This window comes from Dasypus novemcinctus, chromosome 6 (genome assembly GCF_030445035.2).
Source record: "Dasypus novemcinctus isolate mDasNov1 chromosome 6, mDasNov1.1.hap2, whole genome shotgun sequence".
Classification (NCBI taxonomy): Eukaryota; Metazoa; Chordata; class Mammalia; order Cingulata; family Dasypodidae; genus Dasypus; species Dasypus novemcinctus.
In genome coordinates, this window is record NC_080678.1 from 111,090,676 (window position 1) to 111,234,854 (window position 144,179).

General features: G+C 45.4%; 2 protein-coding genes across 14 annotated transcripts in view; one reads left to right on the forward strand and one right to left on the reverse strand.

The window, feature by feature from the left end:
• The window catches only part of LOC131278789 (protein S100-B-like), a 6,467-nt gene extending 105 nt beyond the window's left edge, over positions 1-6,362 (reverse strand). Inside the window, exons 1-3 of the mRNA XM_058299248.2 lie at positions 6,249-6,362; positions 3,500-3,638; positions 1-1,168 (exon numbers count right to left, since the gene is read on the reverse strand). The exon at positions 1-1,168 is cut by the window's left edge and continues 105 nt beyond it. Of these exons, the coding sequence (XP_058155231.1) occupies positions 1,028-1,168; positions 3,500-3,637 (279 nt within the window). The 5' untranslated portion in view covers position 3,638; positions 6,249-6,362 and the 3' untranslated portion in view covers positions 1-1,027. The remainder of the gene's footprint in view (positions 1,169-3,499; positions 3,639-6,248) is intronic.
• Positions 6,363-33,102: 26,740 nt separating this feature from the next.
• On the forward strand, positions 33,103-110,685 carry LOC131278790 (protein arginine N-methyltransferase 2-like). Of its 13 annotated transcripts, XR_011649086.1 has the most exons (11): positions 33,103-33,188; positions 35,526-35,620; positions 53,340-53,418; positions 66,308-66,415; positions 66,987-67,072; positions 86,213-86,374; positions 86,956-87,120; positions 100,365-100,543; positions 108,892-109,063; positions 109,848-110,050; positions 110,520-110,685. XR_011649086.1 is itself a non-coding variant. In XM_071215915.1 (10 exons), exons 7-10 carry the CDS (start codon positions 86,980-86,982, stop codon positions 109,878-109,880), a joined length of 525 nt encoding a protein of 174 aa, XP_071072016.1. In that variant the 5' UTR covers positions 33,103-33,188; positions 35,526-35,620; positions 53,340-53,418; positions 66,305-66,415; positions 66,987-67,072; positions 86,213-86,374; positions 86,956-86,979; the 3' UTR covers positions 109,881-110,685. The 13 variants fall into 13 exon arrangements, 9 of the variants coding, with proteins under 9 accessions (XP_071072016.1, XP_071072015.1, XP_071072017.1 ...); XR_011649087.1 differs by lacking the exons at positions 109,848-110,050; positions 110,520-110,685 and adding an exon at positions 107,449-107,584 and having other exon boundaries at positions 108,892-108,981; XR_011649088.1 differs by lacking the exons at positions 109,848-110,050; positions 110,520-110,685 and adding an exon at positions 107,449-108,109 and having other exon boundaries at positions 108,892-108,968.
• Positions 110,686-144,179: the final 33,494 nt, after the last annotated feature.

The following is a 144,179-nucleotide window of genomic DNA, read 5'->3' on the forward strand; positions in this document are numbered from 1 at the left end:
ATTAATTAGAACCTTCCAGGAAGTGATTTTTATTATTTGTAACTTGATTTTTAAATTATTTGAAGCTTGGTTTAATTGAATTTATGACTACTAGGTGTAAAGTTAAGCTTTCCATGTACCTTGATTCCACAGCAGCGTGAGTAGACCCTGCCTCGGTGAGGTCAAGTCAGGAGGGACATTCGCCGACATCCGGCCGCCTCCAGACACAATCGAGCCAACAGCAACCGGCTGATGGACTTTGCAGTTCATTCACACACAGGAGACCAGGCCAGAGAGATGATGTTTCTTGCCACACAACTGCTTTCTCCAGATTGGCAGAGACTAAACCCCAGCTGTGAGCAGGGGCCGCACTGCTTCCAGTGCCCCTGCAGATCTGCCCAAGGGCTGGACTGCAGAGAATTCTGAATGAACAATTTCAATTCTCAGTTTTCAGTGTCAAGATACCTGTACTTGGTTTATGAAGCATATTTTCCACTTAGAACCATTTGAGTTAGATATTTACCCAGTAATCATAACTCACTAGGGAAAGAAACACACGTGAGCATACTGTTCACAGGTGGACGGGATGGTCAGACCTACTGTAGGTTTCAGTGGCACTAATGATGGACAAACGTAAGGAAGGGCAGCCTTTCAGGTGATGGTGGACAAGGCTTTGGGAAACCACAAATGCTGCAGAATTCTTTTTGGGGGTCATTTTTGTTCTTTCTGGGTTAGGATTCTACACAGCTTTACAGGCTGTACAGAACATGCTGTATAAATGGACCTTGGCTTTCCCAAACGATTATTTCCAAAAGTTGTTGGGACCAGTCAGCTTAAGCATATGCCTAACAATACAGCAGAAATAATGATGTGAACCAGTAAAAACAGCCCTCACAAAGAGGTTTTCATTTTTTCATTCACAAAGCAAATCAAGTTTCCTAATCAGCTACAGTGTGCCCGGAAAGCTCAGCTCCTCCTAGCCTGCAAGCCCTTGCCCTCTGCTGTCTCCTCCATCTGTTATAGGAACCGTTTGACTGCTTTGTCTATTTCACTCATGTTCAAATAACTCATGGCAGGCACTGGTAACCACGGCAACGAAAGCCATAAATTCCTGGAAGTCACATTCGCCGTCTCCATCACTGTCCAGCGTTTCCATGACTTTATCCACAACCTCCTGCTCTTTGATTTCCTAAAAGAGATCAGAAAAATGTCTAGCTTCATTTAAATGGGATTTGGGCTATCAAAACGTGATTAAAAGTACACTGGCTCCAACAATGTTTCTCAGAATAACCTAAGATATAAAATGCAAAATACCAGGAAAGATTTCTTCTGTGACTTGCTAGCCAGGCAGAAGTCTCTGGGTTCTTTGCTCCTCTCTACCACCATACTTTAGGGCCAGTGGGACCTAGGCAACCAAGAAAGGAAAAGCTTCAAGGTATTGTAATTATGCTTAAAACAAACCACCTGAAGAAAGGAATACAGGCTAGATCAGCCTGAGCATGTTACATGCCAATGTCTTGAAAGAAAAACTAGAATTCTATGCCTAAGTTTTTCATGTATTTCTGTGAGAAGGTCCATATAATGAAGACTTCCAGTGGATCTTAACATTGGGAAGTTTTCTTTGTCCAAATTTGTTAACTCCTTGTGTTCTTTCTTGTGTTGCTTTCTAGTCCTCAAGACTTTCCCTGACAGTCCTGCCTGACGCCAAGCGAGTTATTAAATGATGTACAAAATCTCAAGGGCTGGGCTAGAAGTGAGATGTGGGAAGAATGTGGGCACTGGACACTGAAGAGGAGCATAATGCAAGTTGCTCAAAAGAGCAAACCTCCAGGACAAGAGAGTTGGGCCTGAAGAAGTCAAGTCTGAAGTGCAGTGGCTGCCTTGAATAAAAACACAGAAAACTGATTCCCGTGGGAGCTGGGTGGGGCCTGTGAGTATCTGCTAAAAAATGGATGGAGGATTGTGTTAATTTCAATTACATGATTGATTTGACTCCAAACTGAATTTTCTTTGAGAAAGCCGGGTCAAGAAATGTTCATGATACCTGATGCACTTACCATGAATTGTGGTTCCCATAGGCTACTCTTTCATATGTTTTTAAATCCCTAATAATAGAGGCTACCACCTATTGAGCACTTGAGAAACACTGTCTGATTTCATCCCCACAATAGTCCTATTTACCCAAGAAGAAACTGGGACTTTTTAGTTGTGACATCAGCAGACAGAAATGGTGGAACTAGATGACATGGTCGGCACTGGCGCAGCTGCCATGCTCTGAACTTGAGAACCTGAGAAGGCCAGTCCCAGAGCCAGGCTTGGGCCCAGCAGGCCTGCAGGCCCTGCCCCTCCACCCTGGCAGTGCCACTCAGGGATGGAGTATCTCGTGGGGGCGAGGACGGGCTGCCGCAGCCCCCGAGCAACCCATAGACCTTGCCCCTGGCTCGTCCGCGCTGAGAGGTCGGGCTCTGGGAGCTGGGAGGGCGGCATGGCTGTGGAACAGGGCCCTGCCCTGGGATGCTGGGGGCTTCCCAGAATTAGGGCTTGTGCAGACCCCCGTGCACTGACCCCGTCCGCTGTGTCTCCTGTGTGCACGGCTCTCTAGAGGGACCCATTGGCAGGAGTCACAGCTCAGGCCTGTAATACCGTCACTTCAGTCCGGCTCAAGTCACGAGTGAGGCAGCCTTGGCTTGGGCCCTCGGGGGCCGCCAGCTGCTGGTGGATGACTGTCCATGGCAAGGGTTCGAGGCTGGAGGGCAGCAGACACTGGGCGGGGGCTCATGGACCAGCGTGGAGGCAGTCTGGGTTGGGGTAAGTCCGTCAAATTGGGTGTCTGGACGTGCTCTCACTGCATGCCAGAGGGCGAAATGTCCGGGGAAAGGGCAGGGCTCCTTGGGAGCTTCCTAAGTCGGGGACAAAACTCCAAGTTCCCTTCTCCAGTGTCACCTCTTGCAAGGCCCCAGCGCCTGAGGGACACCCATGGACCGCCCTGGTGCCCTGGGACGGTGTCGCCATCATTCACTGACATGCGCAAAGGCAGAGGGCCCGGGCCCTGGTGGTGCCCGACGTAATGCTGGGAAACGTTTGCCAAGTGCGCCCAGTGTCTCATCACCACGGCGCCTGTTGAACTTCAACTAAAACCAAAATATATCCTAGACCCATGGACAAAAGCTTATTTCTTAACTGATTTCTCATGTTCACTATGACTCATAAATTATTTTTCCATCCCATTCTGCCATTGTCACTGTAAAACCTTAGATTTTCAGAAAAAGGTCAGCATTATTTGAACCTGTATTTTTGCTTTTGAGAGCAATTTTCCCTTGACACACTTACTATATACAAGTCAGAGGACAACAAAGTGAAAACTGTGGTGTTCCTCTAGTCCAGCCTCCAAAGGAGTGCTCGTTTCCACAAGTTTTCAGAAGGAACCGGCATCACCTTCAGGGCAGCTCAGATGAGAACGTCTACGAGGCTTTATAAATAGAAGAATGGATAAATTGTCCATTTAAAAAACCGGACTCACCTCTAAAAAGTGGGAAAGCTCGTTGTTGATGAGCTCCTTGAGTTCAGACTTCTTCAGCTTGTGCTTGTCGCCCTCCTTCCCGGAATACTGATGGAAAACATCGATGAGGGCCACCACTGCCTTCTCCAGCTCAGACATCCTAGGGGGACCAAAGGAAAGACGCCGTCCCTCACGCATTCTGCTTGTTCGTGCCCAGACCATCTCGCGTGTGGCCTGCACAGGCGAAGGCACAGGCGGCTGACCTCAGCTCCGCTTAGAGCTGGTGGGAGCGCCCGAGAGCGTCTGGGCCCTGTGGGGCTCCGCTCCCCTGTCCTAGCCCCTTCCTTCTCTGCCACAGGCCACATCAGTAAGTCCCTGCTCGCTGGCTGCAGGCTAGGCTGGGCCTTTGGGAAACGAGTGGAAACTCAGAGGAGAGCAGCAGGGAAGGTCGGGTGGAAGCCCTCCTGGCAGGCCCGGCCCTCTGGCCTCGCAGGGCCCCAGGGTGAAGGGACAGCACAGAGGAGCAGAGCGTCAGCTGCCAGCTGTTAGAATTAATAAGAAAACCGTAAGGTGACCAGTGACAGAATTAGGGCACAAAAATCAACAGCATTCCTATATTCCATAATTAATCGGAAAATATAAGAGAAGCCTATTCATAGAGCAATGCTCACGTGTGTTGTCTAAGAATAAATTTAGCAAGAAAAATTCAAGTCCTTCCATAAGATAAGGAACATAAAATATAGGAACTTGCTTTTCCTGAGTTAAAATATACATTTAAATCATCTTTAATAAAAATCTCAGTGGGGCATTTTTTGATGGGTGAGGAATATGATCAAAAACAACTGTAAAACTCATCTGGAAAGAAATCTGGTACCTGGTAGAATTGCCTCAAATTTTTTGCAAAAGAATAATAAGGGGTGCCTCAACCTACTAGAAATGAAAATGTCATATGTAGTAAGATTAAACTGCTGTGGTCCTCACACAGGAATAGATAGAATGCAGTAGGAGGCCGAGAGCAGCCCGAGGATTTAGTTTTCATCAAAGTGCCGTTTCAAGTGATTGGGGAAATGGTGGGTTATTCACAAATGTGACTTGGATAAGTGCGGGGATAAGTATTCTCCACAAATATCAAAGTTAGAAATGTCCCACTTTACTAACACTGTATGCTTCATTCTGTGCAGACTGTGCAGACGGAGGAAATATCTGTACAATCCTGGGAATGTGGCACATTTTACAAAGGACACTTGTTTCCCAAATCTGAAAAACTCAGGCAGAGAAATTCACCAACTTCTGAGCCTGCATTCTAGTTATGAAATCACACATGAACCTTTTCACTGTCATGATTACAACAAAATTAAATCTCATTTTTAGAAAAATCACTCCTGTGTTGAATATATCACTTCTACCCTAAAAATAAGTTACAATAAAATGCTTTAAGTCTTATTTACTTCTGATGCCTCAGAGGAAACAGCTAATTTGTCTTGGTTTGATCTTGCTATAAAAATTAGGACTCCAATCTAGGAATGCTGTTGATTTTGTGTCCTTGTTTCACCCCTACCTGCCTTTCGGCTTTCTCATTAATCCTAAGAGCTTGGGGCGCCCTGCCCCCTGCGCCCCAGTCTCCACCCTGGAGCCTGCAAGGTGGGGGCTGCTGGGGAGGAAGAAAATTGACCCACGGGCCACAGGCAGAGGTCGTTCTGTCATGGCCTGATCACCAACGCCACTCTATTGATGTCGCTCTGCTCTGTTTTGCTCTAAATTGCTAAAAATCAGATACATCACTTATACAAAAAACAATTCAGATGGATTAAAATATTTAACATTTCATACTTACCCATCCAATAGAAGACTTAGATTTTCAATTACTGATCTTTCAAAGAAACAAATTAAAAAAACAAAAAACAGAAAACATTTGCATTATCCTGATGTTTTTAAATTTCACTATGATTGGGAAGGGGATAAATTGTTCTTTTTAAATGCAGTTTCCTTCTTTAACACTGAAAATTGATTTTCCCTATTTACTTCCTGCTTAATTCTTCCCTTTGACTTAAGAAACAACTGGTTTAAAGAGTACCTTTAAAAGGAATGGAAATCCTGTATCCCAGGTTTCCTTCTCACTCCATTTTGTGAATGCTCTGCATTGACCTTGTCATATGAAAAATGAGAAGTTTTTGGCTTGACTCCTCGTATGTTCCACAGAATATGAGGGTCCACTCTGCAGCAGGGCTCTGCGCCCTGCGGAAAGTCAAAGCCGCCTAGCCTGACTTCTTTGACGCAGTTCACAGTTGTAACGGGTTTCTCACCCGCCGTGTAACTTCTGAGTTCTGTCCAAGGGGGCGTAGGGACCGTGGCATGTCAAACAGGGAAACTGGAAACCAAGAAGCAATTCTGTACCAGGCCCGGGCAGTGGTGACCAGGAGGAGGGAGAGAGCGTTTAAGGCACCGGGCTCCGCCCTTCCAGCCCCCTGGCCGATCCCCTCTCCTGGGGCCTTAGAGACGCAGCAGAGCACTCGCCTGAGTCCTCACACCGGGGTCTCTGGTCTGTGGGCCTCAGACGCACAGGCGACAAGCGCTTCCAGCAGCCGGGCCGATGTGGCCAGTGCCCACCAGCGGGAAGCAAGCTCAGCCGCAACAGTGTTAGAGCGGAATGCCAGCGACACCCTGTGCTCTGCCGGGAGTCCTAAGGGGCCCTCCAGCCACCACCCCTCCCCAGCTCCCCCGTCCCTTCACCGCACCCGAGAAACGGGTGCTCCCCTCCGGCCTCGCTCACCTCCTGCTGCGGCCCCTGCAGGTTCTGAGGCAGGAGCCCCGGAGAAGGCAGCTCTTATTGCTCCTCCCGGGGAGGGGACTGCGGACACTGGCGCAGTCCCACTGCAGAGGCGGCAGCCAATGGGGGCCCGGGGCGGGGAGCTGGCTGGCGCAGCCGGGCTGCAGCCAGGCTCCCTGGAAGTGCTCCCTGGGAGCCAGGGCTGCACGCTGGGGCAGGAAGAGGGGCGTCAGCTTTCTGTGCGACGTTTTATTTATCACCTGGTGTTGATTGCTCCTCTCAAGCCAGGCGGGAGTGGAAAGAGAGAAGGATCAATTGATTCAAACAAAACAAACGCACAGGTCCGGGCAGGAGGCTTCCGAGCACTGGCTGGATGCAGGGGAGGAGGCGGCCAGGGCTGCTCCAGCGGAGAGGCCCACGGAGGCCTCCATCTGCCACCGTGCCCGCCTGCTTGTCTGGCCGCCGCTGGCCAGCGTGAGGCCCCGTGGACCTCAGGCCTCGGCAGGGGCTGGGCAGGGCTGCCTCAGAGGAGTTAACGAGCCCAGTGTCCACAGGAGGCCTGCTAAGAGTGGTGAAAAGGATACTCAATACCTTTTGGAAAGTCCTTGTTTTTATTTGGTGACACACATACCAATCACACCCCAAGTCCTCTCCTTTCACCCTGGGGTGGAAGGTCACAGCCTGCAGGAGTTGGACGGTGCCTTGGGAATGCCCTGACCAGGTGTGCCTCATAATCAGCCACCTCCCCGCATCTCACCACCTGTGTTCACCTGCGCTCTCCAAGCACTTGTGATCTGGCGAATCATCCCAAAGAGGCACAAAAGCGGTAACAAAAATTTGCAGATGAGTAAAGTATTTTGGGGTTGACATTTCAAAAGCTATTGTCAATCTGAGAACTTTGTAACCAGCGGGACTTGTGTTCGAATCCTGTCTCCTCTGTTTACTGGCTGAATCACCACCAGCAAGTCATGCATGTTTTCTAAGCTTCCTTTCCTGACCTGAAAAAGACCAAGGGAAGCAGCTTCCCGGGTCTCTGTGACTTGCTAAAGCTCTTACCTAGCCCTGTCTGGAGGTCACTTTCTCTTTCTGTTGTAATCTGGAATAGAGTAGTTTATTTTATTTTTTCCTCACTTGGTGCTCAGTAAATGTGCGGGGGTAAAAGAACAAGGACAAATGTGCCAGCTGCCAGCTCCTGCCTCTCGGCTCCCAGTCCACCTCCAGCACCTGCTCCGTGCAGCCTGCCAGCCTTTCGGGGCGTTGCAGGGGGGAGGTTTGCTTTGTCTCCCTTGCTCCTGCCCCGTGGTTTGTCAGCAGCGTGTGTGGGGCCATCTCTGCCCCAGCCGCACGCCGGCCACCTCGCCGCCTGGACTAGGCTCAGTGGCCATCTTCCCCGCCCCTCCTGACGCGGCACCGTGAGCTTCAGCACACCTTGACTGTGCAACGCAGATCGTTTCCCAAGCAACTGTGGAACAACTCTGGCCTCTTCCATCCAGTGTGCTGGAGCTACACCTTCCCCAGCAAGGTCTACCCCCAAATGGGGGAAAGGGGTCTCTCTTCCAAGTTTGCCCTTTCCTGAGTACCCTTAGCCCCAGGGTCCCTTTAGAATTCTCTTTGCACATTTATAGTTATTCTCCTATCATAGTTTAATAATTCTTTTTATTAACCCTGCCCTGAGTAAATTACTATGTGGTTTCTATCTCCTGATTATACTGGGACTGACACAGAACTGTAAGTGGTCTCAGGAGATAGACCCAAATGATGGAATTTTGGGAATGGTCTGACCATGTCCTTGGACTCAAATGCAGTGCTGAGTTTCTCATCAGTGGAAAACTGGATGCCAATATTCCATGGTGTTCAGTAACATAATCAACCAAGCTATCCCTTGTGGTTGTGATGAAGTTATTAAAGGAAGCACATGCCACAGTGTCCCAGGAGGCTGCTCTCCATGATCGTTATGGAAGCAATGTTGATTATTTGGACTGAGGTAGGGACTGGTTGCTTTCCAGTGCTTACAGAGGGAAAACGACAAGCTCAAGTCATAGTCTAGGAAACAGAACGGTTCCATGCCAGCCCTAAACAGGACCGATATTGCTGAAAAACCAAACACAAAATCTAATTATATGAGTTGTTAAATTACAACAGTTGAATTCATAGTCTTGCCAAATTTCTCCTGTGAAAATTAGGGCATTGATGGGAAAGAATGGGATTTTGAAACTTGGAATGGGGACATCTGGTTCAACTCGGATGAAATTGAAAATCTTGAACTTCCCCAAGTCATTCTGAGACTCTTACCTTTGGAAGGAACTTTCCCGCTGCTGTCTGAGGACACTTGCCTTCCTCCACTTGAAATCCCCGTGACCATCTCATCTGGCAGATGTCCTGAAAGGGCTGCTCCTTCTCAAGGGCACCCCAACCAACAATGTTGCCACTCGACCCACAGCTAGGGTGAACCAGCATGCTCCAGGGGAGGAGGGAGGCACACACTACAACCTAGGAAGAAACAACTTACACACCAGAAGAATTGCAGGATTCTGCTAGCTCTATTAGCAGAAGCCTGGGGGACATGTGTGGGAATGGGTTGATTCTAAAAGTGTTATACTAAGGAGGAATCTATCACTAGCTGGAAATACTTCATTGATATGGGTGCACTTACTAGAGATTCCAGACTTAATTTGTTAGCCCGTGCAGCTGGAGTAGATTCTAACAGCTTACTTGATTGGCTGACTGAAATATGAATTCAGTGGTAGCCTATACTCAATGATGTGGAGGAAGCTTAGAGAGATACAAATGCTGGACTGGATTTGTCACATGTGACACTTTCAATCCCCTCCCACATGACTGAGTAAAATACCTCTACCCTTGAAAAACTCTTTGGTTTGTAGCCCAGGTATTACCCTAGGGGATACTGCCATTGGGACTGGCTTGCTGATTCTAACAAGAGCCACAATAAGGTGTGAAATCAACTCCATGGGCAGAGGGGGTACCAGGACCCAGAACGCCATGGCCCATGGAGATCTTTGTCCCTCGGAACAGCCATCTAGAGTATTCCTTAATCTCCACAATAGGAAAAACTCAGTCTGGGCAGCCAAAAACCTGTCTTGAATCACCACAGTGGTAAATCAAGATTTCTCTTAGTTTTCAGACCTGACTTGGGTCAGGCCCAGAACCTCTTGATGTCCCTTTGGGAAGTCTGCTGCACTACTGCCAGGAATACATGTCCACATGTCCCCAAAGTGCCCTTAGCCGTTACTATGTCCCTGTGTGTTGGGGAAAAGGAAATGCCTACATCTTTTGGGGATTAATAAGCACTAGTTCTGAATTGACACTAATTCCTGGGGAACCAACACAGAACTATGGCCTCTGGTCAAAGTAGGAACTTAAGGTGGCAAAGTGGTAAGTGGAGTTCCATCTCACAGTGGACACATTTGGTCTGCCTGTGGTTATTTCTCCAGTTTCTGGCTGTATAATTGAAAAAGACAAACTTGGTCACTGGCAGTAAGCCCTCACGTGGGCTCCAACCTATGGGGTGAGGGCCATTATGACAGGAAAAGCTAAGTGGAAGTCCCCTTCTCACTATGATGGTAAACTAGAAGACAGACTGCATCCTTGGGAGAATTTCAGAGGTTAACGCTACTATTGAAGAGTTGAAATAAGTAGGAGTGGTGATACCTATCACAGCTTAATTTACCAATTTGACCTGTGCAGAAGTTATGTCTGGATTATGGAGAGACACTCGACTGTCTTGAACATAATCAGATTGTGATTGACTCTAACTGTAATTGCTATACCAGATGAGGTATATTTACTGGAGAAAATAAACAGAGTCCTGGCACTTGGTATGCATCTATTGACCTGGCTAATGGCTTTTCCTCCATATCAGTTCCTGAGAGCCACCAGAAGCAGTTTACTCTTACAGGGCCAACAGTACAACTTCACAGCATTGTCTCAGGGACGTGTCATTTCTCCTGCTGTCTTCCGTGATGTGGCCTGCAGAAGTCTTGATCATTTTGACCTTCCACAAAACACCACACTGTGCTGATGATAATGTGCTGGTTGTATCTGGTAAGCAGGGAGTAGCAAGTACTTTTAGATTCTCTTAGTAAGACACAAGTAAGCTAGAGGGTAGGAGATAAGTCCTACAAGAATGCAGGGCCCACCCTCTCAGTGACGTTCCTGAGGGAGTTCCGTGGTCTGGGCTAGGTAGAGATCTCCCCTCCAGGGTGAAGGGCAAGTCGCTGCATCTACACTGCCTGCCACAGAAAAGAAGCCCTTGGCAGGGTACTGTAGACACAGCACTACGTCTGCATGTGCTACTTCAGCCCATAAGGCTGACGTTTCAGTGGGGACCTGAGCAAGTTTAGGCTGCAGTAAAAGGCCCTTGACCACTTGGTCCTTAGGACCTGCATAGCCAGTGATGCTGAAAGTCCGTGGCACGTAATGATGAGGTTTGGACCCTCTGACGGCACCAACAGGAGAATCACAGCATAGACCTCTAGGATTCTGAAGCAAGTCTACGACCCCTTTGGCAGCTAACTATTTTCCTTTTGAGAAACAGCTTCTAGCTTGCTCTTGGGCCTTAGCAGAGACTGAGTATCTAACCACGGGACATAAGATGGCCGTGAGCCTGAGTACTACCTGACCCATCTAGCCATAAGCCTGAGTATTTGTAGCAACAATCTATTTTCAAATGGAAGTGTTACATGTGAGACGGAAACTTGGCCAAGTATAAAGGTACGATAAGTTTCATGAGTAGGTAGCTCAGACTTCTTTGACACCAAGACCTGTCAATTGTCTCTCCCCTCTCAGTCCACGTCTGTGGCCTCTTGGGAAGCTCCTTATGCCTCTGCGCCAACAGGCAAAAATGGTTAATCTCCTGGCTCAAGCACCTGATCCCAGAATCAAGGAAAGGTTGGGTCACTGCTATACAGTGGAGGCAAGGAAGACTATGTCTGTAACCAGGGGATTTTCTGAGGCAACTCTTACTACTTCCATTGCCAATATAGTAAAAGTTAATGGAAAACTACAGGAACCGGAAGAAAAAAAAAAAGGAAACTAAAGGCTCAGACCCTTCAGGAATGAAGGGTCTCTCCACCTAAGGAACCCAGAGCAATCGAGACAGAGGGCCAGGGAGCTATGGAATGGGTAGTTGAAGAAGAAATCCATAGTATCAGCTACAACTTCATGACCACTTACATCAAGAGGACTAGAGTAGCGTGGCACATTTTCTCTTTGCTTGTTATATACATGTGCTTATTTGTATGTACTAACCATTTTATTATCTCTCCTCATTTTTATTTTATATACCTGTTGTTGGAGGTTAACTTGTCAATTTAATATTTAGGTGACTGAATATTCTGTGGGCCTACAACTGAATTTGAACAATTAATATGGCCATCAACAGATACCATGACTGCTGGGATTGTACATCTTCTCAGTTGGGGAAAAGTGAGAACATCTTCACTTTTAATAAAAATAGTTGTATCTTTTTAGGTAGAAATAAAGAATTATTTTTTTATCATGAGGGAGTGCAAATGTGTAGAAGGTTGCTTGTGGAAGCTGAGGAGCTGAAGGGATGCATGGTGCCAGTTATCAATCTGTTGCCTCTAGGCTCGAATGCACTCTTCAGGACTTGCCCTAGGTTGATGGACTGGACTATTTAATTACTTTTCCTCTACAGTGAGCATGATGTTAAGCTTTACTAGTGGAGGGTATTAGAGGAGCAAGGCTTCCTCGTTCTGGGGTAGTGTGGTTGGCTTTCCTGCCCCTGCCTCAAAGTTCTCCCTCAGTACTTACCCAGGGGCATGCCCAGGGGTGCCCTGCCCTGGCCATATGCCCAGAGACCTTGCAGCCCGGCCCAGGAGACGCCCTGCTCTGTGCCTCTTGACGTGGACCCTGCACACTCCAGAACCAGCCTGCTGAGTGGCTCCAACCTCTTCTGCGCGTCCACCCAACCTGCCTCGGCAGGCGCTTCCCACCGCCTTTGTGTGGTAGCTGAGCAGTTCAGGGCTCACACTCACAAAGCCACCCCAATTCCACGTGCACCCCATCACCAGCCCTGATCCTCTGTGCTCCAGAGGTTGTGCCGAGAATTGTGAAGGATCTGGAATTCCACCCTGTGTTTAGGGTAAGCAGAGAGCTGGGTAAAGTGACAGCTTCCTGCCCAACGGAGGGGGTACCTCAGACCAAAGAGGCTCAGACACGCCCAGCTTGCAGAGCAGAAGAGCCTTCAGGAGAGGGTTTCCGTGGGAAAGACCTTCACCGGGCGGCGGAGCCGAGCCTGGCTGTGGCCTGAATCCTCATCCACGGCAGCGGGCAGAGCGTGGCGCTCCCAACGCTCACGCGCACTGGCCACAAAGCAAGAGGGGCCTTTGGGGGACGTGTCTACATGCGGACGGGGGCACGTGGCAGCGCACACACCGAGGACCGGGCGTCAGTGTCTCCCAGCAGGCGGAAGCTCCCTCTCAGTGGCCACGTAGAACGAGCCTTGACAATGTTGGTCCCTAAGGCTGAAGTTACCGTGAAGGTGGTCAGACCACGCTCAGATCAGATTATTCTGCGGGTTTCCTGGGAGAGGAGTCTGAGCTCACTTATAGCCACGAGCTCAGAAACAGCCATCAAGGCTGGCCGTGTCGCTGCTAAGAAATGAAATGCCGACTCAGAGGGGAGCGCGCGGGAGGGGTGCTGGGGATCACGCAGAGCCACATGTGCCACCCCTGCCTGCACGCTGACAACTCAGCCATCACTGTGGCAGGAGCAGGCGGCAGCGGGAGGACGGAGTCCCCACGGCAGGGGGGGCCCTGCGTCCTGTCATGCTGCACTCCTCACCCGAGCCGGACACCGCCCTGGGCCCCGAGGCGCTGGGCGGGCTGCCGGGAAGCGGAGCGCTGACTGGTGAGGCCGCTGCGCTTTGTCCTGGTCACCGAGGCTGCTCCCTGCAGAGGCACCTCCGAGAAACGTGGAAGTGGGGCGGCCCAGGACAGCGCGCAGGGCTCTTGCTCTAACCCTAACCCTAACCCCAACCCCGCGGGTGCCCGCAGGGCTTGTCCTGCCCAGTGGCCGGGGGCCAGCCTGGCCTCGGCACCAGCGCGGTCTCCGGAGGTGAGACCCAGGCCTCGGGCACGTCTGGGTGTTCCTTTATATCATGGCAGGTGCTGTCGTAGTTTAACACTCCTTTATATTAAACTTTCCCCGTTTAAATTACTGGGTGGTTTCTGTCACTTGATTAGAGCCAGACTGATGCACTGACTAAAAAGAAATACAAATAGGTTTAGTAAATTTTTGCAACTCCTTGTTAGACTAAAATGACTTAAAAATAAAACTTTATGTAAAAGAGATAATATCTAGAAAGAGTAAACTTAGACAGACAAATGGAGAAAAACAGTAGCACTGATGCCTAGAATCAGTACTTAGGTTTTAAATATGTAAAATGTCCAAACTGACATAACGAGGCATCATCAATACAAATATTCCACGTATAAAAGTGAGCAATTAATTGAAAGCTCAGGAGGGGACGTGCGGAGCTGGTCGTGGTATCGACCTTCAGGCGTCTCCTCCGAGGGGCAGCCGGGGCCTGGAAGGACAGCGTCCTGCACACTAACAGGCTGAGGGAGCCGCGTGGCCTCGCGCCGGCCCTGGCTGGCCGGCACCGCATTGTGGAGAACCCCCAGCATTTCAGTCTGCGGAACTGGGGAAACGGTGGAGGGCCGAAGGGACCCGCGCCGCGCCAACGAGTCCTTGTGGCCTCCGTCCTCCCCGACGGGCCTGGGAGCCAGGCTCGGCCTCAGCCAGGGGGAAGGGGCTGTGCTGCCCGCATAGCGGCAGGCCGGCTGGTGGGCACAGGGGCCTCCTCGGAAATGCAGCACGCGTCCCCGTCCTGCCCCGAGACGCCCCTTCCCCTCCAGCCCACCCCTCGCCCGCCCAGCCCGCCTTGGCGCAGTCGACCAGGGAACGGGCGTCTGCTCTGCTGCTTTTCCAGGAGCAAGGTCCAGGCACAGGCACAGCTCCCCGCGCCCAGGGCAGCGTGTCCACCGCGCGCTGCTCACGAGGCTCGCCGGCCGCGGCTGATATTCCTGAGGAGAGAGGGGCCTCTGTGCGTGGGACGTGGGTGGCATTCACCGCAGGGTGGAGCAGGACAAAGCGCTTCTGTTGGAGAATGCAGTGAGAAGCAATTGTCCTTCCTATTTCAGAAATGCTGCCCCAGCCAGCAGGAAGCCGGCAGCAAGGACCCCTGCTCTGGAGCCTTGGAGCCGGGTTCAAATTCTGCCTCTGTGGAGAGACCTGCAGCGAGTGACATCCTTTCTCAGCATTGGAAAAAGAGGGGTGTTGGAGGAGTAAATGACATTTTAAACACAAACATGTACACATGGACAGAGTAAAGTGCCTGGTATAGGTGACACGCTCAATTAATGGTCATTATTATTATAAAATTACTACTCTTGCCTATCAAAAGAACCTGGACCTGTCAGGCGAACTCCTGGCACGTGAGGCAGATAAGGTGAAGCAAAGCACAGCTCATAACAGAGGTACAGATACTGCTTTCTGAGCCAGACCAGCAGGGCCCCAAAATGCAGAACAAACCCATGGGCTAGTTCGGATGCTCGAAACCCAGGAGCCCTGCCTGTGCTGGTTTTGCACCCCTCGGATCCCATGAATGCCGTTGGTTGTTAAGAGCCATCCCAGCGCCGGGAGCAGGCCAGGCCACCGGCAGCAGCCGCGGGGGTCCCAGCTGCACGCAGCCGCTCGCCGGAATCCATGGCAACCTTGGGGCCAGTTCCTAAAAATGAGGCTTTGTTTTTGTTTTTCTGTTCTCAACTTTTTCCTTTCTTCATGTTGAGAAGCAGCTGGAGGTTGGAGCGTAGAAAGCTGGCAGCGCACACCCAAACAAAGCCGCTCTTCACGGTACCGGCTCTGGGAGGCTGCTGCAGGAAGTGCGTTTCCATGAGCCGTGAGCAGCCGGGGAAGGCATCAACACTAAAACTGTGCAGTTCGCCCCTTGTAGAACTCTACTGCCCACATGTTTATTCCCATTATGCTTCTCATACCTTTAGGTGACTCCTGGAAATTTGCCATAAAATCATGTCAAGTTTAGCTTATTTGCTGTTTCTTCAACGGGAGCATTTTTGTTTAACCCCTACGTAAGCACCACACGGTCTTGTGGCTTTGTCCCATCCTTTAGGACACAGGACTTGACACGATATTCAGCCTCAATAAGCCAAATGGAAAAACAACCCATCAATAGGTGACACTGTCAGACATATTTAACAGCAGGGTTCATGCACCTTGATTTTTAAAATGCTTCTTTGGAATTGAACCATCTCCAGCAAGAATGATCCAGGTGTCGGGAGTGGGCTAATTTATTTGGAGAATCAGATGAAGAATGTACCATACAAAAAAGAATACTTGAAAGATAAGAACGTGTAACCCTGGAAGCCTAATCCTTAATAGTTTTCCTACCACAGGGCAGTAACATCTTTTACTTTAAAAAAAAACAAGCTTTAAGTTAAAGACACTATATTTAAAATTTTAAGTATAACTGAAATATATTCACTGGTATATTCAGTATCTAATAAGCGATGCTATAAATAAAAATTTAAAGGATACTTAGATAAAATCACAGGAAGGATAGTAAAACTATGACACAGTTGAATAAGTTGGTATGATTCTTGTAATATGCATATCAACATTAAACTTAACAGTTAAAGTTGACACCTCTTATACGTCTGAATGTGTCTTAGGTACTAGTTTTCTATCACTAGCTCGGCAAGTGTTTTCTTGAAGTATTGACACCTCTTTGCAGGTTCTTACAGCAAGCCTCCGGCTGTGGCCTCCGCGCTCCCACAGCACAGGGGCCCTCAGGGTCCCTGCAGAGGCTTTGGCAGACCACCGGCCCCTCCAAAGGCCCGGGGTCCTCTCCTTGCCTTCCCCACTCCCCAGCTGGGACCACGGGCACAGAGGCAAAGGAGCAGTTTCTAAAACAAAACGCAGCACCCAGGCATGGCCCGGGCACCTCCCCACTGAACCCCAAAGAACAAAACGAGGCAGCTGCTGACGCTGCTGCCTGTGACAGTGAAGGTCACCCCCGTACTCCTGTGCTCACTCCCCTCAGCCGCAGGGCGGGCTCGGGGTCCTCCTGACAGGAGCAGGGTGGGCTTGGGGCCTCCTGGCAGGTGTAGGGTGGGCTCAGGGCCCTCCTGGCAGGAGCAGGGTGGGCTCGGGGCCTCCTGGCAGGAGCAGGGTGGCTTGGGGCCTCCTGGCAGGAGCAGGGTGCATTCCTCCTGGCAGGAGCAGGGTGGGCTCGGGGTCCTCCTGGCAGGTGCAGGGTGGCTCGGGGCCTCCCCTGGCTGGAGCAGGGCGCGTTCCTCCTGGCAGGAGCAGGGTGGGCTCGGGGTCCTCCTGGCAGGAGCAGGGTGGCTTGGGGCCTCCTGGCAGGTGCAGGGTGGCTCGGGGCCTCCCCTGGCTGGAGCAGGGCGTGTTCCTCCTGGCAGGAGCAGGATGGGCTCGGGGTCCTCCTGGCAGGAGCAGGGTGGGCTTGGGGTCCTCCTGGCAGGAGCAGGGTGGGCTCGGGGGCCTCCTGGCAGGAGCAGGGTGGCTCGGGGCCTCCTGGCAGGAGCAGGGTGCATTCCCATCCCACCCAGGAGCAGGGCCTCCTGGCTTCTCCCCGGGCACACCTTGCTCGGGGGAGAATTCTGCAGCATGGTGGTTTGGGGGCTGTGGGCCCGTGTTCAGGCAGCAGTTCTCAACTTGTGTGCTCTGGTCACCCATGTTGCTGGGGAGAGCCAAGTTTGGGATTCTGGAGAGGGTTCCTCAGAAGGCGACCCAAGATGCACCCCGTTTGGCTGGCAGACCCACCCCTGACTCAGGGAGCGGCCCCAGTGACAGGGCTGAGGCTCCGCCGGGGGTGCACATGCTTGAGGAAAGCCCAGCAAGGCCGGGGAGGGGGGTGCTGGCAGCAGGCATTCCCTGCGTGAGGGAAACTGAGGCTAGAGAAGGGAGGCCCTTCCTCAGGTGCCATCACTGATGAGGGTCAAAGGCACATTTGAACTGGGAACTGTCTCCACATCCAATTCTAACTGCTGTGAAATGCTGCCACCAAGCCCTGCAGCACAAGGAAAGCTCCTGAGAGAGACTATAACTTTCTGGGAGTAAATTTTGCAAATTCAACAATTTATTTTGATTAAGTCTTTTGGGGAAGATATGAATGAAAGTGAAAGGCAGGTAGGCCTATATTTGATTCCCTAATCTTAATTTTTCTAAGAGCATTTCTAAAAACAAAATAAAGTTTTGAATATATATCTGAATCACTTAATTTTTGCCAGAGATTCCTTATAAATAAAAATCAATCATGAATACTCCATTTAAAAACTTTGTGTGTTTTTACTCACAACTGCCAAAGGTGAATGAAAGACTTTATTAAGAAGTGGCCAGAACTCCATCATCAGACTGACCCCCTCCTGCCAGCGTTCTGGACCACATGTGTCACACAGCAGAAGAGTCCAGTTGCTATTGCTACAAACTACTCCAACCCTAGTGGCTTAAAGCAAAAAACGTTCTATTAGATCCCAGTGGTTCTACAGGTCAGGATTTGGGCTGGCCTTGGTGGGGCTATTTTTGTCCCATGTGGTGGGACTGAGGCCACTGGTTTATTCGGGGGCACTGGGCTTGGTCTAGGGGGCCAAGGGGGCCTCACTCACACTCCTGGTGCCTTGGTGGTGAGTGGTGAGCACCTCCCTGTGGCCTCTCCAGCACGGTGGTCTTGACAGGTTAGTATAGTGAAAGGGGAAAACTGGCTGGCCGGGCAGAGCACACGGCCGGCAGGGAACACGGCCAGGAGACCACTCGGCCAGCAGACCAAATGGCCAGGAGACCACTCGGCCAGGAGACTGCCTGGAAACCTCCTGAGAGATCTTGCAAGACTCTGGCCATAAGAATCTCATTTGGAATGAAAATCTCATTTGGAACAAGAATACCATTTGGGGTCAAGGGAAGCCCCGGATACCCTCAAAAGGCCTCACCATTGGCCCCTGATAAACTGACAGGTGGGAAAACCAATCAAAACAGCAAACAGCAGGGGTCCCATCCCAGCGTTATGAAAGAGGAGGAAGAGAGACTTTAAAAACCCTGACCTGGGCCCATATGCGGAACTCATCCATGCCTCAGACCATGCACTTTTCTCATCTTCTTGTTTCTTAATAAACTTTTTACTCCCTTGCCTACCTTATGGCGTGTTCTTAAATTCTTTTATGCAACTTAAGCCAAGAACCTAGAAGCCCAGAATCCAGAGCCATCTGGTAACATTATGTGGTGAGCCAGCCAGGAGACAGAGCTAAGTGGCACTCCCTGACCCCTGCAGAGTCTGATGAGTTCTAATTAAATTCTGTCTGTGCCCTCTTTTGTTTTATTAGCGAGGCCCAGAGATTCTCACCCTGGGCCGAGAAGTTTGCTCCTTAGCCCCCAGGAAGCCCTGAAGTTCTCTGAATCTATTTCCTCCAGGGAGGGCACTGAGGCTGTTGGCCTGTAAGCCACAGAACAGTCTCTGATTTTGAACTTGCCTTTAATGTCAGGTTTAACCGTGCAACTTGGTTCCTGGGCCTGGTCATGAGATGAGTTTGCTCACTGTTATTTCCCAAGACCTCTGCGAAGCAGACAAAAGAAAGTCCTAGCCAGGCCCTTTCCTAGCAGGAAAGCCCAATTTGGAAGTCAAGGACGGGGACCGGACCCAGAGGTCTCCGTCTAAGGCTCTGGGGATGCCCAGTCCCTGGAATTAGGGACAAGAGCGTGTTCTGGTACCCCAGGACCCTGGCTCAGTGAGCAATCTGGTCAACCAGGTCTAGCTGTGGAATGCCACCCAGACTGATGGATTGTTTCATCCTCCCTTAGGATAAAGGGTGCCTTCTAATTAGGATAACCTGCCTAATGGTGGTCTGAAAAGAAAGAGGCTAATCTTTTTCTGCCATACCATGAGGCCATAGTATGGCCAAGAGTGGGCTCTGTATACAACCCTTAAACCTGTGTAAGAGAGAAGGGAAGGACAGAGAGATCTGAGGGCCAGGACCATGTGGCCATGTCTCCTTAAAGCGGTGAGGAGATGCTCTACCAAACTGGAATGTCAGGTCAATTTCAATAAGCTCCAGGCAATTACGCAGAGGCAGAACCTGGCAACCCAGCCACTCTGCATCTGATATCCACAGCTACAGAAACTTTCCCTGGGCCCCCAAACTTCCACTGACTCTCTTTTAGAAGGAGCTTTCTCAGTTTTCAATGATCGAGACCATGTCACCAAGACTGAGAAGGTGAGGAGTGACAGGCACATGGTCTGGGACAGGCTCACCTTTTAACTGCTACCATTAAAGGCACCGGTCACCCTAGGGTTACCTGAATCTAGGCTCCCTGTCAGCAGGAACCTGGACCCAAGCTATCTCACCACCCAGACCACTGGGGCCTTGCCCAGGGGAGGACAGAAGGGGCCTGAAGCCACACGTGAACCATCAACCAGAGTAGCCCCAGGTGACCCTTGATGTCACAGGTGAGATCGTTAATTTCTTAAGTCAACATGGGAGCCAATTACTTGGTCCTGGCCTGTACTCTGGACCTCTCTAAACTTGGTTGTGCCTTATGAGGGGAGTGAAGGGGGAGTTAAGATCTAGGCCGTGTATTAAACCTCCCCGACCTCTGGGCCATGATTTAGATTACCCTGGCTCTCCTAGCTCCCTGCCTATTCCCTTGTAACACTCGAATACCTCCAGTGAAAAGGCCTAGCAGGGCTTTACCACTTGTGGAAAGTAACTAATGGAATGCAGCCCCCAGAACATCCCCAATTCATGTTTGGTCAGGGGAAGGGCTTCTTGGGACCCCTTAACTCCATACTTAGTGACTACCCAGGGATTTTCTTGGAGGAACAAAGCTGGAGGGTCCTGCATGAGATTTTTGCCGTGGACAGACACTGGAAGCTTTGTGTTTAGGTGATTCTAAAGGCAGGTCTTTCTGTAAGCGTAGTAAGTGTAGAATTCTCTATTATGTTCCCATCTGTGCTTAACTTTGCTATTAACTTTTAAATCTGTGTTTAACTTTGTCATTCTGCTAGTGCCTTGGAAGTTGAAAATCAGATTTTGGGTTTGCCTGTTACAGATTGAATAGCAGTGAAAGGCAACCTAAACATGAGTCTTAAAAGACAACCAGTGGGAAGTGGATGTGACTCACCTGATAGAGCATCCACCTACCATATAGGAGGTCCAGGGTTCGAACCCAGGGCCTCCTGACCCGTGAAGTGAGCTGGCCCATGTGCAGTGTTGCTGTGCACAAGAGTGCCATGCCATGCAGAGATGCCCCTGTGTAGGGGAGCTCCACCCGCAGGGAGTGCACCCTGCAAGGAGAGCCGCCCAGTGGGAAAAAAGCCCAGCCCATCCAGGAGTGGCGAGGCACACACGGCGAGCTGACACAGCAAGATGACACACCAAAAAGAGACACAGATTTCCATTGCTGCCAAGAATGCAAGCAGACACAGAACACACAGTGAATGGACTTGGAGACCAGACAACAGGGCAGGGGGCAAGGGCAGAGAAATTTTTAAAAAAGACACCTAGCAGATAGCAGAGTAAGGAGATCCTAGAGTTAGTTTGAGCTACAGGGCAGTTAGTAATCACCCAGAGCTATCTAAAGCACCTGTTTGGGGGCTCCAAGAGACCAGAAGAGCATCCTGCAATGTCCTTGAAAGAATGGAAGGAGGAGACTGCCCACCTGCAGAGAAGACTCATGAGTAGAGGCTCCATGCGCTGGAGGCTGGTGCCCATCCTCCACTGGAGGCACAAGCTGCCTTGGGAGCTGCTCCATGACTGGAATTGGAAACTCCACCTCCCCAGAATGAGGGAGGAAGAGACAACTGGGCACCAACTTCAGCTACTGACTAGTAAATTTGTTGGGCTAAAGTATAATCCTGAGAACAGCTAAAGTTTAAACCTTTCCAAGTCAGAAAGAGGCAGGTAGCTGCCATCTTAACTCTGCTCCCAGCATGAGGGGAAGCGGGGCTGACTGAAAATCACAGTGGGGACTGGCTTCTTCTCATCCAGATCAAATTGCAGCTCTAGCATAAGTCCCAGCCCCACCTCTGACAGGGAGGAAGCTGGGGGGACCTGCGCCAGCCTCTCTGGGAAAATACAGACCACACCATGGAGGCCAGTGATCATCCTACTCTGGTGGTGCAAGCAGCCCCAGGAGCTGTTCTGTGGCTCGAACTGAAAGCTCCATTTCCCAAAAATGGGAGGAAGAGAAGGTTGGCCACCGACTTCAGCTACTGATGAGTCAGTCCAGCTAGCTAAAGTATAACCCTAGGAACAGCTAAAGTTTGAGCCTGTCCAAGTCAGAAAGAGGCCAGTAGCCTCCATTTTGACTCTGCCCCCAGCATGAGGGGAAGCCAGGCTAACCGAAAACCACAGTGATGGTAGGGACCGGTTTCTTTCACCCAGATTGGCCTGCAGCCCCAGCCTAGGCTTCAGCCCCGCCTCTGGCAGGGAGGAGGCTGGCAGGCTCCACACCAGCCTATTCAGGTAACTGCAGGTACACTCAGCTGGTACAGACTGAATAGATCGCTGCTCACATCTGTAGCTCCATCCCTGCCAAGGGTGTGTAACTTCCTCACTTTCTCTGGGCAACTACAACTAGGCCTGTACAACTTGGATTATTACATACAGCTGTGGCTCTGTCCCTACCCCTGGCAAAGATGAAACTTGGGAGAAGCTTCGTCTGTTCCCTGGGGAAATGAGGGCAGCTTGAACCTCCACAACTTACAGCATCAATTACATCCTTGGCTCCTACTACACAACCAGCAAGGGAGAAAGGGAAAGAAAGCCCTAAATTAAAGAGAGGAACTGCACCCAGAATAAAGACATCTAGTAAGCCAGATGCCAAGACATCAACAAAAAATTACAATTGAGAACAAGAAACAAGAAGATATGGCCCAGTTAAAGGGAACAAGATTAACTTCCAGATGACATTAAGGAGTTGAGACAACTAATCAAAGATGTTCAAACAAATCTCCTTAACAAATTCAATGAGATGCTAAAGAGACTAAGGTTATTAAGACATTGGATGAGCACAAAAAATAATTTGAAAGCATACACAGAAAAATATCAGATCATATGGGAATAAAATGTACAATAAATGAAATTAAAAATACACTGGAATCATAACAGCAGCTCTGAGGAGGCAGGAGAAAAGATGGGTGAGGTTGAAGAAATGGACTCCAAAAGCAAACATACAAAAGAACAGGTGAAGAAAAGCATGAAAAAAAATTGAATGAGGTCTCAGAGGACTAAACAACAGCAAGAGACATGCAAACATACATGTCATGGGTATCCCAAAAGGAGAAGAGAAGGGAAAAAGGGGCAGGAGGAATATATATTTTTTAACAAGTGATTATTTTATTTTTCAATTCCCAAAGCACTTTATTTTGTTTTTTAGAAAGAATATTTTTTAAGAAATAATGGTAGAAAATTTCCCAACACTATTGAAGGACATAGATATCCATGTCCAAGAAGCACAACATACTCCCATCTGAAAAAATCCAAATAGACCAACTCCAAGACACATACTCATCAGAATGTCAAATGCCAAAGACAAAGAATTCTGAGAACAGCAAGAGAAAAGCAATGCATAACATATAAGGGATAGCCAATAAGATTAAGTGCTGATTTCTCACCAGAAACCATGGAGGCAAGAAGACAGTGGTATGATATATTTAAGAGAAAACTTCCAGCCAAGAATCTTGTATCTGGCAAGATTGTCTTTCAAAATGAAGGTAAGTTTAGAATATTCACAGCTAAACAGAAACTGAGAGTTTACAACAGAGACCAGCCTTGCAGGAAATACTAAAGGGTGTGTTACAGTCTGAAAAGTAGATACAGTAGAGACAGGCTTGGGAGAGAGTCTAGAAATGAAGGTTATATCAGTAAAAGTAACTAAAATTGTCAAAAGAGTGGTGAAAATAAAATATGACCGATAAAACCCAAAGGCAAAAATGGATGAAATAAGAACTTCCTTTGCATTAATAGCATTGAATGTTAATGGACTAAACTCCCCAATCAAAGACACAGACTGGCAGAATGGGTAAGAAAATTTGAGCCATCTATATGCTGTCTCCAAGAGACTCACCTTAGACCCAAGGGTACCAATAGACTTAAAGTGATAGACTGAAAAAAGATATTCCACACATGCAATAACTAAAAAAAAAAAAAAAAAAAAAAAGCCAGAGTAGCTGTAGTTTTATCAGATGATATAGGCTTTAATAGGCAAGGACAAAGAAGAATTTGAAAATCTGAATAGAAAAGTAACAGAGCACAGGGGAATGAAATACATGATAGACAAGATAAAAAACACAAAGCTATAGCAGTTTGGTATTATTTATGAATTCCAAAAATAGATATTGGATTATATTTGTGGACTGCTCTGTTCTTCTGGGCATATCAGATTGTACTGGATTCAGAGGTTTCACTTTTGCTTGATTAAATTATGATAAAGGCTTTGATTGGGTTATGTCATTGGGCCCCACATGGCAGAGGAAGGAGTTGGAGTTTTTGGATACTGGAACCCCAGAAAGTAAATACAGGAGAAGAACAAAGAGGAATAGAGATGGCTCCATAGATATGGTAGAAGCCCTGGGAAGAGAGAGAGCCTGAGAGTTTACAGCTGACCTTGTGGAGAGAAGAGAGCAGCTGAGCCCAGACAGGAATGAGCCCTGGGAGAGAGATGAGACTTATCCCAGCCTACAGCCAATATTGGAAGAAGTGGGGACCACAGAGCCTTAAGAGGAAGAGGAAGGCTGAAACCTCACAGACATAGGCAGCCATCTTGCTCCAACATGTGGCAACAGACTTTGGTGAAGGAATTAATTTACACTTTACGGACTGGTAACTGTAAGCTTCTACCCCAAATAAATACCCTTTATAAAAGCCAACAGATTTGTGGTATTTTGCATCTGCACCCCTTTTGCTGACTAGTACATAGGCATACAAAAGCAGACTCAAAATGATTGAAGAAAGAATAAGTGATACATAAGGGAGAACAGCTGAAATAGAAGAGAGAACAGAAAGAGAAAAGAATCGAAAAAAAATTCAAACAGGGGCTCGGGGAGATGAATGATAACATGAAATGCAAGAACATATATGTCATGGCAGTTCCAGAAGGAGAACGGAAGGGAAAAGGGACCAAAAGAGTATTGGAGGAAATAAAGGCTTAAATTTTCCCAACTCTCATGAAAGAAATGAACTTACATACCCAAGAAGCGCAGCATACCCCAATCAGAATAAATGCAAAATAGACCTACTCCAAGACGCATACTACTCAGAACGTCAAATGTCAAAGAAAAAGAGAAAATTCTCAGAGCAGCAAGGGAGAAGCAAACAATCACATACAAGGGATGCCCAGCAAGATTTAGTGTAGATATCTCTTCAGAACCATGGAGGTGAGAAAACAGTGGTATGATAAAATTAGGATACTGAAAGAGAAAAACTGCCAGCCAAGAATCCTCTATCCAGCAAAATTGTCCTTCAAATATGAAGGTGAGTTTAAAATATTCACAAACCGAAACTAAGAGCATTTGTAATAAAGAAATCCACATTTCCAGGAGATATGAAAAGATGCCTTATAGCCTGAAAGAAAAAGACAGGAGAGAGAGAGGCTTGGAGAAGACTATAGCAAAAGAATAGCAGAAAGTACAGTAAAACCAAAAGAGTAAAATGACAGATAAAAATAAGATTTGATATATGAAAATCAAAGGATAAAATGGTGGAACTAAATAATGCATTTACAGTAATATCATTGAATGTGAATCATCTAAACTCCCCATTCAAAAGATAATAGGCTGACAGAATGGATAGAAAATATGAGATATCCATATGCTGTTTATAAGAAACTCACCTTAGACCCAGGGATACAAACCAGCTGAAAGTGAAAGGTTGGAAAAAGACATGCCACACAAATAGTAACCAAAAAAGAGCAGAGGTAGCTATACTAATATAGGACAAAATAGACTTTAAATGAAAAAGGTTACAAGAGATACAGAAGACCTTTATATATTAATAAGAGAGAGAATCCACCAGGAAGAAATAACAGTCATAAACATCTATGCACCCAATCAGGGTGTCCCAAAATACATGAGGTAAATTCTGGCAAAAACTGGAGAAACAGACATCTCTGCAATAATAGTTGGAAACTTCAACACACCACTCACACATTACATAGAATGACTAGACAGAAGATCAACAAGGAAACAGAGAACTCGAACAATAATAAATGGTTAGACCTAACAGACACATACAGAATGTTGCATCCAAACTCAGTGGGATATACATTCTTCTCAAGTGCCCATAGAGCTTTCTCCAGGATAGGCCATATGTTAGGTCACAAGGTAGATCTAATAAATATTAAAAGATTTAAATTATGCAAAGCACCTTCTCCGATAATAATGGAATGAAACTGGGAATCAATAATAGACAGGAAAAAGGTAAATTCTTAAATGTGTGGAGGCTAAACAACACACCTCGAAAAAAAATCAGTGGGTCAAAGAAGAAATTGCAAGTTAAGAGAGTAAATATATTGAGACAAATGGAAACAAGAATACAACATATCAAAACTTATGGGATACAGCAAAGGCAGTCCTGAGAGGGAAATTTATAGCTTTAAATGCCTATATTAAAATATTAAAAAAGAAGAAATAGCTAAAACCAAAGACCTAACTAACTAAACAGCTGGAGAAACTAGAAAAACAACAGCATACCATTCCCAAAGCCAGGAGAAAAAAATAATAATAAAGGTTAAGAACAGAAGTAAATGAAATTGAGAAAAAAAGTCAAGAAAGCCAACAAAACCAAAAGCTGGTTCTTTGAGAAGATAAATAAAATTGATAAACCCCTAGCTAGATTAAGAAAAAAAAAAAAGAGAGAGAAGATGAAAATAAATACAATCAGAAATGAAAGGAGGGAAGTTACAACTGACCCCACAGAAATAAAAAGGATCATAATAGGATACTATGAGAAACTGTATACCAACAAAGTAGTCTACCTAGACGAAATGGCCAAATTCCTAGAAATGCACAAACAACTGATACTAACACTACAAGAAATATAAGAACTTAACAAAGCAATCACATTTAAAGAGATTGAAGCATTCATCGAAAATCTCCCAACAAAGAAAAAGTCCAGGATCAGATAGCTTCACAGGTGATTCTACCAAGCATGTCCAGAAGCATTAACACCAATCCTGTTTAAACTCTTCCAAAAAGTTGAAAGGAGGGAAAAATTACCCAACATATTTTATGAAGCCAACATCACTCTAATACAAAGCCAGATAAAGACACTGCAAGAAAGGAAAATTACAGACCAATCTCTCTAGTGAACATACATGAAAAATTCTCAGCAAAATACTTGCAAATCAAATCAAACCACATATCAAAAGACTTAAACACTACAACCAAGTGGGATTTATTCCTAATATGCAAGGTGGTTCAATATAAGAAAATCAATTAACATAATATACCACACTAACAAATTGAAGGAAAAAACCCCATGGTCACCTTGATTGATGCAGAAAAGGCATTCAACAAAATCCAGTACCCTTTCTTGATAAAAACACTTTGAAAGATAGGAATAGAAGGAAAATTCCTCAATATCATAAAAGGTATATATGAAAAACCCACAGCCAACATTATAATCAATGGGGAAAGGATGAAAGTTTTCCCTCTAAGATTGGGAATAAGGCAAAGATGCCCACTGTCACCATCATTATTTAACACTGTTCTAGAAGTTCTAGCTAAAGCAATTAGACAAGAAAAAAAGAAAGAAAACTCATCCAAATAGGAAAAGAGGAAGTAAAACTCTATTTGCAGAATGCATGATCTGATATTTAGAAAATTCTGAAATGCCTGTGACAAAACTACTTGAGTTAAAAAAAAAAAAACTAGTTCAGGAAAGTGGGAGGATACAAGATCAACACATAAAAATCAGTAATGTTTCTCTACTCTAGTATTGAGCAATCTGAGGATGAAATCAGGGGAAAATTCCATTTATAATAGCAACAAAAGACTCAAATACCTACAAATCAATTTAACCGAATAAATACAGGACCTATATGCAGAAAATTACCAAAAAATGCTGAAAGAAATCACCGAAGACCTAAACAAATGGAAAGACATTCCGTGTTCATGGACTGGAAGACTAAATATCATGAAGGTGTCCACCCTGCCCAACTGATTATAGATTCAATGCAATACCAATAAAAATTCCAAAAGCCTACCTTACAGAAATAGAAAAGGCAATTAACAAATTCATTTGGAAGGGAAAGTACACCTGAATAGTCAAAATCATTCTAAAAATGAAGAGCAATGTGGGAGGAATTTCACTGCCTGAACTTGAAACACATTACAAAGCTACAATGATCAAAACAGCATGGCATTGGCATAAAGATTGACACATTGATGAATGGAATATAATTAAAAGTCTGGAAATAAATCCTCACTTCTATAGCCAACTGGTTTTTGATAAAAGAACCAAATTCATGTTATTGGGACAAAACAGTCTCTTCAACAAATGGTGCTGGGAGAACTGGATATACATAACCAAAAGAGTGAAAGAGAACCCCTATTTCACTCCCCCTACAAAAATCAACTCAAAATGGATCAAAGACGTAAATATAAAAGCCAGGACATAAATACTAGAAGAAAATGTAGGGAAACATCTTAAAGACCTCATGATAGGTCATGGTTTCTTGGATCTTATGCCCTAAGCATGTGCAACAGAAGAAAAAATAAATGGGACCGCCTCAAAATTAAACACTTCTGCACCACAAAGGACTTTGCCAAAAGGATGATAAGACAGCAGACTCAATGGGAGAAATATTTGGAAATCACATTACTGATAAGGGTTTAATAGCAATGATATATAAAAAGGTACTACAGCTCAACAATAAAAAGGACCCAATTAAAAAATGGGCAAAAGACAAATGTCCACTATGGATGTGGTAACAATCAGATGATATTATCTATAACAAATGTTCCACCACAGTGTGGTATGTTGATAGAGGGGTGTTGTTTGAGAATTCTGCACATGTGCATGATTGTTTTATAAGTTTACAACTTCTGTCATAAAAAATATACTTGAAAATATTAATAGGGTAGGTTGGGGAAAAAACACACCAAATGTAAGATAAGGACTATAATTAGTAGTAAGATTTTGATAATATTCTTTCATAATTTGTAACAAACATCTCACGACAACCCAAGGTGTTGGTGGAGAGTTGATGTATGGGACCCCTGTATGATGATATGCATATTTGCTTTGTAAGTTCACAACTTTTACTATACTTATTGTTTATGTGTATTCACATATAAATAAATGATATAAAGATAATAATAATAGGGTTGGTTGGGGGAAAATACTTTGGTTAGTAGTAATATTTTGACAAAGCTCTTTAATCATTAGTTAAAAAGTTTTAACAACAATGCAAGGTATTGAAGGTAGGGTGAGTTATGAGAGTCCTGTATGATGCTATATATGTTTGTTTTGTAAGTTCACAACTATTAACTATACACTTATTGTTCATTTATGTTTATGTATGAGTGATATACATCAATAAATTAAATAAATTTTAAAAATGGGCAAAAGACTTGAACAGACATTTGTCCAAAGAAGAAATACAAATGGTGAAAAAACACATGAAAAAATGTTCAACATCACTAATGATTAGGGAAATGCAAATCAAAGCTACAATGAGGCATCATTTCACACCTGTCAGAATGGCCACTATTAAAAAGAAGGAACTATAAGTGTTAGAGAGGCTATGAAGAGATAGGAACACTTATTCACTATTGGTGGGAATATAGAATGGCACACCCACTGTGGAGGACTGTTTGGCTGTTCCTAAGAAGTTGAATATAAATTTGCTATGTGACCCTGCAATACCACTACTGGGTGTATACTGCTAGTTACCCTCATGTGATATATGCACATGGGTTAAATTGTATATGTAAGACCATCTTTCTTTGAAACTGAAGAAATGTATGTTTATACTACAAGATGTTAATATCGGACAAAAAATTATGCTAGGTGAAAGAAACCAGACACAAAGTACTATATATATTGTATGATTCCATCTTATAAAATATAGATATAAATCGATTTATAAAGATGAAATTAGATTAAGGGTTATGTAGGGTTGGGGAAGGCCTGCTAAGGGGTGTGGAATTTTTCTTTTTGGAGTAATGAAATTTTTCTAAATTTTTTTGTGGTGATGTATGCACCGCATTGTGATTATACTAAAAGCCATTGATCATACACTTTGGATAGATTGTATTGTATGTGTATTAGTCAGCCAAAGGGGTGCTGATGCAAAATACCAGAAATCTACTGCCTGTTATAAAGGGTATTTATTTGGGGTAGGAGCTTACAGATACCAGGCCATAAAGCATACGTTACTTCCCTCACCAAAGTCCATTTTCACGTGTTGGAGCAAGATGGCTGCCGATGTCTGCAAGGGTTCAGGCTTCCTGGGTTCCTCCCTTCCTGGGTCTTGCTTCTTCCTGGGCTCAGGGTTCCTCTCTTCCCAGGGCTTGTTTCTTTTTCCTCTATGTGCTTACTTCTCTGGGCTCCAGCTTAAGACTTCAACATCAAACTCCAACATCAAAAATCCTCAACTTCGTCCTTTACCATGTGTTTTATCTGTGAGTCCCCACCCACCAAGGGACTTAAGGCCCTAATGACGTGGCTCAAAGCCCTAATCATAACTTAATCATGCCCAGGCACAGATCAGATTACAAACATAATCCAATATCTATTTTGAAATTCATAACCTTATCAAACTGCTACAGTATGTAAATATATCTCAATCAAACTACTTAATAAACAAATAAATAAATTGTGCAAGAATAGCCAGAAATAGCAGCTCTGTAGAGCAGGGGAAGAATAGAGAGATTGAGAAGTGAAGAATTTTCCTGTGTGTCTGTTTTTAGTTTATTATTACTGAAATAATGAAAATGTTTTAATAATGATTCAAGTGACGAATGAACAACTATGTGATTATACCAAATACCATTGATTGTACACTTTGGATGAATTGTATGCTTTGTTAATATGTATCAATAAAATTGACTTGTTTAAAAAAATTATAGTTGGGTTTAATTACACCATCTTGCTACTTGTTTTCCATTTGTCCTATCCATTCTGTTTCTTGAGTTTTCCTTTACTGCCTTTTGTATTAATCCAAGAGGTTTTATTATTTCAGTCTATTTTGTTTGTAGTTTTTTGCCACTGCATTTTTATTGTTACCTTGGAGATTTCAGTATGCTCCCTTGGCCTATTTGCTTCTCCCTGATGCAAGTACAACACTTTTACTGTGTCCTAATAAGGGTACAGCACCTTACAATAGTTTAACTCATTTACTCCCCTCTTGCCCTTTGCACTGCTGTTGTCAAGGCAAGACCTCTACATGCTGTACAGCCCACAAGTCATTATTATTGCTGCTTTAAGCAAAAACTTTAAAACCATTTATCCATTTGCTTATGCATTCTAGTACTCTTTCCTTCCTGCAATTTTGTCCTTCCATTGGAGATTATTTTACTTCAGGTGAAAGGACTTTTCAGCTATTCTTAAGTGCCATTTGCTGGTGTCAGATTCTCTGACTTATCTGAAAATGAATTTACTTTGCCTTCATTTGTGGTGGATACTTTTATTCAGTTTAGATTTATAGAAGGGTAGTTTTTTTTAATGCTTCAAAGGTATAATTTAATTATCTTCTGGTTTACATAACTGCTGCCAAACCAGACAGTGGTCTTGCTGCTTTTGAAAAGTGATGTATCCCAATGATAAAAAAAAAAAAAAAGTTAAAAAAAGATAAAAAAACAAAAGAAAAAGGTAAAAAAAAAGTAAAAAAATGAGGAAAAACAAAAGTAAACAACAAAAAAGATAAAAAATAAAAACAAAATAAGTTAAAAAATAAAAGTAATGTATCCTTTACTTTTGACTGCTTTTACAATATTCTCATTGACTTTTTAATTTTAAGCAGGCAAAGATGAATTTATTCGTACCTTCCCTTCCAGGGAAGAGAGGGTAGAACTCAACTTCATTGAAACAAAGGGCAGCAAGCGTTTTGTTTGTTTGTTTTAATTAGAGAAGTTGTAGGTTTACAGAAAAATCATGTATAAAACAGAGTTCCCATATTAACATCTTGCGTTAGCAGTGGATTTGTTACAATTACCAAAAGAACATTTTAGTTTTACTATGATGTGACTATGTGTGGTTTTCTTTGTATAAATTCTTAGATTTTACTGAGCTTAGAAAAATTCTCATCTATTTTCTCTTCAGCTATTCCTTGTACTCCAATCACTCTTTCTCTTTTCACATCTCCAATAACTCATACATTAAGCTTTCTGATTATTTCTTACATAATCTCTTACACTATTCATTTTACTGTTCCTTTTATCTCAGTGCTACAGGTCAGATACGAGCCTACCTCGTTTTATTGCATTTTTTTGTGCTTTACAGATATTGCATTTATTACAAATTGAAGGTTTGTAGCAACCCTTAGTCAAGCAAGTCTATCAGTGCCATTTTTCCAATAGTGTCTCCTTATCTCATGTCTCATTTTAATTATGTCTATATATACAGATATATATGTAGACATAAATGCTATTGCACTTAAAATACTACAGTACAGTATAAACGTAATTTTCACATGCACTGGGAAATCAAAAAATTTGTGACTCACTGAGATATTCACTTTATTGTAGTGGTCTGGAACAGAACCCACAGCATCTCCGAGGTGTGCCTGTAAATAAATTCTTCACGTTTGGGGTTCATTGCTCCTCCTGCCAGGTCTAGCCTGCTGTTAAAGTCATCCAATGTGTTTGTCCTTTTAGACATTGTATTACTTTTCAGTCGTAGATTGTTCACTTGATTAAAAAATATATATCCCAACATTCTATGTAAATTTTCCATTTTATCCTTTTTGTCCAACTTTTCCTTAAAGATTCTAACTTGTCAGTTTTCCTAATTTTAAGGTCCTTGTCGCTAACTTCTGTTGTTCCTCTCTATTGTGGCTCACATTTTCTGCCTCTTACAGGTGTAGCAATGTTTCAAATGGTATCTTCTCCAGTGAGGCCGCCCCCTTGGGGCACTGAGGGGCTCCTGGGGACTCAGCCCACGGGGGACTCAGCCCACGTGCGGCCAGAGCCTGGTCAGTCTTCCAAGACTCAAGGGCAGACGACTTCTGCCTCGTGGACGTCTCGGCCTAGCTCCTTGGCTTCCCACCCGACCCCCTGGACACCTGGCAGAGCCTGAGGGTGGACCCGCTGCGAGTCCTCTCTGGAGTGGGCCGGGGTCCCTCTGCCTTGCGCTCTGCCCAGGTTGTGGCCTCGCCCTCGGAGGCGCTTCTCCTTCCCGACCCACGTGCCAGCCCCCGCCTCCTCGTCCCGCAGCAGAGATCCCTGCTCAGCCCCGCGGAAGCGTCTCCGCCGCGGTCGAGGCAGCTCTTTTTGTTGCCCTTTGGGGACCTCAGGACGCCCCCTTCCACACCATAACGGGCGCGGACGTGGCCTTCTTTATTTTAATCTCAAACTTCCCCTTGGCTGAACACACGTAGCCACTTTACTTCCGATGGCCAGGCGGAGAGAAAGGCGCGCGGGCGGCCTAAAGGACAGCAAGAGGCTCCCCGATGCCCCCGCCCCATTTATACTCCCCGCGATCCCCACCACGCCCGTTCGGGACCCCACGAGCGCGCCCGAGACCGCGGAGGTGGGCGGGGCCGAGGGCCGAGGGGGCGGGACTCGAGGAGTGCGCCAGCGCCGCGACGTCTCCGCGACGGACTGCATGTACTGCGCCTGCGCAGGCGGAGGGCGGGGCCGCGGCTCGGGTCTACCCCGTACTCCTTCCTACCCGGCGGTGTGACTCAGAGGAGCAACCCGGCGAGGTAGGTCTCCCTGTCGGGCGAACGGGGCGGCGGGGCCCGCGAGAGGCCGACATGCCAGGGCAGGGTTTTCGCCCTGAGGTCCTCGCGTGCCTCAGGGAGCGGGCCGGGCGCCAGGAGGCGGAAGACCGACGCTCTACCCCGCCGCGGCCCCGGTGTCCAGGCCTCTCTTCCGGCCACGCCCCATTCGAGCTGCGCCCCAATCTTCCAGGCCACGCCCACTCCCTGCAGCCACGCCTTCCCTCCTCGGGCCACGCCCACTCCCCGCAGCCACGCCCTCCCTGTCGCCCGCCTACTTTTTCCTCCCCCCTTGCCCTACTCCTCTGGCCACTCGCCCCCCACCCTCCCTCCCCCTTCATCCCCCCTCCCCGTTTCCGCCGCGCCCTTCTCCCCCTCCCCCTCCTTGGGGCTCGGCACCCCGCACCCCGGGCCGGGTGGAGGCGGGCTCTGCGGAGGCGCTGCTCCTCGTGCGTCCCGCGCGCCGCGCCTGCCTCGGGCTCCGAAACTTCCCCTGGTTTGCTTCGTCTGTGAGTCGATTCAGTGACCGACCTTCCGGGATCAAGTCTCTTCCGATGTTCTCTTCTTGCCGGCCCCCTCCGTATTTACCCGCCTAGAGTTCCCTCTCCCCGCCCCCCCCCCCCCCCGACCCCTAAGACCGAGCTCGCATTTTATCATTTCTCTGGTTTCCTTGGTTGTTTTTCCCTCTAGACTCTTAGAATTCAAAGGAATAAATAACCTTGTGGCCTCTCTGGAATTTTCTTGTCATGTTGTTTAACTTTTTGTAAGTTTATCTTATGACCCCAGGTAGGTTATGAGCAGTCTGTGTTCAGTGAGAATCTTGGTACAGAAACAAGCAGTTCCAGAAATTTCAGTGGCTGAAAACAATAGAGATATGTTTCTGTGCCAGTTGGGATGGGCTGATTATCCTGCAGAGAACAAGCCTAAATCGCTGAGATGTGGCCTCAAAAAACAGAGGTTTCTTTCACTCTAATCGGGTTAAGCTGCAGGAACAAACAGCCTGCACCTTGACACCTTGAGCTCAGTTTCCCTTGGGCTCCATGTCTGGGCTGGCAAGCGCTCTGCGTGGGGTCCATCTCCATGGAAACCACCCACTGACTTTGTAAAGTTTCCCCTGTGTCTCTTGTGCTTCTGTCCACATTTCATTGGACAGGGCAAGTCCCCAGACCTTGCCGACCTTGGAACATGCCCAGAAGGTGAGGAGAGCAGAGTATTTGTACCTTGTGGGTCCCAGCCCAGAAAAACTTCTTAATTACCTTGATCAAATTTGATGATGGGCAGTTCCACTGGTAACTTTTAAGCCTTTTTTGCAGTGTTCAAAGGAAATCTTTGGTAGAATCCCTGTATACGAAGCAGGTAAAGTCTTGGCCTTGTCACTGCTTCACAACCACTGGCTCTTGGAACAGAGACTGAGAAAACCAGCCTCCAAGCCAGAGGGGCCTGGCCTTCAGGAGGGGCTGGGCCTCCTGCTTGACCCTGCTCGGGTTTGAGTTTGCTCATTGCCTGGTGGGGTCCCAGCCCTGCTTCTCATGCCTGCCTCACCATACGGTTACCTCGTCTTTGCTAATCCTCGGCCACGTTGGAAGAAAATCACAATGGCTCAGCCTGAACCACGTTCAGTTTATGGTCACCACGTTTCAACAGAATTGAGGAAAAGAAATAAAACAAGGACCTTAAAGATTCATTTAAAAAATACCACTGAAAGGTGTTTATATGAATGATAGAATGTTGTCCCAATGAAAAATGCAGTGTGTATAAGTTAATACGGACGTTTAATTGCAAATGTCACAAAAATAAGTATTAGGTCTTAATTTGGAAGCAAAGCACCCATTTTAAACACAATTGCTGTGCAATTGAAAAAACCCCACATTCATCTCAAGACCAAGTTCTGATTACATTATCACTGGAAAAATAAGACTTGAGAATAGGAAGGAAAGCCTCTGGAAAATGACCAATGGTTACCCATTAGTAGAAAGATTTATTGCTCTAGATTGGGAAATTAAATTTGAATTAAAACTTTTAGAGTTCCAAGAAAAGAATTGACATCTATTGTTTTAAATCAACACGGAGATCTTATAGAAACTAACAGTTTTCAGCAAGAGGATAAGATTAACAGTCTTGTGAAGAAGATACACATTATTTGCAGTTCATAATTTTTAGTTTTAATTGTTTCTGTAAAGAGTTGTGATTATAAATTTCATTTTTACATCATTCTTCACACACTTGTATTTTGTTTCTTTTGGTAGAGGGCCTTTATCATGGACTTAGAGTTAAATGAATTTAATTATTAAGCAGGGTAACAAGCTCTTTCTCTTTTTATAGTAGAGGGGAGAATGGAGCTCTAAAGGCGGCAGCTATGAGGAGAGCCTTACAAAACTATGGCAAATCCAGGCGATGGCACCACAAAGGACCCACAGGTAAATTCAGTTCTCGTGGCTCGAGTGTGTGAATAAAGTGAACATCGCTACTGAGCAAGGGTGTGCCAGACATTGGAAGGTGGTTCACAGAATGGTGAGGCAGAGGAATTGCAGTGTTGGTTAGGGTTGCACATGAAATTCAGAGTTGGAGTTGTAGACAATGTCCTGGAAGTCTTTAGGATACCCCAAAACATCAAAGTCATCTGGGGTTCCATTTATGGGGCCTGCGCTGGTAAAGCAGTTTCTTATCCATTTAACAAAGTCCTTGTCATACAATACATCATACAATTCATCCAAAGTGTACAATCAGTGGTATTTGGTATAATCACATAGTTGTGCATTCGTCACTTGAATCATTATTAAAGTGTTTTCATTATTTCAATAATAATAATAAAAAAGCAGACAAAATTCCTCACCTCTAAACCTCTCTGCTCCCCCTGCTATACATAACTGCTATTTCTGGCTATTCTTACACAACTATTTATTTGTTTATTAAGCAGTTTGATTGAGATATAGTCATATACCATATAATCTATCCAAAGTATATAATCAATGGCTTTTTTAGTGGATAAAAAGTACTTTATTGTAAAATTGTAAAATAAATAGAAAAATAGACTGAAAGAAGTTACAAATTTTAAACGTGAGTGCAAGGCTGGGTTAGATTTAACATAATTATAAAAATAGATGGCATAGCAATAAATACTTGTAAATAAAAATTCTAATATAGTAGAAATTAATTATAACATAACTAATTTTTATACTGTAGTTTTAACTATTGGACATAATCTCTAAGAATGAATAAATTATTAGTTTATTTTTTAGTTATTTAATTTCCATTTAGGCCATAATTCTTTCTAGATAATCAAATTCCTTTTAGGAATTCTTAGCATCTTATTAGAATGAATATTACGGAAGATAACAATTTTCCAACTCATAATTTTATGAGGTAGAAGAGCTAAAAATCTTGTTTAGTAGTAATAATGCTAAATCATTATTGATCCAGATTATTTTAAAGAGTATGAATAAAAAAGGGTAAAGAAAATGTAGTATCCAAAAGTATATCTCTTTTGCAGCCCTCATCAATTAAAAGCAAGTGTGTGTTTTGTATGAAAAAAAATGCAGAATACTGTCACAGGAACAATTTGCCAGTTGCACTGAGTAATTATTGTCCATATACTGTAATGTTATTTTACATTTATCTGGTCTACTGCAGCTCTTTTTTGGTTACTATTTGCATGGAATGCCTTTTTCTAACCTTTCACTTTTTTGTTTTAAAGATTTATTTTTTATTTATTTCTCTCCCCTTCCCCTGCCCTCCCGTTGTCTGTTCTCTGTGTCCGCTTGCTGCATGCTCTTCTGTGTCCACTTGCATTTTTGTCAGTGGCCTCGGGGTGTCATCTTGCTGCATCAGCTTTCTGTGTGTGTGGTGCCACTCCTGGGCAGGCTGTGCTCTCACTGCAGGGTGCACTCCTTGCATGTGGGGCTTCCCTATGTGGGGGACACCCCTTGCCTGGCATGGCACTCCTTGCATGCATCAGCACTGCTCATGGGCCAGCTCACCACATGGGTCAGGAGGCCCTGGGTTTGAACCTTGGACCTCCCACATGGTAGGCAGATGCTCCATCAGTTGAGCCAAATCCACTTCCCATCCAGCCTTTCACTTTTAATCTGATTGTGTCCTTATGTCTGAGGTAGATCTCTTGTAGACAACATGTAGATGACTGTAGCAAAAATAGGTATTGGATTATGTTTGTAAACTGGTCTATTCCTTTGGGTGGATTAGATTGTATTAGAGTCAGAGGTTCCACTTTCACTTGATTAGATTAAGATTCGGGTTTTGATTTGGCCACGTCAGTAGGATGTTGAGTCCCTGCCCCCTGGTGGGCAAGGACTCAGAGAAAATGACACAGCAGAGGAGAGAGTTTGGGTTTTGATGCTGGAGCCCTGGGAAATAAATACGTAGGAGAAGAACACAGAGGAATAAAGACAACTCCATAGACAAAGTGGAGGCCCCAGGAAGAGAATGAGCCTGATAGCCTACAGCTACAGCTGAACCTAGGTGAGAAACAAGCCCCAGGAGAGAGACAAGACTTATCCCAGCCTACAACTGATATTGGAAGAAGCTGAGTCTTCAGAGGTAGAAGAAGGCTGAACCATCACAAACATCGCCTGCCATCTTGCTCAACATGTGGCACATGACTGGGTGAGAAAGTACCTCTTATGGTAGTTTGAGATGGACTCTAGGGCCTGGTAACTGTAAGCTTCTACCCCAAATAAATACCCTTTATAAAACCAGCAGGTTTCTGGTACTTTGCATCAGCACCCCTTTGACTGACTAATACAATGGCTCATATATTTTTATCCATTCTATCAGTCTTTTGATTGGGGAGTTCAATCCATTAACATTCAGTGTTATTACTGTAAAGGCATTACTTATTTCATCCATTTTGTCCTTTGGCTCTATGTTGTCATTTCATTGTATTGTCTGTCTGCTTATCCTTTAGTTTACCCTTCCTAATCTTCATTTCTAAACTCCTCTTCAAATCTCTCACCCTTATTTTTTCCTTTCAGGCTGCAGCACCCCCTTTAGTATGTCTTGCAAATCTGGTCTTTTGGTTACATATTCTCTCATTTTTTATCTGTGAAGACTTTGCACTCACCTTTATTTTTGAAGGACAGCTTTGCCAGGTACAGAATTCTTGGCTGACAGTTTTTCTCTTTTAGTACCTTAAATACATCATGCCACTTTCTTCATACCTCTGGTTTCTGATGAGAAGTCTGCACTTAATCTTATCAAATTTCCCTTGTACATGATGCTTTGCTTTTCTCTTGCTGCTTTCAGACTCCTCTTTATCTCTGATGTTTGTCGTTCTGAATAGTAGGTGTCTGGGGGTAGATCTGTTTGGATTTATTTGGTTTGGGGTGCGTTGTCCTTCTTGGATATTGATATTTATGTCCTTCCTAAGGGTTGGGAAGTTTTCAGTTATTATTTCCTCAAATATTCTTTCTTCCCCTTTTCCATTTTCTTCTCCTTCTGGGACACCAGTAATGTGAGTTTCACATTGTCATTCAATTCCCTGAATCTCTGTTCCATTTTTTTTCCCATTCCCCTGTCTTTTCCAGTTTAGATGTTCTGTCTTCAAAACCACTAATTCTGTTTTCAGGCAATTTCAAATCTGCTCTTCTGTGTCTCTAATGTATTTTTAATCTCATCCATTGTGTCTTTCCCATAAGGTCTGCTACTTTTCCTTGCAGGCTTTCGAATTGTTCTTTATGCTCTCCCACTGTCTTCTTAATATCCTTTTTTCAAAATTTTTTAAGATTTATTTTTTATTTATTTCTCTCCCCTTCCCTGCCCCCCCCAGTTGTCTGCTCTCTGTGTCCATTCGCTTTGTGTTCTTCTGTGTCCGCTTTGTATTCTTGTCAGTGACACCTAGAATCTGTCTTGTTTTTGTTGTGTCATCTTGCTACGCCACCTCTCCGTGTGTGCGGCACCATTCCTGGGCAGGCTGCACTTTTTTTGCGCTAGGCGACTCTCCTTATGGGGTACAGTCCTTGTGCGTGGGGCTCCCCTACGTGGGGGACACCTTTGCATGGCACGGCACTCCTTGTGTGCATCAGAACTGTGTGTGGCCCAGCTCATCACATGGGTCAGGAGGCCCTGGGTTTGAACCTTGAACTTTCCCTGTGGTAGGTGGATGCCCTATCTGTTGGGCCAAATCGGCTTCCCTTAATATCTTTTATTTCTTTAGTCATACTTACTTTAAATTTTGTCAAGTGATTTAGGAGCGTTGAGTGATGCGGCTGGGGCGGCTAGGTCTGTGTGCAAGTCCGGTTTATTGCGGAAGGGGACACAGCTTTATAGGGTTAGGGACTGCGTGGAGGGATTTGATAGGTGCGGGCGGGTACTGCTTCCTGATAGGTGATTGTAAGCGGTTGCTAGGCAGAGGGCTGGCTGAGAGGTTTGGAATAGGGGAGGGGAAAGGGGGAGTGAGAGCTGGCCGGATGTTGGGCTAGGCGGGAGATAGAAAGGGGGAGGGCGGTGCCGGCCAGCCGCTAGCAGCAAAGGCCTAGTCAGACGTAGTCACCTTATCTAGGCCCAGTGGGCAGAGGCGGTATCACCTCTTGCCGCACCGTTTGCTACTGTGGCAAGCCGGGCGCCCTTCCTCCCACAGAGTGATTATCACTAATTGTATTAAATCCTGTATCTCTTCAGGATATTTGGTTTGTTCTTTTGGCTGGGCCATCTCTTCCTGTATAACAAGCCTAGTATGGCTTGTTATTTTTTTTGCTGAAGTCTAGACATCTGAATATGTTGGTAAATTTACTCTAATGGTTAATTTCTCCCTCTTGCCTATTTTTTTTTTCACAGTTCTTCTTTGATATTTGGTTCAACTTATTCTCAGTCTTTAAAATTTTCCAGCTAAAGTTTTCAATATCAGGCCAGGAACTCACTAGTGGGGTGCAGATTTTCTCCCAGGGGTTGGATACAGAGAGCACAGTTGTTGTCAATGCAATTTCCAGACTGGCCAGCAGATGGCACTAGTCAGCACACCTTTCCACAGAGGTGTATGTCTTGGCTTTCCTGTGTTCCTGTGTTGACTCTCCAGATTGGAGATTCAGAGCAGTCTCTGCTGGCTGAATTCACTGAATTCACCCTGATCTCACTCTCCCCTTTCCCTTGAAACAGCTGACAGGGAGGAAGATGTCTGCTCCCCTTTCAATCAGCTGCAGTGAGGTCAGTGTTTTACCCCAGCTTAATATTTGGGGGTGGGGGAGAGGAGCTCTTCCTGGCCACCCCAGGGCTTTGTAGCTCAGGTTTGTCATTTCGGCTTCTTCGTCTCTCTGTCCCTCACCCTCCTGGGAGTGGTGTAGTACTGTTGTGGTCTGCTGATCCCCAAAGCAGGTCCCTCGGACAGCTTTTGGTTTTTTCTCCATTGTTTTCGTGAGAACATTTGACTCTGCCTGTTAGTTCATCACCATCTTCTCACAGTCCTTTAATGTATCTTTAAAGCTATAGATTTTCTTCTAATCACTGCTTAAGCTGCACTTTATCCTTTTTGATATATTTTATTTTCATTACTTTTTAGCAAAACATAATTTCCATTGTAAAATCTAATTTACATTATGGAAATAGCACAATGATAACTAGAAAATGTCTGGGCTATTTAGAAGTGTGGTTCTTAATTTCCAAATATTTGGAAATTTTTATTTATCTTTTGTTACTCATTTTTTAAATTGTGTTTTGATCTGAGAACAGACTCTGTATAGTTGCAGTCCTTTGAAATTTACTGAGTCTGCTTTATGGCCTAGTTTTATGGGCAATTTTGGTAAACATTCCATGTGGATTTAAAAGAATATGTATTTTGCAATAGTTGGGTGTAGTGTTTCATAACTGTTATTAAGGTCATATAGATTATTATTATTGTTTAAATCTTCTTCACCTTTTCTTTTCTTTCTAATATTTTTAGTTCCACATGGCAAACTATAGCAGGTCCTTTTTTTTTTTTTTTTTAGATTTATTTATTTATTTATTTAATGTCCCCCCTGCCCCGGTTGTCTGTTCTCTGTGTCTATTTGCTGCGTCTTGTTTCTTTGTCCGCTTCTGTTGTCGTCAGCGGCGTCAGCGGCATGGGAAGTGTGGGCGGCGCCATTCCTGGGCAGGCTGCACTTTCTTTCGCGCTGGGCGGCTCTCCTTACGGGGCGCACTCCTTGCGCGTGGGGCTCCCCTGCGCGGGGGACACCCCTGCGTGGCGCGGCACTCCTTGCGCGCATCAGCACTGCGCATGGGCCAGCTCCACACGGGTCAAGGAGGCCTGGGGTTTGAACCGCGGACCTCCCATGTGGTAGACGGACGCCCTAACCACTGGGCCAAGTCCGTTTCCCTCTTCACCTTTTCTGATTTTTTTTTTTGTCCAATTGCTCCATCGATTACTGAGAAAGATATGTTAAACCTCTACTATGATTGTGGATTTCTCCAGTTCTCCTTTTGGTTCTGTAATTTTTTATTGCATATATACATATATATGAGTTTAATGCTGCTGTTTTTAAAAATTTATTTTAAAACATTTAATTCTTAAAAACAAATACTCCCTTACCTTTATCCCCATGAGCTCGTAACTTCTAATCTGTTTTCTTTCTCTGCAATTTTGCTGTTTCTAGTCATTTCCTTTAAGTGATACCTTATAGTATTTGTCTTTATATAACTTGTTGATTTCACTGGGCTTAATGTTTTCAGTGTTCTTCCATGTTGCTATATATCTTATAACTTCATTCTTTCTTCTGACTGAATAATATTCCATTGTGTATATGTACTATATTTTGTTTATTCATTTATTTGTTGATAGACACAGGTTGTTTCACATTTTGGTTATTGTGAATACTGCTATGATAAACATTAGTGTACAAATATTTGTTTGAGACTTTATTTTCACTCCTTTGGGTATATACCTAGAAGTGGAATTACCAGGTCATATGGTAATGTTGTATTTAACTTTTTGAGGACTTGATATATTGCTTTCTACAATTGCTGCACCATTTTTCATTCCACTAACAATGCTCTAGAGTTTCAGTTTCTCTATATCCTCTTCAACACTTGTTATTTTCAGATTGTAATATCATGGATGTGAGATGGTATCTTATTGTGGTTTAGATTTGCATTTTCTCAATGGCTAATAGTGGTGAACATCTTTTCATATGTCTATTGCCTATTTGTATATCTTCTTTGGAGAAATGTCTGTTCAAGTCCTTTGCCCATTGTAGGGTGGCACCGTGTGGGAGCGCGGCGACAGCAAGGGTCAGCTCGTCTCCAGGCGCCGGTGTGAGTCGGACCCGGGTGGCGGGAACGGGCGTTAAGGCCCTCCGCTTGGGGTTCGGGCGTACTGCCCGCCCCTCTGCCCAGCTGCACCCACTTCCCCCTTGGTGGCCTAACCCCGCCTCTCCCCCGAGGGCCACCGCCGCGCCATGACAGCCCCGCCTCGCTGCCGCCGAGAACCCTGGCTACCCCGTCTTCTGCCCGCAACCAGTGATGCACCCTGCACGAACCTATCAGCCGTCTGCCGCCCCCCGGCCACGCCCCCTGCCCCTCCCCCGTCTTCGCCCTATATTAACCACTGTACTTCCTGAATAAATCAGACTTGCGCACAGATCCTGGTCTCCTCGGTAGTCTTCTTCCTACCGCGCGTCCTCCGCACCTTGCCGGCCCCGGAGCGCCTTCTCGGAAGGCCCCTCCGTGTGTTGCAGCCCTCTGCCCGAGCCCACACCGCCCCTGCAGCGGCCCTCCGGGCGAGCCCACACTGCGACATTTGGTGTCCAACGTGGGGGCAACAACTTCCCGGCCGGACCCCCACCCGCCTCGCCCGCAAGGTAAGGACCCCCGTCTTCGCTAGGCCCCGCCGTCGGCGCCATGGGCGGCCGTCTTTCCTCCCGCCAGACGCCTCAGGTTAGGGCCCTTGCCGGCCTTTTAGACACCAATCATATGAATGTCTCAGTAAAGCAGTTCCAAACGTACTGGGACCTTTTGCTGCCTTTCAACCCCTGGCTCTCCACTTGCCAGCTGTGGGACCCGGACACGTACACTAACCTCATTGACCGCGTCATGGCGGCTATGGAATATGAGAACAAGCGTTTTCCCCCCAGCCTTCTCCCCACGCTCATCGCCATTCGCTCGTGCCTCCAGGGCACCCCCGTCAATCGGGACGCTTTCCACTGCACCTGTGGTAAGAGCAAGGGAGAGGGGTCTCAGTCAGACAGTGATTCCGACACCGAGTCCTTGTCCAGCCGCCTCAACAATGCCCTGGACTCTTGCCCGCCCAAACCGGACGCGCCTACCTCGCCCCAAGATGGCGAACTTCCGCCTTCTTCTTGGGAGGATAAAGGGAAGTCCCTCCCCCTATACCCGCCCCCTCCAGCCACGGCGCCATCTTGGACCCCGCCAGAAGAGGAGCGGCCGCCATCTTACAAGCCGCCTACCCCCTGGGGCAGTCCGCCATCTTGTGAGGCGCCGCCATCTTGGGACGAGCCATGTTCTCGCCCCACCCCCTGGGAACCCCCCGCCGCGGATCCCTCATCCGCCAGAGGGCCCATGGGTACTTGGCCCCCGTGGGCAGAGGCCCCCGCGCATCAGATGCCGCTCTTATACCCGCTGAATGCCGCCCCCTCGCGGCACCGTCCGCAGGATTGGTACCCCTTTACAGCCGACGAAATAAAAAACCTCCGCAAGGCTGTTAAAGAGGACGGCCTCGGTAGCCCGTACGCCCAACATTTGCTTGAGGAGCTTAGCACTCAGCTCGCGGTTCCGTATGACTGGGTTTCCCTCGCTCGGGCCATTCTAACCCCCGGCCAATTCATCGACTGGCGTGCTCACTTTACATCAGAGGCAGAAAAGCAAGTGGCACACAACGCCCGTGTCGAGGCTCGCCATCCCCCGGACGCTTACACAGGCACGGGCCAATTCGCCAATCCAGCCCAATATCACAACGCCCCCCCCCGAGTTCTGGCTCCAACTTCGCGAGCTGGCTTTCCGCGCTTTCCGCAGCTGCTCCGCCACCAGACCTGAGCCACTTGCCAAGCTAGTCCAATGAAAAGACGAAGACTTCGCCGACTTCGTATCCCGGGTTCAGGAGGCCTGCAAGCGCAAGGTCCCTGGCGAGCATGTGCAACAAGCCCTTGCCCGGGAACTCATTCTGGAAGGGGCCACCAATGCCTGCCGACAAGCCATCCTACCAATGAAGGAAAGGGGAGTACATGACTGGATCCTGGCCTGCTCCCACATAGACCTGCAGGCCACCGTGCTGGCTCAGGCCATAGCCACAGCCATGTCCCTCTCCTCCGACTGCTTCAAATGCGGAGAAACCAGACATTTTGCCCGCGAATGCCCTCATGCCGCCCAACCACGACCATCCACGAACACGCCTCAAGACACCGGAGGAGCCAGACCATGCGCGCCTCCCACCCCATGTCCCCGCTGCGGCAAAGGATACCATTGGGCCCGTGACTGCCCGCACCACCAACAGCCAACGACAGCCTTTAAACGCGAGAGGGCGCAGGCCTCAGCCCCGCCAGCAAGAGGCCGCTCACCCACGCCACCACCCCCTGCCGTAATGTGGACCGTTCCACTGGGACCCAAGAAACCAATAATGGAGTTAGAGGTTGAAGGCCAATGGTTCGAGGGAATCCTTGACACCAGGGCAGAAATATCCTGCTTCCCAGAAACAGCCGCACACAACTGGGGTGTGCTCCCCGGCCCCCGCGTCATTGGAGCCACCGGAACAGCTCCCTCATTTCAAACCAGCCGAGATCTTATTTGGAAGGACAAGGAAGGCCACCAAGGCACCTTCCGCCCCCTTGTCCTGCCCGGCATCGACAATATCCTCTGGGGCCGGGATGTCCTCTCGAACTGCGGAGCCATTCTATCCACGGCTCCCCTCCAATGATATACGCCACTGCTCGCATTACACCTCCAGCACCCACTCCTCTTGAATGGGATACCGAGGAGCCCATTTGGGTGGAGAAGTGGCCCATCTCATCCCAGAAACTGTTAGTTCTCCGAGCTCTTGTCTATGACCAGCTCGACGCAGGACACATTGAGCCATCCACCAGTCTGTACAACTCACCCGTCTTTGTCATTCAGAAGAAGTCAGGCAAGTACTGGCTCCTCCACGACCTGCGTGAGATCAACAAGCACATCCGCCCAATGGGCTCCCCCCAAACGGGGTGCCCCCACCCCACGGCTGTACCTAGACACTGGTGCGCTGCCACCATCGACATCAAGGACTGTTTCTTCTCCATTCCACTGCACCCAAAAGACCGTCCAAAATTCGCCTTCACGCTCCCGTGCACCAATCACCAAGAAGTAGCTGAGCGTTACCAATGGTGAGTCCTCCCGCAAGGAATGCGAAACAGCCCGGCCATCTGCCAGCTTTATGTCAATAAGGCAATTCAGCCATTAAAGAACTTTGCATACATTGTTCATTACATAGACGACCTTCTCGTGGCGCATGAAACCCCCGGAGGCCTCCAAGCCATCGTCACGGCATTACTGCGCCATCTCAATGACCTTGGCCTACAAGTCCAACAAGATAAGGTACGCATGGAGCTCCCCTTCACCTTTCTAGGCTTCAACATCCACAACACCATCACGCCTGCGGCCCCCCAACTGGCCATTCCGCAGAAGCTATCTCTGACAGAGCTACAGAAAATCTGTGGGCACATCAATTGGCTCCGTTTGGCTCTCCCGATCACCACCGCTCAACTACAACCCCTCTTCGCCCTCCTGCAAACCGACCAAGACCCTCCGCAGGCCGTAACAAAGAAAATCGCTATTACCTCGGCTGCACAGGAGGCCATCTGAGCTGTCAATGATGCCCTGCGAGAATGCCAACTGCAGCGTCACGACCCCAACCGAGCCATCTTGGCGCTGATCCTGCCTACCACGGGTACGCCCACCGGGCTCCTCTGGCAGAAGGGGCCCCTTCTCTGGCTCCATACCACCAAAAGCAAGCTCAGAAAAATCAGCCCGCAAGTCACCCTCTGGATCTCCTTGGCCATTGACCTCGTCCGGCAATGCACCCACACATATGGTACTCCCCCTGACACCATTGTGTGGCCGCTTGATGCCAAGAAAACCACTGTGCTGCTTCTGTCCAGTCCAGACATGCAAGTCCTTGCGGAACTCTTCCATGGCGAATTTGACAACCACTACCCCAGCCGTCGGCTGCTTCAGGGCATCTCCCAGTTATCCTTCATCCCTCCGCCGCACCACCCCTTCCCGTCTCGCCGCCCCTACCCACATGCCACCACCGCCTTCACTGACGCCTCCAAGCACAAGTTCGCAGCTGTCATCTACTCGCCTGGTACGTCAGAGCCTCAAATACTCATCCACATCAACGTGAACTCTGTCCAGTTAGGAGAGCTCCAAGCCGTCGTCCTAGCTCTCCGCGTCTGTCCCGACAGACCCCTCAACATCTTCACCGACAGCCTGTACACCTTGCAAGTCTGCCAAGTCTTGGCTTTCGCCACGTTTTTTCCTGCCAAAAGACCTATCGACCAAGCACTCCTAACTCTCCAGAGTCTCTTGGAAAACCACACGGCGCCCTGGTACATCGCCCATGTGAGGAGCCATTCTGGCCTTCCTGGACCTATCGCTGCCGGCAATAACCTCGCCGATCAAGCCGTCCAAGCCCTCCCAGCCTCAGTAGAGCGCTCGGGAGGTCGACCACCCACCCCTCCACCTGGCAACCTCCTCATCCAAGCCAAGCTACTCCACTCTCGATTTCACTTCTCTGCCAGGAGCCTTCACAAGTTGTTCCCGGAACTTTCCATCCAGGCCTGCAAGCACATGGTCAGATGCTGCCAAACCTGTGCACCCCTTCTGCCCCTTGGGCCGCTACAGCCGCAAGGAGTTAATCCGCGAGGGCTACGCCCCAATGCCCGAAGGCAAATGGACGTCACCCACGTGCCCCAGTTCGGCAGGCTCAAGTATCTCCATGTGGCCATCGACACCTTCTCCCACCTGTGCTATGCCGTTCCCCTCCCAGGAGAAACAGCCAAGCACTGCATTCAGGCCCTCAGACAAGCCATCGTCTTCATGGGAGTCCCATGGGACCTGAAAACCGACAATGGACCAGCATATCGCAGCGCTTCCTTCGCCGCGTTCCTGAGGCTATACAACATCACTCATCACTTTGGAATTCTGTTCAACCCCCAAGGTCAAGGCATGGTTGAACGCACTCATCTCTTCCTCAAGCATCTTATTCAAAAGGAAAGGAGCAACCATCCCCGCCACACACCTGGAGAAATTGTCACCTCTGCCTTAATCCACCACAACCTCCTCTGCTTTGATGAGGATGGCCTTTCCCCATTACATGCTCATTGGGGCCCATCCTACCGGCCCACACAGGCCCCCCTTGTTCAGTGGAAAGACCCCAAGACTAACATCTGTTCAGGGCCTGCCCCCCTCCTTGCCCAGGGTAGGGGTTTTGCTTGTGTCTTTCCAGATGACGCCGCCCAGCCCATCTGGATCCCAGGACGCCTCATCCGGCCCGCCACCGCTGAACCGCCCGACCCGGAGAGAGAAACGTCGCCAGCGACACCTCGCCCCTCGGATGGCCATGATGACCCTGAATGCTGAGCCCGACCCTCTCTGCCAACAAGTTCTGCGGCTACTCCACCTAGCCCAAGCTGAAAGGGCCTGGCGGCCGCCGCCACCCACCTTCACCCCCCCCCCCCAAGACAGGCTTCTCGAACGCGCTGCCTGGCGAGGCCCCCCCCAACAAAATGAGCGCTGGCCCTTCCTCTTCCACTTTCTTCGGTGCTTAATAAAAGAAAAGGGGGAAATGTAGGGTGGCACCGTGTGGGAGCACGGCGACAGCAAGGGTCGGCTCGTCTCCAGGCGCCGGTGCGAGTCGGACCCGGGTGGCGGGAACGGGCGTTAAGGCCCTCCGCTTGGGGTTCGGGTGTACTGCCCGCCCCTCTGCCCAGCTGCACCCGCTTCCCCCTTGGTGGCCTAACCCCGCCTCTCCCCCGAGGGCCACCGCTGCGCCATGACAGCCCCGCCTCGCTGCTGCCGAGAACCCTGGCTACCCCGTCTTCTGCCCGCAACCAGTGATGCACCCCTGCACGAACCTATCAGCCGTCTGCCGCCCCCCGGCCACGCCCCCTGCCCCTCCCCCGTCTTCACCCTATATTAACCGCTGTACTTCCTGAATAAATCAGACTTGCGCACAGATCCTGGTCTCCTCGGTAGTCTTCTTCCTACCGCGCGTCCTCTGCACCTTGCCGGCCCCGGAGCACCTTCTCGGAAGGCCCCTCCGTGTGTTGCAGCCCTCCGCCCGAGCCCACACCGCCCTGCAGCGGCCCTCTGGGCGAGCCCACACTGCAACAGCCCATCTTTAAATTGGGTTTTCTTTTTGATGTTGCATTTTGAAAGTTCTTTGTATGTTCTGGGTATTATGCCCAACAATTTTCTCTCATTCTGTTGGTTGTCTTTTCAGTTTCTTGATAATTTCCTTTGATGTACAAAAGTTTTTAATTGTGATGAAATCAAATTTACCTATTCTTTCTCTTGTTGCATGTGCTTTGGTGTCATATCAAAGAATCCATTTCTAAATCCCAGGTCCTGAAGATTTCCCCCTATGTTATCTTCTAAGAATTTTAGAATTTTAGCTCTTATATTTAGGTTTTTGACCCATTTTGAGTTGATATCTGTACATAGTGTGAGGTTGGAGGTCTGACTTTATTCCTTTGCATGTGGATATCCAGTTTTCCCAGCACCATTTGTTGAAGAGACTGTTTTTCGCCACTGCATGTACTTAGTACCCTTGTCAAATATCATTTGGTCATAAGAGTGATATTATCAACATGGTGACATAAGACATCTGCTGAAAAAGTTTTCCCTCAGAAACAGTAAAAGGACAAATCCCATTTGCTTGGAACTGTGGAGGATGATAGAGACTGGAGGAGGACCCCAGTAATGTTAAATTGAAGAAAAAGAAAAAACACCAAAAATGGTAGGAGATCTATGACATGAACCTGCTAGTTCAGAACCCTTCCTTTCACTCCGTCCCATGCAGCTTAATAGAGAGGCAGCATGGCCAGGGTACCTCCTGCCTGTGATGTAGACCATGGAGCCACTCCCAGTGATGAGTTAGAACCCTGTGCGTATGGTCCACAGAGACCCAGGGAGGAACAGGAGTGACTGACAGCACATACACAGAAAGGCCCCCAGGAAAGAAAAGAGAATGCAGTGGAATTGTTGATGGGGGTACACACTCTGGTATGTTGGGTCACCTAAATGAAAAAAATGGACCTTCTTCAATTAATCCAATTTGGCTCCCTAGGGTGAGATACTCTAATGGGGAAGTAACAGGAAGCAGAGAATCTGAAAGAAGGGAAAATGGAATTGCTATAAGGCCGGATAGGTCCCGGAACTGGAAAGTATAATAAAAATGGGGCACTGAGTAAGGGAGAGAAATTAAACTAATCTAAGGAGCTGAGGAGAAAATCCTGCACAAAAACAAACAGAACAGATCAGGATTCCCAGAGAAGGAACAGAATAAAGGAAGCTTTCTCCTGTAGGTGAAACAGTTGCACATAAACAGGCAGTCCTAAAAGTTGTACTTCATATCAAGGGCAAGATTCAGGTGCAGAAGACTTGAGAAAATTGCAACACTTCAACATGGGCCACTCTACAGGTCCAGTATAAGTTGGACCATGCGTCAAAGAAGAGCCTTAATGCATTGCTAAACAGTAGGCAAGAGGGAGAAACGGGCCTTCAGAGTTAACACATAATCAGATGCCCAAACATCAGCAAAATTTACAAGTCATACTAAAAAACAGGAAGATCTGACTCAGTGAAGGGAACAAATGAAAACTTCAGAGGTGACACAGACTTTGGAACAATTAATCAGTGATGTTCAAACAAACCTTCTAAATTAATTCAAGGACATGAAGGAAAACATGGCCAGAAAGAAACTAATGGTGGATAAGAGCTAAAGGATATTAAGACAATGTGTGAGCAAAAGGAAGAATTAGAAAGTTTGCAAAGAAACATAGAAATTACAGGGATGAAAGAACAATAATGGAGATTAAAAATACACTAGAGGCATACAACAGCAGTGTATTAGTCAGCTAAAGGGGTGCTGATGCAAAATACCAGAAATTTGTTGGTTTTTATAAAGAGTATTTATTTGGGGTAGGAGCTTACAGATACCAGGCCATAAAGCTTTAGTTATTTCCCTCACCAAAGTATTTTCACATGTTGGAGCAAGATGGCTGCTGACTGCTGTGAGGGTTCAGCCTTTCTGGGTTCCTCCCTTCCAGGGTCTTGCTTTTCTCTGGGTTCAGGGTTCCTCTCTTCCTAGGCCTGGCTTCTCCTTCCTCTGTGGGCTTACTGGGGCTGCAGCTTGAGGCTTCAGCATCACGCTCTACTATCAAAAACTCAACTTTAGAAACCCCCAAATCTGTTCTTCGCCATGCCTAGGTACAGATCAGATTACAAGCATAATCCAGTATTTCTTTTTGGAATTCATCAATTATATGAAACTACTACAAGCAGATTTGAACCAGCAGAAATAAGAATTAGTGAACTAGAATGCAGCACAATCGAAATCATATAATCAGAAGAACAGTTAGATAAAAGAATAGAAAAAAAGTGAGCATTGTCTTAGGGATTTGAGTGATAGCATGAAACATGCAGACATACACGTCATGGGTGTCCCAGAAGGAGAAGAGAAGGGAAAAGTGGCAGAAAGAGTGTTTGAGGAAATAATGGCCGAAAATTTCCCAACTCTTATGAAAGACGTAAATATACATGTCCAAGAAGCTCAGCATATTCCAAACAGGGTAAATCCTAATAGACCTACGCCAAGACACATACTAGTCAGAATATCACATTCCAAAGATAAGGAGAGAATTCTGAAAGCAACAAGAGAAAAGTGATTTGTCACATACAGTGATCCTTAATAGACTAAGTGCTGATCTCTAATCAGGAACCATGGAGGCAAGAAGGTAGTGGTATGACACATTTAAGGCACTGAAAGAAAAAAACTGCCAGCCAATATTCTTTATCTGGCAAAACTGCCTTTCAAAAATGAGAGAGATTGTACATGTCAATGGAAGAACTACTAAAAGATAAACTTGGAACTTTATAACACTGTGACCCAGTGGTGGATAAGGAACGTGGTTAATAGTACAAATACAAGAATATTCTTCCACGAACCAGAACAAAACTTAGTATTACAAGGTGTTAATAATATGTTGATATATGGGGAAATATAACTAATGTAAATCATGGACTATAGTTAAGTAGTGAAAATGTTCTAAAATCGACTGTGGTGAAGAGGGCACAACTCTGATGATTGAGTATACATTTTGGATGAATTGTATATAGGACTGTATACTCAGTGAACCCTGTTGTAGATGATAGACTGTGGTTAATAGTAAAAATGTTAATATAAGAATGTTCTTTCATGAATTATAACAAATGTACAATACTACTTTAAGGTATTAACTTTAGGATGGTATATGGGAAAAGTACATCTAATATAAACTGTGGACTCTAGTTAATAGTAATTTTTTAATATTCATTCATCAGTTGTAACAAAGGAACCACACTAATGCAAAGAGTCAAGAATAGGGGGTATGTGAGAATATTGTATTTTTTTGCATGACTTTTCTGTAAACCTACAACTTCTCTAAGTTAAGAAATTATAATAAATAATAAAACCACAACATTATGCTAAGTGAAAGAAACCAAACACAAAGTACTACATATTGTGTGATTCCATTTATATAAAATGTAAGTATAAATAAATTTATAGAGACAAAAATAGGGAGAGTTTAAAATTTTCACAGATAAACAGAAACTGGAAGAGTTAATCAACAGAAGACACACCCTGCAAGAATTACTAAAGGGAATGTTGCAGGTTGAATGGGAAAGACAGGAGTGACTTGGAGTAGTGTGAAGAAATGAAGATCATCAGTAAGAATAACTAGGTTAAATGCAAAACCCAATAGTACTGTATCCTCAATCTAAAACTCTTTTTTTTTTTTTTTTTTTCTTTTTTGAGGTACTGGGGGCCAGGGATTGAACCCAGGACCTTGTATGTGGAAAGCTAACACTCAACCACTGAGCTCCATTGGCTCCCCTGAGTAGGTTTTTTCATTTGTTTAGCTTGTTTGTTTTGGGTTTTTTTAGGAGGCACTGGGGACTGAACCTGGGATCTTCCATGTGGGAAGCAGGTGCTCAACCACTTAAGCCTCATAAGCTCCCAACTCTACTTTTTTTCCACCAAGCAGAATAATTATTTTAATTCCACGTTGATAAACATCACAGCAAAATTCCCAAACATTAAAAGCAGAAATAATACAGTAAGCAACCAGAGAGAAAAGACCATAGTCAAAAAATAACTATCATACTCCTAAATAATAATAGTAGAAAACAGAAGGTAGTAGAAATAATAGCTTCAGTATTATGAAAGGCTAAAGAACTGATGGATGTAGAGGGGGAAAATGACAAATTTATGGCTATAATTTTGAACTTGCAGTTTACCTTCCTCAATTATTAATAATTTTAAAAGAAATAAAGATATGGACAATTTGAACAAGGAAATTAACAAGCTTGACAATAAAAATATATAGAACTCTGCATTCAACAGAGGAATGATTTTTCTCAAACATGAATGGAACATTCACAAAAAGTGACTATGTATTAAACCATAAAGCAGTTCCTAACTTTTTAGAGAACTAATATCATATAGAATATGTGCCCAGTCTATAATATAAATACTTAGTAATGTCACACAAAAAAGAAAAATACTCAAAATTGAACAGAAATTTCAACTAAAAATGCATGGGCGCAGTGAAAACAGTATTTTAATAGAAAAATTTAACCTGAAATGCTTCTTATAAGGAAAGAAAAAGTATTGAAAATAAATTAGATAAGCACTAAACTTAACAAAAGACAAGTAAAAGGAAGGAGACAATGTATATGAGTAAAAAAGTCAATGACATGGAAATCAAATAATGAAGATAAAGCTGATTCTTTGAAATATTGATAAATCTCAGAAAAATGACCAGGAAGAAAAGAGATAAGGCACAATAAAACAATATTAGGGATGAAAGGGGACCATAATTAGAGATATAATGTAGACTAGAAAGTAATAAGAGAACAGTAAGACCAACTTTATGCATTGAAGCTTTTTTTCTTTTTTTCATTTAGACAAAATGAACAAATTCCTAGGGGGGGCGGGGGAAACTGCCTCCGGAAGAAATCAGAAGAATGGAAAATAAACCATTAGGTAAGATTATAAGTAGTAAAAACCTCCCAAAATAGAAAATGCCTAAGTTCAGTCAAACCTTCAGGGAACAAGCATTTCAGTCTTACGCAGACTTTTCCAAAGACAAGAAATAACTGACGATTCAGCTTTTGAGTCTAGTATATTCGTCTTTTAAAAAATCAACCTCATTGAACTGTATTCATAAATGATACAGTCCATTCAAAGTGTACAATTAATGGCATTTTGTATAATCAGAGTTGTGCATTCATCACTTTAATCAATATTAGAGCATTTTCATTACTCCATAGAAAAAGAAAAAAAAACCCAAAACAAAAACAAAAACAATTGTTCTACCCCTTAGTAGTCATTTCCTAATCTCTCTTTCCTACTGTACATAGTACTTCTTGTCTAGTTTCTTTTAGCATGCTTTTTTTCTTTTACCATTGATAGATGGTTATTAGTATATTACCATAAACAACTCTCCATAGTTTGCTTTGGTTGTATTTTTGCCAAAATATCACCCTGATAATAACATTTTGTAACATTAACAAACATTTGTTTTGTTTCAGAGAAAAATATTCTTTTATATGCCCTATTAACCATACTCATTTTTCACATGAGAGTTCGGTCTGATTTACAGTCCCATGTTTCATTTTTAAGCTTTTCTTCTAGTGATATATATTTTCCTCTCATCCACTATCATACCCATATATTAGCGTTGCTAATTACAAACACTTTGGCGTGCTTTCACCATTTCTATTCATTTCCAAACATTTACAAACAACCTTTTTACCAATTCTGCATAGAGTAAACTTTGGTCTTCCATTCTCTAACCTCGTTCCATTTTCTGGTGTCTTACATTTAACTCTTCCATGAATTTGCTCATTATATTCATTTCATAATAGTGAAATCATACAATATTTGCCCTTTGTCAGACAATATTTGCCCTTTGTGTCTGGCTTACTACTAAACGTAATGTCCACCAGGTTCATCCATTGTGTTAGGGTTGTCTAGGGAAACAATTAATAGGAGATATTTGTAAATAGTATGAGATGTTATAATATTCTCTCACATAACCATGGGGATGTGCAAGTCCAGATTCCGCAGGCAGGCTACACACCAGGGGGCTCTGAGGAAGATCTGATGAAGGTCCTCGATGAGTTCCCAGGAGACATTGGCTGTCCAAAGACAGCTGGAAAATTCTCTCTGAATGCTGAAATCACTTCCCTTTTCAGTTGATTGGATCAAACATCACTCATTGCTGATGTCGATCTCCTTGATTGATTGTAGTTATAATCAGCCATCTATGGAATAAACTCGCTGATGACTAAAGGCCATAAATGTCCTTGTATTACAATTGGCCTAGTACTTGCTTGACCAAACAGCTGGGCACAATTACCTAGCCAAGATGACATAGTAGCCCTCACAGTCCACCCCTTGTCAACTTGGCAACCATACACATCACCTTAAACCATACTTAGTCTCCAAAAAAAACCAATAACAGACATGCGTATATATTTTTTGCCTAATAATATTCAGCTGTCCCTCATACAACCAGAAACACATTAATTCCCTACAGAACAGGGCGTAAGTCCTTGTAATATACGCTCTTAAACTTGACATCCTTAAATATGAAATAAAACTAATACAACTTGTCATATGATAAGGGAAGGGGTTAGGGAAGAAAACAAAGATACTCGTTTTATGTACGTATACAGTCATACTCATAACAAAACAAGGAAGAAAGATTTCATGACCATTATAAGTTCTTGTTTCTGTAACTGACCACATGGTTGAAGTTCATACTGATCACTACCACCTTCCATACCCATTCCATGCTCCTGTTACCCTCAGCAAGCACCTCAACTGACTGTGGTTCTTTGCCCGGTGCAGTGACCCAAACTTTCATTCCTGAAGATTCTGGACCATAGTTAGTCCTGCTTGGATTGCTTTGTTGCAATTTCCCATTGACTTTAATCATGGTGCATGGCAGTACTAGGAGATGTCCTAGAGGATCTCCTGTATTCCCTGCAAACTCTTCTTTACCCCCATTATTCAGATGCAATCCTATTTCCCCTTGATAGGATCAATCACCCCAGCCAGTACAATAATTCCCTTCTTTGCCTGTTGATTCAGAGGTAAGAGGAGCCCCAAGAGGCCAGTCTTAACTTCCAGTTCAGCGGAATCATAATTGCGTTCCCTGGTAGAAGCACTCCTCTTTTTGGAACTAAGACCTGTAGACCAGCAGAGCTTAAGGTTGCAGGGACAGAAAGCAAAATTTTTCTTAGTGGATCATTAGGGGTAATAGTGAGTGGTGCCACTCCCCTTTCTACCCTTTGATTCCTGGACCTGGATGCTGGTTATGGAGAAATAGGACCATAGAGTGGATGCTGATTTAGAGCATACACAACCTCTTGGAAAACACTTCTCCAGCCCTACAAGGTATTTCCACCTTGTTGGTGCTGTAATTGACTCTTCAAAAGACCATTCCATCGTTCTGTTGATCCAGCTACTTCAGGATGATGGTGAACTTGTTAAGACCAGTGAATTCCATTGGCATGTGCCATTCCCACAGTTATTTGCTGTGAAATGGGTTACTTGTTCAGAAGCAACGCTGTGTGGAATGCCATGGTGGTGGATAAGACATTTGGTAAGTAAACGATGGTAGTTTTGGAAGAAGTATTGTGTGCAGGGAACACAAACCCTATCTGGAGTATGTGTCTATTCCAGTTAAAACAAATTGCTGCCCCTTCCATGGTGGAAGTGGTCCAATGTAGTCAACCTGCCACCAGGTAGCAGACTGGTCACCTCGAGGAATGGTGCCATATCGGGCTGTGTGTGGGTCTCTGCTTCTGATAGATTGGGCACTTGGCAGTGGCTGTAGCCAAGTCAGCATTGGTGAGGGGAAGTCCATGTTGCTGAGCCCATGCATAACCTCCATCCCTACCTCCATGGCCACTTTATTGATGAGCCCACTGGGCAGTGACAGGAGTGGCTGGGGAAAAAGGCTGAGCCTTAGCCACAGAGTGGGTCATCTTATCAACTTGATTATTAAAATCTTCCTCTGCTGAAGAAACCCTCTGGTGAGCATTTACACGGGACACAAATATTTTCATGTTTTTTTTGCCCTTTCAGAAAGGTCTATCCACATCCCTCTTCCCCAGATCTCTTTGTCACCAATTTTCCAATCATGTTAACTTCCAAGTCCCTGACTATTCAGCCAAACCACTGGCAACAGCCCATGAATCAGTGTACTGACTCACCTCTGGCCATTTCTTCTTCCAAACAAAATGAACAGCTAGGTGCACTGCTCAGAGTTCTGTCCACTGGGAGGATTTGCTCTTACCTCTGTTCTTCAGGGATGTCCCAGAAAGGGGCTGCTGTGCTGCAGCTGTCCACTTTCGGGTGGTACCTGCATATTGTGCAGAATCGTCTGTAAACCAGGCCTGAGTTTTCTCTTACTCAGTCAACTGATTCTAAGGAACTCCCCCAAGAGGCCAAAAGGTATGGACTGGGAAAGAGAAGGTAACATGGCAGGGGTATTGACCATGGACATTTGGGCTACTTCCTCATGTAACTTACTCGTGCCTTCAGGACCTGCTCGAGCCCTATCTTGTATATACCACTTCCACTTTATTATGGAGTGCTGCTGTGCACGCCCAACTTTATGGTTTGGTGGGTCAGACAATACCCAGCTCATGACAGGCAACTCAGGACTCATGGTAACTTGATGGCCCACAGTTAAGCGTTCGGTCTCCACTAACACCCAGTAGCAGGCCAAAAGCTTTTTCTCAAAAGGGGAGTAGTTATCTGCAGAGGTTGGCAGGGCTTTGCCCTAAAATCCTAAGGGTCTGCATTGTGATTCTCCTATAGGGACCTGCCAAAGACTCCAGACAAGATCCCTACTTGCGACTAACACTTCCAGCACCACTGGATCTGCTGGATCATATGGCCCAAGTGGCAGTGCAGCTTGCACAGCAGTCTGGACCTGTTGCAGAGCCTCATCTTGTTCCGGTCCCCATCAAAACTAGTAGATTTTCTGGTCACTTGGGTAAACAGGCCAGAGTAGCACACTCAAATGAGGAATGTGTTGTCTCCAAGATCCAAAGAGACCAATTTAGTGTTGTGCCTCTTTTTTGGTCATAGGAAGAGCCAGATGCAACAGCTTATCCTTCACTTTAACAGCAGACACCCTGAGATTTTAGTTTCCTTTGTAACTCTGCTACTTGTACAATGAGAGTCTGAGTCTGTTTTTCAGAGATCTCAAGCCTGTGGCTGCAGGAAACAAGATTTTCTTTCAGAGTACACACAGGAACTTTTGCATCCTTCATGCAGTGTTTAAGTTGCAAATTTGAAGCCTTTTGCTCATTCCTTTCTTTTGTAACTGTATCTAGAGTATCTAGGAGGAGCCAGCCAACATCACTGTACCTTTTGACTCCATAAAACTCTGTTAAGTTGTTGAAAACACCCTCATCCAGATCCTTGCAGCTTATAAACATGGAAATAGGGGAATCCAGTAATGATATTTTATGTCTCTCCATTGCCAGCTCACTCCATGGTTGTTAGTGGCCTCTTTGTTATTGGAAAGGGAGTCATTAGTACACTTGAGTCCAATTAGATTAGAGAGCCAATTGCAAAACTCCCAGAACCGCTTCAGAAACCCATGTTTCAGATTCTGTTCCTCAAGAACCACTTCTGGTACCAAGCTGTATTAGTCAGGGTTCTCTAGGGAAACAGAACAGGAAACCTCTGTCAATAGTATGAGATTTTATAAAATTCCTCTTGTGACTATGGGAATGCACAAGTCTAGATTCTGAGGCAGGCTGCAAAGCAGGGGCTCTGACGTAAGTCCGATGAAAGTCCTTGATGAATTTCCAGGAGATGTTGGCTATCTAAAGACACGCTGGAAGATTCTCTCTGAATGCTGAAATCACTCCCCCTTTTAAGTCATTTAACTGATTGGATTAAACATTACTCATTGCTGATGGCAGTGTCCTTGTTTGATTGTAGATGTAATCAGCCATCAATGCAGTAAGCTCACTGATGACTAAAGTTCATAAATGTCCTTGTATTACAGTTAGCCCAGTACTTGCTTGACCAGACAACTAGGCACAGTTACCTGGCCGAGTTGACACATTAGCCTACTATCATATCTATGCTGCCATTTGTGTCATGATTTCATTTCTTTGAATAGTTGTGTATTGAACTGTATCCTCATACAACTCTACTCTTTAATTCCTATAAGAGTCAGAATACAGCTGAATAAGCTTAAAAAGGTATTTTTCCTGATATCAGACATGCAAAATATAAAGTGGTAAAGTGGGAGAAAAGCAACATAAAGAGAGAAAAAGAGAGAGGGGAACAGAAAATGAGTATGCTATTGAATCTGAATTGGTATTTTTTTCAGATTAGTAAGTTATATAATACAAACCCCAGGGTAACCACAAAAATAGTTAAAAAATAGAAATGGAAATGAGAAAGGGGTCCATCAGATACATCACGAAAGATTGATTATACAGTTTTTTCTTTCAGTACTGTGCATATATCATACCACTGCCTTCTCACCTCTGTGGTTTCTGCTGAGAAATTGGCATTTAATCGTATTACTACTGTCCCTTTGTATGTGACACATCACCTTTCTCTAGCTGGTTTCAGGATTCTCTATCTTTGGCATTCTGTTTAGTATGTGTCTTGGAGTAGGTCTGTTAGGATTTATTTTGGAGTACATTGTGCTCTTGGACATGTATATTAATGTCTTTCATAAGAGTTGAGAAATTTTCAGCCACTTTTTCCTCAGATATTCTTTCTACCTCTTTTTTCTTCTCTTCTCCTTCTGGGACTCCCATGAAACGTATGTTTCTATGTGTTGTGCTGTCATTCAATTTCCTGAGACCCTGCTCAGTTTTTTCCATTCTTCTATTTGTTTTTCTTTCTGAGATTTCAAATATCCTATCTTCCAGTTCACTGACTCTTTCTTTTGCCTGGTCAAATCTGCTGTTGTATGTCTCTAGAGTATTTTTAATCCCTTCTATTGTGCCTTTCATTCCCATAAGATGTTATTTTTTCTCTGTGTACCTTCCAATTCTTCTTTATGCTCACCCAGTGTCGTCATCTTTTTTTCTTCCTCCTTTATTTTTAAAGGAGCTTCAGATCACATCAATGTTACATTGAAAATAAAGGGGACTCCCCCACCCCTCCCCCAGCCCACCCCACCCACAACGTCTTTCATCAGTGTGGTACATTTGCCACTATTGATGAACACATATAGAAGCACTGGTATCAGGCATGGTCTGCAGTTCACATTATGTTTTACATTCTGTATTGCACAATTCCACGGGTTCTGACAAGATGCATAATGGCTTTTATCTGTCATTGCAATGTCATGCAGAACAATTCCATGCCCCCGAAATGCCCCATGTTACACCCATTCTTCTCTCTCCCACCAGTTGTCTTAATATCCTTATTTCTTTAGTTATATTTTCCTTCATCTCCTTAAATTGATTTAGGAGATTTGTGTGAACATCATTGATTAGTTGTCTTAAATCCTGTGTCTTTAGGGATTTAAATTTGTTTCAGGATTTTTAATTTGTTCCTTTGGCCTTATCTTCCTGTTTAGTATGGCTTGTAATTTTTTGCTGATGTCTGATTATCTTCATGAGCTTACTCTGAAGGTCAGTTTCTGTTTCTTGTCTAGAGTTTTGTTGTTGGTTGGCTTTGTGTTAAGTCTCTTCTTTGACACTTGGTTCATTAGTATTTCCCAGCCAAAACAGGGCCAGGCACCAGACCAGTTCCAGTGGGCTCCTCAAGGCTATGCTTTCCTGGTCTTCCCAGCAGATGGTGCTCTTTGGCCAAAAGCCTTCTTGTCGGCTCATGGAAGGTGCAATTTCCTGGCCTGCTCAGCAGGTGGTGCTCTTCAGCAACCTATTCCCCACAGGGAGGGTGTTTCTAGAGCTCTGTCTGCTCTGCCCCTGTGGGGTTGAAACAGTGTGTGGTCATACCTCTCCATGACGGGCGAAAAGAGTGGGACCCAGCTTCCAAAATTGCCAGCCAAAATCTGGATCAGTCCTGGGCTTGCCCCCTCTGTTCTTGGGGGGAAGACTTCTGCAGCCCTCCGGGTCCCCAGCAGCAAGCTCAGCAGGGGCTGACCTGGCAGGCACAGGGGTGGGGCTGGGCGCCCGCAACTGCGGCCGAGTGGTCCCTCCGGCTTCCCTGGATGCTGCACAGCACTCCTCGGGCTCCGGAGCACAGAACGATTTTCTGCCTGTTCACTGATCATTTTCAGAAGTCCTCCCACTACCCTCTGGCCTCCATGGTTTTTATTGAAAAATTCAGTGTTTATCTTATGAAGATCCCTTATATGTGATGTATTTCTTCTTTCTTGCTGTTTTTAAGAGTCTGTATCCTTGACATTTGACAGCTGTTTATAATGTGTCTTGGTATATAAACCTCTTTAGGTTCATTCTGCTTGGCGTTTGTTCAGCATCTTGAATTTGTACATTTGTATCTTTCATCAGAATTGGGAACTATTCAGCCATTCTTATTCAAATATTTTTTCTTGCCCTTTATCTCTTTTCCTTCTGGGACTCCTATGATGCTTATTTTAGCATGCCTGTTAATGTCCCATGGGTTTCTCAGACTCTTCACTTTTTAAAAAATTCTTTTTCACTCTGCTTCTTACCTGGGCAATTCCAGTTGTTTTCTCTTCAAATTTGCTATCCTTTCTTTTGTCACCAATCTGCTATTGAACACCTTTTTTGAATTTTTCGTTTCAGTTGTTTTACCTTTCAATTCTAGAATCTGCATTTTGTCTTTTATTTCAATCTCATTATTGAAATGATCATTTTATTCATATATTGTTTTCCTGATTTCATTTAGTTCTTTGTCCACACATTCCTTTAGTTCAATGATCCTATTTAAGAGAGTTTTTCTGAGATCTTATATTCGTAATTCCAGATATTTAACTTCCTCTAGATTATTTGCTGTTGAATTCATTTTTTCCTATGCCTGGGCCTGTCTCCTTGTATGTCTGGTATTTTTTTGTGGAGAACTGGGCATTCTGAGAATATACTATGGTGATTCTGGAAGTCTTCTACCTGCAGTCTTCAGTCTGCCAGACCAAGAACAACAGGAAAAAGGAAAGGAAAGGAAGGAGGAAAGGTAGCGAGAAGGAGGGAGAAAGAAACAGAAAAAAAATACCACAGCCAGAACACCTGCACTCAATCCCTAGGGAAAAATAAAGAAAAGGAAGAAGCTGCACTGCCTCTCCAAGCCTTTGCTCTGTTTAATGGAAAGGACACTGCTGCCCTCAAGGCCAAAACCTAGACCAGTGTTGCTGTTGATCCCTCAGGGGCATGCCAGACCCAAAAGCACAAAAAAGAGGAAGCTTGAGAAAGAAAAACGAAGTCCATTGCCCCCACAAAGGGAAAAAATAAGAGGTCACTGGGTCTTCATGTCCTGGTGGATTTTGATGGGAGCTTAGAAGCCACTGCTGCCCAAAGGAATGAAACAGGCCATGTTCTGCACTGGTCGCTCAGGGTTCCTCGACAGACCTGACCGTCAGTCCTGCTTCAGAGGAGGCTTCCTCTGCCCACCTTGGCCCACCAGCTGCTGCTGGCACTGGACACAGGGCTGAAGACTGGGGGCGGGTCATCACTTCATCCCCTCACTCACTCACAGAAGCTGAAGTTCTGGCAGGTCCTCGCCTCCTCGGCCCCCCGTAGTTGTTCTCACATCCATTCTGGTTCCAGGGTCACCACCTAGTTGATGCTGATCTCTCTTCCCACCTCTCGTTTTTCTAGTATAAGGGCAATCTGTAAAACTCCCTGCTCTGCCATCTTACATCTGTGTGACTTGCTTCACATATTATGAAACTCAGTTATTGGATACATACTGTTAGGATTGTTTTTGTTTTCTAGATTAACTGACTAAGTTCAGTGAAATTTCCTCTTTATATGTGATCATACCCCTTGCTTTGAAGTCTGCTTTGATATTAATACGGCTGTGTCAGCTTCTTATAGGTAGGGTTTGGATGGCATGCATAAATGTGTATTTTCAACCTAAGTCCTTACGTGTAAAGTGTTCCTCTTGATAAGAGCCTATTATATTTTTTCCCCCTCATCAGCCAACCTTTGTTTTTTAATTGGAGTTTTAGTCCATTAACATTTTATGTAATTACGCATTTAATGATGTCTGTCATCTTGCTGCTTGTTTTCTGTTAGTCACATTTCTTCCTTGTACCTTTTCCATTCATGCCTTCTTTTGGATTAATAAAACACTTTCTCTAATTCCACTTTGTCTCATCTATTGACTTGTTCTGCTATATCTTTTTATATTATTCTTTTAGTGGTTATCCACAAAATTGTGATATGTGTCCTTAACTTATCCAGTACTTTTTAAACCACCTCATAATTTAAAAATCTTGGAGTCTTCCGTTTACTGGCCCCTGCTTTTGTGCTATTGTAACATATTTTAATTCTGTGTTACAAACTCCATAATAAATTGTTGTTGCTTTATATTATTGAAAGTCTTTTTTAAGAAGTAAGAAGATAATCTTCTCTAGTTCCTCACTTACCTTTTCTGATGTTTTCCCATTGATCCTGCAGTCCTGGTTTTCCATGTAGGACCTTTTCTATTTAAACTAAATAACTCATTCTAGTGTTTAGTAGTGTGTTTCTCCTTGCCTCAGATTGTCAAGTTTTGTTTGAATGGAAATGTGTTTTGTCTACATTTTTTAAGAATATTTTTGCTTGGTGTGGAATTTTAGGTTTGCAGTTTTTTTTTCTTTTAACTCTTTAAATGTCCTTGTCTTCTGGCTTCCATTGTTTTTTATTTACAATCAGCTATCATTCTTACTGTTGTTCTCCCAAATGTTGTGTTCTCTTTTTCCACTCATTAGCTAGATCAATGTTTTCTATTCATTTATTTATTTATTTTACACTTTTAAAAATTCATGGATCACAAAGAATGCTACATTAAAAAACATAAAAAATCATGAGGTTCCCATATAACCCACTCCCCACCCCCCCACCCCATCATTTTTGTAAATTTTATTTTTTTGAAGATATATACATAACAAAAAAAATGTTACATTAAAAACATAAGAGGTTCCCATATACCCCCCACCCCCCAACCCCACTCCTCCCACACCAACAACCTCCCTCATCACTGTGGTACCCTCTTCGCACTTGGTGAATACATTTTGGAGCACTGCTGCACTACATGGATAATAGTGTAGCATGAATGTTTTCTACTTATTTTTAATATTTATTTAAGTACTAAAAATAAATAAATAGAAAATATTTAAACAAATGGATAAGTAAATAATTTACATAGAGATACTTAAACCAATAGGTTTAAATTTATTTAAATTTATTTATTGTATTCATCCTTCTTGTGTTTAGTCAAGTTTCTTCAATCTGTGAGTTTATGTTTTTCACTAATTTCAGAACATTTTCCCTCATTTCTTCAGTTACTTCTTCTGCATCATTCTTGCTCCTCTCTTGGTAAGCCTCCACTTACACATCAGTTAGTTTGTTATATGTCTCAGGTTCTGTTCTCATTCTTTTTTCTTTTTGTGTTTCAGTTTAGATAATTTGTGTTGATTTGCCTTTGAGTTCATTGACTCCAAACAAAATAACTAGAAAAACAGTAGATTTGCAAAAATGTTTGCATCAAGATGACAAATAAGGTTCATATTTTATAAAGGGTTCTAATCTGAAAAGAAAAAAGTGACTAGAGCAATTGGGAAGATAAATAAATTTGGAATTCACAGTAGAACAGATCCAAATGGCCAATAAATGTGAAAACCTCATATTTAAGAAATTGGTATTAAGTAACTGTGAGGTACCACTTCATACCTATCATTCTTACAGAAATTAAAAACAGTGAAAACGCTGCTGCTGCCAAGTATTCAGGCAGAAGGTGCTTTGTAAATTGTTGGTGTAATGTGAAGTGTTAATAACTTCCATGAAAAGAATCTGACATGTTATCCTTCAGCCATGGCAATTTATCCCATAGAAATAAAATGCCACCGTGCATGGGTATATATGTACACATACTTATTACAGCATTGTATGTGATGATAGAAAACTGTATACCAAGAGAAAGATATCAACAGAGGGTGCCTGAGCAGCCAAGCTGAATTCATACCATGGAATATTATGTAGCCTTTGAAAACAATTAGAGTTCTCACAGTTGGGGAGTTTTTCACAAGGTATTGGGTGAGTAAGAAAAGCAAGATGCATAAAAGGATCTGTGATATACTTTTTTAAAAAGCAGTGCTGAAAGATAAAACAGCAACCCATGTGTGTGTGTTATAATGAGAGTGTATATGTATATGGCATGAGCTTGAGGAAAGTACGGAAGGATGAAAATGTACCAGATGGCGAGGGGTGAAGGATGGTGAGGTGGGTGGAGCAGACGAGGGTGGAGGCCCAGCTAAAGAAGAGACCCTGCTCTAAAGCAAGTCCTGGGAAGCAGATGTAGCTCAAGTGATTGAGCTCCCTCCTGACACATGGTAGGTCCCGGGTTCGGTTCCCAGGCCTCCTGGAGAAGACGAGCAAGAAAGCGAGCTGGTGTGACAGGCTGGCATGACAAGCTGATACAACAGGATGATGCAACAAAGGAGACACAAAGAGGAAACACGAGAGGCAGCAAAGCCGGAATGGACTGGGCACCTCTCTTCCACGTGGGAGGTCCCAGGTTCAGTTCCTGGTGCCTCCTAAAGAGAAGATGAGCAGACACAGAGAGCAGATAGCAAGTGCAAACAATGAGGGGGGAATAAAATAAATCTTAAAAAAATAAAGCAAATCCTTTTACCTTACTAGGACAAGTACAAAGGATTCCAAAAGGCAGTTAGCAGAAAAAAAAAATAACTCAGTAAGTTCTTAAAGTCATGGTTGCCCTCACTGGTGATCCAAAAAAAAGGCAAATAGAAGTAACAAAGGAAGTAATTTTTACCCATCAGATTGGCAGCCTGGAAAGTGCTTGGCAGTGTCCGTTTGTGCCAGGAATGGGCCGTGCCTGCACATGGCTGGGCAGCATGAGGCTCAGCCTTCCTGGGGGCATGTGCCAGCAAGGTTCAGAGTCATTGTGTTGCATTGGTTCGTCAGTCCTGGAAAATTGTCTGGAGTGCAGAAGCATGACTTTGATTAAGAAAGTTCATCTTAACATAATGAATGTGTAATAGTAAAAACTGGAAACACTATATGTCCACCACAAGGAGATTGGACAATTTATGATAATTCAAAGAATGGAATACTCCGTAGGTATTAAAAATTGTGGTGTTTAAAAGTATGTTTAATCATAAGGAAAAATGTGTGGAATTTAGTGACAGGCCACTAGGCAGAACTGTGTCATCCAACTTAAACTATATGCATACTCTGTCTACATTTTTAAAAAGCCTGAAAGAATAGCAACATGCTGACAGTGATTATTCCTGGTCAGTTACAGATAGCTTTAATTATCTTTTTTGTACTTTTGTGTTTTCACACATTTTCTAAAATGAAAATGGCTGTTTAGGAAAATTTGTTTAAAAAGTATACTCTGGGCACTGGAATGTTCTGGTTATGGAGTGTATGGTTTGGCAGTCTCCCCTTCCAGTGGATGCCTTCCAGGCAGCCTTATTGTGAAGATAAAGTGGGGGTGGGGCCTCGGCAGAGCCCCAAGCGTCGGGCTCCTTCTCCTGGGTTCCGGGTCGTCATGGGTGTGAGCTGAGGTTGCCCAGACCCCACGGATGCAGGGGCTTCCACCATCACACCCACCTTCCACGTGCCTGCTGCCCTGCAGCCTGCCTGCCTGGGGTGCTGGCCCACCCTACCCCCAAGATCTGCCCTCGGATGGGAAGAACGCTGGAGCACGTGCCCCCGACACTACAGGGTCCTTTACAAGTGCTTTTCTTGACTTTAAGCAGGAAAGAGAAGAACCAGTTGAGCTCAGTGAAGAAGGAAGCTTCCAGGAGGCTGTGCAGCCGGAGGAGTTCGTGGCCATTGCAGACTATTCTGCTACTGATGAAACGCAGGTAGCTGTGTGTGCCACACATGAGGAGGCTGTGCTCCTTGGAGGCCCCTTAGGGCTTGCAACGTTAGGGGGCTCAGTTAGATGCAGATTTCGCCTATATGGGCATCTGAACCAGAAGTCATACCAAAATTAAATAAAGGTGTACTCTCTTCACTGCCTAACGAATTGATCCCAAGCATGGGAACCATCAGCAGGGTGGGGGAACATCATCTGTTCCAGTTTCCGCTTGGAAACCTTATTTAAAACCTATTCCAGTTAAAGAGTAAGGCTATAAAGTGAAAATATCTACTTATAGCTTTTCTTCCTAAGTTACAGTGAAGAGCTTGTTCAGAAATTCTGCCCTAAGCCGTGTTGAAAAAGCTGAATCTTTAATTTTTAAAAAAAATATCAAATAAGCTGTGCTTTTCTTTCAGGTAAATGCTCCACAAAAAAGCTCTGAACCCTGGTATAATTTTCTAAATTGTCAGTTGCTGTCATTACCCACTGACTAATTTTTGAAATTGCCATGGTTTGAGTACCAGTAATGGGAAATTTATCACTAATTGCTGTTATTTCTACTGAATTTTCTCCAGCTGAGTTTTCTGAGAGGAGAGAAAATCCTTATCCTGAGACAGACCACAGCCGACTGGTGGTGGGGCGAGCGTGCGGGCTGCCGTGGGTACGTCCCGGCCAACCATGTGGGGCCCCTGCAGGAGCTCGGGCCTGAGGACACCTGGCAGGACGGAGAGTGCTTGTGCAGCTACAGAGCTCTGGTACTGCTTTCCTGCCCTGTTCCGTGGGCTTCCTCTGCTTACTGCTTGGAGCAGGGCCACAGCCTTTCTCCTCCGCTTAGTGGGCCGTGCGTCCCTACCCCTTCTCGTCACTGTAGAAGAGGCTGCAATACCTGTAAACAAAGGAGCGTGGCTGTGTTCTGGGAGAACCTTGATTATGGGTGCTGAAAGTTGAATTTCTTATAATTTTCATGTGTCACAAAATACTATTATTTTTTTAAACACTTAAAAATATAAAAACCACGCTTAACTTGCAGCCTAAGCAAAAGTAGGTGGTGGATTAGATTTGACCCATGAGCTGTGTGTAGTTTTCCAGCCCCTGATTTAGACATATTATTTAAGCAATAGGATTATGAGCCTTTCTCAGTGTTAAAAAATAATAAATTTTACTTTAAAAATAAAATATAAAAAGTTATGTAAATTAATAGTATCTTTAAACAATGAGTTTTAGTTTTTTTTTTTTCAGTGGAGAAAGGTCCATGTCAGTTTGCCACAGGGCTACCGATGCAAAGTACCAGAAATATGTTGGCTTTTATAAAGGGGATTTATTTGGGGTAAAAGCTTCCAGTTCTGAGGCCGTGCAGTGTCCAAGTAGAGACACCGTCAGAGGTGCTTTCCGACCAGTCAGCTACTGTCGACCTGGTGTGTCCCCACGTGGTGAAGCACGACGGCTGCTGGTCTCCCCAGGCACCTGCCTCCCCTCCAGAACCTGCCGTCCCCTGGAGCTCAGCTGTGGCGACAGGCACGGGGCGTCGCTCTTTCCGGGCCCCCTCAGTCTGGCTGCTGTGTCTTCTTCCTGAGTTCGCTGGTAAGCTCTGAGGCGTACGGCTCACCCCCCTTGAGGTGCTGCATGGGCTAACCCCTCGGGTGCTTCGTTCCCAGCCTCTGCGCTGCTGGCTCCAGACCCCGGGACCTCTCCCAGCCTCTCAGGGCTTCTCTGTTTTCCTGCAGTCTTCTCTCTCACAGGACAAGATGAAAAATGATTGTGCTCCCTTTTCCTGCATGTCTCTGTGTTTCTGTTTCGTACAAGATCCAGCAGAAGGGTGGAGACTCAACCTGCGTCAGGTCTCACTGATGTAGTCCAGTCCAAAGGGTCTCATACTCACCAGAATGGATTAGTTCAAAAACATGATCTTTTTTGGGGGTTCACAAAATTCAAACTATCACAGCCCATAACCCTATGACCCAGACAATAACCCCTATTGACAGTATTTGAAACTTTTCATTATTGAGGTGTAATTCAAATATCATAAAATTAACCATTTAAAAGTGGACAGTTTAGGGGCATTCAGTACATTCACAGTGTTGTACAATCATCACCACTATCTAGCTCCAAAACGTTTTCATCCCAAAAGGAAAGTTTGTACCATCAGCAGTTGCTTCCTATAATAATAAATAAAAACAAAAAAAATCTCATTGCCTCCTACCCTCTCTGTGCTTCCCCTGCTATACAAGCTGCTATTCTGTTTCCTTCTCTCTAGTTTATTTGTATTTATATTTTGTGTGAACAGTCTTATATGCAATATTGCCCATTTTCATATTTCACATGAGGTTTTACTCTGCTGTACATCCCCATGTTACATTTTTCAGCTTTCCCTTTAGTAATATACATGTCCTTAGACTTTCCTTTTTAACAAAAGCCCTGCTAGTTAAAAAGACAATGATGTACTTTCACCATTTCTATTCATTTCCAGAGACTTATAAACAACCTTTTTACCAGTTCTGTACTAGTTAACCCTCAGATTTTCCATTTTCTATTGTCACTCTATTTTCTGGTGACCTATATTCTAATTATTAACTCCATGAGTTTACACAGTATGTTTAGTTTATAGTAGTGCAATCATACATTATTTGTCCTTTTGTGTCTGGCTTGCTTCACTCAACATAATGCCCTCCAGGTTCATCCATGTTGTCATATGCTTCATGACTTCATTTCTTCTTACAGATGCATAATGTTCCACTCTGTGTATATACCACAATTTGATTATCCATTCATCAGTTGATGGACACCTGGATTGTTTCCATATTTTGGCAGTCGTGAAGAATGCCACTATGACCATTGGTGTGCAGATGTCTGTCTGTCTCACTGCTCTCAGTTCTTCTGGGTATATACCCAGTAGTGGTACTGCAGGGTCACATGGCAAGTCTATATTCAACTTCTTCAGGAACTGACAAACAGTCCTCCACAGTATCTGGACCATTCTACATTCCCACCAACAGTGACTAAGTGTTCCTATCTCTCCACATCCTATCCAACACTTATAGTTCTCTCTCATTTTAATAGTGGCCATTCTTATAAGTTTGAAATGATGTCTCATTGTGGCTTTGATTTGCATTTCCCTAATCACTAGAAATGTTGAACATTTTTTTGTGTGTTTTTTTTTTGTCATTTATATTTCTTCTTTGGACAAATGTCTATGCAGATCTTTTGCCCATTTTTTAATCTGGTCCTCTTTCTTTTTATTGTTGAGTTTTAGTATCTCTTATCTTTTTATATATCATGAATATTATACTGTGATTTCCAAATATTTCTCCCATTGAGTCTGCTGCCTTTTCACCCTTTTGGCAAAGTCTTTTGTGGTACAGAAGTGTTTAATTTTGAGGAGGTCCCATTTATCTGTTTTTTCTTTTGTTGCTCATGCTTTGGGTGTAAGGTTTAAGAAACTACCACCTACCACAAGATTTTGAAGATGCTTTCCTACATTTTCTTCCAGGAGTTTTTATGGTTGTTACTTTTATATTTAGGTCTTTGATCCATTTTGAGTTAATTTTTAGATCAGGTGTGAGATGGGGGTTCTCTTTCTTTCTTTGGGATATGGCTGTCCAGTTCTCCCAGCACCATTTATTGAATAGACTGTTTTAGCCCAGCTGGGAGGGCCTGACAGTCTTGTCAGAAATCACTTGACTGTAGATGTGAGGGTCTATTTCGAGTTCTCAGTTCGGCTCTATTGGTCTGTCTGTATTTCAGTACCAAGCAGTTTTTACCACTGTAGCTAAGTAATATGCTTTAAAGTCACAAAGTAACCAAATAAGTTTTTCTTTTTAAAGATATTTTGGCTATTTGGGGCCCCTTACCCATCAAAATACATTTGATAATTGATTTTTCCATTTCTGCAAAAAAGGCGGTTGGGATTTTGATTGGAATTGTGTTGAATCTGTAAATTGACATCTTCACTTTATTTAGCACTGACTATTCTTCCATTTAAGTCTTTGGTTTTTTCTAGCAATGTTTTGTAGTTTTCTGAATACAGGTCCTTTGTATCCTTGATTAAGTTTATTCCTAAATATTTGATTCTTTCAGTCACTATTGTATGTTTTCTTCTGATATCCTCCTCAGATTGTTTATTAGTAGTGTATAGGATTGCTCTTGACTTTTGTGGATTAGTCTTATACCCCACCATGTAGCTGAACTTGCTTGTTAGTTTTAGTAGCTTTGTTGTGGAATTTTCAGGATTTTCTAGATACAGGGTCATATCATCAGCGAATAATGGAAGTTTTACTTCTTCCTTTACTATTTGGCTGCCTTTTATTTCTTTATCTAGCCTAATTGCTCTAGCTAGAACTTTTAATACAATATTGAGCAACTGGTGACAGTGGGCATCTTGTCTTATTCTTGATCTCAGTCTTTCACCATTGAGTACTATGCTAGCTATAGGTTTTTCATGTATGCACTTTACCATATTGACAAAGATTCCTTCTATTCCTGTCTTTTGGAGTTTTGTTTTGTTTTTTTTTTTTTAAATCAAGAAAGGATGCATTTTGTCAAATGCATTTTCTGCACCAATCAAGAGGATCATGTGATTTTTCTTCTTCAATTATTAATGTGGTTTTATTGCACTAATTAACTTTCTTGTGTTGAACCACCCTTGCATACCTGGGATAAAATCCACTTCATTGTGATGTATAATTCTTTTAATGTACTTTTAGATTTGGTTTGCAAGTATTTTGTTGAGGATTTTTGTATCTATATTCATTAGAGATACTGGTCTGTAAATTTATTTTTTCATAGTATTTTTATCTAGTTTTGGTATTAGGGTGATTTTGACTTCATAGAATGAGCTTGGTAGCATTCTTTCCTGTTTAGTTTTTTCAAAGAGCTTAGCAAGATTGGCATTAGATTGTCTTTTTTCAAAAAATTTATTTATTTATTTATTTATTTATTTATTTATTTATTTATCTCTCCCCTTCCTCCCCACTTAGCTGCTCTTTGTGTCCATTTGCTGTGTGTTCTGTGCCCACTTGTATTCTTGTCAGTGACACTGGGAAACTTCGTCTCTTTTTTTTGTTGTTGGTTCATCTAACTGCGTTAGCTCTCCATGTGTGCGGTGTCACTCCTGAGTGGGCTGTGCTTTTTTTGCGCAGGGTGGCTCTCCTTATGGGGCGCAATCCTTGCGCAATGGGCTCTCCTACCCGGGGACACCCCTGTATGGCACAGCATTCCTTGAGTCCATCAGCACTGCTTGTGGGCCAGCTCACCACACAGGTCAGGAGGCCCTGGGTTTGACCCCTGGACCTCCCATGTGGTAGGCAGATGCTGTATCAGTTGAGCCAAATCTGCTTCCCGAGATTGTCTTTGTTTTTTTTTTTATTTAAGTATTTATTTCTCTCCCTTCCCCCCCCCGTTGTCTGTTTTCTGTGTCTATTTGCTGCATCTTCTTTATCCGCTTCTGTTGTTGTCAGCAGCATGGGAATCTGTGTTTCCTTTTGCTGCGTCATCTTGTTATGTCAGCTCTCCGTGTGTGCGGCACCATTTCTGGGCAGGCTGCACTTTTTTTCGCGCTGGGCAGCTCTCCTTCTGGGGTGCGTTCCTTGCGCTTGGGGCTCCCCTATGCGGGGCATACACCCGTGTGGCCCAGCACTCCTTGTGCGCATCAGCACTGCGCATGGGCCAGCTGCACACGGGTCAGGGAGGCCCGGGGTTTGAACCGTGGACCTCCCATGTGGTAGATGGACACCCTAACTACTGGGCCAAGTCCGCTGCCAAGATTGTCTTTGGTGATTGGTGAAATTTACCTGTGAGGCCATCTGGTCCTGAACTTTTCATATTTAGGAGGTTTTTGGTGACTGTTTCAGTCTCTTCACTTGTGATTTGTTTTTTGAGGTCTTCTGTTTTTTCTAGGGTCAGTGTAGGTTGTTTGTGTGTTTCTAGGAATTTGTCCGTCTCCTCTACATTGCCTAGCTTTTGGCATACAGTTGTTCACAGCACTCTCTTACGACCTCTGTTACTTCTGCAGGGTCAGTGGTAATGTCCTCCCTCTCATTTCTGATTTCATTTATTTGTGTCTTCTCTCTCTCTTTATTTTTCAATCTAGCTAAGCATTTGCTGATTTTTTTTTTTCCTCAAAGAACCAACTTTTGATTTTGTCGATTCTATTGTTTTTTTGTTCTCGGTTTCATTTTTTTCTGCTCTGATCTTTAATATTTCTTTCCTTTGGCTTGGTTTGGGATTAGTTTGCTTTTCTTTTCTAATTCCTCCAGGCGTGCAGTCAGATCTTCAATTTTAGCTTCTTTTTAAATGTAAGCCTTGAGGGCTGTAAATTTCCCTTTCAGCACTGCCTTTGCAGAGTCCCATAGGTTCTGATACGCTGTGTTCTCGTTTTCATTCATCTCAAGGTATTTATTGATGCTTTTGCAATTTCTTCTTTGACCCACTCTAGTAATTTGATATTATTTATGAATTTCAGAAAGAGATATAATGTTTATAAGGTAATACCCTCTGATTGTATTAGATTCACCTGAGATGACTTTGATTAAATTATGTTAAGATTAGGGCATGCAGGTTTGGGTCCCCAATCGCTTGGTGGGCTATATAAATGGATGCTCAATCAAGAACACAGAATTAGATACACAGAGAAGATACACAAAGGATCCTACAGCCCCAGAAGAGATGAACCTGATAGTTTACAGCTGACCCTGTGAGGAGAACAGAGCAACTGAGCCTGGAAAGAAACAAGTCCCAGGAAGAGAGACGAGCCTTATGCCAGCCTATAGCTGAGACTGGAAGTAGCTGGGACCACAAAGCCTTAAGAGTAAGAAGCTGAACCGTCGCAGACATCACCCACCATCTTGCTTCATCACATGGTAATAGACTTTGGGTGAGAAAGTACCTCTTATGGTACCTTGAGTCGGACTCTTTAGGGCCTTGTGACTGTATGCTTCTGCCTCAAATAAAGACCCTGTATAAAAGCCAACAGATTTCTGATACTTTGCATCAGCACTCCTTTTGGCTGACTAATACACCCGCTGATTATTTAAGAGTGTGTTGTTTAATCTCTATATATTTATCAACTTTCCCTTCTTCTGTCCATTTTTTTTTTAAGATTTATCTATTTATTTCTCTCCCCTTTCCCCACCCTGGTTGTCTGTTCTCTGTATCTATTTGCTGTGTCGTCTTTGTCCGCTTCTGTTGTTGTCAGCAGCACAGAAATCTCTGTTTCTTTTTGTTGTGTCATCTTGTTGTGTCAGTTTTCTGTTGTGTGTGGCACCATTCCTGGGCAGGCTGCACTTTCTTTCATGCTGGGCAGCTTTCCTTATGGGGCGCGCTCCTTGCGTGTGGGGCTCCCCTACGCAGGGTCACCCCTGCATGGCAGGGCACTCCTTGTACGCATCAGCACTGCGCATGGGCCAGCTCTACATGGGTCAAGGAGGCCCGGGGTTTGAACCGCGGACCTCCCATGTGGTAGACGGACTACCTAACCACTGGGCCAAGTCCACCTCTATTCTTTTCTATTTCTGATCTCCTCTCTTTTCTAGTTCGGATATTCTGTCTTCAAGCAATTCAATTCTGCTGTTATATGCTTTCAATGTGTTTTTAATCTCATCTATCATGTCTTTCATTCCCATAAGCTCTGTTACTTTTCTTTGCAGACTTTCAAATTTTTCTTCTTTTTTTATTTTTATTTTTTAGTATGTACTGGGGATTGAACCCAAGCATTCAACTACTGAGCTACACCACCCGCTCCACTCAGATTTTCCTTTATGCTCACCCAGTCCCTTCTTAATATCCTTTATTTCTTTAGTTATATTTTCCTTTAATTCTTTGAATTGATTTAGGAGATTTGTGTGATTATCATTCACTAGTTGTCTTAAATCCTGTATATTGTCAGGATAGTTGGTTTCTTCCTTTGGCTAGGCTATCTCTTCCTGTTTTCTAGTATGGCTTGTAATTTTTTGCTCATGTCTAGGCATCTGAATATCTTGGTTAGTTTATTCTGGTGGCCAATTTCTCTCTCTTGCCTAGTGTTGTTTTTTTTTTCTTTCCATAGCTATTCTTTGATTTTATAGTTCATTGTATTCTAAATCTTTAAAATTGCCCAACTTAAGTTCTCAAGATTGGGCCAGGGACTCACTAATAGGGCACAGACTTTATCCCTGGGGACTAAAGAGAGACCTAAAAGCAGTTTTTCTCCTTGCACTTTCCTGGTTGGCCAGTAGATGGAACTCATCAGTGCACCTTTCCACAGAGATGTTTCTTTCAACCTCTGCTTTCCAGCTCTGGTCTGGCCAGAGCTGAGATTCAAAAAAGGCTCTGCTGGCAAAATTTACTGAAGAGAAGCCCTCTGACCACCCTCTCTCTTCTGTTGAAGCTTCTGACAGGGAGGAAGACATCTGCTCCCCTGTCATTCGGCTGCAGTAAGTGTAATGTCTTTAGGGTGGGGAATGGGGATATAAATGATATCTTTGTACTTGGTATGAATCGAAGCATAGGTTTAGCATTATTTTTATGCATTTGCATTTTATTCCTGTCAGAAGTAAAAAGTGGAGTTATAATCCAAAATTACATTAGTACTGGTGTTCATAATTACCCTTTTAGTGGCTTCACAAGAGTTCTTTTTTTCTTTATGCATGTTCATTCTATCTGTTCATTCCTTTCATTCTGAAGACCTCATTTTAGCTTTGCTTATTGAGTAGGTTTAGTGGTGTTGAACTTCTTCAGGTTTGTTTATCTGGAAATGTCTTAATCGCTCCCTTGTTTCTGAAAGATAGTTTCATTGGTTATAGAATTCTTGACAATTTTTTGTCTTATCATTTTGAATGTATTGTCCCACTGCCTTCTTGCCTCCATGGTTTCAGATGAAAAATCACCACTTAATTTTATTTGGGCTGCCTTGTATATAATGTATTGCTTCTACTTGCAATTCTCAGATTCTCTCTCTGTCTTTGGCATTTTACAGTTCGATTATACTTTATTTTGGTGTAGATCTCCTTGAGTTTATCCTGATTGTGGTTCATGGGGTTGCTTTGATATGTATTTTCATGTCTTTTTTAAAATTTGGGAAGTTTTCAGTCGTTTTGCTTTCAGATATCCTTTCTGCTCCTTTTTCTCCTTCTTGGATTCCCAAAATGCTCTATTCATATGATTGATGGCATCCCACAGGTCTTTTAGCTTTGTTCACTTTTAAATTTCATTCTTTTTTTCTTTCTGCTTCTCATTCTGAATAATTTCAGTTGTCTTATCATCATCTTCTGATTATTTTTTCTGCCAGCTCCAATATGCTGTTAAACCCCTATAGGTAATTTTTATTTCAGTCATTGTGATCTTCAATTCCAGTTTTTGTGTTTTGTTCCTTCTATAACTTCTCTATTGAAATTTTCATTTTGCTCATAAATGGTTTCCCTGATATCCTTTGGTTCTTTATGTGTGTTTTCCTTTAGCTCTTTAAGAATATTTAAAACCATTTTTAAAAGTCTTTATCTGGTATTTGGAAAGTCTGTTCTTAATTGATGGTTTTTGATATTTTTTTCTTGCTCATTTAGTTTGGCCATCATTTCTAGTTTCTTTTTATGCCTTGTAATCTTTCCTTATACATTGGACATTTTAAAATTTTCATGTGATAACTCTGGAATTTTGTATCTGAGATGTCTGTTCCTTAAATTTATAGCTAGCTGGTAATACAACAGATTTTCATGAAGTCAGGAACTAACAAAAACAAATAAACAAAAAAACACCTTTCTTTAACATTCCTTGCTGATTGGAGCTATGTTGACTGATGGACCCCTTCAGAGCTTAGCTTTCCTAAGAATGAAACTTAAGAACAGCTCAAAGTTCTTTAAGTTGGGGTCCTCCTCAGTGTTTTTCTGAGCATTTGTCTTGTCCTGGGCATGTGCTCATGGCCTTAGGAATTCTCCTGTTTACATGGATCTGAGTGTCCCCTCTTCTCCCTGTGAACTAGCCTTTCTTCTAGTCTGGGGAGCTCTGTTCCATGTCTTAAAGCTGGTAGTTCTTTGCCCCAGGCTGTTACAATTTGTGCTTTGGCCTGCAGGGCAGGTTCTGGCACACCAGATCGGAGACTTCTTTAGTTAGCCACCAGGTAGACAGGTACAGACATGCATGCATGCCACTGTAGCAGGATTACACTGTTCCCTCTGAAACTTGCACCAGAGTCCTGCAGTGAGAGCACGTGCTGGCTGTGCACCAAGCTGGGGACGGGGTGGAGGAAGGGCCAGCAGTGGTGCTGGGAGGTTTTCTATTCTTTTAAAGTGCATTTTTCTTGATGAGGCATTCACCGAGTTACTGCAAGCCTTTGTTGCAGTGACTGTGAAAACTGTTTTCCAGAGCTCTGAGAAATATGGTTCTGCTAGTTTTCAAAGATTCTGTGAGGGGATGGAACCTTGGAGCCTCTCACTCACCATCTTGGTGAACATGAACCTTGTAATTGATTTTTTTTTTTTTGAGGCATCCAGGCTAGGGATTGAACCCGGGACTAATATGTGGAAAGCTGGTGCTCAACCACTGAGCCACATTGGCTTTCTTGAGTTGGTATTTTCACTTGTTTTACTTGTTGTTTGTTTCTCTTTTTTCAGGAGGCACTGGGAACCGAACCCAGGACCTCCCATGTAGTAGGTGGGCGCTCAACTGCTTGAGCCACATCCACTCCCTGCAATTGATTTTTTTTTTAAAGATTTATTTATTCCCACTCTCCCCCACCACCTCATTGTCTGATCTCTCTGTCCATTCACTCTGTGTACTTCTGTGTCTGCTTGTCTTCTCTTTAGGCAGCACTGGGAACTGATCCTGGGACCTTCGAGAATGGGGGAGAGGTGCTTAATTTCTTGCGCCCCCTCAGCTCCCTGGTCTGCTGTGTCTCTTTTTGTCAGTCTGTGTCTCATTTTGTTGCGTCATCTTGCTGCTCCAGCTCTCTGCTCAGGCCAGCTTGCTGCGCGGGGCGGCACTCCTGCACGGGCTAGCACTCTGCTTGGGCCAGCTCACTGTGCAGGCCAGCACTCCGTGGGGGCCAGCTTGCCTTCACCAGGAGGCCCCAGGTGTTGAACCCTGGACCGCCCAGATGGTAGATGTCATTTGAGCTACATCCACTTCCCTGCAATTGATTTTTGTATTTTGTAGCCTTGTTAATGCTTGTTTATTAGCTTTAATAGTTTTTAGTGGGTTCTTTAGGATTTTCTGTATACACAATTATGTCGTCGGCTGATGAGTATAACTTACTTCTTCCTTTCCACTCTGGAAATCTGCATTTTATTTTTTTTCCTTGCCTAATTACCCTGACTAGAACCTCAGTGCTTTAGTCATCCAAAGTGGTGCTAATGCAAAGTACCAAAAATCTGTTGGCTTTTATAAAGGGTATTTACTTGGGGTGGAAGCTTACGGTTACCAGGCTCTAAAGAGTCCACGTCCAAGTTACGTCCTCACCAAACTCTGTTGCCACGTGTTGAAGCAAGATGGCGGGCGATGTCTGTGAGGGCTCAGCCTTCCTCTTCCCTCTTAAGGCTCTGTGGGCCCAGCATCTTCTCATCTCAGCTGTGGGCTGGCATAGGGTGCATCTGTCTTCCCAGGGCCTCTTCTGTATCTGTAGAACTGTCTCTCTTACTCTGTGTATCTATTTCCTGTGTCTCCTTGATTGAGTGAACATTTAGATAGCCAACAAAGGGGGGGGGGGGACTCAAACTGAGTTGCCCTAATGAAGTGATTGAATCAAAGTCCTAATCTTAACATAATTTAATCAAAGGCATCTCAGCTGAATCTAGTATGGTCAGAGGGTATCAGGCCAGAGGAACAGACCAGTTTATAAACATTCATAAGTAATCTCAAACTGCCACACTCTGGTACAGTGTTGAATAGAAATGGTGAGGACAGGCATCCTCATTGTGTTCCTGATCTTAGGAGGAAAGCGTCCAGTCTTTCATCCTTGAGTTTGTTGTTAGCTGTGCATTTTTAATAAATGCCCTTTATAATGTTGAGAATTAATTTCCTTTTCTTTTCTAGTTTTCTGAATAAGAGAAGAAAACAACAGACCAACATCCCTTATTATCAAGGATGCAAAATTTCAAATAGAATACTAGCAAACCAAATCCAACAGTGTATTAAAAGGTTGTACACCATGACCAAGTATGAGTGCAGGGTTAGGTCAGCATAAGAAAACTAGTCAACATAATATACCAAAGTAATAGAGCAAAGGGGAAAAACAAAACAAAAACGCTTTCGACAAAATCCACCACCCCTTCTTGTGGTGTCTTTGTTTGGCTTTGGTATTAGGGTAATATCCCTGTTGACATTTTTTAAACTACGTAAAAACAAATACTTCAGGATGAACCTAAAAACATAATGCAGAGTGAAAGATGCAAGACATTAAAGAATATGTAGTATTTGATTCAATTATATAATGTTTCAGAAGGTAAAGTTAAAAGTTTATGGATGTATACATAGGTGATAAAACTATAAAGGAAAGCAAGGCAGTGGTTCCCATAAAAATCACGATAGTGGTTCTTTAGTGGGGAGGGGTCTGTGATCAGGAAGGAGGGTTGTGGGAGGTTTGGGGGTGTTGGCAGTGTTCTGGTGTTGGGTATACAGGTATTTCCAATATAATTGTAGTTGAAAAATGCTACAGGAACTTTCTAAGGTACTTTTCATGTATGTCATATTTCAAAATGTAAAATGTTAAAAGAGAAAAATTACTGTGCATGTACATGGTTATAACTTTCAGCTCCTTAAGTTAAGGTAGATAATGAAAAGTATGAAAAGTCCTTGCTCTACCAGGCTCTGACTCCAAAGATAGCTACCATTTAACGAGGTTTATGCTTATAAGCTACATCTGTTTATTTTTTAAAAATTTGTACAAAAGGAATAGCTCACACACACTGATTTTCACTTTGGTCTTTTCTTGTAGATGTATTATTTTGATGTTTCTTCCATATCAGCACCTATACTTTGTAATATCTGCACAGTGTTATGCTTGATTTTATAAGAACCATACTGATGAACAGCGATTAATATCTTTTATTATGACACAGAATGTTGAAGTGAAAATCATCTGTATATAAATCTTGTTAAATTTTGGTTAGAATTTTCATAGGGTAAATTAGAGGGTGTATGCATATATATATATATTTTTTTTTCTTTTTCTTTTCGTAGGTAATGTGAATTTGCCCTTCAGAAAGATTCACCAATTATAGACTTATCAATTATGTATGAGATTGCTTATTTCCCTACCATAAATAATCAGTGTAAAAAAAGATCTCCAATCTTAATTAAAGGTGAACATGGTACTTACCATTTTTATTTCCATCTTTAAGTGAGCTTTGATTATCTTTTATATATTTTTTCACCTTTTGTACATTTTTAAATATTCTTTTATGTCATTTCCCCATATTTCTTTTTCCCCCCCAACCCACCCTATTATTTTTTAATTATGTTTTTTATGACAGAAGTTGCAAGCTTATAAAACAATCATGCAAATGTGCAGAATTCCCAAACAACACCCTTCCATCAACATACCGCAGTGTGGTGGAACATTTGCTACAGATAAGATAATATCATCTGATTGTTACCACGTCCATAGTGTACATTTGGCTCACATTTTCCATACTGCCTCAGTATCAACACAGTACATCTTTTGCATAGATGCAAGAATATTATATTACCACTCCTAACCATAGTCCATAGGTCACTTTAGCTGTATTTTTCCCATGCTCCTCCACATTCCCAACACCCTGCAACAGTGATGTACATCTGCTCTAGCTCACAAAGGGCACTCTTGCATCTGTACCATCAACCACAGTTCTCATCCACCTCTTGGTTTACTGTGCTATTCATTTCCTAGATTATTCTCTAGCATTCTGTCAATTGGCATTTACATACCTTGACTACCATTTTCAGTCACATCCCCATATATAAACTAGCAGTTACTCACTGTGTGTTACCATTCATTCCATACATTTCTACACTTTTACAGTAAAGGTAATTAAAGCTTCTACATACGTTAAATGTCAGTAGTCCATCTCAGTTCTCGTCTCCTTTAAAAATCCACCATCTACCACCAGGGTGTACAGATATTTTCCTACAATTTCTTCTAGAAGTTATAGTTCTTCCTTTTGTTTTTAGGCTTTTTTATCCATTTTGAATTAATTTTTGGATAAGGTGTGAGATAGGGGTCCTCTTTCCTTCTTTGGCTGTGGATATCCAGTTCTTTCAGCACCATTTGTTGAATGGACTGTTCTATGCGAGTTCTGTGTGTTTGACAGGCTAGTCAGAAATCACTTGACCATGTGAGGGTCTGTGTCTGAACCATAAATTTGGCTCCATTGGTCTATATGTTTGTCTTTATGCCAGTATCAGACTTTTTACCACTATAGCTGGGTAATATGCTCTAAAGTCTGGAGAAGAGGGTTTGCTTTTCCTTTTTATAATGTGTCTGGCTATTCAGGCCCCCTACATTTCTTGCTAAACGTATTGTTAAATATTTTGTTTATTATTACCATTGTAAATGGTTGGGCAAATTGTTCTCTGTATATCAGTTAAATTAAGTTGATCAATAGTGTTGTTCAAGCCTTCTCTAGCCTTACTAATTTTTGGTCTATTCCTGTCAATTATTGAGGGGAGGCTGTCAAAATCTCTACTATAATCGTGTATTTGTGTGTTTCTCTCTGCACTTCTACCAGTTTTTGCTTTGTATATTTTGAAACTCTGATATTAGGTGCAAACATATTCAGAGTTATATCCTTTTGATGATCTCTCTATCATTTTGAAATGACCGTCTTTATCCCTGGGAATTCTCTTCGCACTGAAATGTGCTTCGTCTGGAATTAATGTAGCTACTTCAGCTTTCTTTTGATTGGTATTAACATGGTATGCCTTTTTTCAACCTCTTGCTTTTACCTAGTTGTGGCTTAATAAAAGTAGGTTTGGGAAGTGGCTATGGCTCAGTCAGTTGGGGAGGCCCTGGGTTCGCATCCCGGAGTCTCCTCCTGAAGGCAGGCTCGCCCGCACGCTGTGGAGAGCCGCTGGCTTGGGTGCCACGGGGTACCGTCCCGCCCCCAAGCACCGCCTCAGCAAGGTGACGCAACAGAAAGGGAGACAAGCGAAAACACAGAAGAGCGCGCAGTGAACGGACACAGAGCAGTCAGCACGCAAAAAGCTGCAAGGGGGGATAAAAAAAAGTAGGTTTCTTGTAGGCAGGATAATTGTGTCTTGCTTTTGTATCCTTTGTTGGTTATGAACTATAACTCTGTTCTGCTTGCTTGGTGTTTGCTGGAAGACTGGAGTCTACATCTTTAACTTGTTCTGCCTTCTAACTTGTGTTCCATTACTGTCAGACATTTTTAGACTCATAAGCATGTATGTTGTTCTGTTTTCTTTAGACAGTTTCCTTTTAAAGAAGTTGAAGTAACAAGACAAAGTCCGTTTCCTCAGGAGTCACCTCTCTGGTTCTTTACCACTTCATGTGGATCCAAATCTCCATCTGGTGTCTTTCTTTTCCTTTATTTTTTTCTGTAAAGGATTTCCTTTAACATTTCTTGTAGTGCCCAACTTGCTCGTGATGAATTCTTTCCATTTCAGTTTGCTTGAAAAGTATTTAATCTTTGTTTTTGAAAAATGTTTTTGCTGGTTATAGAATTCTAGCTTGACAGTTTTTCCCCATTTCATTACTTTAGAGATACTGTTCTGTGATCTCCTGGCTTGCATGATTTAGGACCAGAAATGTGCTGCCCTTAATTTCTCTGTGTCTCTGTGTTAATCTGTCTCCTTTTTCAGGCTTTTTTAAGGATTTCTCTTCATTGCATGTTTGAGCTATTTTTTTTAATGTACTTTGGTTTTTTTTTTTTTTTTTTGGTCATGTTTCTTATGCTTGGGATTTGTTAACTTTCTTTTGTAGTTTTAATCAGATTGGGAAAAATTTCAGCCCTTATTTTATCAAACATTTCTCTACTTTTCTTTCCTTTGTGGATTCCAGTTATACATGTATTAGGCACTTGAGGTTCCCCTTGCCCCACAGCTCACTAATGCTCTAATTTTTTTATTTTTCTCTCTTTCATTTTGGATAGCATGTTTTCAAGTCCACTGATCTTTTATCGTACAATGTCTAATCTGTTGTTAATCCCATAGAGACATCATTATCATCTCCAGAAGTTTGATTTAGACTTATATTTCTAGTTATTTCATGTTCAGTGACAATGTACTAGGAAGATATTCCTGGATTACTTTGTTTTCCTCGGCATTTTGGCCTTCAGGTGCTATGGGGAAGTATGAGCACCAGCTGATCTCCTCTGTCCCTTAAAAGGGGCTTCCTGCATGAGCCTGAGGAATCTTTTTTTCATCCTTGAAAAACAGTGACTTAACAAAGATAGTAAGTTCTGTGTGTTTGGTTACGCATTGTTTTCTGGAAGGTACACCCTTCCTTTATGGAGAGCTGGCTTTTCCTTCTCTGAATAAACTTTTTGTGCGATTTGCTGGCCTCTCCACCTCGGGAACACCAGCTGTTCGTCCCCCCAGCCACATCTTTCCAGGATTGCTTTCCTCCTCCTCATTCCCAGCAGCTGTGGTTCCTGCCCAGCCTTCTGCGTGGCCCGAGGGCGCCTCCATCACCGTCATGCTCATCTCAGCTGCCCTGGACCCTCAGGCTTGCCTCACTGGGCCGTGCAGGCCTGGAGCCCTCAGGATCCTCAGCTGGGCGGCAAGCCCAGACCTGGGCAGATGCAGGAGGACCCAGGCCATGAGTCTGAGCCTCCAGGCCTGCGCAGGAGCGGGCACCGAGCTTCCCTGCAGGTCTGCAGCAGAAGTGGCCGGCGAGGTGTCTGACCAGAGCTAGCCAGGCGCAGGATGGGCCTCTGCCCGCAGCTCTGGGGGGGAGGGGTTCGGTCCTCCCTCTTGGCCCCAAACTCACTCTGTACATTTTTTCCTCTCCTCTTTCAGCTCCTACTTTTTTCCCTTTATGCCTGTTAAACATTATACTGTATTTCAAGTACTAAAGGCTCTGTCCAGATCAGAGTGACCTGCCCTGGCTCTGTTCCCACCTGCTGGTTTGTCCTGCCCTCAGAGCGATACCCCTGCCTGCTGCGCTTCCGCAGCTGGAGTGCTGGGGAGTGGGGACTGGGCCAGGGGTGCTGGGGGGGAGGGGGCAGGAGTGGTGCCAGAGAGCAGGGCTGGGGGGGGGAAGGGCAGGGGTGCTGTGTGCTCTGCCGGGGGGATGGTGGGGGGTGCCAAGCACTGCGCTGGGAAGGGAAGTGGGGGGAAGGGTGGGCGTGCCTTGCGCTGCACTGCGTGGGGTGGGGGGAAGGGCGGGGGTGCTGTGCGCTGTGCTGGCGGGAAGGCGGGGTGCTGAACACTGCGCTGGAAGGGGAAGGGTGGGCGTGCCGTGCGCTGCACTGCGTGGGGTGGGGGGGAAGGGCGGGGGTGCTGTGCGCTGTGCTGGCGGGAAGGCGGGGTGCTGAACACTGCGCTGGAAGGGGAAGGGTGGGCGTGCCGTGTGCTGCACTGCGTGGGGTGGGGGGGAAGGGCAGGGGTGCTGTGCGCTGTGCTGGCGGGAAGGCGGGGTGCTGAACACTGCGCTGGAAGGGGAAGGGTGGGCGTGCCGTGTGCTGCACTGCGTGGGGTGGGGGGGAAGGGCAGGGGTGCTGTGCGCTGTGCTGGCGGGAAGGCGGGGTGCTGAACACTGCGCTGGAAGGGGAAGGGTGGGCGTGCCGTGCGCTGCACTGCGTGGGGGGGGGGGGGAAGGGCGGGGGTGCCGTGCGCGGCGCTGGAGCCTGGGCAGCTTCGGCGGCAGCTCTGACCTCCCCTGGGCCTTGGCGGAAGGCTGGTGTCCTCCCGGGGAGGGGCAGCGCTGGCCCAGCGCGCTCGTCCTCCTGTCCTAGATGCCCCCTCCCTGGGGCGTGGCTGGGGCCTCGCGCATCCCCGCAGCATGGGGTACCCCCTACTTAGCCTACCCCCGACCTGTACTAGTCTATCAGCCCCGCGAGCAAACGGGAAGTTCCTGTGTGAGAAGGGGCCTCCCGCCCGGGTGTGCGGACTCTGGGGGCTCGGCCATGAGCGGGGACACGGTGGGGACGTGGCCAGGAGGGTGTCGCCCGCCCCCCCCACCCGTCCACGCCTGTCCCAGGCTCTGGGCGGCACAGGGAGACGCTGCGGGGAGTCCCGAAGCTTCTGCCTCGCTCCTCGCTGGCCACTTTCCCTAATGTCTCTTGATGTATTTTTGTTTTTATTTCTATTTTTTGCTGATGTATTTTTCCATCTGTTTTTTTTGTTTTGTTTTGTCTTTAATACAAAGCAAACTACTCCTTGACTTAAATTCCCCCAAGACAGCTTCCTCGCTTTCCCATGGAGTCATCCTCCTTGCGCCTCTGGCAGCCCTGTTCCATACCCTTTAATCCTACTAAAATCTATAATAGTTTTTTTAAATGTAATAAACTTTATTTCAACTTCAAAAAATAAAATAGCAGAAAAAAGACAGCTTAACACATTATGGTAACATTACTTTAGAAAATTCTGTCCAGGTACATTTATCTTATTTAATTCTAAAAATAAACTCATTTGTTTATCCAACATTCAGAAAGACACACGAATGAGCACAGATTTGCTAAATGACATGACCAGGATCTCCTTGTTAATGAAGGGAAAAAAATGCTTGATCATATTCATCTCCTAAAACTAAATCCCGTACTCTTTTTCTTTTTACATTTAGCATTAATACCTTACCTTCTTAGCATTTGCTACAAAAATATTACATTATTGCTGTTAACTATAGGCTATAAGTTACATTAGTTGTATTTTTCCATGTATTACCATATTCTTAACACCATATAATAGAGGAATATTCTTGTATTTTTATTATTAACCATAACCCTCATCCCCCACCTAAATCACTATGGTATATAGTACCTAGAGTATCCTCTAGCTGTCTTTCAATAAACAATCTCCCTACACTACCCCTTTCAGCCACAGTCACGTTTATAAACATCATAATGTGCTGCCATCAACTCCATCCATTCCCACGTATTTACAGTCAACCTTATGAAACACTCTATCCAGAATCAGCTACCCCTTCTCAACCGGTGCTCTGTCTCCTAGTAACCTGTACACTATTGTTTAACTCCCTAAGTTTTCTCATACTCAGTTCATAGCAGTGTGACTGTGCAATATTCGTCCTTTTGTATCTGGCCTGTTTCACTCAACATAATATCCTCAAGGTTCTTCCATGTTGTCATGTGTTTCCCCGGTTCATTTCTTCTTACCGCTGAACAATGTTCCATCGTGTGTGTTCACCACATCTTGTATATCCATTCACTGGACACTTCGGTTGTTTCCATCTTTTAGCTCTTGGGAATGATGCTGCTATGAACATCAGTGTGCAAATGTCTGTTTGCGTCCCTGACTCCAGTTCTTCTGAATATATTCATAGTAGCAGGACTGCTGGATCACACAGCAGTTCTGTTTTCAGCTTCTTGAGGAGCAGTAATCTGTCCTCTGCAGAGGCGTCACCCTTCTGCATTCCCTCCTGCAGTGAAGGGGTATTCCCCTTTCTCCACAGCCTCTCCAGCACTTGTAGTTTTCTGTCTTTGTCATGGCTGTTCTATAAGGCGTGAAATGACATTTCATTTTAGTTTTGATCTGCATTTCCCTCTTAGTTAGTGATGTTGAGCATCTTTCAATGTGCCTTTTGGCTATTTGTATCTCCTCTTCGGAAAACTGTCTGTTCAAGTCTTTTGCCCATTTTTAAATTGGGTTGATTTTCTTGTTAAGTTGTGGGACCTCTTTCATTCTAGACAAATGGCAATAATTCTAAATGTCTCATTTTCTCTAGAAACTTCACTTGGAAATGTTGGCAGACCAGCTGCACACAACTAAATAGTGCAACGTTATCCTGCAGAGTAAAGAATCCCTGAAAGATAAAGTGATCTTGGACGTTGGCTGCGGCACTGGGATTATCAACCTCTTCTGTGCACATCACACAGAGCCAAAAGCAGTGAGTAGGAGCGGGGCGGGCAGGGGCCAGAGCGCTGCCTCGGAAGGTTCTGAGCTTGGTGCTTCCCTGTTGGGACCCTTGGAGTTGTGCATCCGTGCAGCAGACCGGCTGGTGGCCACGATGGGATGTTCTCTATGAGACGTTTATTTCAGCTAAATACAGGGCACAGGCGCCGGCTCTGGGTGGGAGTTGCCCTGCTGTGCGTCAGCACGTCCAGGCCCCAGAGTGCTGACCGCCTCCACACTCCATGGAGCACGCTGGCCCCCGACCTCTTTTCTGGCGTGGCTGGATGGGGTGCCACCCCCAGGCAGGAAGCTCCCAGCAGGCCCCAGCCTCACGCAGCCCCGGCAGGCAGGCTGAGGCGATTAGGCCGTGGGTCAGGTGGACTTCCTACTGTGGGGGAAGGAGGGAGGAGAGGTGGCTCCCATGGCACGAGCCTTCCCAGGAGCTGTCCCCGCCCACATCTTTCCTGGTTTCCAGGTGTCGTCGGTGCTTGTTCTGGTGCTGCTGCCTGAGTTGACGCAGGCCCGGGTCGCAGCTGGGGTCGCTGCCTGGCTGAGGGTGCCTCTGCCCGCGTGCAGGTGTACGCCGTGGAGGCCAGCGAGATGGCCCAGCACACGGGGCGGCTGGTCGTGCAGAACGGCTTCGCCGACACCATCACCGTGTTCCAGCAGAAGGTGGAGGATGTGGTGCTGCTCGAGAAGGTGGACGTGCTGGTGTCAGAGTGGATGGGCACCTGCCTGCTGGTAAGGGCCTGGGGGGCGCGCGGGGTGGGGGCCAAGGTGGGGGGAGAAGGGCTGGGGGGAAGGGCCCGGGGTGGGGGGAGGAGTGTGGGGGGCTGTGGAGGTGGTGTAAGGAGCCCGTAGAGGGCTGGATTTCACTTGGTTTCTAAACATGAGTATCTCAGAGATCTTCACAAATCATTACTAACTTTATTTTTTTTCCTAAGATGAAATGTAGTGAATTTCTTGTGTGAACACTGCATTTAGTGTCTTGAATTTTTAACTGAGTGGAAAAAAGTGCCTTTATGGGAAATCTAAATCAGAGTTGAGGTGACTTTTTCATGAGTGATTTATGTAAAATAGTTTTCCTTTGAGAAACCCTGAATGTCATTCCTGGGTGTGCCTGCGCAGGCTGTTTCTGAGCGAAGCAGGCTTTGTCCTCCCCACAGTCTGGGCACCTCTCCTCCTAGAAAGCCTAGACCACCGTTTGTGAGGCCAGCTTTATGGCTTGGCCCTCCTTTGAGTGTTTCTTTACCCCGCATGGATGCGGACAGTGGCCGGGCTCTGCCCATACAGATGTTTGTGTGCCCCTGTGAGCTCTGTCTGTAACCTCTCCTCGGCTTGGCGTCTTGGGACATGAGGTTTTTAGTGAAACACCCTCATCTGAAGTCCAGAAAGTTAATATCTGGATGAAGGTGAGAGGAACAGGGCAGCTGTTTCCAGCAGAGAGCCCATTTACATATTGAGCAGATAGCTTCTAGTAGATTGTTAAGATGGGGGAAATGGTAGCAAATGACAGTGGACCTTCAGCCATGTTGAAGTTCTGTTTCAAGACAAAGTGCCCATGATGGGCCTAGGTTGATTGGTGATACTGTGGGCTCCCAGGACAGCAGGGGAGCAAAAGGCTGGTGTCAGTGGGCACGCCGTGTCCCCTCCAGAATTACCTGTTGGGCACCCCTGGAGCTGGCAGTGGGGACGGGGTCCATTAGGCAGGCAGTGAGCCTGGCTGCAGAGGGACAGGCCTGTTCCTGGGCTGGGTGGGGGGAAGGAGGGTGTTTGGCGAGGTGGGCAAGGGGCAACCCGTGGGGAGTGCTATGTCCCCGGGACTTGGCACTTGCCTGGCATGCAGCCAAGAAGCCCTCCAGGACTTAGATGATGGAGTATATGATCGGATTATGTTGGGAGGACCTGGATGCCAGTGGGCATGGGTGGGCAGGGCCAGGCCACTCAGTCTCCTTAGAGGGAGACATCCTGGGGCTGGCCTGGGGGAGTGGCCCAGGGGAAGGGGATGTGAGCCTGGGGGTCGGGGAACTGGCTTAGGTAGCTGGGTAGATTGACTTTTCATTCATTTGTTTTCCAGGTGGTTTTTGAGCACTTAGTGTATGCTAGACATTATTCTGCTGGGCATAGCCATGAAAAAAACAGGGACAGGCCCTGCCTCCCTGGCACTCACATTCTAGAGCAGTCAAGCAGCTGGTCAGCAGGCCTGCTAACTAACAGTGTAGTGCTCGGCTGAGAAAGAGGGAAAGCAGTCGCGGGGTGGAGGGAGGCCTGTGGCTCTCGCCAGTGCAGGTCAGAGGACCCAACCTGGGGTCACAACAGCACGTGCAGAGGCCTGGGGACGCGGCTGTTTGTGGGGGTTCATCTGTGGGCTCGTGGGCTGGGTCGGGGCCTCTGGTTTCGTTTCAGGTAGGTGGAAAGCCCTTGGCAGGTGATTTGGTGGACTGTTGAGAAGGATGATTCGGAGTATGATGAGGGAGCCAGGGAGACCAGGCAGGTTGGAGTGAAGGTGAGATGAGATGGTGGTGTAGTCTGGGGCAAAGCAGAGGAAGGGCCAGGTCTGGGGAGGATTTGCTGGTGGACTGGGTCTAGGTGTGAGAGAAAGGGAGCAGGATGGTGAGCTGTGGGGTGGCTGGATGTCAAGCGTTCCGTCTTAAGCAGGTTGTTTGTGATATGTGTTAGGCATGCAGGTGGAGAGTTCTTCTCTGGTCCTGACACTGCACAGGGCAGAGGTCCTGCAGGGAGGTGGCTTACCTGGGGCATTGGGCAGGTAGCTGTGTGAAGGGTGAGTGGAGTTGAGGCGGCAGAGCAGGGGAATATGCAGGGGGCAGGAGGACAAGATGTGATCTGGGCTCCTGGGAGCAGGGACCTGCTGGGGCAGTATCAGGCTTCTTTGCTGCGTTTGCATGCTGAGAGCAGGATCCCTGAGGTGGCAGTGGGCAGTTTCCTCTCCCCACTTCCTTCCCCTGGACCTGCTCCCCTTCTCCGGGAGCACCCCCACTCTTCAGCATTCCCTCCATCTGCTCTCCTCACAGGTCCCCAAGTCCTTCCTGGCTCTTCTTCCTGCTCCACTGCCAACATGCAGTACTAAATCAGACAGTGAGGCAGAACAGAAAATCTAGAAATAAACCCTCAGACATTTGCATTTAATGAGTGAGGAGGAGAGATTTCCAGACAGGAGGAAAAGATGTATAATCCTTCAAAAGTGGTGTCGAAACAATGATTATTTTGGAGTAATTAGTTAGATCCTTCTTTACACTGTATGCTAAAATAAACTCCAAATGGGTATTAAGAGAAAAAAATAAAAAAGGAATCCAACATCCAGCAAGATGACAGCAGAGTAAGGAGCAGCTTGTCCTGCAGGCAGTTAGTAACCACCCAGAGCTACCTAAAGCACCTGTTTGGGGGCCTCCAGGAGACCAGAAGAACATCCTGCAACATCTCTGAAGGACTGGAAGGAGGAGACTGCCCATCTGCAGAGAAGATTCGTGAGCAGAGCCCATCCTCCACTTGTGGCACAAGTTAACTTGGGAGCTATTCTGTGACTCGAAATAGAAGCTCCACTTCCCAAAAATGGGGGAGGAAGAGACTAATAATCAGATACTGATTATTAAGTTCAGCAGGCTAAAGTATAACCACAAGAGCAGCTAAAGCTTGGACCTGTTCAAGTCAGAAAGAGGCTGGTAGCTGCCACAGTGACTCTGTCCCTAGCTTGAGGCGAAGCCTGGCTGACAGAAATCACAATGACAGTAGGGACCAGTTTCTTTCACCCAGACCAGCCTGCAGCCCTAGCCTAGGCTTCAGCCCTACCTCTTGTCAGGGAGGAAGTTGCAGGACCTGCACCAGCCCATCCAGGTAACTGCAGGTACCTTTGTCTGGCACAGACTGAAAATCGGAAGTCTACTGGGGCAACTGCAGTCATCTGGAACCCACACTGCATAGATTGCTGCTCACCCCTGCAGCTCCATCCCCACCCCAGGCAGGGGAGACAGGGGCAGGAAGCCTCATTCAGTCTCTCTGGGCAACAACAGTCTAGGCCTGCATGACTTGGATTATTCCACACAGCTGTGACTCTGTCCCTACCCCGGGCAAAGGAAAAAGTTGAGAGATGGCTTCATTGGTCCCTTGGGCAATGAGAGCAGCCTGAGCCTCCACAGCTTACAGCACCAACTACATCCTCTGTTCCTACTATACAACCAGCAAGGGAGAAAGGGCAAGAAAGCCCTAAATTAAAGAGAGAAACTGTGCCCAGAATAAATACTCTAGTAAACCAGATGCCAACACACCCACAAAAAATGACAGTCTACACCAAGAAACAGGAAGCTATGGCCCAGGTAAAGGAACAAGATATACTTGCAGATGACATTAAGGAGTTGAGACAACTAATCAAAGATGTTCAAACAAATCTCCTTAACAAATTCAATGAGATGCTAAAGAGACTAAGGGTATTAAGACATTGGATGAGCACAAAAAAGAATTTGAAAGCATACATAGAAAAATATCAGATCATATGAGAATGAAAGGTACAATAAATGAAATTAAAAATACACTGGTAGGGAAGTGGACGTGGACCAGTGGTTAGGGTGTCCGCTACCACATGGGAGGTCAGCGGTTCAAACTGTGGGCCTCCTTGACCTGTGTGCAGCTGGCCCATGCGCAGTGCTGATGCACACAAGGAGTGTCATGCCACGCAAGGGTGTCCCCCGCATAGGGGAGCCCCACACTCAAGGAGTGTGCCCCATAAGGAGAGCCGCCCAGTGCAAAAGGAAGTACAGCCTACTCAGGATGGTGCCACACACACGGAGAGCTGGTGCAGCAAGATGACACAACAAAAAGAGACACAGATTTCCATGCCGCTGACAACAACAGAAGTGGACAAAGAAGAACACGCAGCAAATAGACACAGAGAACAGACAACTGGGGCTGGAGGGGGGAAGGGGAGAGAAATTAAAAAAAAAATACACTGGAATCATATAATAAGTTTAAGGAGGCAGAAGAAAGGACTGGTGAGCTTGAAGAAATGGCCTTAAAAGTGAACATACAAAAGAATAAATGAAGAAAAGAATGGAAAAAATTGAACAAGGTCTTAGGGAGCTAAATGACAGTAAGTGACGTGCAAACATATGTGTCATGGGTGTCCCAGAAGGAGAAGGGAAAAGGGACAGAAGGAATATTTGAAGAAATAATGGTAGAAAATTTCCCAACCCTGTTGAAGGACATGAATATCCATGTCCAAGAAGCATAACATACTCCCTTCCAAATAAATCTGAATAGACCAACTCTGAGACACATACTAATCAGAATGTCAAATGCCAAACACAGAATTCTGAGAGCTGCAAGATAAAAGCAGTGCATAACATATAAGGTATACCCAATATGATTAAGCGCCAATTTCTCATCAGAAACCAAGGAGACAAGACAATAGTGGTATGATACATTTAAGATACTGCAAGAGAAGAACTGCCAGCCAAGAATCTTATATCCAGCAAGACTGTCTTTCAAAAATGAGGGTGAATGTAGACTATTTACAGATAAACAGAAACCGAGAGAATTTATAACCAGGAGACCAAATCTGCAGGAAATACTAAAGGGTGTGCTACAGCCCGAAAAGAAAAAACAAGAGAGAGGCTTGGAAGAGAGTCTGGAAATGAAGATTATACCAATAAAAGTAACTTGAAGTGTCAAAAGAGTGGTGAAAATAAAATCTGACAGATAAAACCCAGATATTTAGGAATAAACTTAACCAATGATGTAAAGCACTTGTATTCAGAAAACTACAACTCATTGTTAAAAGATATTTAAAAAGACCTTAGTAATTGGAAGAACATTCCATGCTCACAGATTGGAAGACTAAATATTACAATGCCAATTCTACTCAAATTGATATACAACTTCAGTGAAATCCTGATTAAAATTCCATCAGGATTTTTTTAAATAAATGGAAATCAAGACTATCCAATTTATTTGGAAGAGTAAAGGGTCATGAATAGTGAGAAACATCTTAAAAAGGAAATACGAAGTTGAAGTACTCTCACTTCCAGATTTTTTTGTCTTTATTTCCCCAATGTTACATTAAAAATATATGAGGTCCCCATATACCCCCCTTACCCCCCCTCCTCACAACAACAACCTCCTCCATCATAATGAGACACCCACTGCACCTGGCGAACACATCCCTGAGCACCGCTGCACCCCATGGCCAATGGCCCACACCACAGCCCACACCCTCCCACAGTCCACCCAGCGGACCATGAGAAGACACACAATGCCCAGCAACTGTCCCTGCAGCACCACCCAGGACAACTCCAACCCCCAAAAATGCACCCACATCACATCTCTTCCACTCCCCACCCCCAGCAGCCACCATGGCCACCCTCTCCACACCAATGCTACACCTTTTTCGACTACCAATCACAATAGTTCATGAACAGAACATCAGTAAGTCCACTCCAATTCACACTCCATTCCTCCATCCTCTGGACCCTAGAATGTTTGTGTCCACTCCACATCTATATCAAGAGGGGGCCTAGATTCCCATGGATGCTGGACGCAACTCTCCTGCCTTCAGTTGTAGGCACTCTTGGCTCCATGGTGTGGTGGTTGACCCTCTCCACCTCCATGTAAGCTGAGTGGGGTAAGTCCAAAACACCAGAGTGTAGGAGTTGCAAGTCTGTTGAGGCCCAGGGCCTGGCTACCACACGGTCAGTCCAGAGATCTAGGTCCCCTGGGCACACACCAAACCCCAGCACCAAACACAGCTCCAGTAAAAGTAACAGGAGAGGCTTGTGAACAAAGATTCCATCTGAGTCCAGCTCTACCACACAGAAACACTAACTCCAAAGTAGGGCCAACTGACATGGCACTGAACTCCATCCTGTGCCTGTGGGTCTCTGCAGCCTCCAGAAGAACCAACACCTGGGGGCTGTATCCACTCCATCTGTCTCTGGGACTCTGCTGAGGCGTGCACAAGGGCAACCCCTCTGATAACCTCCCAGCTCTTCTGGAGACCCATAGCCACATAAACTCATTTGTCCTTTCCATTTCCCCCTTCCATTCAGGTCAAAAAGCATTTTTAACTCCTAGTATTACATGCAGACCGAGATATTCTGCTGGTCCTAGTTGACCCCTTTATTCAAGGTCATTTTCTAGCCACATCATCAGCTGGCACTTGGCAGTAATCCCTTGGCACCAGGGAGGCCCATCCCCGGGAGCCATGTCCAATGCTTGGCGGGGGGTAGGCAACACATCTACACGCCGAGCTTGGCCTTGAGACCAGCCACACCTGAGCAACACAGAGGCTCCCAGAGGAGTCTCTGGGAGGCAACTCCCAGGCACCCCGCAGCTCCAGGCCCCGTTCTTATCTCAGGTGCACAGGCCTACAAGCATAGTCACCAGCATCAAGGGCTCATTGTTGGACCTTCCTTCTTTCTTGGTCCTTGCCGTTGCACTTGGGGGATTGTTGCCGTTCCTTTAGGGACCATGAAAGAGCCCCCCTACTTCCAGATTTTAAATCATATTACCTAGCTACAATGGTAAAAACAGCATGGTATTGGCATAAACACAAGACACATAGACCAGTGGAACCAAATTGTTGGTTCAGAAACAGACCCTCACATCTAGGGTCAAGTGATTTTTTACAAGCCTGTCAAAAATGGGTGGGCCCACCCAGCTCATGGAGAACAGTCCATTCAACAAATGGTGCTGAGAGAACTGGATATCCATAGCCAAAAGAAGGAAAGAGGACCCTATCTCACACCTTATACAAAAACTGAAAATGAGGAAAAAAAAAAAACCTAAATATAAAAGCAAGAACCATAAAGCTTCTAGAAGAAAATGTAGGAAAATATCTTTAAGACCTGGTGGTAGATGGTGGATTCTTAAAGGAAATAGGAGAACTGAGATGGTCTACTGATGTTTAATGTGTATAGAAGTTTTAATTAACTTTACTGTAACAGTGTGGAAATGTATAGAGTGGGTGGTAATATATTATAGTGAGTAACAGCTGGTTTATAAATGGGGATGTGGCTGAAAATGGTAGTCTAGGTATGTAAATGCCAGTTGACAGAATGCTAGAGAATAATCTAGGAACTGAATAGTACAGTATACCAAGAGGTGGATGAGAATTGTGATTGATGGTACAGATGCAAGAGTGTCCTTTGTGAGCTAGAGCAAATGTACATCACTGTTGCAGGGTGTTGGGAATGTGGGAAAAATACAGCTGGGGTGACCTATGTACTGTGGTTAACAGTAATAATGTAATGTTCATGCATCTATGTCAAAGATGTCCTGTGTTGAAAATAAGAGAGTATGGAAAAAGTCTGCTAAATGTATGCTATGGACCTGGTAATAGCCTGATGATATCATCTCATAATCTGTAACAAGTGTTCCACTATGGTGTGGTGTGGTGCCAAATTCTGTATTAGTCAGCCAAAGGGGTGCTGATGCAAAATACCAGAAATTGGTTGGTTTTTATAAAGGGTATTTATTTGGGGCTGGAGCTTACAGATAGATACCAGGCCATAAAGCATAAGTTACTTCCCCTCACCAAAGTCTATTGCCACGTGTTGGAGCAAGATGTCTGCTCATGTCTGCCAGGGTTCAGGCTTACTGTGTTCCTCTGGGCTCAGCTCCTCTGTTTTCTCCACAAGGTCAGCTGTAGACTATGAGGCCCTCTAGGCTTTGCCTCTCTCCACAAGGTCAGCTGTAGACTATCAGGCAAATGGCCCTGTCTCTTTCCTTGGGGCCCCAGCTTAAGACTTGAGCATCAAATTCCAATATCAAAACTCCCAACATTAAAAGTCCCCCAACTTTGTCCTTTGCCCTGTCTTTTATCTGTGAGTCCTCACCCACCAAGGGGCGGGGACTCAACATCCTACTTGCACAGAGGTTTACCTAATTACTTAATCAAGTAGACCTCTGAATCCAATATAATCTTATATGCCCAGAGGAAATGATCAGTTTACAAACATAATCCATTATTTCTTTTTGGACTTCATCAATAATATCAAACTGCTACAGATGGGGAACAAGGCAAGGAAGGCCACTCTTCCTCTCCTGTTCAGCCTTGTGCTGGAAATCATAAGTGAAAGGAGTGGAGATTGAAACAAAGAAGGAAAGCTTCATATTCACAGACAGCAGCACAACTGTCTGTATAGAAAATCCCAAAGAACTAATACCTGAGTTTAGCACAGTCACAGAATGCAAGGGTAATGTACAGAAATCGTCTTATCTGTATATGTTATGTGTAGTATATATTATATTGTGTATATAATAAAAGGAAATAATATGTAAGTATAAATCTAACAGAACAGCAGTGCAGGTATAGTTCAGTGGTTGAGTGCCTGCTTCGTATGTACAGGGTCCCAGGTTCAATCCCTGGTACCTCCTAAAGAAGAAAAAATCTAACAAAACATGCATTTTGTATGCTGAAACTAAAAGTGCTAATGAAAAAAATCACAGACTACTTAAGTAAATGGATTGGGAATCTCAATCTAGTGAAGATGTATTACTCCTGATATAGATATAATGCAATTCCCATCAAAATCCCAGCAGGGCAATTTTTTGTGGATATAGACAAGCTAATTCAAAAATGTATGTGGAAAGTAAAGGAACTAGAAATAGCTGATACAATATCTTAAAAGAAGAATAAACTTGGGGGAGTTACACTATAGATTTTAAACTTCATGTAAAGCAGTAATCAAGAAAGTGTACTGTTGGTGAAGGGATATACATGTAAGTCAATAAACAGAATGGAGAGATTGGTCCATGCAGATAATGACTAGTTGCTTTTTAACAAAGGTACAAAAGGGTATTCAACAGATAACATTGGCACTATTGGCAACCCATATGCAAAATAAATCCAAATATAAACCTCATACCTTATAAAAAATTAATTCAAAATATTTCATACATCTATGTGTATAAAGTGTTAAAACTATACCATTTTAGAAGAAAATTTCCGTTATCTAGGACTAGGCAAAGATTTTTTAGACATGACTCCAAAAGCACAGTTCATAAGGAAAGAGTAGGTGTAGGAGGAGGGGCACCCGGCTTGCCTCAGTGGCAAACAGTGCGGCAAGAGGTGACACCGCCTCTGCCCACTGGGCCTAGACAAGGTGACCACGCCTGACTAGGCCTTTGCTGCTAACGGCTAGCCGGCACCGCCCTCCCCCTTCCTATCTCCCGCCTAGCCCAGCTCTCACTTCCCCTCCCCCCTCCCTTAAACCTAATCTCTTAGTACGCTGTTTGCCCAGCAACAGCTTACAACCACCTATCAGCTTAGTAACAGTGTCAGCCTATCAAGAGTTAGCACATACTCTACTGGCCAATCACTAGCCCAATGCCAGAACATTGCCTTATATGGAAACAGCATTTGCCCTAGCCAATCAGAACCCGCCACACCACTCCCCAATCCTATAAATCTGCATCCCCTTCTGCAATAAACCAGACTTGTGCCATCAGCCTGTCTCCGTGACTTCTTCCTGGGTCGTGCGCCTTCCACGCCTTCGGAGCCCCCAAGGGAAGCCTCAGCGGCCGTACGAGGCTTTCTTCCCCACGCCAGGGACCCCTCTCATCCCACAACGGGACCCCACTCATCCCGCAACAGGGACCCCGCTCGTCCCATAACAGGGACCCCGTTTCATCCCTCAGTAGGTAAATAGGACTTCATTAAAATTTGAAATGTCTGCTTTTTTTTTTTTTTAAAGATTTATTTATTTATTTAATTTCCCCCCCTCCCCTGGTTGTCTGTTCTTGGTGTCTATTTGCTGCGTCTTGTTTTCTTTTATCCGCTTCTGTTGTCGTCAGCGGCACGGGAAGTGTGGGCGGCGCCATTCCTCGGCACGCTGCACTTTCTTTCACGCTGGGCGGCTTTCCTCATGGGCGCACTCCTTGCGCGTGGGGCTTCCCCACGTGGGGGACACCCTTGCGTGGCACGGCACTCCTTGCGCGCATTAGCACTGCGCATGGGCCAGCTCCACACGGGTCAAGGAGGCCCGGGGTTTGAACCGCGGACCTCCCATATGGTAGACAGAGGCCCTAACCACTGGGCCAAAGTCCGTTTCCCTGAAATGTCTGCTTTGTGAAAGATGCTGTTAATATCACAAAAAGACAGGTGAAGATTGGTGGGGGGGGATCACATATCTGATAAAGGACTATCAGAAAATACAAAGAAATCTCAAGACTCAGTAGGAAGAGAGCAAGCAAGCTCACTGGAAACTGGCTCATTGTTAAACAGGCTCTCAACACAAGTGGATATCCAGGTGGCAGATAAGCCCGTGAAAGGATGCTCAGCATTGTTAGCCACCAGGCAATGCAGCTCAAAACCACAGTGAGGTACTGTCACATGCCTACTGGAATGGCTCAGGTTTTCAGAACTGCTGTCAAGACCAAGTGCTGGCAGGGGTGAGGAGCAGCTAAAACATTCATTGCTGATGGGATCATGGAATGATGCAGCCACTGGGAAACGCGTGGCAGTTTCTGATAAAGTCATGCACACACTCACCACTCCTGAGCGTTTATCCCAGGGAAATTCAAGCTTATGTGATCACGTGGCTACCTGTACATGAATGTTTATAGCAGCTCTATTTGTAATTGCCAAAACTGGAAACAAGCCCAGTGTGCACGGATAAATGAGCTGGGAGTCAGCCACACCCTGGAATACTGCTCAGCAATAAAAAGAAGCAAACAGCTTGGATGATCTCAGAGCCTCTTGCTGAATAAAAGAATTCCGTCTCAAAAGGCTACATTTAGATAACATTCTTGAAAAGGTGAAGGTTTAGGGACCAAGAATGGATGAGTGCTTTCCCTGGGGGGGGGGTGATTGCAAAGGGGCAGCATGACATTTCTGGGGTGATGGAGCTAATAAAATTCATAGACCATAGACCAAAGAAGGTCACTTTTATACTAGGGTGATAAAGAATAAAAATAAAAATTACACGTATATACTTTTCCTGTGTGTGTACATTTGTGTCTATGCCTGAAAAGAAATACTTGGTGGTAAATCCCAGAATAATAGTGGTTCTCTCTGGGTCCTGGGTTTATCAGTGATTCTTATTTTTTTGGTGCTTTTCTCCATTTTCTAAAATTTCCACACTGAACATGTATTACTTCTATAATAAAACCTGCTTGATACAGGATGTTAATAATTAGATGGGTTGGAGGAAAATACACCAAAGTAAAATATGGACTATAGTTAGTAGTAATATGTTGATGATGCTCTTTCATAGTAGGTAACAAATATTTCACAACAATGCAAGGTGTGGTGTGGGTGATGCATGGGAGCCCTGGATGAAGTTATGCGTTTTTGTTTTATAAGTTCACAGCTTTCACTATACACTTGTATGCTCATGTATGAATGATATACTTCAAATTTTAAAAACCCTGTTTGAAGCTATCTGAAAGCAACAACACCCCTGCTGTTTCCGACCCACATCCTGGCGGCCCCCCCCGGGTCCTCTCCTGTGAGAGGTGCCCTCCAGGAGCTCTATGAGCCCCAGGGCCCCCCCTCAGGCATCCTCTTCGCCAGACCACGGCCCTGCAGGGGAGAGGCAGCTGCAGACGGGGTGGGCTCATCGCAGAATGAAAGGGCAAAGTCTCTCAGAAAGTGGGAAAAAGGCACTTTCTAGACTTTTCTTCTGCCATCTCTCAACTTGTCATGGTACTTTTTATTTGCTAATTAATGCTGTTCTAAGTAAAAAAAAAAAATAAAACCGTAAATGGTTGATGTGAGTTTTACCATTCATCTTTATATTGTGCAATGCCAGCTTAAAATGCAAATATAAGAACATTTAAAGTGAATGTGGAACCTCTGAAATTTGCTCGGTTTCTATTTCGTTGTTTGTACATGCGTACTTATTTTGTTCTTAGCAGAACACAAAGCTAACTTGACTGATTGTATCTCACCATCCACGGACACTCCCGCCCTTAGCTCACTGAGGGGTGAGGGGCCACGGGCTGCCCAGCTGCCTGTCCTGTGCACTGTGCATGGGGGTTGGCTGACATGGGTAGCAACACGGAGGGAAGGGCACGGGGCTCTTGGACCTGTTTCCTAGGGCGCCCTCGTCATCTCTGCGATTCAGCAGAGCTGCCGGCGCCCGACACTCAGCTGTGCCCACTTGGGCCCCAGGATTCTGCCAGTGCTCAGCAGAATGGGAGAACACACACGCTGCATATGTCTGCTCACACTGTCTCCATTGTCCCATTGCAAGGACACACACACGTGTAAAATCTCACAAAATTTGACTTTATTTTGTGTCTGTATCGTGAGAAGGGACGACAGCTTTATACCAAGTGCTGGCCTTCTGAGCGTGGCCCTCCTCAGCGTGGCCCTCCCCACTCAGTGTGGCCCTCTGAGCGTGGCCCTCCCCACTAAGTGTGGCCTTCTGAGCATGGCCCTCCCCAGTGTGGCCCTCCCCACTCAGCGTGGCCCTCTCAGTGTGGCCCTCCCCTGTCAGTGTGGCCCTCTGAGCGTGGCCCTCCCCAGTGTGACCCTCCCCAGTGTGGCCCCCCCAGCGTGGCCCTCCCCAGCATGGCCCTCCCCTCTCAGCGTGGCCCTCCCGAGCTGGGCCCGGGTCCCTGCGGGGGCCCCACACCTGCAGAGCCGCTCTCTGTGTTGCTGGCACCGTCCTAGCGAGGGGGCAGCCAGGAGTGCCACACCGAGGTCGTGGGCATCCCGAGCTCACAGAGAAGCTGCCAAAGGGCCCCGGGCGTTCCCACAGCGGGGAGGGGGGAGCCCCTGTGTGCTTTAGGAGACCCCTCCCCACACTGTAGTGGACTTGGGTGGGCCCAGGGGACCAGGGAGGAAGAGGAAGGCGTCCAGGGAAGGGGGCCTGCTCAGATGCCACGTGAGGCTGCCCCTGCGCTGGGAGAATCCTGAGCAACCCAAACCAAATTTACTTTAACAGTTAAAACCCAAGGCCAGTGGTGACAGCATCTGGTCCTGGGGTGTGTGAGCAGCGCTCTCACGCCGGTCTTCACTGTCTCCACAGTTTGAGTTCATGATCGAGTCCATCCTGTTCGCCCGGGACGGTGGCTCAAGGAGGACGGGGTCATCTGGCCCACCATGGCCGCGCTGCACCTGGTGCCCTGCAGCGCCGAGCCGACAGGGACTACCCAGCAAGGTGCTCTTCTGGGACAACGCCTACGAGTTCGACCTCAGCGCCCTCAAGTGAGTGGGCACGGGCGGGGCCGCCTTCCTCCGTGGGGGAGGCGAGCACCTGCACCCCGTGGCCCCAGGCCCCGCGGAGCCCTGAACCCCCCGCGGAGACCCCCGAGACCCCCGCGGAGCCTGCCGAGCCCCCTGTGGAGCCCCTGAGTCCCCCGCGGAGCCCCCCGCGGAGCCCCTGAGCCCCTCATGGAGCCCCTGAGTCCCCTGCGGAGCCCGCCGAGCCCCCTGCGGAGCCCGCCAAGCCCCCGTGCCTCCTTCCCACCCTGTCAGTCCTGTCCCGGGTGGTCCCGTCCCCCCGCCCCTTGGTGCCTTTAAACCTGCAGCAGCTGGGATGGGCGTGGAAAGTCTTTCATTCTAGGATGTTTATTGTTCCTGGAATTCCCAATAAGAATGGGAAAAATAAGGACATGTTTAAAGATGAGGCCTTTAAAATACCCGTGGCCTCTAAATCAGGTGCTGCTCCAGGTAAGAGGGAAGCATTTTTTGTTGAGAACCAGAAAATGTGCTGGTAGCATCAATCCTGGCATTCTACAAAGAAAACAGTGCTCCGAAAGAGTCACGGTCGAGGTTTGGGTTTTTGACGTAGACCACTGCACAGCTGAGCTTCAGATTCCCATTAACGTAGATGGTTTTCTGGAAGGCTGGTCTGGGAAGGACGGTGGCACGAGCAGGGCCCTTCCGGGGGTTGCTGTGGAAACTCAGGAGGAACCCAGAGAGCCCTGGAGATGCTGAGGGGCGTCAGTGCCTGTGGCGAGGTCGGGTGGGATGAGCCTGGGTGGGAGGCTCTGGGCCTCTTGACTCGTTAAAAAATGTAAAGAAGAAATAGTAACTATGTGAGGTGCTCCCCAGGCAATCATTGCAATCTCACCCAAAATACCAAAGGATTGTGGAGAAAGGTATCCTACAAAGATGCTGTGCTCATCCAGAAGGAAAGGAGGGGTGAGAATGACCGGGAAGTGTTTGGGAAGGACAGTGCTACCAGGTTAAAATATCTTATAAAGTTACAGGAGTTCGGGATAGAAGGTGAGGATGGACAGGGGAAAAGGTGCTGGTACGACCAGGAGGGGATGAGGGAAGATGGCAGGTTGTCCTGGGACAACTGGGTTAGCTCTTTGGGAAAGAATTCTTTTCTTACCTCACAGCATACATTAAAATTTAATTCTGCATGGGTTTTAGGATTTTTTTTTTTTTTTGTTATTAAAACAGCAATGACAGTTATAAGAGAGGTGGGTGCAGATCTTATAAGGGTGGAGAGGAAATCAGGAGTAGAAACAAAACCCAAACAGGCGACATAAAAACTGACATCTGTGTCAGAAATGAGTGAAAACACAACTCTAAAAGGCAGTAACTAATTAGAGAAAGTTACTTGCTGACAGTCAATTAGAAAAAGGTGAATATTAAAATGAAAGTATGAGTAAGTTCAAAGTCCAGGCAAGCCACACACAAAAATAAAATTACCAGTGAATAGTTACAAAACACAAGGTCATTAGTAATTAAAATGCAAATTAAAATCAATGTCATTTTTGCCCATCAGATGAGCAAAAAGTACAGTAAAATACATTCCGTGCTTGCGCAGCTGCAGAAGTGCTGAGGACCTCGGGAGCTGCTGCTGGGCATTCACAGCCTGCCTTGTCTGAGGCCTTTAGAAGTGGGGTGTGCACAAGCCAGTGAGAGCAGAAGCGAGGGGCTCTTTTCAGGAAGCGGAAGATATTGTAACCCAGTTGATAGAATACTGCAGCTGTTTTTAAAAGTAAAAGTGGCAGGACTCACACCTTTATGCAGTTTGGTTCCTATTTTCTATACCCAAAAAGTATTTATCTATAGGAGGAGGAGAATGAATAACTGTCAAAATGCTAAGGTAATGGATTTTGTTTTTTTCTTTGTATTTTTCTGTTATCCAAATTTCCTACAAATGCACAATTACTTTACCATCAGAAAAAGTATAACTCAAAATGTGATAGCCAGGTCCTGAGCCTCAACAGACTCCAGCACCTACAATCTGATTTATTGGGCTCACCACACTCAGCTAAGATGGAGTTGAAGAAGGACAACCACCACACCATGGAGCCTTGAGTGATTACAACTGAAAGTGGGAGGATTGCATCCAGCATCCATGTGGAATCTGAGCCTCCTCTTGACATAGAGGTGCAATGGACACAACCAATCCAATGTCCACATAGAAAAGGTGGCATTGGATTGGGAAAAGTAGACATGATGGCTGATGGGTATGGGGAAAGGCAGGAAGAGATGAGAGGTGAAGGCGTCTTTGGGACATGGAGCTGCCCTGGATGGTGCTTCAGGGGCAATCACCGGACATTGTAAATCCTCACAGGGCCCACTGGATGGAATGGGGGAGAGTATGGGCCATGATGTGGACCATTGACCATGAGGTGCAGAGGTGCCCAAAGATGTACTTGCCAAATGCAATGGATGTGTCATGATGATGGGAATGAGTGTTGCTGGGAGGGGGGGGGAGAGGTGGGGTGGGGGTGGTGGGGTTGAATGGGACCTCATATATATATATTTTTAATGTAATATTATTACAAAGTCAATAAAAAAAATAAAATAAATCACTCAGAAAGGAAAAAAAAATACCTGTGTATAATGGAAGCTTTAGTAAAATGTTTGCTTTTATTTGCTATTTTAAGTTATCAGTATGCTTCCTTTTGGAAATGTTCCTGTGGTAATTAATGAATTACTTTCTGGTAAGCATGTGGTACAGTAAACAAAATGGGAGCGCCGAGGGCTGTGAGTCTCGGCTGTCTGTTTCTGGGATTAATTTATGTAGCCACAGCACAGATATTTCAAAAGATTCAGTCTCCAATGGGCAGCTTCAGCTCTTTTGATTTATTGTAGCGTAACCTAGAACAGGAATATCCTTTCTGTTAGCTGTGAAGAGAAGAGCCATGGAAGATCATTTGAAATAGGAAACAGTTGTGAAACTAAAGAAACTGCACGGCATCCCCGTTTCTCGGAGGTTATACGTCTGTGTGGAGATCCTCGCAAATACGACAGGAAAGGGGGTGGCCCAGTTCCTCGACAGGCTCAGTCCTCCAGCAGTGAGGGAGGGAGGGGCCCCTCACAGCCCCCAGCCCCACAGTCCTGCTGTTCAGGGAATCAGGCTTCCTGCTTACTTGGAAGAAAAAAACACGCTAAGTATTTACGTTTCAGAGCCTAAGATGCTCGTTGTAATGATTGTGACCTCTTCCCAGATCTTTAGCAATTAAGGAGTTTTTTTCAAAGCCCAAGTATAATCACATTTTGAAACCAGAAGACTGCCTCTCTGAACCATGTACTATATTACAGCTGGACTTGAGAACTGTGCAAATCTCTGATCTAGAGGTGAGAAAAAGGTGAACTGTTTCTGTTTTGTTTTGTTTTTCTTAAGTAAGCAAAGCCTATAAACCTGAGAGTGGTACCTACAGGGGAATGTTGGGGCATGTGTGATTTACCATTATATATATGAATATAGAAACTTTTTAGCATTGATTTTTTTTTCAGTCATTTTTCTGTTATAGTTTATTCTGATTTTCTGTTTTTATATATTTTTTACATTTTCTTTATAGATACTCATTTCAGCATCCTCAATTATTTTCGGACTGTAAGTTTAATATTCTCAGCATCTTCAGATTCAAATTACTTATCTTCAGTTTCATCATGGAATTTGAAATAAATTTTCAAGTCTTTTCTTTTTTTTAAATTTTATTTTATTCATTTTGTAAAAATATTACATTAAAAAAATATGAGGTCCCATTCAACCCCCCCACCCCACCACTCCCCCCCCAGCAACACTCCCATCATCATGACACATCCATTGCATTTGGTAAGTATGTCTCTGGGCATCTCTGCACCTCATGGTCAATGGTCCACATCATAGCCCATACTCTCCCACGTTCCATCCAGTGGGCCCTGGGAGGATTTACAATGTCCAGTAATTGTCCCTGAAGCACCACCCAGGACAACTCCAAGTCCCAAAAATGCCTCCACATCTCATCTCTTCCTCCCATTCCCCATACCCATCAGCCACCATGGCCATTTTTCCCACACCAATGCCACCTTTTCTCTGTGGACCTTGGATTGGTTGTGTCCATTGCACATCTATATCAAGAGGAGGCTCAGATTCCACATGGATACTGGATGCAATCCTCCTGCTTTCAGTTGTAGGCACTCTAGGCTCCATGGTGTGGTGGTTGACATTCTTCAACTCCATGTTAGCTGAGTGGGGTAAGTCCAGTAAATCAAAGTGTAGGAGCTGACCCTAGAACATGTGGGTCTCTTTAGCCCTCAAAAGAACCAATACCTGGGGTTGTATCTACTTTATCTGTCTCTGAGACTCTGCTCATGTGTGCATAAGGGCAATTCTTCTGACATCCACCAGACTCTTTTTTAGAGACTCATAGCCATATAAACTCATTTGTCCTTTCCATTTCCCCCTTAATTTAGGTCAAACAGCATTTTTAACTCCTGTTATTATATGTAGACAGGGATATTCTGCCGGTCCGTGTTGAACCTTTAATTCAAGGTCATTTTCTAGTTGCATCATCAGTTGGTACTTGGTAGTGATCCCTCGGTGCCAGGGAGGCTCATCCCCGGGTGTCATGTCCCATGCTGGGGGGAAGGCATTGCATTTACATGCTGAGTTTGGCTTTGAGACTGGCCACATTTGAGTAACATGAAGGCTGTCAGGAGGAAACTCCTAGGCACAGTGCTGCTCTAGGCCTTGTTTTTATTGCAGGCATATAGGCTCACAAGCATAGTCATTAGTATCATGGGCTCACTGTTGGACCCTCATTCCTTCCTGGTCCTTACCGTTGCACCTGGGGGACTGCCGCTGCTCCCCTAGGGACCATGACAGAGCACCCCCGGCCAGGAACCCAGTACCCCCCAGCTGTAGTTTTTAATTGTTGCCACTATGAGTATATCCAAACATTACCATGCACCCTGGACATATGCCCTGTATAGCTCTGTCAATAGCATCCTATATCAGTATTCCTCTGCTGCCATTGTTGAACCACTCTGTGATCCAAAGCTTCCTGAAAAGTGAAGCCCAATATAATGTCAGGATCCCTTAGTAGTAAAATGGAATATAGCAATGGGTTTAAAGGTTAGATATAGAATACGTATTGATTTGGAAAAATTCTACATCCTATCTTTTTCTTTTCTTTTTTCCTAATTATTGAGCTTCTCTTCACAAGAGCACTAGATCACAGTAATTCATATATACAATATACAGTACTCCCACACATCTACCATAAAACCTTTTCCCTTCCACAGCGATATTCTTGTAACTTATTCATATCATATTAAACTGATGTACAGACTCTGAGACAATAGCTTTCAAACAAGGTGACATCTGTGCTTACATTGTGGTCCATACTTTAGGATATACAGTTTTCTAAATTTTTACTTATCCTATGTTTTACATTATGGTTTACATTATTAGTCTTTCATCCCCTATATGTTTTTGGTGTAATATTACATGTTTTATATCCATCCTTGTGTACTCTCGCGAAACTCCTCTCTTACCCCACATTTACCTTGGTTCCATCCATTCAACATCCATTTTCCCCTCTCCTTGGGGCCCGCAGTGACAGCCAACCTCCATTTCCTGAGGAGCCACGTCCAGAGATACTTGCAACAGTGTTTAGGGCCTGACTTGCTCAACTGCCCTAATGCCCTGGGAGCCACCCTTTCTCTCGAGAGATACAGTTCCCTCTATTTGATGGCATTAGTCCTCCCCAGGATGTGGGTCCACCCCCACTCTCACTACTTGGGTCTCTACCCAATGGTACAACCCAGTCTGGCAAAATGAGCATTCAGACATTCCCCAGGAGCCCGTCCCACATCAGACCATCCCCTCCGAGCATCCTAAACAGGTACTACCAAATTCTTTCTAAAAATTCTTTCAGTTACTTTCCTTTTCCACAAGGTGGCGCTGCTGTGAGTCCAAGAGGAAGCCCCCTTTACCTGGGCACTGGGGGGGCAGGGGGCAGTGTCCGTCCCTGACAGAGGTGTTTACTCAGATCCAGGAACAGCTGGTTAACGCAGCCAGTCCACTCCTGCTCTCTTCTGTGAGCTGAACTTTTTAGGTTTCAGTTAATTTTGGATTCATGGAGGTCCAGTCTGGAGCTCTTGTTTTCTACCTAATGCAAAGTACCGAGCATAGAAAGTATTCTGTACATATTTGGAGACATCGAGTTAGGCAAACAAGGCCTAAAATGCTTGAAAACTTCTCTGATTATCTGCAGTGTTTGAATTTACAATGTAAGGTTTGATTTTTTTTATTAGAGCAGTTGTAGGTTTACAGAAAAATTTTGCAGAGTCCAGAGTTCCTACAGACCTCTACAGTTTTCCCCACCATTAACATTTGCCTTAGTGTGGCACCTTTGTTAAAACTGATGAAACAACATTACTATTGTACTAACGACAGTTCATGGTTCACATTAGGGTACACGCTTTGTGTTGTACATTTCTGTGGGTTTTTCTGTTGTAGCGTATAAACAGCCTAACAATTATTTACCATTTTCAAGTATACGGTTCAGTGGTGTTAATTACATTCACAATGTTGTGTGACCATCACCACCAGCCCTTACCTAAACTCGTCAGTCACTCCAGAGGAATCCCATTTCCCACCCACTCCTGCCCCTGTGTACTTGCCTTAGGAGGAAATTTTGTAGGATTTCCATGTGCTCAGCTAACTAGCATGTTGCAGTGTTTCATAATTACTGAAATAGCACAGCTATTTAGTTCAGAGTAGGATGTGGTATGTTTTGTATAATGTTCAGTGAGCGAGGGACACACTGATACAGAAGAAGCATCTTACCAAGTGGACACTTACTAGACTTGGGCATTTCACATGCTTATGAGATGGGTGTTTATTTTCTTATTCGTTTATTTGAACACAGACAATGAAAGGCGAATTGTGCTTCGATATCAAAAAGCTGGTACTCTGCATGGATTTACTGCCTGGTTTAGTGTAAGATTCCAGAATCTGGAAGAAGACAAGCCGCAGCTGGTGTTGAGTACCGGGCCATTCCACCTGTAAGTGTGGTCTGTGTCTGGGCTGCTGTGCAAGCACAGCTCTGATGAGTGTAACGTGATACACGTTTGCCTTCACTGTTAACATGCCAGGAAGTGTGGCAAAAGGTGTGAGCTTAGGGATTTCTCCAGGCCAGGGAAATCCCTGTAATGAAGAAGTAGGTGCCTGGGTGATGGTGGGTCGCTGGGCAGGTGCAGGGGGCTTGCTGGGCTGCCCAGGCCCCAGGTGCAGTCGGGCTCTGTGGGCTGCGAGGTTTCCGCTTCCCCCGTGGGTGCCCCTTGGCTCCTTTTGATGAGCACGTGTGGTGTGTTAGGGTTTCTAATAAATTGAGATTTAGCTGCATTGTTGGAAATTCAGAGGAAGGTGAAGTTGAACTCCCCAGAAGAAACTGGCTAGCTTAATTACAGATAGAAACTCTTCTCTCTGACTTCTGAAACCCTCAGTTCTAGCTTAAGGCCTCCACCTGATTGGATGAGGAGACTCCCCTCAGCGCTGACAGCAGTCTCCTTTGTTGACTGTAGATGCAGGTGTGTAAATCCGTCTATGAAATACCCTCACAGTAACCATCAGGCCAGAGCTTGCTGGCCCCAGCAGCTGGACACCATAACCCACCACGCTGACATATGGCATTAGCTGTCATGCTTGGGGCTGCGCAGGTGCATGTTTCATCTTCGCTCCAACTCTCCTAAACTCTGCTGTAATTCCTGATTGTCAAGCACAAAAACAGAATTTTAGAGTTTGCTAGACTCTTTGGAAGGCAGATGTTTCAAGGGACAAAATTTCTTTACTAACTTCCCCCACTCCACCCCCAAAATGGCTCCCTCACCTGTCTGCGTATTGTCTGCTCTTCTTTAGGAGGCACCAGGAACTGAACCCGGGACCTGCCATCTGGGTGCCCACCCACTTGGTTTACATCTGCTTCCTGCTCATTGGTCACTTGTGTCTGCTCATCTTCTTTAGGAGGCACTGGGAACCGAACCTGGGACCTCCCATGTGGGAGGCAGGCACCAACTGCTTGAGCCACCTCTGCTCCCCCAAATTCTTTTTAAAGGAAAGAGTATGTCTTCATCTGACTGCCAGAGATTAGCTTCCTTGTGTGCAGGCTGGCTTGGGTGCAGCGTGTTTAAGATTCTAAACCCAGGAGCTCCTGTGGAAATGGTCCTTCATTCACACTGGTTTCTCATCTCCGCCTTTTCATTCCCCTCAAACGTGGTGGTCAGTGGACAGTGGCTGGGGCACCAGGGAGGAGACTGCAGACCCTCTGGACAGAGGCAGGCTGTCTTCTGACCCCAACCCCCATGTCTTGCAGCACGACGCACTGGAAGCAGACTCTGTTTATGATGGACGACCCCGTTACGGTCCACACGGGGGACGTGGTCACAGGCTCGGTCGTGCTGCAGAGAAATCCCATGTGGAGAAGACACATGTCGGTCACACTGAGCTGGGCCGTCACGTCCAGACAAGACCCCACATCTCAAAGAGTAAGAGACGCCAGCCTCGGCTGTTGGTTTCCATCATGTGCAATGGATGCTGCTCCCCAGGAGGTGGGCCAGACCTGGGGCAGGACCCCCCCCAGCTGGACCTGCCGCCTTTGTATTTAGCCCTCTCAGCAGGAAGGGGGGCATCCACTGTTCAGAACAGCAAACGGAGGTTCAGGCCAGAAAGTATTTCCTTAAGGAGACACAGCCAGTGAGCGGGAGCAGAGGCTCAGCCCCAGTGTAGATGAGCCCTCTCCAGGAGAGCAGGAAGCCCAGAGCCAGTGTAGACGAGCCCTCTCCAGGAGCACCCAGAGGTGGCATGAGGGAGGAGCTCAGCCTGTGCTCATCCATTACATGATACTCGTGTCATTACACATGTAGTTTGTCTTGATATGTGACAGGAAATACATTCTTCAGCTCTGGGGCAGTGGGTCATTGAACACGTGGCTTCACATACGGTGGTGGGGAGTGACAGTAGGGTGACAGTGGGGTGACTGGGTGCCTTTTCAGTTTCTATGATGCTGCAGGAGACTTCTCTGGTTTCATTTCTCAGAGACTAGTGAACAGTGAAATTCTCTTCTTCAGACGAGAGGAAGAAAAAAGAATCAAATATTTTTCCTTTAATTTTTAAAGCCTGTATTGTGCTTTGCTTAATGTTAAAAGTTTAAATGTCTTTTAAAAAATATTCTGGACCAGAATACCATTCTCTTGTCCAATATTAAATTATAAAATACTGAATGTTAGTCAAGTTGAAATTATTAGATTTGTTTACTTCTGCCTTTTTCAGGTTGGAGAAAAAATCTTTCTAATCTGGAGATGACGTTTCGTGGTGTGTTTGAGAGTCAGCTGCATATTTGGAGGGGATGGCACGCCAGGGAAGACTCACCTTGGAGCTGATGTTTGCACTTCCAAGTCTGAGCACCTCCACCGCAGCCCGATATTACCCGCAAGCTCACGGCTCAGGCTCCTTGCCGCCCAGCATTCCCACAGGCTAGTGTCTTTTCTCGTAGAAATAGCCTGTGCTTTCCAGGTGTTCCCCCAGTGCTGTGCACGGCACCCACCATAAGCACGCCAGTGGCGTGGTGTTCCCGAGCCAGAGAAGTTCCACCCTGAGTCCCTAGGACACACACATCCACTGCTGTCTGCTCCTGTGAGAGTCGTTCATCTCCCCAACATGGAACATGAGATTGCATAAAGCGGTCCTGGGGTGTGTGGGCTTGACTTGGCAGGAGAGCTGGAGAAGGGAGTGCATGCGATGGTCATCCACATGGGGTAGTTCTGCATAGATTGTCTACCAGCCCATAACAGGTGCCCAATAAATATTCTTAAATAAACGAATGTTAGTGTATATCCTATTTCTGTTTATAAAAAAAAGCATGGGGTCATTCCACATACAGTGCTTTGTAACCTTTTCTTATCTAATACATATATATCTACACTGTTTTTGTTTTGATTTTAGTGAACTTTTTATTGAAATGCAAAATATACACCAAAAACTGCTGAAGTCATGACTATAGTGGACACACATGTAACCAGCAACAAGACCAAGAGACTCCTGCTCCAGAAGCCTGACGCTGCCTTCCAGAGTCCTCGCCCCCAAGGGCACTGCCCTTTCCATCACGACAGATCACAGTCGATGGTTTCTGAACTTTTTCTGAATGGATTGGCACACGGTGTGTTCTTTGGTGTCTGCCTTCTTTAATTCAACATTGCTTGTGAGATGCATCCATGATTTTGCAAGTAGTCTGATTTACATTCTTATTGTTGTATAGTGTGTACTACTGAGTGAATGTGCTGCATTTATGTTTCTCATTTCATTGCCCATGGATGTTTGGGTCGTTTCCAGTATTATTAGTGCAAATATGAACATGTCTGTACATACTTTTTGGTATACTTACATACACATTTTTGCATTGTGTTTATACCTAGGAGTTCAGCTTTAGTAGATACTGCCAGAGTTTTGCAAAGTCAAATTTGCCTTCCTATTGTTTTAGTTTCCTTGGCTGCTTAAACAAATACTTAAAATGGGTTGGCTTAAAAAATGGAAATTTAATGGCTCAGTTTTGAGGTTACGAAAAAGGTTCAGATCAGGGCTCCATAAGGCGATGCTTTCTTCCGAGTCTGTGTGGGACTGGCTGCGGGTGACCCTTGGTTCTTGGCTGGCCCATGGTAGCCTCTCCTGGCCCCTCCCTCCTCTTCTGGGTTCCACTAACATCCCACTTCTGGCTGCTCCCTCTGTGGCTTTTTCTCTTTCTCTGAATTTCTCTCTGCTTACCAAGTAATAGGATTAAGGCCCATCCTGCAGTGGCCCACACCTTCACTGAAGTGCCCTCAACAAAAGGTCCTACTTACAATGGGTCCACGCCCACAGAAGTGGATTAAGTTTAAGAACTGTGCTTTTTCTGGGGTACATCTCCAGACCACCACATATCTTGATACTCCATATCTTGTCAACACCTGGTGTTGTCTTGTGTTTTTCATTTTACTTGTTCTGGTGGGTGTGAGGATTTGATAGGCATTTCCTTGATGACTAATGCTGGCTCACATTTTCCCAAATCATGTAGCTATCCTATCTGTGAAGTGCTTGTTGCTCTTTTGCCTGTTTTACTGTTAGGGCCGTCTGTTTCTAATTGGTTTTCTAGGAATTCTGACTAGGAATCCTTTATCGGTTATTCATTTTGTGAGCACCTTCTTGCCTTTAACTTTCTTAATTGTCTTTTTGAAAAATTTATTTAAGTATATCACTCATACATAAACAATAAGTGTATAGTAATAGTTGTGAACTTACAAAACAAACATATGTCATACAGGACTATGGTACCTCACCCTACCACCAATATCTTGAATTGTAAACATTTTTAACTGATTGAAGAGCATTGTCAAAATATTATTACTAACCAAAGTATTTTTCCCCCAACCCACCCTATTTTTATTATCTTTATATCACTTATATATGAACATACATAAACAAGTGTATAGTAAAAGTTGTGAACTTAACAGAGCAAACATGCATCACATCATACAAGGGTCCCATATATCAACCCTCTACTGACACCTTGCATTGTTGTGAGACGTTTGTTACAAATTATGAAAGAATACTGTCAAAATCGCACTACTACTTATTGTCCTTATCTTGCATTTGGTGTATTTCTACCCCTACCCATCCTATTACTATTTTAAAATATATTTTTATGATAGAAGTATAAACTTATGAAACAATCATGCACATGTGCAGAATTCTTAAACAACACCCCTCTATCACCACACCACACTATGGTGAAATATTTGTTACAGATATCATCATCTGACTGTTACCATGTTCATAATGTACATTTGGCACACATTTTCCATACTGCCCCATTATCAACACAGTACATCTTTGGCATAGATGCAAGAATATTATTACTGCTAACCACAATCCATAGGTCACTCCAGTTGTATTTTTCCCATGCTTCTGCACATCCCCACCACCCTGCAATAAATGATGTACATTTGCTCTAGTTCACAAAGGACACTCTTGCATCTGTACCATCAACCACAATTCTTATCCACCCCTTAGTTTACTGTGCTATTCAGTTCCTAGATTATTCTCTAGCATTCTGCCAATTGGCATTTACATACCTGGACTACCATTTTTCAGCCATATCCCCATTTATAAACTAGCTGTTACTATGTGTTACCATCCACTCTATACATTTCCACACTTTTACAGTAGCGCTAATTAAAATCACATACATTAAACATCAGTAGTCCATCTCAGTTCTCTTATCTCCTTTAAGAATCCATCATCTACCACCAGGTCTTGAAGATATTTTCCTGAAATTTCTTCTAGAAGCTTTATGGTTCTTTTATTTTTAAGTTTTTGATCCATTTTGAGTTAATTTTTGGATAAGACATGAGAAAGGGTCCTCTTTCCTTTTGAGTATGGGTGTCCAGTTCTTTCAGTACCACTTGTTGAGTGAACTGTTCTGCCTGAGCTTGTGGGTTTAACAGGCTAGTCAAAAATCACTTGACCAAACATGTGAGGGTCTGTTTCTGAACCATCAATTTGGCTCCATTGGTCTATGTGTCTGTCTTTATGCCAGTACCATGCTGTTTTTACCACTATAGCTAGGTAATATGATTTAAAGTCTAGAGAGGAGAGTTTGCTTTTCCTTTTTAAGATGTTTCTGGCTATGCAGGACCCCTTATCCTTCCAAATAAATTTGATAATCATGGTTTCAACTAAAAATGCTGATGCAATTTTTATTGGGATTGCATTGAATCTGTATATCAATTTCAGTAGGACTGACATCTTAATGATATTTAGTCTTCCAATCTGTGAGCATGGAATGCTTTTCCAGTTATTTAGGCCTTTTTTTGAATTAACACTGAGTTGTAGTTTTCAGAATACAAGTGCTTTACTTCATTGGTTAAGTTTATTCCTGACTATTTGTGTTTTATCTGTCATTTTATTTTCACCACTCTTTTGACACTTTTAGTTACTTTCATTGATATAATCTTCATTTCTAGACTCTCTTCCAGGCCTCTCTGTCCTGTCTTTTCAGGCTCTAGCACACTCTTTAAAATTTCCTGAAAACCTGCTCTTGCTGCTTAGAAATTCTCTCAGTTTCTGTTTACCTGTGAATATTCTAAACTCACCTTCATTTCTGGAACATAATCTTGCCAGATATAAGAATCTTGGCTGGAAATTTTTCTCTTGTATTATCTTAAATATATCGCACCACTGTCTTCTTGCCTTCATGGTTTCAGGTGAGAAATCAGCACTTAATCTTATTGGGTATCCCTTATATGTTATGCATTGCTTTTCCCTTGCTGTTCTCAGTATTCTCTCTTTGTTTTTGGCACTTGACATTCTGATGAGTATGTGCTCGGAATTGGTCTATGCTTATTTTTTTGGATGGGAGTACATTGTGCTTCTTGGGCATGGATATCTATGTCCTTCAATAGGGTTGGGAAATTTTCTACCATTATTTCTTCAAATATTCCTTTTTCCCCTTTTCCCTTCTCTTCTTCTGGGACACCCATGACACGTATGTTTAGTCTGTCATTTAGTTCCCCGAGACCTTGTTCAGTTTTTTCCATTCCTTTCTTCATCTGTTCTTTTGTATGTTCACTTTCAGAGGCCATTTCTTCAAGCTCACCAATCTTTTCTTCTGCCTTCTCAAATCTGCTATTATATGATTCCAATGTTTTTTAAATTTCATTTATTGCACCTTTCATTCCCATATTATCTGCTAATTTTCTGTGTATGCTTTCAAGTTCTTTGTGCTCATCCAGTGTCGTCTTAATATCCTTTTTAGGGTGGTGCTTCACGGAAAACTACGGGACATTGTAGATCCCCCCAGGGCCCACTGGATGGAACGTGGGAGACTGGGCTATGATATGGACCATTGACTATGGGGTGCAGCGATGCTCAGAGATGTACTTACCAGGTGCAATGGATGTGTCATGATGATGGGAGAGAGTGTTGCTGTGGGGGGAGTGGGGGTGGGGGTGGTGAGGTTGAATGGGACCTCATATTTTTTGAATGTAATATTTAAAAAATATATATATATATATATCCTTTTTAGGCATCTCATTGAATTTCTTAAGGAGATTTGTTTGAGTATCTATGATTAGTTGTCTCAACTCCTTTATGTTATCTGGAGGCTTATCTTGTTCCTTTAACTGGGTCATAGCTTCCTGTTTCTTGGTGGGGGTTGTAATTTTTTGTTGATATCTTGGCATCTGGCTTATAGAGTATTTATTTTGGGTGCAATTTTTCTTTTAAGTTTAAGGCTTCCTGCCCTTTCTCCCTTGCTGGTTGTGCAGTCAGAGCCAAGGATGTAGTTAGTGCTATAAACTGGAGGCTCAAGCTGCCCTCATTGCCCCAGAGACTGATGAAGCTTTCCAACTTTTTCCTTTGCCAGGGGTAGGGGCAGAGTCACAGCTCTGTGGAATAATCCAAGTCATGCAGGCCTAGACTATAGTTGCTGAGAGAGACTGTTGAAGCTTCATCCTCCTTTCTCTTCTGCCTGGGGCAGGGATGGAGGTGCAGGTGTGGGCAGCAGTCTATGCAGTATGGGCCCAAGATGACTGCAGTTGTCCCAGTAGATTTCTGATTTAATCTGTGCCAGCCAAATGTATCTGCAGTTATCTGGATAGGGTGGTGCAGGGCCTGCCAGCTTCCTGCCTGCCAGAGGTGGGGCTGAAGCCTAGGCTAGGGCTGCAGTCTGATCTGGGTGAAAGAAACCAGTCCCTACCATCACTTTGGTTTTCAGTCAGCCCGGCTTTCCCTTATACTAGGGGTGGAGTCAAAATGGTGGCCACCAGCCTCTCTCTGACCTGGAGAGGTTCATATTTTAGCCGTTCTTAGGGTTTTATTATAGCCAGCCGAATTTACTAATCAGTAGCTGAAGTCAGTGACCAGCCATCTCTTCCTCCCCTGTTTTTTTGGAAATGGAGCTTCCAATTCCAGCCACAGAACAGCTCCTGGGGTGCCTTGCACTGCCAAAGTAGAATGATCACTGGCTTCTGTGACTTGGCCAGTAATTTCCTGGAGAGGCTGGGCAGGTTCCCCAGCTTCCTCCCTGCGGGAGGTGGGTCTGGGGCCTAGGCTAGAGCTGCAATCTAACCTGGATGGAAAGAAGCCAGTCCCCACCTGCACTGTGATTTTCAGTCTGCCCTGCTTCCCTTCCTGCCAGGTGCAGAGTTAAGATGACAGCTGCCAGCCTCTTTCTGACTTGAACAGGTTCAAACTTTAACTTTTCTTAGGATCATACTTTAGCCCACTGAAATTTTCTCATCAGTAGATGAAGTTGGTGCCCAACCATCTCTTCCCCATATTTGGGAAGTGGAACTTTGAATTCCAGCCACAGAATAGCTCCTGAGGCGGCTTGTGCCTCCAGTGGAGGATGGGCACCGACCCCCATGGCATGGAGTACTCTACTTACGAATTTTCTCCACAGATGGCCAGTCTCCTCCTTCCACTCTTTCAAGGATGTGGCAGGATGCGCTTCTGGTCTCCTGGAGCCCCCAAGCAGGTGCTTCAGCTAGCTCCAGAGAGCTCTGGGTGTTTACTAACTGCCCTGTAGCAGGACCTGGCTCTAGGAGCTCCTTTCTCCACTGCCATCTTGCTGGTTGTCCTCTTAATAGTCTCTTGATACACCAAAATTCATAATTTTTATGCAGTCCAATTTGACAATTTTTCTTTTACGGTTAGTACTTTTTGTGTCCTGTTTATGATTCCAAGATCATAAAGATATTCTATATTTTCTTTTAAAGCTTATTGAATTTGTCAGCCAAAGGGTTGCTGATGCAAAATATCAGAAATCTGTTGGCTCTTATAAAGGGTATTTGGGGTAGAAACTTACAGTTTCCAGGCCATAAAGCATAAGTTACTTCCGTTACCAAAGTCTGTTGCCATGTATTGGAACAAGACGGCTGCCAACATCTGCCAAGGGTTCAGGCTTCCTGGGTTCCTCTCTTTCTGGGGCTCATTTCTCTCCAGGCTCAGCTGCTTTGCTTGCTCCACAAGGCCAGCTGTAGACTATCAGGCAAATGACACTGTCTCTCGCCCTGGGGCTTCTGCTGTGTGTTTATCTATTCCTCTGTGTTCTTCTTCTTTGTGTTTACTTCCTGGGCTCCAAGATTAAAACTCCAACCTCCCTTCTCTGTGGTGTGGTTTCTCTGTGAGTCTTCACCCACCAAGGGTGCAAGGATGCAACATCCTACTGACACGGCCCAATCAAGAGCCTTAATCATTATTTAATCAAGTAAAGGTGAAACGTCTGAATCCAATATAATCTAATATGCCCAGAGGGACAGACCAGTACAAACCTAATCCAATATCTATTTTTAGAATTCATAACCATCAAACTGCCACACATTATTTTATCTTTTACACTTAGATCAACAATTCATCTGGACTTGATTTTTGTCATTGATGTGAGGTAGGGGTCAGGATTCATTTTCCCTCCAAGAGATAGAAGCTTGGTCTATAGATTTCTAACCTTTTTTTCTCATGCATGCATTAAAACTCTAAATAATTTTCCTCTAAAACTGCCTTAAGTACAACAGCTGATTTTTATATAACTTCATTGTTATGTGATTTCAAATATTTTTAAATTTCTGTTGCGATTTCTTTTATTATCCTACAAGTTATTTGGAAGTGTGTAAGCTTAATTTCACAAAGGTGATCTTCTCTAGTTATCTTTTTTATTGATTTCTAGCTTAATTCCTCTGTTGTCAGAGAAGAAACTCCACGTGATTTTAAACCTATGAAATTTGTTGAAGCTTGTTTTATGACTCAGAATATGCCAACTGTATTGTGTACTTGTAAATAATATATTCTGTCATTGGATTCAGTGCTCTAAATATGTCATGTGCCTCCACTGGAGGCACAAGTTTGTTAGCCACGTTGTCTGGAAGTTGGATTTTTACTGATTTTTTTTATTATTCATTTTTTTAAAATATTACATTCAAAAAATATGAGGTCCCCATTCACCCCCACTGCCCAAACCCCACCACTCCCCCCACAGCAACACTCTCCCCCATCATCATGACACATCCATTGCATTTGGTGAGTACATCTCTGGGCATCGCTGCACCTCATGGTCAATGGTCCACATCATAGCCCATACTCTCCCACATTCCATCCAGTGGGCCATGGGAGGATCTACAATATCCGGTAATTGTCCCTGCAGCACTACCCAGGACAACACCAAGTCCCAAAAATGCCTCCACATCTGATTTCCTCCTCCCATTCCCCACACCCAACAGCCACCATGGCCATTTTTTCCACACCAATGCCACATTTTCTCGATTACTAACCACAATAGTTCATGAGTAGAATATCAGTAAGTCCACTCTAACCCTTACTGTATTCCTCCTTCCTGTGTACCTTGGATTGGTTGTGTCCATTCCATATCTATGTCAAGAGGGGGCTTAGATTCCACATGGATACTGGATGCAATCCTCCTGCTTTCAGTTGTAGGCACTCTAGACTCTATGGTGTGGTGGTTGACATTCTTCAACTCCATGTTAGCTGAATGGGGTAAGTCCAATAAACCAGGGTTTTACTGATATTTTAATTGCTTATTCTATCAGCTACTGACAAGGAGGTTTTAAAGTCTCCCAATATGATTATATTTCTCTTTTTAAGTTGTTTAAGAATATTATAGATATAGTATCTTTATATTATTTAGAGTTATTTAAAATTGGTCCATCACTGTGGTGGATTGACCCATTGAAGTAACTCTTTCCATGTTTAATGATTGATGGCTTAAGTTCTATATTTATCATTCCATTTTCCCCTCCATCAATGTGTCACTTACATATAATTGTATTATTCTTTTATCATTTACCTGTGGTAATCTTTATTTACCAGAATTACCAGAATTTTAGGAGAGAATTAAGCCCTGATGCCTTCAGATTTCTATTTTGTGGAATGGATGAACTTTTCTCCTATGATTCTAGACTTAGTTATGTATCATTCATGGGAGAATTGAAAAAATAGTCATTCAAATTAATTTTGTGCTCTGTGGTTTAGTTGAAGAATCCTGGTTAAGCAACAACATGCATCCTCAACTTGCTATATTCAAATATAGTATTTCCCTGTAAATGCCTTAGAATATACTACATCTATTTATTACCCTCCCACTTTTTTATATTACTGTTTTCTTAAATTTTAAGTATATGTATATTTAAACCCCATAGTGTACATTATTATTGTTTTATACAATTAATATAATTTATAAATATTTGCACATATATTCATTTGCCTTTTCTGTTATTCTCTTGACCTTCCTGCATTTCTGTGGTTCTGTCTGAGATAATTACTTTTTGCCTGGAGAACTCTCTTTAGAACCTGTTTTGGCTCAGATACATAGACTCTTAAAGTTATTCCAGTTTTGTTTACTTGTTAGGGTTAGGGTTAGGGTTAGGGTTAGGGTAGGGTTAGGGTTAGGGCTAGGGCTAGGGACCCCTGGGCATGGGGGGTCTGGGAGGAGGACCCAGAGCCCAGCCAATGACAGCTCCTGCAGCCAGCAGGGCGGCATGCTATGGGGGCCAGCTCTTCCAGGTTCCCCAGCTCACCCACACAGCACCCGCCATGCCTCCTAACAGCCGTCCACAGGGGTGTTTCTATTATTTACACAAAAGGAGACAGTGCAGCAGCCCAAAAGGAGGGAGCTGAGAGGGCAAGCCAAGCTCCTCACTCCAGCTCCTGTTTGGGCTGGGTGGAAGTATGCACCCCGACAATGACATATTCTAAACCTGAACCCTCATTCCTGCGCTGTGGCCCCACTCCGGCAGGCGGGACCTCCTCCCCTATTCCTGGAGGCCGTCTAAAAGGCCTGAGGTTGGGGAGACTGAGGACAGTGCCCTGGGTCAAGGAGCCCTGCGATTCAGAGGCCACAGGCCTTGGGAGAAGGCGCAGCCTGGATGACCTTGACTTGACTTTGGACTTCTAGGCACCAGAGCAGCGAGTCAGTAAATGCCTGTTGTGAAGCCAACCCCTTTCTGGGGTCTGCTACAGCAGCCCTGGCAACATGGGATGGCATGGATAGAAAGGCCTGTACTCCACCCAGCCTCACCTGTAGGCGGGCCTGCTCTCCAGCCCCTCCTGGGTGCTCCCAGGCTAGCGGGGTGGGAGCATGAATAGAGCAGAGATGCCGGCCTGGCTGGCACAGGTGCCCTGGCCAGGAGAGCTTACTGTTAACTGCTTTCTTTTTTTTTTTTCTCCCCACACCATACTTGTTATTCTTTTTTTTTTTGTCTTTATTTATTTTTTAATATTACATTCAAAAAATATGAGGTCCCCATATACCCAATACCCCCCTCACGCCACTTCTCCCCCCATAACAACAACCTCCTCCATCATCATGAGACATTCATTGCACTTGGTGAATACATCTCTGAGCACCGCTGCACCTCATGGTCAATGGTCCACACCATAGCCCACACTCTCCCACAGTCCACCCAGTGGGCCATGGGAGGACATACAATGTCTGGCAACTGTCCCCACAGCACCACCCAGGACAACCCCAAGTCCCAAAAATGCCCCCACATCACATCTCTTCCTCCCACTCCCTACCCCCAGCAGCCACCATGGCCACTTTCTCCACACCAATACCACATTTTCTTCGATTACTAATCACAACAATTCATGAATAGAATATCAGTAAGTCCACTCTAATCCATACTCTATTCCTTCATCCTGTGGACCTTAGAATGGTTGTGTCCACTCCACATTTATATCAAAAGGGGGCTTAGATTCCAAATAGATGCTGGATGCAATCCTCTGGCTTTCAGTTGTAGTCACCCTTGGCTCCCTGGTGTGGTGGTTGACCTTCTTCACCTCCATGTTAGCTGAGAGGGGTAAGTCCCATAAACCAGAGTGTAGGAGCTGAAGTCTGTTGCGGCTCAGGGCCTGGCTATCACATGGTCAGTCCAGAGATTCAGGTCCCCTGGGTATACACTAAACCCCAGCACCAACTACAGATTCGGTAAAAGTAACAGGAGAGGCCTGTGGACACAGATCACATCTGATGTTAACTGCTTTCTTATTGTCACTGTCCTGGAGGTGGTTCGTTCAGAGGATGAGGATTAGAAGTTTGATTTGTTTTTGCAGATTCTCTTTGCTGTCCCAAACTAAATGAAGAAGAAGAGAAAAGAGGACTCTTTTTCTTTTCTTTTTTTAAATTTATTTCTTTTATAATAAACTGTCTTTTTTAAAAAAAGATGCATAAATCACAAAAAATGTTACATTGAAAAATATAAGAGGTTCCCACATACACTACTTCCCACTCCCCCCACATCAACAAGAGGACTCTTTCTGAGTTTACTTCTGGGTTTCTTATAACGGCCATAGAGACAGCTGAGTTTTGTCTTAGGTGAAGATTAAGATGGATGCCTGGCAGTGTTAATTATGCTCCATAGGAAACTTCCCTAAAGGCCATCAAAGAGACCAAGCAGGAAACTAAGTAGGATCCTCAGCCTGAGGGGAATCAAATGATGGCACAGGGGTAGGCTGCCTTGCCACAGCGCTGGTTACCAGCTGGGCACCGCGTGGCTTCTGTTTGGAGTTCTCACATTGTCCAGCTGATTGCCAGGCAAGGCAGACCAAGAGCAGCAGCAGCCCAGGGCTGCTCAGGATAGGACAGTGGCACAGGGCTTCCCCAGAACCTAGCTTAGCAGGGGAACTTTCTAAGAGTTTTTCTTCTTGCCCCATTGCCAGAGGATTACAGATGAAAGAGAAAGTTCTTTCAAAAAAAGTAGTGCCATGGCAGAGAGGGCACGAGTCCTCCACAAGAAAGCATGCCTCCTCTCCCTTGGGGAAAAAAATCTCACCAAAAGGGCACAAATGAGGATGTTTTAGCCCCTTTACAAAAATATGACCAGCCAAGAGAGCTGATCTGAGGCTTGAGCTCACAGGAGAAAGCAATGAAATCTCTGAGAAACTGTAGATGTATGTAAAAACAACAACAAACTGAATAATAGAATTGATGGACCAATCTGGGCATGAATTTAAAATAAGTACCCTAAGTATTCTCAAAAAGAAAAAAGACAATACTGGAAACATGAAACAGAAGCCAGAAGTTGTAAAGAATCAACTGAAGATACTTGGTATGGAAACAATTACAGCATAAAAAGATAATACAACAGATAGGTTGATCTTAGCAGAAGAATGGATTGGTGAGCTGGAAGATCAAGCCAGAATTCCCACCCACCCCCACAAAGACACACAGAAGGAATAAAGTTTAAAAACATAAAGATAAGTACTGTGCTCCACATTCATATAATCAGAGTCCCAGAAAAAAAGTTTTTAATAAAAATTTTTAAGAAAATACATTTTTTAAAAGCCTGAGGAAGAGGCAAGATGGCATCTGAGTATGTACATTGTCGTCATCTCCCTTACAAAAGACCGGCTGTGTGGTGACGGAGTCCTACCAGAGCAGGCTGTTTCAGGAACCTGCAGGGCGGGAGGTGTCTGGACATCGAACTGGAGAGACTGCAGCAGAATTGGTGTTTGCTCAAGGTAGAACTGTGGGTTTCTAACACTGAACGCAGAAACTCTGGGAAGGTAAATCCCTCCCCTCCTAGGGCTAAGAGCCACAGTGTTCACTGAGAATGGCCGGTCGTGGGTCAGAGTCTCCAGGCCCCGTGCCCCCAAATGCATGAACCCCAAGCCTGTGTCCCCTGACCCCCATGGCCCACGCTAAATACCCTGAGTCCACATTCTCCCAGGTCTCTGTTTACTGAGCCCAGCACTCCTGGAAATCTGGCATTGCCCTACCCCTCAGGGCACAGACTAACTCCAGAAGGGGGAGAGTTTAGGTGGGAGGTGCAGAGGCGCCAAGGAGTGCAGGTTCAATTTTCTGGTTCCCCCCTTCCTAGGAATAGAGAAGAGGCAAATCTGGTGAGAGAGCCCAATTTACCTAAACGCCCTGGAGTCAAAAAATTAACCAGCCCCTTTGTAGCACACCTAAGGGAGAGGGACAGTAGGACATGATTTACAGGCTTCCAATAGCATATTTAGGGGTCCTGGCAAGAGATGGGTGCTCTCTCAAGAAATTAAGAGTCATTATTTTTTCAGGTGAATTGATTCACCAGGGACCCATTTGAATTTCCTACAGGAGCCCTCAGGCAGCCTTCCTGCTATCTTGAGAGAGAAGGAAGTTAGGAAGGGAGAAAGAGGGAAGGTCAGACTCCTAAGCAGTTTATTCAATTGCAAAGAGGATTCTTTGCCTGAGGCCTTGTCTGGTCTTTTTTTTTCAGTCTGTTTTCTTGTTTTTCTTCCTCTTTATCCCTCCCCCCACCGCCCTTTTTTTTTTCCTTTTTTCCTCCCCCCACTCTGCTTTTTTTTCTTCTAACTTTTTTCTCCTTTCCCCTCCCCCTTTTTTTTCATTTTTTATATTAGTGCTGTAGGCAACATTTCTTATTTGCTGTGCTTCCTCATCCTCAATTTTCTCTTTTCTGGGTGTACTGATTTTGGCTTCCAATGCTATCCCCTTTCCTTTACATCATTCTCTCCTCCATCATTTATTCTTTCTCTTACATTCCACTTCTCTCTGTTTAGCCCCCAATATTTCTGACTTTTATCTCTAATACCTCTAATCTGTTTTCTACCACTTTTTCACTCTTTATGTTATTGTCCTCTCTTTTCTTTATCCCTCTCACCTGATCACACTGACCTTTTAATTAATAGTATATTCCTCCCCATATTCAGTTTAATATCTCATTATAGGTACTCCACCTTTTTACAGTTATAATTATACACAGCTTCCATGAGTTCTATATCCATTCTCCTAGATCTCATATGGTTCTGCTGCTAACACTCACTATCAATACTATTATTATATTTTTCTTTTCTTGCCCCTTTTGCTTTCTCCAGACTTAATATTTTCCTTCAAGGGAACTTAGCCAACAACAAGGAAATAGAATAAGAAGAAAAAAGTGACAAAGAGAAGACTTAACACACACACACACACACACACAAAACTAATTAAACCCCAAGGCTAGAATAAGAAGATAATCAACAGAATAAACCCAACAAGATAAAATGATGACCAGACAGCAACAAAAAACTACAGACCATACCAATAACCGGGAAAACATGGCCCAATACAATGAACAAACTAAAAACCAGGAAGAGAAGTGGAACACCAAACAAGTAATTAAAGTTCTCAAAACATGTATCACGGACCAATTCAATGAAGTGAAGGAAGAGATTAAGCATATTAAGAAAACACTTGGAGAGCATACAGAAGAAATTGTGATCATGCACAAAAAGATCAGAGATGATGGGGATCAATAGCACAATCCAAGAAATCAAAAATACACTCTGCAAATAACAGCCAATTTGAAGAGGCAGAGGAAAGAATTAGTGATGTAGAAGACAGTATATCTGAAATCAAACAGATAGTAGAATTAATTGATAAAAAGATAGAAAGAATCCAGCAGGGAATTAGGGATCTGTATGACAATGCAAAATGCACAAACATACACATTATAAGCATCCCAGAGGAAGAAGAGAAGGGAAAGGGGACAGAAAGGGTGTTGGAGGAAATAATGGCTGCAAACTTTCCAAACCTATTGAGGGAGAAGGATGTACATTTCCAGGAAGCAAAACACACCCCAAACAGCATAAATCTTAACAGGCCTACCCCAAGACATATACTTGTCAAATTATCCAATGCACAAAACAAAGAGAAAATACTAAAAGCAGCAAGAGAAAAGAGAACCATCACATACAAGGAAGGCTCCATAAGATTAAGTGCTGATCTCTCATCTGAAACCATGGAAGTAAGAAGGCAGTGGTATGACATAGTCAAGGTACTAAAAGAAAAGAATTTCTCATGAAGAATACTCTATTCAGCATTCAAAAGTGATGGGGAGCTCAAAATATTCAGAGATAAACAGAAACTAAGAGAGTATGCCAACAAGAAACCTGCCCTTCAAGAAATACTAAAGGGAGTTCTGCAGGAGGAAAGAAACAAACAGGAGAGACAGAGTTGGAGGAGAGTGTAAGAACAACTAAAACTACAAAAGAAAAATCAAACAACATAAGACAAACACAAATCCAAAGAAAATATGGCTAATATAAGTAATTTCTTGAAAGTAATAACACTAAATGTCAGTGCAATAAACTCACCTGTTAAGAGACACAGATTGGAAGACTGGATGAGGAAATATGGCCTATCTATATGTTGTCTACAAGAAACTCATCTTAGACCCAGGGACTCAAGGAAGTTGAAAGTGAATGGCTGGAAAATAATCATACAAGTAAACAATAACCAAAAAAGGGCAGGAGTACCTATATTAATATCAGACAAAATAGACTTTAAATGCAAAACAATTGTGAGAGACAAAGATGGACTCTACATATTAGTGAAACGGATAATCTTTCAAGAAGAATGAACAATCATAAACATTTTTGCTCCTGACAAGGGTGCCTCCAAATATGTGAGGCAAACACTGGAAAAACTAAGTGAAAGAATAGATGCCTCTACAATTATAATGGGGGACTTTAATACACCACTATCAACTTTGGACAGAGCATCTCAAAAGAGAATCAATAAAGAAACAAAAACTTTGAAAAGTATATTAGAGGAGTTGGACCCAATAGACATATACCGAACGTTACACCCAAATACAGCAGGATATACATTTTTCTCAAGCGCACATGTATCATTCCCTAAGATAGACCATATGCTAGGCCACAAAGAAAGTCTCAATGAATTCAAAAAGATTGAAATCATACAAAATAATTTCTCTGACCATAGTGGAGTAAAGCTGGAAATCTGCAAGGGCCAGAGGCCCAGATTTCACAACAAGATATGGAAATTAAACAGCACCCTCTTAGAAAAACAGTAGGTCAAGGAGGAAATTGCAAAAGAAATTAATAACTGCCTTGAAACTAATGAAAATGATAACACAACATACCAAAACTTATGGGATGCAGCAAAAGCAGTAATGAGAGGAAAATGTATAGCCATAAATTCATACATCAAAAAAGAAGAAAGAGCTAAAACTGAAGAACTAACTGCACACTTGGAGGAATTAGTAAAAAAAAAAAGAAAGTAACCCCAAAGGAAGAAGAAAGAAAGAAATAACAAAGGTAAGAGCAGAACTAAATGAAACAAAATAAGAAAGCACTTGAAAAGATAAACAAAACCAAAAGCTGGTTCTTTGAGAAGATCAATAAAACTGACAAACCCTTAGTTAGACTAATAAAGAAAAAAAGAGGGAAGATGCAAGTACATAAAATAAGAAATGAGAAAGGAGATATCACCACTGACCCCACAGAAATAAAGACTATCATAAGAGGATACTTTGAAAAACTATATTCGAACAAGAAGGACAATTTAGAAGAAATGGATAAATTCCTAGAAACACATAAGCAGCCTCTATTGACAAAAGAAGAAATTGGTGATCTCAACAAACTAATCACAAGTAAAGAGATAGAATCAGTCATTAAAATCCTCCCAACTAAGAAGAGCCCTGGGCCAGATGGCTTCACAGGAGAATTCTACAAAACATTCTGGAAAGAACTAATGCCAATCTTGCTTAAACTCTTCCAAAAAATTGAAACAGTAGGAACATTGCCTAACTCATTCTATGATGCCAACATTACCCTAGTACCAAACCCAAACAACGGCATAAATAGAAAGAAAAATTACAGACCAATTTCTCTAATGAACCTAGATGCAGAAATCCTCAACAAAATATTTGCTAATCATATTCAACAACACATTAAATGAATTATACACCATGACCAAGTGGGATTCATTCTGGGTATGCAAGGTGGTTCAACATAAGAAAATCAATTAATGTTATACACCATACCAACAGATTGAAGGGGAAAAAATCACATTATAATATCTATAGATGCTGAAAAAGCATTTGACAAAATACAGCACACTTTCTTGGTAAAAACACTGTAAAAGATTGGAATACAAGGAAATTTTCTGAACATGATAAAGGGTATATATGGAAAACCCACAGCCAACATCATTTACAATGGGGAAATCCTAAAATCTTTACCTCTAAGATCAGGAACAAGACAAGGATGCCCACTATCATCCCTTCTATTTAACATTGTCTTAGAAGTACCTGCTCGAGCACTGAGGCAAAAACCAGATATAAAAGGCATCCAAACTGGAAAGGAAGAAGTCAAAATTTCATTATTTGCAGATGACATGATCCTACACATAGAAAACCCTGAGAGGTCTACAAGAAAGCTTCTAGAACTCATAAATGAGTTAGTACAGTCACAGGTTATAAGATCAATGAGCAAAAATCAGTAGCATTTCTGTACACCAATAATGAGCAATTTCAGGAGGAAATCAATCAAGAAACAAATACCATTTGCAATAGTAAATTAAAAAATCAAATACCTAAGAATAAATTTAACTAAAAATGTAAAAAACTTATACACAGAAAACTACACAACTGTTAAAGGAAATCAAAGAAGAACTGAATAAATGGAAGAACATTCCCTGTTCATGGATAGGAAGACTAAGTATTATTAAGATGTCTATCCTACCAAAACTGATATACACATTCAAAGCAATCCCCATAAAAATAAATACAGCATTCTTTAATGAACTAGAAAAACTAGCTATGAAATTTATTAGGAAAGGAAAAAGACCCCGAATAGCCAAAGATGTATTGGAAAAAAAAAAATGAAATTAGAAGAATCACACTACCTGACTTCAAAACATACTACAAAACTACAGTAGTGAAAACAGCATGGTATTGGCACAAGGGTAAACACACTGAACAATGGAACCAAACTGAAAATTCTGATATGTATCCTCATATATACAGTCATATAATATTTGACAAGGCCACCAAACCCTCTCAACTGGGAGAGAATGGCCTCTTCAACATATGGTGTCTGGAGAACTGGATATCCATATGTAAAAGAATGAAAGAAGATTACCAGCTCACACCTTATACAAAAATCAATTCAAGATGGATCAGAGACCTAAATATAAGAACTAAGACCATAAAGACTTTGGAAAGCAATGTTGGGAACCATCTACAGGAACTTGTAATAGGAAATGGCTTCATGAAATTCACACCCAAAGAATGAGCAGCAAAAGAACAAATAGATAAATGGGACTTCTTCAAAATTGAAGCCTTCTGCACCTCAAAGGAATTTGTCAAGAAAGTGAAAAAAGAGCCTACACAATGGGAGAAAATATTTGGCAACCGTATTTCTGATAGGAGACTTATATCCTGCATATATAAAGGACTCCTATATCTTGAAAATAAAAAGACAAACAACACATTTAAAATATGGGAAAAATATTTTAAAAAGACATTTCTCCAAAGAAGAAATACAAATGGCTAAAAAGCACATGAAAAAATGCTCCAAGTTTCTAGCTATTAGGGAAATGCAAATAAAAACTACAATGAGATACTATCTTACTCCCATAAGATTGGCACCTATGAAGACTACAAGTGCTGGAGAGGATGTGGAGGAATGGGAACCCTCATCCACTGTTGGTGGGAATGCAGAAGGATCCAGCCATTCTGGAGGACAGTTTGGCGGCTTCTCAAAAAACTAGCTATAGATTTGCCATATGACCCAGCAATTCCACTGCTGGGTATATACCCAGGAGAACTGAAAACAAGGACACAAACCACTATATGCACACTAATGTTCATAGCAGAATTGTTCACTATTGCCATAAGTTGGAATCAACCCAAATGCCCAACAACAGATGAATGGATAAATAAAATGTGGTATATACATACAATGGAACACCACTCAGCTTTAAGAATGAATACAGTACAAACACATTTGATAACATGGATGAATCTTGAGAACCTTATGTTGAGTGAAGCAACCCAGGCATTGAAGGACAAATACTACATGACCTCAATGATATGAAATAAGTAAACCAAGCTGCCTCAGAGAGCTAAAGACTGGATGATAGGCTTAAATGAATTTGGGGGGGGTAGAGGAAGGTTGCGAGCTGACACCTACCTGGGTAAAATCTATGATAAGCTGGAGGTAAGTATTTGTACAGGGAAGGGATAAAATGGGGGCATAGGGATACCTTTGGGTGGGGCTTTGTGGGCTTGAGGGGAGCTAGGGATGGGAGGAAGGGTCAGATGACCCAAGAAATTGGGGGGAGGGTGGGGAGAACATTTGAACATAGGAGATTGTCAGGTATGTGGTTGAAACTATAATGTTGAGAAAACTTAGAAAATATAATAAGGAAGGTTACCTGTTTAAGATGCTTTGCGGTCACCCCTCGGGCTGAAGTGTGGTTTGCTGGCCTGGCGAGGGGAGTGGCCACGGTAGGCCTAATTCCGCTGCCCCCATAATAGGGTGGTTGGTCGGGCCCACCGCCACCCCTGAAGGAAGCTCGGCATGGGCGCAGAGTGCCCTCGGGTCTCCCCTTCTCGGCAGCCATGCTTCCGCGGCCGCCCCTCCTCCCAGATGGCGCCACCCGATGCCTTGTGGGGTGGCACCCTTCTTCTTCCTTCTCCCTGCACAGGTGCAGGGCAGAAAATTCCAGTCTGCCCTTTTCCCCTCCCCCTACAGCAGCAACAGCCAGGCGTGGGCGGAAAAATCCAGTCTGCCCTTTTCCCTCCCCCCGACAGCAGCAACACCCAGGTGTGGGCGGGAAACTCCAGTCTGCCCTCCACCCCAGCAACAGCAGCCACCAATCCCTAAACCCTGCCCCTTCCCCCAGCAACAGTGACAGCCAATCCCTTACCACCACCCCTCCCCCATCCAGTACCGCCCACTGACCTTTCGCCGGCAACCAATCAGAACAGGGTGTGGCTTCGACCAATCAGCCTTCCCCAGCCCCTATAAAACTGTTGCCTCTCCCTCAGTAAAGTGGACTTGCGTGTTTACCTTGTCTCCGCGGTAGTTCTTCTGCCGTGCGCCCTCCAGTCCTGAGAGCCCCCGACAAGGGCCTGGCCTCCCTTGTCCCCAGTTCATCGCCTGCTTCTCCGGGCGACCCCTTCATCGCCGGCTTCGCCGGGCGACCCCATCAGCCGAACCGCGCAACCCCTGTGAGACCGATCCCTCGTCTGCTGCCGGACCGACCCCTCGTCCCAAGTGGGACCGACCCCTCATCCCGAGTGGGACCGACCCCTCGTCCAGAGCTGGACCGACCCCTCATCTGCAGCCAGACCCCACCTCTACCGACCGAGCAAGCCGCCGCAATGCTTAAGTGGGGGCATCTGACACAGGGCAGGCTTCTAGGGATGTGTGAGTGCTCATTTTGTCATAGTGGGTTATATCATTGGGTGGAGACCCATACAATGACTGTGAAGGTATACCCACATCCTGGGGAGGACTGATGTTCTCAAATAGAGGGAATTGTATCTCTCGAGAGAAATGGTGACTTCCAATGCATTAGGGCAGTTGAGCATGTCAAACCCTCAACATTGTTGCAAGTATCTCTGAACATGGCCCTTCAAGCAATGAAGAGTGATTGTCACTGTGGGCCCTGAGGGAAGGGGGAAAGAGGTATTGAATAGGTGGAATCAGTGTAACTGTGGGGCAATGGAAGTGTTCCACAAGATTATGCAAGGATGAATATAGGACATGTTAAATTACACCAAAAATGTATAGGAGCCTATAGGCTAAAATGTAAATCATAATGTAAAACATAAGATAACTAAAAATTTAGAAAATTGTATAGTCTAAAATATAGACCACAATGTAAATCCAAGTGTAACCTTGTTTGAAAGCTATTGTCTCAATAGCTGTACATCAGTTGCAGTAAATATAGTATGAACATGTAAAAGATTATTGCTGGGGAAGGGACAAAGTGTCTGATGTTGAATATGTGGGAGTACTATATATTGTATATATGAATTACTGTGATCTAAAACTTTTGTGAAGACAAGCTTAATAGTTAGAAAGAAAAAGAAAAAAAAAAGAAAAAGAAAGGATGTAGACCCTGAGGAAGAGATGGAAGAAGTTGCCTTCCCAATGCGCATACAGGGCAACACTTATTGCAGTGATGGAAGGCAAAACATCAAAAACAAAGCTTTTTCATTTTTTAATTTTTTGATACCCCAATTTATTTTTACTTTAATTTTTCTAAATTAGTACATATTCTAAATCTAACCTCTAAACCCATCACTATATTCCATTTTACTATTAATGGAACCTGGCAATATATTGGGCTTCATTTTCAGAGAGGCTTTGGACCACAGAGGGGTTTGATGATGGTGGGGGAGGAATACTGGTGTGGAGTGTTATTGGTGGGGGGTGCATGGTTGGGATGGCATTCTCCAGGGCATATGTGTAGGGTGCATAAAAATGTTTGGATATTTTCATAGTGGTTACAGTTGGGAGCAATGGCTGGGGAGTGCTGAGTTCCTGGCCAGGGGAGCTCTGTCACATTCCCTAATGGAACAGAAACAAACCTCTGAGTGCAATGGCTAACACCAATAAGGAAGGATGGTCCAACAATGAGCCTTTGATGCTAATGACTATGCTTGTGGGCCTGTGAGCCTGAAATAAGAACCAGGCCTAGAGCTGCAGGGTGCCTAAGAGTTACCTCCTGAAAGCCTCCGTGTTGCTCAAATGTGGCCAGTCTGGAAGCCAAATTCAGCAGGTAAATGCATTGCCTTCCCCCCATCCCAGTGTGGGACATGACTCCTGGGGATGAGCTCCCTGGCACCAAGGGATTACTACCAAGTACCAGCTGATGATGTGGCTGGAGAATGACCTTGAATAAAAGGATCAACTCAGACCAGCAGAATATCTCAGCCTACATGTAATATCAGGAGTTTAAAATGCCTTTTGACCCTGAATAAAAGGGGGAAATGGAAAGGACAAATGAGTTTTTATGGCTATGAGTCTCCAAAAAAGAGCTGGGAGGTCATCAGAGGGGTTGCCCTTATGCCCTCAGCAGTGTCCCAGAGACAGGTAAAGTAGATACTACCCCAGGTATTGGTTCTTCTGAGGGCTACAGAGACCCACAGGTTCTATGGTCATGGCAGATGGAGTTCAGAGCCATGTCAGTTGGCCCTACTTTGGGTTTGTGTTCCTGAGTGTGATGGAGCTGGACTCAGGTGTGATCTTTGTTCACAAGCCTCTCCTGCCACTTTTACCAGACCTGTGGTTGGTGCTGGAGTTTAGCGTATACTCAGGGGACCTGAATCTCTGGACTCTCCATGTGACAGCCAGGCCCTGAGCCTCAACAGACTTGCAACTCCTACCCTCTGGTTTATTGGAGTTACCCCAACCAGCTAACAGGGAGGTGAAGAAGATCAACCACCACACCAGGGAGCCAAGAATGCCTACAACTGCAAACAGGAGAACTGTATCCATCATCCAAGTAGAATCGAAGCACCCTCCAGATACAGAGGTGGAGTGGACATAACCATTCCAGGGTCCACAGAATGGAGGAATAGAGTATAGATTAGAGTGGACTTACTGATACTCTATTCTAGAACTAATGTGATTAGTAATCGAAGTAAATGTAGCACTGAGATGGAGAAAGTGGCCATCGTAGCTGCTGAGGGTGGGAATGGGAAGAAGAGACGTGATGTGGGGGCATTTTCAGGACTTAGAGGTGTCCTGGGTGGTACTGCAGGGACAGTTACTGGACACTGTATGTCCTCCCATGGCCCACTGGGTGGACTGGGGGAGAGTGTAAACCATAATGTGGACCATTGGCTATGTGGTGCAGCAGTGCTCAGAGATGTATTCCCCAAGTACAATGAATGCCTCATGATGATGGAGGAGGTTGTGGTTATGGGAGGAGTGGGGTGAGGGGGGTGGGGGGTATATGGGGACCTCATATTTCTTCAATGTAACATTAAACATTAATTAATTAAAAATAAATAAAACAAAAGTAATTTAACAGAAAAAAAAGAAAATCAATTAAAAAATAAAAGTCTGAAAATTTCATAGAATTATAGTAAAAATGTAACACTCAGATTGTTACAATAGCTCAGAGAGGGCCAAACAAAATAGTTAAGGAAAATCAAATACAAACCTAGACAAATGAGAGTTCAGGGAAGTAGAAGAGAATATGAGCATGGCAAACAGAGAAATGTGAGCTAGAAAACAGACTCAAATGAAACCTCTAGAGATGAAAAATACCATATGTGAGGTAAAAAAAATCACTCGATGGAATTAACAGCAAATTAGATAGGGAAGAAGAAAAGATCAGTAAATTTGAAGAAATGATAGAAAGTATCCAAAATGAAGGGCAAGAGAAAAAAAAGAATAGGAAGAAAATGAACAGAGCATCAGTGAGCTGTGGGACAGTATCAAAAGGCCTTACAACTGTGGAATTGGAATTACAGAAGGAAAGGATAAGGGGCTGGAAAGAGAGAAAATAATTGAAAATAATAATGGCCAAAAACTTCGAATTTTGTGGAAACTGTAAATCCACATATCCTAGAAGTTCAACAAACAAGCAGAGGAAACATGAAGAAAACACGCCAATTCACAGCATAGGCAAATTGCTGAAAAACCAGGAGAAAGCTCAATTAACAATATTAATATCATACAAATTAGACTTCAGGATGGAAGACATCATAGGGTAGAATACTATATAGTGTTAAAAGAGTAATAAAGCAAGAAGATATTAAATGCAAAACAAACAAACAAACAAACAAACCAAATTCTAGAACTTGAAAGTAAAACATTAAAATAAAACCTTCACTGAATGGGAGATGAAATAAAGAAACATGAACTTGAAGATAGATGGGTAGAAATTATCCAATCTGAGGAGCAGGTTAAAAAAAGATTGGTGAAAACCCAAAACTTTGGTGACCTAGAGAGCTGTATAAAAAGATCTAACTTATGTGTAAATAGGAAAGGAGAGAGAGAATGATTCAGAAAAATATTTGAAGGAATAATGGTCAGAATTCTTCCAAGTTTAGAGAAAGACGTAAATTTGTGCATTCAAGAAATTCATTGAAACCAAGCACCTCACTTCCCACTCAAACTACTGCAAATCAAAGATAAATTATACTCTTGAAAGCAAGCAGCCAGATAAAAACGGATCTTTTCAGAGCAAAAGAAAACAACTTTATTTTAGTCCACATGGGAAGACGTGTATAAATAGGGATATATACCATGTTCACAGAAGATATGACTTGACCTTATAGATAACAGTTTTCTCCATTTTAATCTACAAATTCATTGCAATTATACAAACAATTCTAGTGAGATATTTTAGGAACCTGACAACATAGATGGAAGAATAAAGCCAAAAATAAGACACTTTAAAAAAGAAAATCAAACAGAGTTTCACTCTAACCAATATGAAGGCAATTACAAATTCATAATAAAACCATAGATGTTGTCTAAGGAACAGACAAATAAATCAGAGGAGCTACAATAAGAAGTTCTATTATTTTAGTGGTAACACCACAAGCCAGTGAGGACAGGATAGAATGCCTAGCCGATGATATGCAGAGAAAACTTTCTCACTTTGTAGAAGAAAATAAGGCTGAACCCCAGTATTATATCATACATTAAAGGTGAACTCCAGATGCATTAAACACAATGTGAAAGGAACTAAAAAGATACTAGAAGAAATGAAAGCACTGCTATTAGAGTTTCCAGCTTACAGCCTGCCATACAGAATTCGGACTTGCCAGCCTCCAGAGTTGGGTGAGCCAAGTCCTTGTAATAAATCACATATATGATTTATCCTACCAGTACTGTTTCACTGAAGAACCCCAACATAACAGCCAAGGACATATTAGAGTGGGTCCTTGGGCGGGGGAGGTGGGGAGTCAATGAAAAAGGGGGAATAATAATAAAGTAAAATGTAAAAAGAGAAAGACCTTGTCCCAACTGGTGATGGTTGGTGCCAGGAACCAAGAATTCTGAATATAAGATGCTAGCAATCCCATTTCACAGAGGAAAACAATAAGGTTCAGAGAGGACCGCTGACCTGCTCCAAGTCGACGGAACCAGGACTCAGCCCTTGGGCCTCCTCTGACTCCTCGCCTGGTGCTGGCTCCCCATGCCAACTAACCCACAGCCAACCACAGCGCTAGTCGCCCTTTCCATCTGGCTGCACCGGCCCTCGGGTGTCAAGGCCACCCGGGGCGACCCCTCCGGAGGATGGGGCAAAGAGTGCCTCAGGACAGCTGCCGTTCGTGGGCACCCGAGGTGCCAGGTGTGTCTACTCTTTCTCATCCGGTCCTCACAGCCCCCAGGAGTGAGGGCAACTACCCAAATTTTAGAGATGCGGAAAGAGAGTCTGGGCGAGAAGTCGCCCAGGGGCAGCTGACAGGTGGCCCAGGCTGGGATTCACACCCAGAGCTCTCTGACTCCAGAGAGACGATCTTTTGTTTTGTTTCAAATGTTTACAGCAGCTTCAGTCAAAATCACCAGTCGCCCCAAATTGGAACCACCTGCCTGAGAGGAGAGCCCCTCGCCCGTCCCCCCGCAGCTGACACAGGGGCGGCTCCGCAGGGCCCAGGCGCCGCCTTCTCGCTCGCCCCGGGGAAGCGCTGGCCTCCCCGCCACGAGCGCCGCCTGCGGGCGCACGGCCAGCCCAGGCCAGCCCCGCAGAGGGGCCCGAGGAGCCCACGCGCGCAGGGGGCTCGCGGCCCCAGCACGCGGGTCTCCCGGGGCCTCCACCTCCTTTATGCCTGTCTCCCCGGACGGCGGGCGGGCGGCGGGGGGCGCCCGAGGCCCGCCAGTAAGGACGACCCAAGCACTCGGCGGCCGCCCGGGCTCGCACCCGGCTCCCACCGAGCACGCCGAGCCAGGTGACGGAAACCCGGCCGCGCGAGCTCGGGGGGCCGCGCTGCCCCGCTCCCGGCTGGCGAGGTGGCGCAGGCCGGCCGGGCACGCTGGCCGCAAACGCCTGCTGCTGGGCCCACCACCCGCTTCCAGAGCCTGCTTCCCGCGCCTGCCCGGTGCCCACCCTCAGCGTCGGGTTTAGCTCCAGACAGAACTCGCCTCGGGTTAGCCAAGGTTTGCAGCCCACGGCGGGCGCTCCGCGGCACCTGCCACCCACCAGCACAGGCCCCGGGCACGACCGTCCCCCGAGTGTCCCCCACCGGCACTCAGGCCTTTCGGGGGCTGTGGGCAGGGTTGAAGGAAAAGTTGGGCAGCAGAGGTGGTGGCGGCCACACAAGGTGGGGAACATAACGGATGCCACTGCAGTGTTTATTTGAACGTGGTTTAAAAAGGGGGAATGTCCAAGAATGCTACTAGAATAACATTTCTTTAATAAACCCTAGGACTGTACAACACAGTGAACTCTAATGCAAACTAGGGACTGTAGTTAATAGTACAGTTATGATAATACTCTTTCATCAACGTAACAAAGGGAGCACACTAAACCAAGGTGGGAATGACAGGGTGTTACATGGTAACCTGTATGTTTTCCAGGGTTTTTCTGTAAATCTACAACTTCTCTAATAAAAAATAAATAAGTAATACTAATGGGGGGGTATGTGGGAACTTCGTATTTTTTTTAAATTTCTATCCCCTTTCCCCCCCACCCCGGTTGTCTGTCCTCCATGTCTATTTGCTGCGTGTTCTTCATCTGCTTCTGTTGTCAGCGGCACAGGAATCTGTGTTTCTTTTTGTTGTGTCGTTTTGTTGCATCAGCTCTCCGTGTGTGCAGCGCCATTCCTAGGCAAGCTGAACTTTCTTTCATGCTGGGCGGCTCTCCTTATGGGGTGCACTCCTTGCACGTGGGGCTCCCCTATGCAGGGGACACCCCTGCATGGCAGGGCACTCCTTGCGCACATCAGCACTGCGTATGGGCCAGCTCCACATGCGTCAAGGAGGCCCGGGGTTTGAACTGAGGACCTCCCATGTGGTAGATGGACGCCCTAACCACTGGGCAAAGTCTGCTTCCCTGTATTTATTTTTTAAAGCATCCACCTCCTCCCTGTCGCCTCTCCCCTCCCCTCCCTCTCTGGGTCGCTCGCATGCCAGAGTCAAATCTCAGGAGCACATGGCAGGCACCGGGGAAGGAGGAAGGGAGCGACTACACAGCCCGAGGGCCATAGCCAGGATCTGCCCTAGCCTGTCCCCATGGGAACAGACCCCCTGTTTAGCAGGGAACCATGACTGGGGTGGGGGTGCCCTTAGTGTCCCCACTTCCCTAGCTCAGTGCCTCACACACAGCAGGCCTCAAGGTTTGCTGAATAAGTGAATGAATGAGTGCTGCATGCCCCGGGGCCAACCAGAAGCTACAGGAGAGTGCAACAGGAGGCTGCTCATGTGTGGGGCCACCATGGCTTCCGGCTTCAGCCAGCAGAGACAGGGGGGCTTGGGTGGGCGTGGAGGCCACCGTAGGCAGGGACCAGAGGGGAGGAATGCACCCCCAGGGTGCCAGCCCCAGGCAGCACCTTGGTACCCGCCTCTGATTTGGGCGATGCTGGTCCAGCCAGAACAAACCACTGCCAAGCAGCTGCACGGCCGGGAGCCTGAGTGTGGGGCGCTGCAGTGGGTAGGGGTGCGAAGATGGTCCCAGCCCACCCCTGACTCAGCGTGCCTCAGTTCCCTCCTTCGTAAACCGAGGTGAGGAAGGTGCCTGCCCTGTAGAGGGGATGTGAGCGCCACGGTGCTTGAGCAGCACCCGGCACGGGTCAGCGCCCTAAGCCTGGGCTGTGATGGTTTCCACCATCCCTCTCCTTACCTGGCCAGAGCCCGGGCTTGGGCCACCACTCCCGCAGGCTGCTCACTGGCTCCCTCGTCTGGGAGCTTTGGGGACTGCTGTCCGCCCCAGAACACGTCCCAGGCCTGGGCAACGCTCACCTATCAGGCACGGGCGCCTCCACCCCAATCCGCCCACCCACTTTCCCCCAGGGCAGAGGGAGCCACTTGGGTGACAACACATGGGCTAGCACTACCAAGTGTCACTGACCATCCCTAACTAAACCCCCATGGCGGGGCTTCAGATGCCCACTTTATAGACGAGGAAAGCGTGGGCCGAGAGAGGGCAGATTTACCCAGGATCACACAGCTGGGGGGCTCGGGCAGGTGCCGGGCAGGAGCGGCGCCCCCACCCTTCTGCTGATTTCTCCCCCGCAAGTGGCAGAGCGCTGAGGGGTCCAATACCACGCAGGGGCGCCCGCGGGCTGCGCCTCACCCCACGCCCACACACTGCCCCTCCTCTCGCGCACACAGTTGACCGGTGGGAGCTCCCCCCTCCCCCTCCCTCCCCCTCCCTCCCCACCTGGGAGCCCCGAGGGTGCAAGCTGAAAGGACACTCCTGGCAAAAAGGCCCCAGCTTTCTCGGGCCACGCCCTCCTCCCCACCCAGTCCAGGCTTGGAGCTTCTGGCTCGCCTCCCCGCCTTTCCTCCCCCCCTTTCCTCTCCAGGCTCAGCCTAGGTGAAGAGTTTCAGAGGCGCCAAGCACTGAAAACTTAAAACCCACACTCCTGTCTGTAATCCAGCGTAAAAACAATACCTAGCCACCAGGCGGCATAAGAAAAGCCACCAAACTGCCAGTTTCCCTAGAAGACGATTTCGGGGTGTTTTTTTTTTAATAGCAAACCTTTCCAGAAAGGTCCTCGGTTTGTTTTTTGTTTTTATTTGATTCTGTACCCTCCCCCCCCCCCTTGTCTGTTCTCTGTGTCTATTTGCTGCATCGGGAATCTGTGTTTCTTTTTGTTGCGTCATCTTGTTGTGTCAGCTCTCCGTGTGTGCAGCGCCATTCCTGGGCAGGCTGCACTTTCTTTCGTGCTGGGCGGCTCTCATTATGGGGCGCACTCTTTGCACGTGGGGCTCCCCTACGCGGGGACACCCCTGCGTGACAGGGCACTCCTTGCATGCATCAGCACTGCCCATGGGCCAGCTCCACACGGGTCAAGGAGGCCCCGGGTTTGAACCGCAGACCTCCCATGTGGTAGACGGATGCCCTATCCACTGGGCCAAGGCTGCTTCCCTCTCGGTTTGTTTTTGACTGCCCTTGCTTTGCCCATTACCAATGGGGCGCTGTCCCCTGGGATTCAGGGTGGTCCTGAGGCTGAAACTCTAAAGAGGTGAGGGCGCTTGCCACATGTGCTCTCCTGGAGAGATGCCTTTAGCACTCACGAGATTCTGCAAGGGTCTCCTATCAAAATGTTAAGTATTTTCATCTAAGCAACTCTGCTCCTTCTCCAAAGCAGCCTTTCTCAAATTGTGGAATGCAGATTCTGACTTGGGAGTCTGGGCCCTGAGATTCTGCATTTCACTCAGCTCTCAGGTGATGCTGTGTCCACGGACCGCACTTGGAGTAGCACCTCCCGGAATGAGACCACCACCTCTGGGCTTCACCACCTGCCTGGCCTGGGGACAGTTCCTGCCCTGTGGCCCCCAAGGCCTCCATCCCTAAAGCAGGGAGCTTCCCTCTCCATCTCTCCTGTGAAATGAACAAGAGGCTGCATCCCACGTCTGAGCCTGGGGTCTTGGGGTCCCCACCGGCGGGTAGGATGAAGCATCTGCCTGGCCCCAGCTTGCCCAGAGGTCAGAGGCAAGAGCTTTCCCAGGGACCATCCCTTCCAAGGAGAGAGAAAGAACCAGTCCCCTGGCTTGACGTGGGACAAAGGAGACCCACATGGGTGCATGAGAGACACAGCGCCTGTGACCTAGTCCTCCCCACTCTCCCTGCCTCCTCCTTCGGCCTCGACAACCCAGCGAGGCAGGGGCAGCTGGCTGTTCGCCTGTCTTATAACAGTGGGAGCTGAGCCAAGAGGGGCAGCCAGGAAGGAGGCTGGGCTGAGCTGGCTCCTCTCCCATCCCATGTGGGGATGTCCCATCCCAGGGGACATCAGGGATACCCTTGGGAGAGCCCAGGAGGTCTGGGCACCATGCCTAGACAGCACATCAATTTTAGTACAATATCTCAAAAGCTGACGAAACAAGAAGCTGGGACACTGGGACCTGACTCTATTGCTGTCACCCTAAGTTCAGAAAGCAAGGGTGGAGTCTCCCTAGGCTCACTGTTGGGTGGCTTCAGACAACATATACACATGCACATTCATCTCTTGTTCTACCTATCCATCCGTCTACCTGTCTATCTGTCTTTATACCCATCTATCCATCCATCTGTCACATCATCTATCTCTTTACCCACCCACCCATCCATGCCCCCATCCATCTGTCCATCCATCTAGGATATCTATCTCTCCCCCCTCTCTCTACCCAACCACCCACTCATCCATCCACCTTGATTCACCCACACACCCATCCATCCATCCATCATATCTATCCAGCTGTCGAGCCACCTGCCCACCCACCCACCCATCTATCATTTATCTATGTCATCTCTTTCCCCTTCACACAGCAGACAGTTCAGGCAGGGAGTCTCCCAGTCAGCACTTACCCTTGATTTCATTCTTCCCATGGCTTATCAGTGGAGAACAACCAAGGCTGGTGGCATATGTGACTTTGCATTTTCTCCCCCACTCCTTCCAGGTCTTTCCTCCTCCCCAGATTGCAGCAGCGTTCCTGAGTAGTTAAGAAAGGCAAGCCTCGGGAACTGGTTGTGAGCTGGTGACCGATCAACAGTGCCTGGACTGGAACATGTAACCTGCTTTTCCGGAAGCCTGCTCTGGTTGTTTTCCCTCAGCTGCCCGCTCACCCCTGTATCAGTGGGCCTTTTGTCAACACGTAACTTCTGCCCTGCTGAAAGCTCACTTGCGTCCCCGCGGGCCTTCACAACTGTCAAGCCCTGTCACCACATTCTTCAGAGGGCAGCCCCCCTCATCCCCTGGAGACACGCCCCAGAAAAGACCCTCACCTCCGGGACAAGCATGGGCGAGGGAGCTCAGACAGTGCACCAAGGGCGAGGACCCACGAACGCCCCCTGGGTGAAGGCCCGTTACTCCACGCTGGCCTGTCGAGTCTGTCTTTGGTCTGCCGTGTCCCCATCAAGTGGCAGCAGGCTGTTCATGCGGCTCCCAGCCACCCTGGGGGCTCTTGGCTTCTGAGATGGGGCGGGGGCCCAGCTGCCCTGGTCTGCCTGGGATGGCCCAGTTTTAGTTCTGCATCTTGAGAAATGGCCCCGTCTCAGGATGGCTATTCAACGAAGGGCTGCGTCACATTTGAGGGCTCAGGCTTGAGACCCCACCTCCTCCTCCCTGCTGGACAGTCCCAGCTCGGCCTCCAAGCGGAAGAGGCCTCTCCAGCCACAGTGAGGGGAGTGGGCCAGGGGGCCTGGAGTCCTTCCCCTGGCCTCACCCATGGAGCCAGACCAGGGGCCTCTTCAAGCGTCAACAAATCAAGCACCTACTAGGCCGCTTGGGGATGCAGCAATGGACCCCACAGGATGGACAAGTCAAGCAGTAGGCTACCAAGCGGTGAGACACATTAGAAAAGAAAATAAGGCAAGGTGGGGGGACAACACAGAATTGCACTGCTATGATAGAGAAAGCAGGCAAGGAGGGCTGCTTGGAGGAGGAGGTGCTCCTGCAGAAACTGAAGGAAACAGAGATTAGCCCAGAAGACATCCCCTGGGAGGCCACTTCCACTCTCCCAGTTTAGGGACAAGGAAAGAGGCACACGGGGGACACCCAATGGGTCAGCAGATGGACGGATGACCCCAGAACCCGCTCCTCCCCACCCCACCATGCTGACCCCCAGCAGGGAGTCTGCGTCTCAGCGCCCCACCCCCATGGGCCCAAGTGGCCGCTCCATGAGGCAGGGCCACTGTCCCAGCTGTGGTTTCCTTCCTCCACCTTCAGTTCCTCATTGCCAGAACTCTCCTCAGTCACGCCCCGTGGCCTTGCGTCCACTCCGCCCTGCCCAGCAACCTCTCCCCTGGCCTGTCCTGCATGGCCACTTCCCTCTCATGTTAAGTCTTTTTGGAGGGCAATCTGCCCATGTCCAGAGAATATTTATAGGTACCACTTCACCAAAAAATATCCTGCCAATATTCTCCCACCTGAACACCAAACTATCCATCTAGAGATATTTATTTTATATCATTTCATAACTGCAGACATATGTGGGTATCTACTCTATGCAATATAATACACCCATGACAAAAAGGATATAGAATCCATATATGGCAGTATTATTTGCAAGATATAGTTAAAAAAACAAAAACCTGGCTGTTAGCACCCATCGCCTCCCTATTATTCTCAGGAAATGCATGAAAGGCCATTTTAGAACAGATTCCCCCACCTAAGGAAATGATAAATTGGGGCGTGGTCACTCCTGCTGACTCAGCTGCTCTGGAGTCCTCTCGGGAGGTGAGGGCGGGAAGCAGTGTCCTTCTTCCGGAAGGAATGTGGTCCAGCTCTGCCTCCCTGCAGCCCCTCCCTGCGAGGTCCCTTCAGGATGTACCCTAACCAGGACCCTCTAATTTCCTTTCTGCATAATGAGAGAGCCTTGGGCTGTATTGAAAGTGGCTTTTCCTCTCTTTACCCTTATATTCCTGGCCCCCTCCAGGTCTTGCGGTTCCTTGAATGAACTTGGAATTCCACCAGCTACCTCCCCAAGGGGTTTGGAAACTTCTGCCACCTAACATTTATTAGACGAGACACCTGCTTCTAACGTGACGGCGACTCCCAGCAATCATGCTGAGGACCAGGCAGAGCCAAACCTAAAAAAAAAAAAAAGCTGTGCTGTAAAGTTACTTGATGTACGTTGATGATAATTCTCTGTCTGCATTTAACAAGCTCTCATTCAATTTGATGTTAGTTACACCATTGCTGTGCAAAGGAAACTCACTCCAGGAAAAAAGAAAAAGGCACACCAAAAAATCACCTCCATCTAGGAGTGGGGCGAGGGGGGTGGGGAGTATATGGGGACCTCATATTTTTTAATGGAACATTAAAAATAAATTAACTTTTAAAAAATCACATCCATCTCATTTTTATTTCCCTCAGGCACTGTGCGGCCATCTACTCTTGCTGTGCCCACCCAGCCGGCCTTGGGCACCAGACGGAGCCAGATGGAGGCCGTGCAAGGCGGGGAATGACGGGGAAAGAGACCCTCAGCTCAGCCCCCACCCCAGTGAACGCCAGGTCCGATCCTCCTCCGCAGCCTACTCCCCTCCCGCCCCGTGCCTCCATCCCTGGGGTCTTTTCTGCTAAGTAGGTCATCCGCAGGCCAGGGAGGCACAAGCCCGGCTGTCCACCCGCAAGGGTCTGGAAGAAGGTCCTCTTGGGGGCGGGGTCTCCAGGCAGGTGCGCGGGATGGCGCTCAGTCAATTTAAGGATGAAAGCCAAGCCGAACCGGGTGCCGCTAGGGGGCGCCGCCCGCCCAGAGCCCAGCTCCAGGCCCAACGATGACGTCTGCCCCCACCCCCACCCCACATCTGGAGGCGAAGGTGTCAGTTTAAAGTGAGGGCTTCCAAAGGCTGTGGGTGCCCCCAGCCTGGACCCCGCCCCCTCCACTCTCTCCACCTCTAGCCTCTTCCGGAATATTCCATCCTGCAGCCTGGGAGGGGGCTGGGGGAGGACCCGGGGATCGGAGCTGGCAGTGAGGTGGGGGAGGTGGGGGACACCCGGCCAGCCACTCCCGGAGCCAGAGGGGCTCGGCCTCCAAAGCCTCGGCCAGAGCCCCGCCAGCCCCGCCGCGGTCCCACCCCACACACCACCCCCACCCCGCACCATCCCGCAGGGACCCCCCCGACAAGCAGGAGGTTGCTGGAGGCTGCTAAGGGTCTACCCTTAGCCTCCCCAGCCCCTGGGGGGTCCCCTCTGCCCGCACCACCAGCACCCGTCGATGGGGATGGGGGATATGAGGGGGCCCCTTTACTCCCAGCCCCAACTCCACAGCCACAAGGAGACCTGCCTGACCCAAGGCCCTGGGACAGGAGGAGGCCGGGCACAGGCCAGGCACAGCACCGAAGGGGACCCTAAAAGACCCAGCGGTACACGTCAATCCTATTTCAATGCAATGCTTGGAAATCAGAAGTGGTACCAAAAATCTATGATAAAGTATCAAAAATGTAAACAAAGGCAGAATCGAGCAGGGCACTTCACGGCTTGGGAACTAGGTGAGTGCCTCCGGCAGGCAGGAGGGGGCAGCCTGGGCTGAGGGATCTGCCCAATCCTTTAACCCCTTCCCACCTGCCCAACGGAGCCAGGCAGGGCCTCCCTGTAGGCCTGGGAACGCCCGGGCAGTTGTCCCTGTTAGCACCGACAGGAAGGGGCTGGGGGGCTGGCTGCACTGAGACAAGCCTCGGGCTCTGTCCTACACTGCCCCGCATCACCTGGGGCCACCCCTCGCCTCCCCGCAGTGCTCTCCTGCCCTGAAGCACGGCTGACCCGGGCACCCGGGAGAACACAGCAGCGTGACGCTGTGTGCCAACTGCAGTGTCCGCCTTGGACAACCCAGTCTGAGGGCAGCCGGCTGCCACGTCACGAGGGCACTCGACAGCCGGTGGAGAGCCCCGGGTGGACAGGAAGTGAGGTCCGGCCTACGACCAGCACACCACATCAGCATGTGAGTGGCCCATCAGGAAGTGAGGCTCGAGCCCCCGCCAAGTCCTCGATGACCTGCGGCAAGGCTGACTGACCACGGCCTCTTGAGTCCCTGCCCCAAACCACCTGGCTGAAACCCACCTCCAAATTTCTATGTAAACTGTGCGAGATCAGAAACATCCCCTTGTAGAGTACTTTGCTACACAGCATTAGGAAACGAATACAAACTCCTTTTCCTTCTCCATGCCTGGCCTTGCCCAAGAGAACCCCCTGTGCCCACTTCTAGTGCCCA

Coding starts and splice junctions, on each gene's coding strand:
- LOC131278790 (XM_071215915.1), top strand. CDS start 86,980: ATGGCCCAGCACACGGGGCGGCTGGTCGTGCAGAACGGCTTCGCCGAC. Junction 87,121..100,364: donor GGATGGGCACCTGCCTGCTG/GTAAGGGCCTGG, acceptor CTGTCTCCACAG/TTTGAGTTCATGATCGAGTC. Junction 100,544..108,891: donor TTCGACCTCAGCGCCCTCAA/GTGAGTGGGCAC, acceptor CATGTCTTGCAG/CACGACGCACTGGAAGCAGA.